The sequence below is a fragment of the Mesoplodon mirus genome (assembly GCF_964341445.2).
Source record: "Mesoplodon mirus genome assembly, chromosome: 4".
Lineage (NCBI taxonomy): Eukaryota > Metazoa > Chordata > Mammalia > Artiodactyla > Ziphiidae > Mesoplodon > Mesoplodon mirus.
Genome location: NC_138979.1, coordinates 139,117,669 through 139,261,847, shown reverse-complemented (window position 1 = coordinate 139,261,847; position 144,179 = coordinate 139,117,669). Strand labels below are relative to the sequence as shown.

The window sequence follows — 144,179 nt, the reverse complement described above, 5'->3', positions numbered from 1 at the left end:
GGCACAGCAAAATGATAAAAGCCACGAATTACAAATTCCTAAGCCCTAATTATGCAGAAAACTAATTTCTTCTTACTACATTAAGGTCTGACCGTCCCCAGACCCAGTGCCTTTTATGTACTTCTATGAATTTTAATTATGTATAAATGAAAACCTGAAGAAAGGAGTCATTTAAAATATAAAGATCTATTCCTAATTTCTTACAAAACCATTTATCTTTACAAAAAATGTTAGTGAACAGTGGTCCTCCAGCATCGACAATGGTCAGAGTCACATGCCACAATGACTTGTAAATATTGTGTATTAAAACGAAGTCTAAAAATATGCTTTAAATCCACTTCTCAGCTTGTGCATTCTATTTAATCCACTAACCTAGAAAATCATGTTAATGAAATTGGAAATTGAAATCAACATTTTCTAAACTGCTGCTTGATATTTTTCAGTGTTGGCTATTGCTTCTATCCTGAAGCACTATTATGACATCACCCCTTGAGAATCTCCCCCCGAAACTGTCACATGATGCCAGAGAAGCACATCATTTAGTTCTTTGCTTTTTCCCCTTACTTACTCACCACCATGGCTGTAGTTATTTTTCCACTGTGGGAGTCACACAGTGGGAGAGAGGAGCAGGCCCCGTCACATCTCCAGGTTACGTAAGCACCCACCCCAAAGGGGCAACCCAGATCCTCTGACCAGCACCGGCAGAGAGAGGGCTCAGACCCCAAATAGCAACTTTTGCGCTGAGCAGCGAAAAGAAGACACAATTCCACTTATAATATTCAGAGACTGCAGCAGTCTTCGAAATTGGGCTTTCCTAGAACACTTAACAGAAGTCACACTTCACCGTCAAGTACTGGAGGAAGGGCCAAGACAGCACCAAAACCTCCAGCAGTTGCCATGGCAGCAGCAGCAGGACTGGAAAGGTTTCCAGAAGCAGGTCTGTCTCAAGAGTTTATAACACAATCACATGCTGTCTGTGTTTAACACAGGCCGAATGAAGACAGATACAGTCTGTTTTCCAACTCCCTCTGTCAGTTTGCATTATGATTATCTGGTGAAATTCCGTCAAGGGAAGTATGATGCACTCTCTGACCTGGGTCTTCAGGTTTGCCTGCAACAAAGAAGGCTCAAGCCTTTCTCCCCAGCTTGTGCAGGAAATGCAGCATAAACCAATCCCTGACTTGGGCTTAACCTGATTGGCTGAAATTTCTGGTTATAATATAACATTTACTGGTTAATGCAGTGTTTGATCTAATAGCAAAGCTGATTCTACCACTATAGTATTACTTGGAAATATTAAGACCTAATCCAGATGGTACAAGGAAATGTTCTTTGAATCTAAATTTATTTCAGAAAAAGCAACAAGGAGTTATTTCTTTTTCTCTTTGTTCCTAAGTAATTTGCAGGGAAAATTAAGCTCTGATTGCAGATGTTGACTCTTCCCTGGGACAAGAGGCTAGACCCGCAGATGTGGATCCTTTCTCTAGATGAATTTTACCCTTCCCCAATCCCAGGGAGACCAAGTTGCTTTTTTATTGTGGCAAAATACACATAACTTAAAATTTATTGTCTTAACCATTTTTTAAAATTTATTTTTAAATTTATTTTTTTTAATTTATTTTTGCCTGCATTGTGTCTTCCTTGCTGCGCACGGGCTTTCTCTAGTTGTGGCGAGCGGGGGCTACTCTTCGTTGCGGTGCGCGGGCTTCTCATTGCGGTGGCTTCTCTTGTGGAGCACAGGCTCTAGGTGCGTGGGCTTCAGTAGTTGTGGCTTGTGGGCTCAGTAGTTGTGGCTCGTGGACTCAGTAGCTGTGGCTCACGAGCTTAATTGCTCCACTGTACATGGGATCTTCCCTGACCAGGGCTCGAACCCGTGTCCCTTGCATTGGCAGGCGGTTTCTTAACCACTGCGCCACGAGGGAAGTCCTGTCTTAACCATTTTTAAGTGTACAGTTCAGTGGCGTTAGATATGCAAACAAAGTTATGTAACCATCACCACTATCCATTTCCAGAACTTTTTCATCATCCCAAGTAGAAACTCTGTACCCATTAAACAATAACTCCCCACTACTCCCTCCCCTCAGCTCCTGGCAACCACAATTCTGCTTTCTGTCTTGATGAATCTGCCTATTCTGGATACTACATATAGCTGAAATCATATAGTATTTGTCCTTTTATGTGTCTGGCTTCTTTCACTTATTATAATGTTTTCAAGGTTCATCCATGTTGTTGCATCTATCAGAAGTTTCTTTTTAAGGGTGAATAATATTCCATTGTATTTATATTCAACATACACACATTGTATGTATATTTTGTTTTTCCATTCCTCTGTTGATAGTCATTTGGGTTGTTTCTACATTTGGCTACTGTGAATAATGCTGCTATGAATATTGATGTTAAGTACCTATTTGAGTCCCTGGTATCAGTTCTTTGGGGTATATACCAGAAGTGGAATTACTAGATCATATGGTAATTCTATGTTTAACTTTTTGAGGAACCACCAAACTGGCTCCCATGGTGGCTGTACCATTTTACATTCCCAAAAAGTTCCCCCTTTTAATACCTTTGAAAAGATATAACCTCTGTGTTACTTTCCCAAATTTCAAGGTACTGGGGGAAGGTTGCCAGTAGAAGCATCACTGTTGACAATACGTTTCCCTGATGTCACACTGAAATCCTAAGTTAAAGTCAGTAAACATTCGTTGAATGCCTACTATGAGCCAGGTAACAACGGGCCAGGCATTAAAGATACGAAGAGCACAAAGCTTAGTGAGGAAGATGGACATTTAAATGCAAAAGGTGTAGTGTGATGAATCCAATAATAGAAGGATATGCAAGGCAATAAAGGGGAAGGAAAAGCTTTGCAGAGGGATGACTGAGCTGGGTTTTGAACAGGAGTTTGCCAGATGGGAGGAAGGAGAATAGCCCAAGCAGGGAATAGTAAGTTCAGAGAATATCCAAGAGAACATGGCACTCTCAGGGAACGAGGGAGAGTTCATTATGGCAACAGCTTACTGCTTTTACTGGTTTCTGGCCTATTGGTGTCCCCTCAGAAGTTCTGTGGACAGGGAAGGAAGACAGCATATGTGTAAGCATATGTTCATATATGTACTTGCATCTGAGGGTAGGAAGAGGTGGGACTTTACCAGGTGGTATCTGGAGTGTTGTGATTTGTGGCCCATAGTGATGCTGAGTGAGGAAGGTGATTGCAGGGTGAGAGCTGACACTTTGAGGCATTGTAGTGGTTGTTACCAAACAAAACTTTAAGGCCCCCGGAGATAGGAAATATGACTTAGAACTTTAGAAAAATCCACTTTTGATTGATCCAGTTTCAGACTAAGAAACCTGAAAACCCTCCCACTGCAACCCCTAGAAAGGGTTTGTAAAATACAATAAAAATTCTTATAAATGCAAAGCCAAATTAATGCACACACAAAATAGGGACATCTCCTGGTGCCAGAAAGGAGGTCAGTGGAAGCCAGAGCAGTGACCTGAAACCGTTGCCATGGGGACAGGGATGCAGGATGGATGGTGAAGGATAGGCAAAGTTTCCTTGCTTCTATAAAGCCAGCAGGAGAGCAGGAGTGAGAGTCAACAACAAGGAGTGTGATCTGATGTAATGTAACGCAGTCATGGGAGTGCCAGCCTTTGCCATTTTATTGGTTAGAAGCAGGTCCCGGGTCTCACTCACAAAGAGAGGGGATTATACAGGCCATGAATATCAGAAGACAGGGATCATGGGGGACCACTTTAGGGTCTGTCCACCACTGTCCACAGACATTCATTGGTGCCACATCCCAGGAGTATCTGTCGAGATGTTTCCACCAACATCAGAGTTCAGACTTCTCATGCCACCTTTGGGATGCTACTGACATGCTCTGTCCCATGGCCACTGCCTATAAGTGTTGAAGAATACAGGATTTATTAGTTTTTATTTATTTTATAAAAATACTACATGGTTATGGAAACATTCCAAACAGTGCAGACAAGGATAAGTACAAAGGACACATTCTCATCTTCTTTCCCATTCACAAACCCCATACTACTACTCAGAAGTTATCTTTGGAAATGGTTTCTGGATAGTGTGTGATATCAAAACTATCATCATTTCAGGAAAACAAAAGCACCATCTGTCCAAGAGAAAATTGGAGTTGTCCTGGGCAAGTTCAGCTATTTAGTTTTTTGAGATTCCCAAGGTGAAGATGAAAGAGTAAGAGATTCATTAAAGGGGCAAGAGGGGCGACAGGGCAGCTGCAAAGGTGGCCTCCAGTCTGCCATGCTGTCCTGTGACTTAAATAGTAAAGTTCAGTGGTAGGTTAAGGATAGAGTGCAACCAAAAGCTTACTTATAAAATAAGAGAATTAAAAATTAAAAGGAATGAAATAAATAAATTTACACAAAAAAACCCACAAGAGATTATTTTGGAGTAAAGACAAAAATATTAACATGAAAACTACAAAGTATAAAAGTAAATAAAGGTCAAAAGTTAAAAGATACCACATTGAAAGTTAAAAGCTAAAGAATTACTGAAGCTAGGCTTAATTTTTTTAAAAAATATGGGCGAAAAGATGAACTGACAATTTACAAAGAAACACAGATGGCCTGTATATGTGAAAATATTATAATTTAATCTTCCTTGTAACCAAAAAAATAATAAAAATCACAAGATACTATTTCTCACATATTAGATTAGCAAAGATTTAGAAGTTTGATAACATTCAGTATAAACGTGAGGAAAACAGTCTCATACACTGTTGGTCAGAATATACATTTCTATGAACTGTTTAGATGGCAATTTGACAATATCTACAAAAATTTACTTAGCTACTTGAACTAGCAATTCTATTTCTATGACTGTATCTTAAAAGTATATTTGCGTGGTGTGTGTGTATAAATACACAAGATAGATAGATAGATGCATAGATACATAGATTCATAGATAGATCATCATTGATTGAAACAGAGAAATGGTAGAACAACCTACATGTCTATCAATTGGGAATTGCTAACATAAGTTACTATTATCTCCATTAAATATGATTTATTCCCACAATATAGCTTTCTCCCACCTGAAATGGGCTTCTCTTCATTCTCCTCCTTCAGGAAGCCTTCTCAGATCATTCCATATCCAGTCACCAATTTGGGGGGGTCTGTTTTCTCCCAATCTATCCCAGTTTCAACAGTGGTTCAAGACCTCAGTTGACACAGAACTGGTTTCAAATCCAGGAGAAAGGTATACCTGCAATCAATTATCCATGGTAAGGGAATTTCTTTTTTAAAAAAGCAGGAACCTTTCAGATTGAGATGAACATGGCTTTATTTTGATCTTGAAAAAATGTCAAGCATTTTTTACAATGCTGTGTGACACAAATTGATTTAACCGTCCTCACTTTTATACTTTTACACTTTTATACTTAAAGCCTACAGAAAATAAATACTACAAAAGGAGAAGATGCCAGTGTTAACATTTTAAATTCCTAACTTTTAAATCCATCAGCTTTTCTTTCTGCTCAGTGCCTTTTCTAGAATCTCATCTTTTCCTTGCATTCTGTTTTGTTTTTTTTTTTAACAGTCTTCAATTTTCTGAAACAAAGGAGGATTGATTAGGACCTTCATTCATGGTTCAGGTGCCCCATTCTTGGAAGATGAAGTGCTTCTTCAAAAATCCTTTCTAAACAAGCTCTCAAGTCAATTACTCTCCTCTTTTGGTGATATAAAACAAAGTGTACCATTAGTCATTTAGCAAGAGCAAAATGTCTCCCTTTGTGAAAACCACCAACCATTTAGTTTAAAAAACTAAAGGATAAATCAATTCTAATGGATGGAACTTGATAATTTTTCCATATGTTATTACTAAAGTTGACATGGCGGAAGTTGCCAAGAGGAAGCAATAAACAGTAACGCTAGAGAAGGAAGAATAGTTCTTGAATCCTCATTAAATGTATCTTTGTTTTAAAGTTTGATTGTTTTTCCACCATGAAATTAATTGACATTTTCACTTATTATTTTTACTTACAACTAAACAGCTTGAAGAGAGTGGTTTTCAAAATACTCTTCCCAAAATCAGTCTATGGAAAAAGTAGCATTCCCAAGTAACTTTTTATGACACTTGGTTACCAGTGAGACTTGTCCACATGCCCTTTTTATACCTAGCAAAGCAACAAAAAGATGCCCACATCTGCATCATTTGTCTTCTATGATAGTGGACCTTGGCACGAGTAACATCAATTACAGGAAACTGGAATCTCCCAGAGCAAAATGACCTAAGTTCACATTGCTTTCTCTAAGTCCAGCCTGGATCTCCTAAGGTCATTGCCCATATTCAAAACATACACTCCTTTCTCCTGGCAATTATGCTGTATACCAATGGAGCTTCCTCTAAGAAGCTGAAAATTCTATTAATTTAATTCAATCTCTTTTTTGCTATTTAGCAATGGTTTCCCCAAAAAATTAATTGAAAAGGCTGTAATGGCAGCCAAAAGCCACTCTTACTGGATGGCAAGATGCCATTATTTTATATATATACATATATGTGTGTGTGTGTGTGTGTATATATTTGTATACATATATATGGGGGGAGAGTTTTGGTTTGTTTTTTTGCCTCACTAGTCTCCTTTGTTTTTGTTTTTTAAGTAGTTGTTTTTTTGTTTGTTTGTTTGTTTGTTTTTACCTATCTGGACAGGTCATGACAGAAGACTGTTGACTGTTTCTTTTATAATAAAATTACATTCATGTTGTGGTTCTTTGAGTTGTTGAAAAATGTCCCCTTTTATATCCACTAAAGAGAGGTGTGATTCAAACAGAAGGAAGTATAAACTAATTTAGGAGTAACCATGAGCCAGGTGCTTTACATATGTTAGCTTATTTAGTCCTCCTAACCACTCTATAATTTAGGTGTTATCATCTCTGTTTTGTAGTTGAGGAAATTAAGTCTCTTTAATAGATGAGATAACTTGCCCAAGACCATGTATGGAGTCAGAATGTGATCCCACATGGGTCTGATCCCAAAGCCAGAGATCTACCTCTTTCTTATTATCCAGTCATATTTTCATAAAATCTATTTGAATGACACTTATAAGAAGCCACCAAGATTCATCTAATTTAATTTCTATATCTAGGATTATTTTCTCCTGTTTTTTATTTAATCTACTACTTGCTTATATTTGACCCTTCTCAGTTGTCCAAAATGTAGGTATACAATTAAACTACAGTCCCCTATTACAAAACCCAAAACTTCTGTGACTTAACAGGCAAGAGAAGCAAGCTCTTTGCACAGACTCAGGACAAGCATCATGGTTTAAATTCCAGTCCCAGTCATCAGGCAGGCCTATGTTCAAATCCTCAGGGTTTTTTTTGAGGACTAAAAAAGATCATGTATTAAGCATCTGTTAGATGTACAATAAATAGAAACTTAATTTGAAAAATACAGAGTGGCAAACAAAGCTGACCCAATTCCCACCCCCATTAGACAGGCCTTGGAAGGGGAGAAAAAGAAGGAAAGGTGGAGGGAGGGGAGGAGAGAAACAGGAACGAGCCTTAGGGCATGGAGCTCAACCAGCTGAGAACGCAGAGACCAAAACCTTCCACTTTACAAAGTCAAGGGCTGTGGCTTTTAGTTATATCTGGGGCTTGGTAAAGCTTTTTTCTCCCATTAGAGAACCTTCGAATTCCCACTTGAGAGAGAAACAATCAGGCTTGGCGGATAACAAGCCTCTCTGTGAAGACAACAACGCTCAGACATCAAACCTGTTGACAGAACAAGCTGACAAGTTCATACCCTCTATGCAGGATTGCAAATTCTCAAATGTGTTTTGCCACCTTCAAGTATGGACAGATGTATTTGGGGGAAAAAAAATGACTTTATAGCAAATTAGATTTTTCATGTATTGCTGAGCAGCCCCTACAGTTTCGACAGGTGCAAGAGAGGCGGCAGAGGTAGGTTTGCAAATCAAGCCACGATGCCTCCCCCAACTGTGCGAGGTGAATGATCAGCAGGATATGCGTGTAGGTTCCTGCTGGTATTTGTTGCATCCGGATAGACGTGACAAGTGCTGCTTGGAAGAAGCCTTCCCAGCTAAACTCACCCCACCTCCATCTTTCAGCCTTTACGGTACATTCTCTTCGGGAGCTTACTGTGTGCACGCACTGTTCTAAGTGCTGTATGTGTAATAAGTCACTTTATCTTCACATCAGCCTATGAGGTAACCACTATATTATCCCCTCTTTACAAACAAGGAAACAGCCGTTAAATAGCTCACTCACAGTCACACACCCAGGGCCTTGTACTGAGAGGCAGGAAATGCTGGGATTCAGTCCTGTCTCGCTACCTCCTCATAGCGAAGGCTGCATTCATCCAGTGCATGCTGTGGTCCCAGCCCTGTGCTAAGCATCTTCAGTACATTTCTCATTTAATACGACACCTGTGGGAAGTAAACACTATTGTTATCCTTACAAATGGGGAAACTGAGGTTTAGAAGGGGTAAGGAACTTGGAGTTGGAGCCAAAAATAAAAACTCAATCTGTCTGACTCCAGAGTCCAAGGTCTTAATTACTACAGTGCTCTGTTTCTGCCCCTTACTAATTGTCTTGGGTATCTGATCTCTCTCAGCCTCAGTGTCCTCATCTGTGAAATGGGGATACCATCAATAACTATCTCAAAGGACCAGTGTGTGGGTGAAACAAAGAAAGGTATGTGAAAATGATCCAAGAACTATACTGTGCTATGCAACCTTAGTTACTATCATTTTTTCTGCATTGCTCTAGATTTGCTCCTTAGCTCTTTCAAATATGTATCCAACCATTCCCCCAACTAAATGCTAGTTTCTCAAGGGTAGACACCATGACTTCTCTGCTTGTAAGTTTATCTTCCATAGAATTTGGCCCTTTCTGGGTACATAGTTGGGGCCTGATAAGTGCTCCTTAAATAAGCACAGGCATGTGAAACAGCAATGCCAGAGGTTCTGTCTTAGGAGGAAACTTGGTTAAGCCATTTTGCAAAGTTTAATTCAGGCTTTTAGCCAAGAATTGTCCTATTTATAATGATCATGAAAGACGTATACATTCTTCTACTTTAAAAAGTACATAAGCTGGGCTTCCCTGGTGGTGCAGTGGTTGAGTCCGCCTGCCGATGTAGGGGACACGGGTTCGTGCCCCGGTCCGGGAAGATCCCACATGCCGCGGAGCGGCTGGGCCCGTGAGCCATGGCCGCTGAGCCTGCGGTCCGGAGCCTGTGGTCCGTAACGGGAGAGCCCACAACAGTGACACGCCTGCGTACTGCAAAAAAAAGAAAAAAAAAAGGACATAAACCAATGTAAATCAACCTCAAATCAATGTTGGAAAAGACTCAAAGAAAAAAAAGCTCTGTCATTTCACTAAATCCCTTAACCTGCGGCATCCATCCCCCACAGCTGTTCCAAAGGGTCCTGTGCTTAGGACAAGGAGAGTCTACTCTGTGGAAGTACGTGATTGATATAGCAGGACTGATGAAAATGACTCCCCTTTTCTTGAATCTTCTAACCCATTCTCTACAAAGATAAACTTGTAAATCATGTAAATAAAGGTATTCTACTAGTAGTTTTAATCAGTGTGTGACCATTATATTATCAATTCACACTTTCTACAAGGCATGTGGTAATTCATATTCTTCTCCAAGCAAATTAATTTGATCCTTCCCAAAGCTGAAGGTTTTGGCACCTGTGACCCCTCATTGATTTATCAACATAATACATTTAGAGGGTGAAAGGGAGAAAAGAGAAGGCAAATCTCTTGCCTCTGTCTCCCCACCAAGTGGTTTTGTGCAGGAGAACCCCAGACAGTCCCTGTATCATGGCCATGTCTTTAGTCTTGAATGAGGTAATAGCAAATATCTGAGCCTTTTTCCTTCAAACATGACAAGTTCCCTATATCAGGGTCTTTGCATTTGCTACTTCTTCTGTTTGGGGGTGCTTGTCCCTAGATTTCCCTTAGCTGCCTCCTTCCCATCTTTTTCGTCCTTTCTCAAGAGGCCTTCACCCCTGGCTAAAGTAGCCCCCCCCCGACTCAGTCCCACCCTGTAACCCTGATTAATCATCTCCACAACATTTCTCAGGGTCTGATGTTGCCTTATTTGTTTAAGTTTATTGGGCATAAGCTCTCTTGTGTATAAGCTCCTTGAATGCAGGAAATGCTGCTGCATCCCCAAATGCTTGACACAGAGTAGGTGCTCATTCAATATGTGTGGACTAACTATAGGAAGACAAGTCCTCCTCTCAGAAGCCCCACCTTTACCTCCATCCCCATCTGTAAGCCAGAAAGGAAGTACAGAGGACATATCTAAGGAAATGACACTCCCTGATCCTTGGTGGTGATTGTCTAGTGGTGATTGGAGCACCACGGCTCTGCCTGTGGCAGCCTCAGTTCAAATTCTAATCCCCACATTTGGTGTATTGTTTCAAGGAGTCTATGTCATGACTGCCAGGGTGCAAATTCCTGCTCTGGTTCTAACTAGCTGAGTGATCTTGGGTTAGTTATTTAATCCCACTATGCCTACATTTCTTTACCCTTGCAAAGGGGGGATATATCACCTATCCTGCAGGGTTGTGAAGGTTCACTAAGATAATGAATGTACCCGGCTGAGCCCAGTGCCTGGCACAGGGTAAGCGCACAATGAATTGTAGCTTTGAATTTATTAATGATGGAAGCTAATTTATACTTGTGCCACTAGTCTCTCTCCCATAGTAGACCTCACTAACTGATTATGCCATTCCTTCTTTTAAAAAATGGCCTCACAACCTTCATGTAACACCACCCTCTCCTAGACAGTCACTACCAATCAATCATTTGGAGTTGGCATGCAAACTGAAACCTATTAGCCCTTCCTGATTCAGGAAGCTCTTAAAAAGCTGTCAAGCAGGGTTATTAACATTGAGCTTGGTGTCCAAAAGTAAATTGGTAGTTAATTTTGCCACTGGAAAAGTGGCAAATTCAGCAGGATACATCCATGGGCAAATTCGCTAGCGTGGGAGAAGAGAGAGTCATGGGAGAACCCACTCTTGACAGATGAGGATAGAGGGGAAGGACCTGCCCCTCCCATTAGGCTTGGTTCCCTAGAGGTTATAGAAATCAGGGCTTTTGGAAGGCAGGGTATGAGCACTGCTCAGATTTACTCTCTGATATATTCCTTTCCATGAAACAGCTCTGCTGGAAATTGGGAGTTCACCAGGAAAAAAATCATCCCTCATGATTGGCTCCCTTTGAATTCTTATTAAACATTCCAAACACCTCCTAACAGTTTCTGGATTCCAATCAGTATCAACAGAGGACTATAATTTTTACTAACTTATTTTTAAGTGATAGAGAGTCTAGCAGATTATTACTGCTAGTGTGCTGTGTGTGTGTGTGTGTGTATGCATGTGTGTACCATTTTATAAGTGACAATGAGGTCATTGAGGAGCTTTTCCAAGAGCTAAGGAGCCTGCCGGCTTGGATGGATAGCAGTGACACTTTCAGAAAAGAAAACAAAGCGAGAAAGTTGGAATATAGAAATAAAAACAAAGTAATGCTTGTGTTTAATTTACTTCCATAAATCTGGCTCTACCAAAAGTAGCAAATTAGGAGAATGCCAGCTTTCTAGCATCCCCAGGTCCCCTTTCTTGCTCATTTTTCTTCATTCTCTAAAAGAACCCAGTGCCCCAACTTTCTCCATTAGTTTCATCATCAAAATCTTTCTGCAGGAAATTAGTTGTAGAAAAACTAGTTCATACCAGAGTAGAAATGATTAGTGGCTTAATATTTCCTCTTATAGGCAATACACAGATTTTATGACTTAAAGACATGGGCTAAATTGTGTTCACCCAAAATTCGTTATGTTGAAGTCCTAACCCCTGGTAACTCAGAATGTGACTGTATTTGGAGATAGGGTCTCTAAAGAAGTAATTAAAGTTATATGACATCATTGAGGTGGGCCTTAACCAATATGACTGATGTCCTTATAAGAAGAGGAGATTAGGACACAGACAGGTACTGAGGGAAGATGATGTGAAGGCACGGGGAGAAGACAGCTATCTACCAGCCAAGGAGAGAGGCCTTAGAAGAAACCAACCCAAATTTTATCTTTGACTTCTAGCCTCCAGAACTGTGAGGAAATAAGTTTCTGTTGTTTAAGCCACCCAGTCTGTAGTATTTTGTTATGGCAGCCCAAGCAGACTAATACAAATAGCTCAGAGGAGTTGGTAAGACTTATGTTAGAATTGCAACTTTTCCATTTAGGAACTGTGAAATCTCAGTCAGTTAACTATCTGAGCTTCAGTTTTCTCAACCATAAATGGAGATGATAATGCCTGTCTCATGAGGTGTGTGTGAGGATTTTTTTTTTAGTTTCTATTGGAGTAGAGTTGATTTACAATGTTGTATTAGTTTCAGGCGTACAGCAAAGTGATACATATACATATATATCCACTCTTTTTTAGATTATTTTCCCATAGAGGCCATTACAGAGTATTGAGTAGAGTTTCCTGTACTATACAGTGGGTTCTTATTAGTTATCTGTTTTATATATAATAGCGTGTATATGTCAATCCCAATCTCCCAATTTATCCCTCCTCCCCCTTTCCCCCCGGTAACCGTAAGTTTGTTTTCTACATCTGTGACTCTATTTCTGTCATGTAAATAAGTTCATTTTTACCATTTTTTTAGATTCCGCATATAAGTGATATCATATGATATTTGTCTTTCTCTGTCTGACCTACTTCACTCAGTATGACAATCTCTAGGTCCATCCATGTTGCTGCAAATGGCATTATTTCATTCTTTTTTATGGCTGAGTAATATTCCATTGTATATATGTACCACATCTTCTTTATCCATTCCTCTGTTGATGGACATTTTGGTGTGAGGATTAAATGAGACAATATACATTATTGGTTAGCACAGTGTCTGTGTGGTACCTGGTACTTAGCACTTCATAAAGTGCTATTATTACTATTATTACAGTAGAATTTTAACTTGATACAAAGTACTGATGAAATCAGTACTTCTGTACATCACTTGTCTTTACACCACAGATACTCAAAAAATATCTGTTACTGGATCACACTGCAATGGTGGCTTCTCACTACTAAGGGGCCCTTAATTCCCACACAGTTAGCATCAGAAGCTACAGATGTGGTCTTGGTCTCCAAAATGTAGACAAGAATTATGGGAAAATATAAGAAAAATCCGTACTGCAGTAAAAGAGGCAGATAAGAGTCTACCAACAAATGAAATAAAATTTAAACTTAAAGAACAGTGAGTAATTATGCTAAAACCACTAGTTTATTAAACCATTTATACTAATAAGTAGCTTGTTTCTAATTAACTTTCTGAGGAAGCCTCTTAAGTGTAGGTTCTCAGGTAAATGTCTTGACTTGGAGGACAGTTATCTAATAACTGTGGTTTCAGGCCAGGCACATTAAATTTCAAATAAACATTCTGTACTTTAACACTTAAGTTATTTTTAGTATAAATGGTTCCTTTAGCAATCAAAACTCCCTACATGGGAAAGGAAGACAACACTAAAACTTATACCATTCTCCTGCCCCACAGTTTTACAAAAAAGGTTATGAAACAGATCACTGAAAACTATTTTCCCTAAAGGCAATCTACACAATCAGTATAATATGTCCGGTTGCCTTGCATCCCTCCAGGAAGCAGGAACAGAGCCACTTTGGACCTCTGGGTTCTGGGATTTTAGAGGTGAGCACATTAGTATCCACTGCATATTTTGAGGCTTTTCCTATGCTTTTATCTATAAATGGAAATAAAGCTGAGGTTGAAACAGCCAGGTACATAATGCCAAAATATAAAACCAGATGTAGCCTTCTTCTGAGTCTTATTCCCAGTGTGCACAGTCTGCCCCTGGCCATTCCTCCTCAGCAGCAGAAAGCTGCTCTGTCCTCTCTTTGTCTCTGTATCCCAACTCTGGCATGAGACGTCTCCATTCATTAATCTGGAGTCCATAATGTTACCCATCCTGCAGCTCTGTGTTCTAGTCTGTCCTCCTCACTCCTCTTGCCAGGCCCACTCATTTGTTCTTTGGTACCCAAAGCCCACTACACCTCCCCTTCTGACTTAGCTATCTATCTCTTATCTATTTCCCTGTGCAATACAGCTGATTGCATTGTGCAAGAGACACAAGAAATCCTGAGTAGAGAGGCTGAGTACCAGGTCCCATTCTTACATCAGGCCTCTGGAGCCTGGCTATTAAGAGTGTATCATTAGCCTGATAATTTAGCATCTCCCCAAATCCAAAATTCACCCAAAACGAATATACATTAAAATCTTTGGACAAGTAGCCTAACAAAAGAAAAATAGAGAAAGGTTTGATTTTCTAGACTTCTTTTTTCTCTTCAAGAAGAATGTAAGCAAGTAACCTCCTTTTGAATTGAAGTGAAATTCTCTGTTGTAAATGGTTCTTTACATGAGCCTTGCAGAAAACCATTTCTCAACATCTCCGTCAGAACAGAAATGACCACAGTGACACATTCCCTCAGCTCCTGTTAGCCTGATACCTCCCCATTGTCTAGCAGAAGAGAGAAGAAAAACTGACTTGTGGGTATTATAAATGCTATAACTGAAACTTTATGGCATATATATTTTCGCTCACTAAATTGCTGAACCCAGTAAAGATGTATTTCTTTTCTGCTCTTCTTAAGTAATGATGAATCAATAGGTCTATTTAGCTCAGCTTCTTTACATTTAAATCCCCTAGTGAAACATGAGGGTGGAAGACAGGACCACACTTGATTTCCTTTGTATTACATCCTTCTATCTCCAAAAAGCTTCTCTGACTGTTCAGGTGACCTCACTCCCTAGGCTGGCTTAGCTATTCACGGGTAAACTTGGTTTGCAAGTGCACACCCATAGTCTTTGATTCACTGATTCCCCACATCACTGATTTTGTGTCTGACTGGACTATGCTGTCTCTCCTTTCATCACATTGTAATTTGTCAGTCAATTTTATCAACCAGTCAGTGTGAATTTTATTTTTTTTAATTCTTTTAGTCTATACTAATGAAAGGAGACAAAAGCCATTAATGATTTAATCCTCTGAATTTTTTTTAGTGGTTCACGGAGGAATTTGGATTGATACAACTGGATGTGACAGCTTCCACAAATGTCCTGCAATACCTTTTGCAGGACACGATAAAATCTTCATATGCTCTCACAAGCAGGTCTGTTATCTTTTACATGCAGAAGAACCCACTAGAGAATATAATTATGACTAGCTCAATCACAGAATTCCCTTAGAATAATAACTAAAGGAATAAAATGAAATTAAAAGCAGCAAATATAATGTAATGCTCCCCATAAGCATTTAGTAGATACTCACTAACAGACAACGAGACAAAGAAGATACCAAAATGTGACTCGAGTCTGCACCTTCACAGAGTGCAGTCACTGACACACCACAGACACTTATGATGCCAGGCTTAATCATCTCCTGCAGCAGGTGATGGAGGCTTGAACTGGGGAAGTGTCATTTAAAAGGGAATATTTTTTTTTGTCTTTAGCAGTGGCAACATCGATGGAACAGATTCTTTTTTGTTGTTTTTACTGAAAATCTCCAAACTAAGCAAATACTCACCTTTGTTTGGTGGAAGACTGCCTTGTCAGCATTAACTACAATGCACATACTTCCAAATGAGATGTTCGGTGTTCAGTTTAATAATGTATTGGGTCTATCTCTGCCCTTAGTAGCAGGAGAAGAAATTTTTTCCCTATTTACTTCTAAAGGGAATGGATGTTTCCCTGTCAGTCTCCGGGGACAGGAAAGGACAGCTCACTGCCAGTCATCTTTGAATAGGAATGGAGGTGGGTCTTGCAATGAGGGTGGGAAAGGACTTTCTCTAGAGCCAGAGGTTGGACTGGCAATCTAAGGTATGGTGGTGGTTGGAGATTTTAATTTTTAAGGTTGAGCTAACCTACTACTACTCAGAGGCCTATCCAGCCATGGGCCTAACAGTAGCCACTTTTGTGGGTGTATCTAAGCTATTCTCAAAGGTCGATTGACTACACAGGCAAAGCCTCACTCTTTCTTCTTCTTTGTCACTTGCAAATCTTATCCTGAGTCTAAAAACAGAATGAAGTTTCTTTTTTTTTTAAAAAAATTAATTAATTTATTTATATTTATTTTTGGCTGTGTTGGGTCTTCATTTCTGTGCGAGGACTTTCTCCAGTTGTGGCGAGCAGGGGCCACTCTTCATCGTGGTGCACATGCCTCTCACTGTCACGGCCTCTCCCGTTGCAGAGCACAGGCTCCAGACGCGCAGGCTCAGTAGTTGTGGCTCACGGGCTTAGTTGCTCCGCGGCACGTGGGATCTTCCCAGACCAGGCCTCGAACCTGTGTGCATTAGGCAGGCAGATTCTTAACCACTGCGCCACCAGGGAAGCCCAGAATGAAGTTTCTTATTTGCCATTGTATCCCCTAGCATCTAGCATAGTTCTTGGCCCACATTTTATTGGATTGATTTTGTAAAATTCAATGAAATTATCAGTACAGGAGTTTTATCTACATTGAATAAAAGGAGCTAGTCCTTTAAGTGACTTATTTCTAACTTGAGCTGCATTTATGGACAAAGTCTAGATCAACTGGCTTGCTTTCATTTTTGTAAAACTAAATTCATTGGTCATGTCATTGAAAACAGGTGAACCCACTGGTGCTCCCAGACAGACACAGAGGGGAGAATCACGGATTCGCCCTACTGTCGCTCTGTGCCTTGCCTCCATTTCTCTCAGCACAGGCTGTGGCTGAGCCAGCAAAAAGCATCACAGCCAATACTGGTTTCTTTTTCTAATCCATGTAAAGAGCACATTTTCATGGGGCTCTTGGGCCTACAGATATTAGACCACATATCTTTAAAAACCAGATGTACAGTCATAAAAATAAAAAAGTAATTAATTAATGAAAGATACAGTTAGTACATCTTGATCTGAAGATGGAAAGAAAGTCATGTGTTTAGAAACCTGGTACGTGAAAGATACTGTGTTAGAGGATTTCCCTAACATTTTCTTATTTAATTTCTCAGTACAACTCCTTGAGTTAGGTTTCCCACTATATTAATAAGGAAATTGAGGTTCAAAAGGAGCATTAATTTATCCAACAAATATTTACAAAGCGCTCATTATATCTCAGGCACTGTTCTCGATGCTGGGATATATAGCAATGAGAAAAACAATATCCTCATGGAATTTATGCCCATGTTCTTGTGGTTAATAAGTGGGTTTACATCCAGATCTGATCCCAATATTCATGCTTTTTTTTCACTGCACATGGCAGCTGGAATGGAGGAACTCAAAGAGACAATTACAATATTTGTGTAACCTGAATAAGTTCTATGTGACCCTGCCTTGGCTCTACAATAAAAGAGCTAGAGTACCCAAAAAGTAAAAGTACTTCAATTCTTGGTTCTAAGTTATTTATTCTTCTTTTTATGACTATTATTTTTAAAATTTATTTATTTATTTATTTTTGGCTGCATTGGGTCTTCGTTGCTGCACACAGGCTTTTCTCTAGTTGTGGCGAGCAGGCTTCTCATTGCGGTGGCTTCTCTTATTGTGGAACACAGGCTCTAGGCACATGGGCTTCAGTAGTTGTGGCTCATGGCCTCTGGAGCACAGGCTCAGTAGTTGTGGCGCACGGGCTTAGTTGCTCCGTGGCATGTGGGATCTTCCCGGACCAGGGCTCGACCCATGTCCCCTACATTTGCAGGCAGATTCTTTATCACTGTGCCACCAGGGAAGTCCCTAAGTTATTTATTCTTTTAAACGATTAACATATACTATTTTTTTAACTTAAAATATATTGTTAAATTCCCTTTTTCCTGTCTAGACTCTGAAGAGTATCAAGGTTTTTGTTAGTTAACAAGGAATTATTCTGACTCTTTCAGAGGATTCTAAGGCTCATGGACATGTTTCTGCCCTTTTGGAAAAAGTCCAGCTCCTTCTTCCATCCATATGTTCTTGTGTCCTATACACTAAAATAATAACTCTGGGTTGATTCCCTTTACTACAAATTTTGTTTTCAAAAGACCCCAAACTCCAACTTCTCTGCTTACTATGTTCCCTACTAAATGTTCTTCCCAACCCTAACTGTTTCTTCTGAAATCCAACCCATGAAGGCTTCATAACCTCACCCACACATGCTCCCTCCTCTGACCCCCATGACACTATGGAACACATTTATGGCACTCACAGTCTTATACTGTGATCTTGAGGGATTTTGTCTTATTCTCTAATAAACACTCACTCTGAGAGGGCAGAGATGTCTTCCTTTAGTCTCTCATAATCAACAAATGAGCAATAAATATTTTTAATTGATTGTGTTATTTTTAAAAATTAAGCCCATAATTATCTCTACTCAGATTTTTTTAAACTGTCATTTTAGAGAACCATCTATTTTCAAAACCACAAATAAACATGCCACTCAACTAAAAGCCCATGTTACAGTTATTGAATCTGTAAGAATGTAAAAGAGGATTTTTATTCAACTCATAAATAATTATTTGTCCTCTACATGGCACAAATAATAATTCCAGGATAATTGGAGGTTGCAGTGAAGAACCATATGTACATCCAAATTTGTGAAGTGTTATAAAATAATAGCCAATCAATTAAGAGGTGATTGCAAGCAATTCAAAGAGATTTGAATTATGGAGTTGGAGCAAGAAAAATGATCTTGCTCATTCAGGCTCTCATCAGAAGTAGATCAGTAAAACTGGAAAATCTGGGGCTCAAAAACCAGCAATAAATGAAACTATCCTAAGATCTACATAAAGGCCTTCTAATACAGTATCCATTGGTGGCATCAAGGAAGAGAAATATGGAGCAATAAATATTAGACACTTCATAAAAAGTGGCACCTCATTTTCTATGTTACTACCCTACAAATATCATTGAAGCTGAGAAAACATTGCATAAGAGAACGCTACTATTAGAAATTATGACAACAAAATATTCTCTTACAAATTGGTTTGCCTACTCCTATGTATGAACTGAATTATAGCCCAATGCCATCTGCATGACCCTGGGCACTCCACTTAACCTTTAAGAATCTCTGTGTCTGTAAAGATAAAGTCACTTACCAGGATTATGAGAACAAAATGACATCTAATACATGAAAGTGTTAGTGAAAAATGGGGTAGCATACCAAAGGTATTATTTCTTCTCTGCTTAAATATTAAATCAATATGTTTACTACATTAAACTTGTATTTTATTTTAAGGCATAAATAGATATTTTCTGCTTGGTATTTGAGTAAAAATTCATACCAAAGAACAGAAATTAATAATGAAATGTCTAGTAGTACTACAGCCATATTTTAGCAATTTTCCTCTCCCAAATGAGTTTGAGCTCTATTTTATCCTATTTAGATGTCATCATGTAGCAAGTGGTTCTGACTTTTCACTTACTGCAAGAACTTGTACAGGATGCTTTAAGTATTACAAGTTCCCCAGAGCCTATTCTCATTCTCATTCAGCCTGGGGAGAAAATGATATGAAACATTTTTTCCTTGAAGACTATAGGACACATGCTCTTCCTCCCCCTCCCCCTCCCCCTCCTCCTACTCCTCCTCCTGCTCCTCCCCCTCCTCCCATTCTCCTCCTCCTCCTCCTCTACTTCTTTTTTATCCCCTTCTCTTTTGCCTCCTCCTTCTTCCCAGAAATACAATATGGATATAAAAGCCAGAGTTTCATAGAGCTTCAAAGGACCCAAGGAACCATCCAGGCATTCTTAAGACTTGGAAATTTGGGACCCACATGGTATAGGACATGCACAAGGTCATATAGCTCAAACAATCCTGAGAAATCTAATTTTACAACTGTAATCTGTGCTTTCTTCTTCAAAGAGCAGCCAAGTTGAAAGAATCAGTCCATTCGAGTCTTCACATTCAAGTCCAAGATCTTTACAAATTTCCTTAACTTGTTCTTTCCCTCACCAACATTAAGCAGTGGGTAAACAATAATTTTACTCTTGTTTTTCTGATAGCTCAATGTAGGGGAAAGAGAATTGGACCAGAAGTAAGAAGTCCTGGCTTAATGTCCTGGCTCTGCTCCTTAATTTGTAACCTTCGATAAGTCACTAGATTTCTTTAAGTCCCTGTTTTTGTACTTGTAAAACTAAGATGCCTGTCTTAATTACCTTACAGAGTTTTAACAAATTAGAAGGTGAATGTGAATACCTTTTATTCTATTAATATATCTATTAATGTGAATATCTTCTATTAAGTTACACAGTTCTGAGTGAACATAGGCACTTTTATTATTTATTCTTTGATCTCCGGGAAGGTTTCTGAAGATTAAAAGAGAAAATTTTATGGGGCAGAAATACAAACCACTTAAATTCTCTTTGTAAAATGTAGGATAAGAATGATGTCAGATTCTTGAGTTGAGTGTCCTATGAGGAGCTTCAGCACACATCCCAAGCTGAGGTGTCGGCTCAGCCGTTTCATGAGGAACTCTGGTCTGAAGAGCCGGGGGCAAGGCCTCTGCATAAGCACAAAGGGAAAAAAGGTGGATGGGCTAGGCTGAAGTGAGATTGCCAGATTTATGTCCTTTCCAAATGAAATGTGGACCCTCTAGCAGCAGGAGGTGTGAAGAGAGAGGACCTTCAAGATGGTGCAAAAGTAAGACGTGGAGATCACCTCCCTCCCCAAAAATACATCTACATGTGGAACAACTCCTACAGAACCCCTACTGAATGCTGGCAGAAGACCGCAGACTTCCCAAAAGCCATGTGGCTGACAGGGTCTTGGTGCTCTGGCTGGCTGTCAGGCCTGAGCCTCTGAGGTGGGAGAGCTGAGTTCAGGACACTGGACCACCAGAGACCTCCCAGCTCCACGTAATATCAATCAGCTAGGGCTCTCCCAGAGATCTCTGTCTCCACACTAAGACCCAGCTCCACTCAACGACCAGCAAGCTCCAGTGCTGGACACCCCATGCCAAACAACTAGCAAGACAGGAACACAACCCCACCCATTAGCAGAGTGGCTGCCTAAAATCATAATAAGGTCACAGACAACCCAAAACACACCACCAGATGCAGTCCTTCCCACCAGAAAGACAAGATCCAGCCTCATCCACTAGAACACAGGCACCAGTCCCCTCCACAAGTAAGCCTACACAACCCACTGAACCAAACTTAGCCACTGGGGGCAGACACCAAAAACAACAGGAACTACAGACCTGCAGCCTGCGAAAAGGAGACCCCAAACACAGTAAGTTAAAGAAAATAAGAAGACAGAAAAACACACAGCAGACAAAGAAGCAAGGTAAAAAGCCACCAGACCAAACAAATGAAAAAGAAATAGGCAGTCTACCTGAAAAAGAATTCAGAGTAATGGCAGTAAAGATGATCCAAAATCTCGGAAATAGAATGGAGAAAATACAAGAAACGTTTAACAAGGACCTAGAAGTACTAAAGAGCAACCAAACAATTATGAACAACACAATAAATGAAATTAAAAATTCTCTAGAAGGAAACAGTAGCAGAATAACTGAGGAATAAGAACGGATAAGTGACCTGGAAGATAAAATAGTGGAAATAACTACTGCAGAGCAGAATAAAGAAAAAAGAATGAAAAGGATTGAGGACAGTCTCAGAAGCCTCTGGGACAACATTAAACACACTGAATTCAAATTATAGGGGTCCCAGAAGAAGAAAAGAAAAAGGGAATGAGAAAATATTTGAAGAGATTATAGTTGAAAACTTCCCTAATATGGGAAAGGAAAAGGTCAATCAAGTCCAGGAAGTGCAGAGAGTCCCATACAGGATAAATCCAAGGAGAAACACGCCAAGACGCATATTAATCAAACTATCAAAAATTAAATACAAAGAAAAAATATTAAAAGCAGCAAGGGAAAAACAACAAATAACATACAAGGGTATCCCCATAATATTAACAGCTGATCTTTCAGCAGAAACTCTGCAAGCCAGAAGGGAGTGGCAGGGCATATTTAAAGTGATGAAGGATCAAAATCTGCAGCCAAGATTACTCTACCCAGCAAGGATCTATTCAGATTTGATGGAGAAATTAAAATCTTTACAGACAAGCAAAAGCTAAGAGAATTCAGCACCACCAAAACCAGCTTTACAACAAATGCTAAAGGAATTTCTCTAGCCAGGAAACACAAGAGAAGGAAAAGATCTACAATAACAAACTCAAAACAATTAAGAAAATGGTAATATGAACATACATATCAATAACTACCTTAAATGTAAATGGATTATATCCTCCAACCAAAAGACATAGACTGGCTGAATGGATACAAAAACAGCACCCATATATATGCTGTCTACAAGAGACCCACTTCAGACCTAGGGACACATACAGACTGAAAGTGAGGGGATGAAAAGAGATATTTCATGCAAATGGAAATCAAAAGAAAGCTGGAGTAGCAGTTCTCATATCAGATAAAATAGACTTTAAAATAAACACTATTACAAGAGACAAAGAAGGACACTACATAATGATCAGGGGATCAATCCAAGAAGAAGATATAACAATTGTAAATATTTATGTACCCAAACATAGGAGCACCTCAATACATAAGGCAAATGTTAACAGCCATAAAAGGGAAAGTAAACAGTAACACAATCATAGCAGGGGACTTTAACACCCCACTTTCACCAATGGACAGATGAACCAAAATGAAAATAAATACGGAAACACAAGCTTTAAATGACACATTAAATAAGATGGATTTAATTGATATTTATAGGACATTCCATCCAAAAACAACAGAATACACATTTTTCTCAAGTGCTCATGGAACATTCTCCAGGCTAGATCATATCTTGGGTCACAAATCAAGCCTTGGTAAATTTAAGAAAATTGAAATCGTGTCAAGTATCTTTTCCAACCACAACGCTAAGCGACTAGATATCAATTACAGGGAAAAAACTGTAAAAAATACAAACACATGGAGATTAAACAATATGCTACTAAATAACCAAGAGATCACTGAAGAAATCAAAGGAAATTTTAAAATACCTGGAAACAAATGACAATGAAAACACGACGACCTAAAACCTATGGGATACAGCAAAAGCAGTTCTAAGAGGGACGTTTATAGCAATACAATCCTGCATCAAGAAACAAGAAAAATCTCAAATAAACAACCTAACCTTACACCCAAAGCAATTAGAGAAAGAAGAACAAAAAAACCCCAAAGTTAACAGAAGGAAAGAAATCATGATGATCAGATCAGAAATAAATGAAAAAGAAATGAAGGAAACAATAGCAAAGATCAATAAAATTAAAAGCTGGTTCGTTGAGAAGATAAACAAAATTGATAAACCATTACCCAGACTCATCAAGAAAAAAAGGGAGGAGACTCAAATCAACAGAATTAGAAATGAAACAGGAGAAGTAACAACTGATACTGCAGAAATACAATGGATCATGAGAGATTACTACAAGCAACTATATGCCAAGCAAAATGGACAACCTGGAAGAAATGGACAAATTCTTAGAAAAGCACAACTTTCCGAGGCTGAACCAGGAAGAAATAGAAAATGTAAACAGACCAATTACAACCACTGAAATTGAAACTGTGGTTAAAACTCTTCCAACAGACAAAAGCCCAGGATGGGATAGCTTCACAGGCAAATTTTATAAGACATTTAGAGAACAGCTAACACCTATCCTTCTCAAATTCTTCCAAAATATAGCAGAGGGAGGAACACTCCCAAACTCATTCTACAAGGCCACCATCACCCTGATACCAAAACCAGACAAAGATGTCACAAAGAAGGAAAACTACAGTCCAATATAACTGATGAACATAGATGCAAAAATCCTCAACAAAATGCTAGCAAACAGAATCCAACAGCACATTAAAATGATCATATACCATGATCAAGTGTAGTTTATCCAAAGAATGCAAGGATTCTTCAAGATACACAAATCAATCAGTGTGATACGCCATATTAACAAATTGAAGGATAAAAACCATATGATAATAGATGCAGAAAAAGCTTTTGACAAAATTCAACACCCATTTATGATAAAAACCCTCCAGAAAGTAGGCATATAGGGAACTTGCCTCAACATAATAAAGGCCATATATGACAAACCCACAGCCAACATTGTTCTCAATGGTGAAAAACTGAAACCATTTCCACTAAGAGCAGGAACAAGACAAGGTTGCCAACTCTCGCCACTGTTATTCAACATAGTTTTGGAAGTTTTAGCTACAGCAATCAGAGAAGAAAAAATAAATAAAAGAAACCCAAATCGGAAAAGAAGAAGAAAAGTTGTCACTGTTTGCAGATGACATGATACTATACATAGAGAATCCTAAAGATGCTATCAGAAAACTACTAGAGCTAATCAATGAATTTGATAGCATATCAGGATACAAAATTAATGCACAGAAATCTCTTGCATTCCTATACACTAATGACAAAGAATCTGAAACAGACATTAAGGAAACACTCCCATTTACCACTGCAACAAAAAGAATAAAATACCGAGGAATAAACCTACCTAAAGAGATAAAAGACCTATATGCAGAAAACTATAAGACACTGATGAAAGAAATTAAAGATGATACAAACAGATGGAGAGATGTACCATGTTCTTGGATTGGAAGAATCAACATTGTGAAAATGACTATAATACCCAAACCATTCTACAGATTCAATGCAATCCCTATCAAACTACCAATGGCATTTTTCACAGAACTAGAACAAAAAATTTCACAATTTGTATGGAAACACAAAAGACCCTGAAAAGCCAAGTCAAGCTTGAGAAAGAAAAACAGAGCTGGAGGAATCAGGCTCCCTGACTTCAGACTATACTACAAAGCTACAGTAATCAAGACAGTATGGTACTGGCACAGAAACAGAAATATAGATCAATGGAACAGGATAGAAAGCCCAGAGATAAACCCATGCACATATGGTCACCTTATCTTTGAGAAAGTAGGCAAGAATATATAGTGGAGAAAAGAGAGCCCCTTTAATAAGTGGTGCTGGGAAAACTGGACAACTACATGTAAAAGAATGAAATTAGAACACTCCCTAACACCATACACAAAAATAAACTCAAAATGGATTAAGATCTAAATATAAGGCCAGACACTATAAAACTCTTAGAGAAAAACATAGGCAGAACACTCTATGACATAAATCACAGCAAGATCCTTTTTGACCCAGCTCCTAGAGAAATGGAAATTTAAAAAAAAATAAACAAATGGGATCTAATGAAAGTTAAAAGCTTTTGCACAGCAAAGGAAACCATAAACAAGACCAAAAGACAACCTTCAGAATGGGAGAAAATATTTGCAAATGAAGCAACTGACAAAGGATTAATCAGGCTTCCCTGGTGGCGCAGTGGTTGAGAGTCCGCCTGCTGATGCAGGAGACGCGGGTTCGTGCCCCGGTCCAGGAGGATCCCACCTGCTGCGGAGTGGCTGTGCCCGTGAGCCATGGCTGCTGAGCCTGTACGTTGGGAGCCTGTGCTCCACAGTGCGAGAGGCCGCAGCAGTGAGAGACCCACGTACTGCAAAAAAATAAAAAATAAAAAATAAATAAAAAAATAAAGGGTTAATCTCCAAAATATACAAGCAGCTCATGCAGCTCAATATCAAAAAAACAACCGAATCCAGAAATGGGCAGAAGACCTAAATAGACATTTCTCCAAAGAAGATATACAGATTGCCAACAAACACATGAAAAGATGCTCAACATCACTAATCATTAGAGAAATGCAAATCAAAACTACAATGAGGTATCACCTCACACCAGTCAGAATGGCCATCATCAAAAAACCTACAAACTAAAAGCTACAAACAATAAATGCTGGAGAGGGTGTGGAGAAAATGGAACCCTCCTACGCTGTTGGTGGGCATGTAAATTGATACAGCCACTATGGAGAACAGTATGGAGGTTCCTTAAAAAACTAAAAATAGAACTATCATATGACCCAGCAATCCCACTACTGGGCATATACCCAGAGAAAACCATAATTCAAAAAGAGTCATGTACCACAATGTTCACTGCAGCACTATTTACAGTACCAGGACATGGAAGCAACCTAAGTGTCCATCGACAGATGAATGGATGAAGAAGATGTGGCACATATGTACAATGTAATATTACTCAGTCATAAAAAGACACAAAATTGAGTTATTTGTAGTGAGGTGGATGGACCTAGAATCTGTCATACAGAGTGAAGTAAGTCAGAAAGGAAAAAACAAATACTGTATGCTAACAGATATATATTGAATCTAAAAAAAAAATGGTGCTGAAGAATCTAGGGGCAGGACAGAAATAAAGATGCGGACGTAGGGAATGAACTTAAGGACATGGGGATGAAGAAGGGTGAGCTGGGACGAAGTCAGAGAGTATCATTGACATACATACACTACCAAATGTAAAATAGATAGCTAGTGGGAAGCAGCCACATAGCACAGGGAGATCAGCTCGGTGCTTTGTGAGCACTTAGAGGGGTGGGATAGGGAGCGTGGGAGGGAGACGCAAGAGGGAGGGGATATGGGGATATAAGTATATGCATAGGTGATTCACTTTGTTATACCGCAGAAACTAACACAACAATGTAAAGCAATTATACTCCAATAAAGATGTTTAAAAAGAAATAGAATGATGTCAGAAAGATAACAGAATAGGAAGCTGCAGCCCTCGTTCCCACACAGACACTGACTCAACAATATATAGACCAAAATGCCTTCACAAGAACTTCAGAAACGAGTCAAGATGTTGCAGAACGCCAGGTGAGTGCAAAGCCAAGAACAGCTGTGCTGAAATGAGTAAGGAAAGCCATTGCATTCTGTCTGCAATTGCACCTCACCTCAGCTGGCACAGCTTGGCACAATAGGGAGAGAACACCCAACTCGTGGCTTCTCCCTTGAGAGGGAAAGAGAAGCTTGGAATGTGCATCCAACGTTCTGGCTTCTCAGGGGCTCCCCAAGGGACTGACTTCTGTCTTCCTGATATTTTGAATGCCTGGGGGTCATGGAGAACAAAAGAGAACTCTGGGACTTGTTGCAGCACCAAAGAACCTGCAGTACCACAAACAGACAGAAAACATGAGATAACAAGCTCCTAAAAAGTAAGCCAGCAAATCTCTCTGATTGGGAACTTATCTGCATAAGCCCACAGAAGATGGCTTCCCAGGAAAGGCTTGAGAGGTCCCCAGAATCTCTGGTCTGTCTGATTGGTGAAGGTCTTCCCTTGTACAAAACTGTTCCCTAAAGACTGGAAGAGGTGGCTAGTTTTTCAAATATCCCACTCTCAGATGAAAAAAATTACAAGGCATACAAAGAAACAAGGAAACATGGCCCAATCAAAGGAACAAAAATAAATCTCCAGAAATTGACCCTGAAAAAACAGATGTCTATGAATTACCTGACAAAGAATTCAAAATTGGTGTCTTAAGTTCAATGTGTATAGGACACAAACAAACCACTAAATGAAATCAAGAAAATGATGCATGAAAAAAAAAAGAATCATAAACAAAGGATGGAAACTAAAAAAGAATGAACTTAAGATTCTGGAGTTGAAATTAGGTAGTATAAAAGGCAGAATGGGTCGAACATCACAAAAAATGCGGGAAAAAATGACAATTTCGTGAGATGAAGATTCTCTTCATTGCCTTCTTATGCACACAAATTGGGTATTTTGGTTTGGAAGCACATCTGGAGACATGAATTTAAGTGCAAGTATTTTATTTGGGGAATGATCCTAAGGAACACTGTTAAGGAATTGAAATAAGGAAAGACAAGAAGGTAGCCAGTAAAGGGTGAGTTATTAAGCCACTTTGGGCAACTCGAGCTGATCCTACTGGGGAACTCTGGGAGACAATGTGGAAAAAGTCTCAAAATTATCTCAACCAAGAGATGTTAGGAACCTAGTTATTTATCCACCAACCCCTCACCTACCCAGCATCACTTGTTGGGGCTGCTTCCAGGGACATTAATTCTCCAGGCTTCCCCTGTGTCTTGGCTGAGCATGCTCCTTGGCTAGAAAAATCCCTCAAAAACTCACAGCTTTTTGCACTAAGTGGCCTTTAGCATGAAGAGGTACATGCTAAAGAAAAGTGGACAGAACACCAACAGCATCTAAGACAATGCAGGTCTCAATATCTAAGTGATTAAAATGACTAACTGAATAGTTTGATTTTGGTCTTTTGATTGGAAGGAAAGAGAGCACACTTCAGCTAACCAAGAAAAGTTAAATTTATTGTAAAAATACCAATAAATTTGTGGCATACCAGTACAGAAACCGAAGTAATGCCAGGTCTGATGGGAACTATAACAAATAAACAGGTAGGAAGAAACATAGCTACTTTGTCTCTTTTAAGGGCTATACTCATGACTTGTCTCTGCCTGTCTCTTCCATTTATCTCTCTTTACTACTATGTTAGTCAGGTTAGGCTGTGCTGTGTTACAGTAACACACAACCCTCACATCTCTGGCTTAACACACAAAAGCTAATTTTCCTCAGTTGTTCTTCAGGCAGTGAATCACCAATTCTGATAGCTGCTTTCTATGTGCAAATTCAGGGATCCAAACAGCTTTGATCTATGGTTCAACAAAATCTCAACACATTTTCCATAACTTTGTGCAGGAGCTTTTTATTAACTCAGTCTGGAAGTAACACATATTTCTGCATACATTTCTATGGCCAGACCTGGTCACAAAGTCTTGCCTAACAACAAAAGTTTGCATAGTCTCCCATACATACGCCCAGGAGGGAAAAGATATTGCTAAGCACTGATAACATCTGCCACGCCAGACATGTTCCTTGAAACTTTAGCTTCCATATAACCATACTGGCTAATTTGGCCTCTAGTACACTTCATGACCTTTCTGGTTTGCACCTCCAATTAACATACTCAGTCTTTCAGTTTCCCAAATTCAAAATCCTAAGAGAAAAATTCCTATATTCCTATATCCTATATTCTCCTATATTGGACTCCCAGCATTACCAAAAGTAATAACAACTAAATTTAAAAGAAATTGTGAATGACTCCTGACTATGAGACTTAAACAGAGAAGAGCTTGGGGCAATGTTTACTGAACACCTACAGCAAAAGAATTCTGCTGACAAGTTAATTTTTCTAGCAAATTGTCTGCTTCTTAAAGGCAGGGAAAAAATATTTGAAAACTTGTAGAAAGTAGAGAAATTCACCAGGAAGGCAGCTCCAGAGAACACTCTAAGGCGCGATGGCATGGGAACTGTACTGGGAAGCTTAAGGAGAAACTAGCTCTGGTTTCCTATCAGGATAGAATACATGATATATTGTCAGATTAACACTGTAACAGCATAAGTAAAGTAGAATTCCAAAAGTTACGATGAGAAACATGAGATGCTTTTTAATTCTGGCATGTAACAATGAAGATTAGATAGGAGAAAGGGAATTACAAGTAACAGTAGTCACACTCCTTCAGAAATTATTTCAAAATTCTTGTAAGAATTATTTTTTAGATATTTTTCAAGTTATAACACACTTGTAACACGTTTGTTACAAAAAGTGAAATAACCTAGAACAAAGTGTATAAAGGCTAAGCCAACATTTTTGCTTTTTGAACTTTTTAACTTTATTGATGTTTGTTTTTAACTTTAATAGATGTTCCCACACAGCTTACTTAGAATCTTTATTTACCATTAATTGACCATAGATATATGAGTCTATTTCTAAACTCTATTCTGTTTCATTGATACATATTTCTATCCTTAAGCCACTAACACAACAGGTTAATTGCTGTAGCTTTTTAGTAAGTCTTAAAATCAGTTAGTGTAAATCTTTCAAGTTGGATCTTTTTCAAAATACTTTTGGCTGTTCAAGCTTCTTTGCATCTTCAAGTAGATTTTGGAATCAGCTTGTCAATTGCTTACCCTCAAAAAAAGCCTTCTGAAAATTTTCATTGGAATTGCATTGAATCTATAAATCAATTTGGGGGAAATTGCCATCTAAACAATATTGAGTCTTACCAATCTATGAACACGGCATATCTCACCATTTATTAAAGTTGCTTTAATTTCTCTCTGAAACGTTTTGTAGTTCTCAGTGTATAGATCTTATACATATTTTGTTAATTCAAATTCATGAAATTTTGATGCTGTTATAAATGGTAACGTTTTAATATCAGTTGCTAATTGTGCATTGCTAATGTATTTTTGTATATTCAATGCTTCCTCTTCATTCCCGCTAAAGAGGATATGAATGATTCCTGGTCCTATGTGTGCTCTGAGAATTGTTTATATTACAAATCCAATAATTGCTCTTTCCTCAGAAGTTGTTATTGCCCATTCTTGTGGAGAGTAACCCTATACATGCACACATTGTGTTCAAGCACTCAAGCAAATCCACATGCAGATTCCTTGAAACTGTCTAATTCTTTCCTCTCTCCAATTCTAGCTTCCTTCACCTCCCCAAAATTGAATCTCTTTCTCCTCAACTCAGGGAGATTGGTGGGCTTTGTTTGGATTCCTCCTCTGTATCACAGTTTGGAAATTACCATTTGGTCGAAAGCCTGGTTGAAGGTAGGGCTCACCTCTTTGTCTGCCTTCTCTCAGGAATTATAACCCTACACTGTCTGTTATCTAGTGTCTGACAATAGTTGATTCCTATAGTTAATCCTGCTTTTTAGTCATTTATGGAAGGAGGATTATTCCCATATGGCCAAAAGAGGGGATTTTGCCCCTTTAATTTTTCATGTAATAATTTGTGTTGATAGTTTACCTGATACTCAACCGTACTAAGATTCCTGGGGAAATCCTAAGATCCTAATCTTTCGCTACAGCGTTGAAATCTGTTTGCTAATATCCTACTTAGCATCTTTACATCTATTACTTAGGTGGTTTAGGTCTATAGTTTTTGATTTATTGCATCCTCTGTTACGTATATTATTATATTGTGTTATTAAACTTATGATGGCTTTATAAAGTGGACTAGGGAACACTCTATATTTTTCTTTAATTTAGGTTATTTCAATAACATTAAAATTACTTGTTCTTAAAAAGTTAACTAGAGCTCATCTGTACAACCATGCTATCCTTTTTAATGGTAAATCAAAACTTAACCTTTCAAATCTCTTTTATGGAGGTTGGTCTATTTAAGCTTTCTACTTTGAAGGATTAATTCAGTTAATATATTATTTTGCCAGGAAAATATCCATTTCTTTAAATTTTAAATTTTGTTGTCATTGAGTTTCACATAGTACTGCCCCCAGGTTTGTTAATTGTGAGTTATATTGTACTTTCCATTATATTAATAGTTATATTTCCTTTCTCAGGCCTCATAATGCATGCATATATTTACTCTTAAGTGAAAAAGAAAAGATAATAAGTAATCCCTCCAACAAAGATATTCTATTTCTCACATATCCTTTCACATTTTTTCTCTCTCCCCAATTCTGAGGTCCTCAGAATACTTTTACTTTCCCATCAGCTCCTTACGCATCTTGTGGACTCTAAGATTCATTTGTTATTTAGTTTAAAATCCTTCTCAAGTATTTTTCTTAGATGGAATATGTGAGCACTGTATTTTCTAAATTCTTGCAATATCTTTTTTTAACCTGACAATCAAGTGATCTCTTGGCTGGCTATAAAATACTTAGACGTCTTCTTTTACTTCTAGTAGGCTGTAGACTTTATCTCACATTCTTCGTGCCTTCAGGGCTGCAAAATAGAAATCCAATGCCAATCTGATTCTTTTCTTTTTATAATTAAGTTGTTTCTGTCTGAGAGCTTGTAGATGTTCTTTTTTCCTTGGAGTTTAAGAATTGTATCTGCATGTGCTTGGGTCTTTTTTTAAAATCAATGTCATGTATAATTCTAAAATCCTTTCAATCTGTAATATTATATCTTATATCAGGAAAATTATTTTTTTCAGTTGTGATCTTTCCTCCATCTGTGCCTTTTCCTCTTTCTAGGATTCCTATTATTCACAAGTTGGGTCTCCTGGATTTATTCTTCAGCTGTTTTACCTTAATATAAGGTTCATTAAATTTCCATCTTCCCAGATTCTCCTGTCTACCCTTTCCAAAGTATTAGTCCCATATTACTTGTAGTTAGAAACAGAATTTGAATAAGGTCATGTTCCAGTAGTACTAAGTGGGCAAAACACTCTTAATTTACTGTAATTATTACATAATTAAAAAGAAAAAATATCAACAATAAATAAATATGTACGTTATTAAAGGATGGCACAAACATTACAAGTTTAAAATTAAATATTATGGGTTAAGTTACCCCATTAAAAAAAGTTTCCTCAAAATTTCTTTTGAAATAGAACATCACCTCCATTACTTTCAAATAATGCAATTTTTACAAACCACATTCAGCAATATCCTTAATCACAAAATAAATACAGAATATTTTTATCTATTTGTCAGAGAATCTTAAAGTGCCAGAGCCTTTAATCAGCTCCTTTCATTGATTTTTTTTCTCCCTGTAACTAAGGATTGATGGCACTAGAAGAGAACGTGGGGGGAAGGGAGAGAATTCTTTCTCCTCTGAGTGTTCATTCTTTAGTATCAGAGACAATTATGTTAATAATCAAGCATTGTAGTCAAAAGTAAATAGGAAGGCACCTAAATTTTTCATTGGAAAACACTTGTCTTTAAAAAAAATGGAAAAGCTGCTAGTACATTTTAAATTTGCTCAACTTATTGCTAAAGAACATTATTTGGGTGAATAGTAGGTTTCAGAGGCACTTTACACAAATGAGAACATCTGCAGTCACCCCAGGAATGATAAAATTACAGGGCCGTCAATCCTCATGCTTCAGGGCATGGGCTGATCACCAGCTGGAAGAGAGAAGATAGTCCCTATAGTATTTCTATAGTATCAACTACATTCAGATTTTTATTTCCTTTAAATACAACTCATTGGAGCTTTGTAAAGTACATTATGGCCAAATACTGCAACATGAGGGGAAAATATAAAATATTTTAGAGAAACAAATTCAAGAAAATGCTAAACTATCAGAGAAGGTAAGCAGAATAAGCATAGAAGTTAAAAAAGATCATTTGGTTTACAAGCAGCTCATGCAGCTCAATAACAAGAAAACAAACAACCCAATCCAAAAATGGGTAGAAGACATAAATAGACATTTCTCCAAGGAAGATACACAGATTGCCAACAAACACATGAAAGAATGCTCAACATCATTAATCATTAGAGAAATGCAAATCAAAACTACAATGAGATATCATCTCACACCAGTCAGAATGTCCATCATCAAAAAATCTAGAAACAAATGCTGGAGAGGGTGTGGAGAAAAGGGAACACTCTTGCACTGTTGGTGGGAATGTAAATTGATACAGCCACTATGGAGAACAGTATGGAGGTTCCTTAAAAAACTACAGATAGGGGCTTCCCTGGTGGCGCAGTGGTTGAGAATCCGCCTGCCGATGCAAGGGACACGGGTTCGTGTCCCGGTCCGGGAAGATCCCACATGCCGCGGAGCGGCTAGGCCCGTGAGCCATGGCCACTGAACCTGCGCGTCCGGAGCCTGTGCTCCACAATGGGAGAGGCCACAACAGTGAGAGGATCGCGTACTGCAAAAAAAAAAAAAAAAACAACTACAAATAGAACTACCGTACAACCCAGCAATCCCACCACTGGGCATATACCCTGAGGAAACCATAATTCAAAAAGAGTCATGTACCAAAATGTTCATTGCAGCTCTATTTACAATAGCCAGGACATGGAAGCAACCTAAGTGTCCATCAACAGATGAATGGATAAAGAAGATGTGGCACATATATACAATGGAATATTACTCAGCCATAAAAGGAAACGAAATTGAGTTATTTGTAGTGAGGTGGATAGACCTAGAGTCTGTCATACAGAGTGAAGGAAGTCAGAAGGAGAAAAACAAATACCGTATGCTAATACATATAAATGGAATCTGAGGGAAAAAAGGTCATGAAGAACCTAGGGGTAAGACGGGAATAAAGATACAGACCTACTAGAGAATGGACTTGAGGATATGGGGAGGGGAAAGGGTAAGCTGGGACAAAGTGAGAGAGTGGCATGGACATATATACACTACCAAACGTAAAATAGATAGCTAGTGGGAAGCAGCCCCATAGCACAGGGACATCAGCTAGGTGGTTTGTGACCACCTAGAGGGGTGGGATAGGGAGGGTGGGAGGGAGGGAGACGCAAGAGGGAAGAGATATGGGAACATATGTATATGTATAACTGATTCACTTTGTTATAAAGCAGAAACTAACACATCATTGTAAAGCAATTATACTCCAATAAAGATGTTAAAAAAATCATTTGAGGTATTTATCACACACAGAGCCTGACAGAGAGTAGAGCTCAGCAGTTTTTGAATGAATGAATGAATGAATGAACAAAGAAAGAAGTCCCAGCCTCACCAATATTTGACCTTCAGAACTTTGCTTATCCTCAGTTTACTCATCTTTAAAATGGGGACAATTATACCCATCTCTTCTTGTTATTACAGAGATTGAACTAGGTATGCATGTAAATAAATTAACTTACTTCCTGGAACAGTGTGAACACTAAACAAATGATAGTCATTTAAATCTCCTGGGTTTGATTTAGCTAATCCTGACCAAATAGATCTAACAAATCATCTCAATATATTTCATATTTCATAGATTTCATATATATCTGTCACAGGTCTAGAGACTGGGAAGTACAAGATCAAGGTGTTGGCAAATTTGGTAACTGGTGAAGATCCTCACAGTGGTGGTCTTCTCATGGTAACCTCACGTGATGGAGGGGGCAAGGGAGATTTCTTGGGCTACTTTTATCAGAGCACTAATCCCATTCATGAAGGCTCTGCCAAGGGCCACACCTCCTGATACCCTCACCTTGGGAGTTAGGATTTCAAGGTAGGAATTTTGGGGCGACACTTTCCATAGCAGATGTTATACTGTGATAAGCAAAGTTCAAACTCATAAAAAGAGTAACAGCTGCACACCTTGAAATGTCCAAAGCACTAGCTCAAGGCTACTACAATCAGCCAAACGCATATAAAAGTCATTTGAAGGATTGTAAATTATGAGTGGTACTGACGCTCCTTTCTAACAATTTATTAATTATTAACTACTTGTTATTAGCAAATTCTCTTGGGACCTATAAATTAGATGTATCCTGCAAATAGATAATGTTCCAACCTCGAAGAAGTTCAATGTTTATAAACAGAGTACATATGCCTTTGGATGCTCTGGACTCAACTAGTTAAAAGCTAGGTTAAAAATAAATCACATAGAAATCAACTACACTCCAATAAATTTTTTTTTAAAAATCACATAGCATTTGTAATTAACATAACTTAAAAAACAATGAAAACTTTTTTCCCCAAACAATGATCATGTGCTGTTTTTACTGCAATTGAAGGTGGGAAAGATAACCTAGTTTACGGACTATTTCTCCAAGATCAGGGTTATAAAAAGTCCTTTTTTTTTTTTTTTCTGCACAGTAGAGTGATTTAAATGAGCTGCATATAATCAAGCTACCTCTTTTTTGGAAGGCAGAAAATTGGAAGATTTGTTAAAACTTGGAAATTTTGTCATTTACTTCATGAATCACTCAGCAAAACAGCCATGTGCAACTTCAAATAAGTTATTACCTCAGAATATCACTAAGTCACTTAACCTAAATATGAGTTTTTTGTTTTTTGGATTTTCTTTTTCGCCATCATCAAATCAACAGTTCTGCAGGCAAGGGGCAGGACCAATTACCTTCAGCGATGTTTGGGGAGAGGGAGAAAAATGGAGCTTAATATATGAGGACTAACACTAGAACTAGGCTCCCACCATCACCATCACCTCTGGCACTTCGCTAGAAGAAACAGAAAGAACCCATCATTCTGGAAGCTGTGGTAGATGCTCGGGCCACATAACATTGAATAAAGTTATTTGGAATCACACACTGAGACTCGACAGTGACACAGTGATTCATCTACAGAGCTAGTTTACTAAACTATGGGCACTCAGAAATAAGCAACCCATTCCTGCCTCAACTGAACCAAAGGTTCTACTGGCCTTGTGAAAGCTCAGCCAGGTGCTGAGAGCCCCGGTGAGAGGACAGCTTTGGGGGGAGGGGGACTGAAGAGGGGACAGAAGCTCTTTTACATGAAGAGGGGATATAGAGACACGTTCACACCAGAGGGTAAGAAGCCTCTGGGCCGAGCCTGAATTGAAAGCGTGAAATGAAGGGGGCATAGATTTTAACTAATATATTGAGCCTTTACGTGGGTCGCGTAGTTTAAATCTCACAGCAACACTAGGAAATCGATATTGTCAATCCCCTTTCAGACACCAGGAACTGGGAGAAAAAGAAGCGAGAAGGCTCCTGCCAGGCCTGCGCCGTCAGAACCCCGGGATGCAGGAGCGCAGAGGCCGGCTTCCGTGGGTTCCTGAGCGGGAGAATGGCCCGGCTGGGGTACAGAAACCTAGGCCTGGGTGAGGCGCCAGCAACGATAGAAGGTGGGGTCTCCCGCGCGGCGCAGCACTGGCGAGCGGAGATCGGCGCGGAGACTACAGCTGCAAGCCAAACGCAGATGCCGGCGACAGGAACCAGCCCCTCTGCCAGCCCCCTCGCAGCGGGGAGGGGTTTCTCACGCCCCGCTCTTGGGCGACTGAGCCGGAGGTCGGAAGGAAGCGGGGCGAGGGATGAGTCATCCCCCCTAATCCCTCCTTCCCGGTACCCTCGCCTCCGCACGCCAGCCCCCTCCCGAGATCATGCAGCCCGAAGCGAAAACTCCCCTCATCCTCAGAATCCTCCACCTAACCCGCTGTGGCCTGCGGAGGAGAGGAGAAGGACGGGGCGTATGGCCAATGAGAGCTTCGCTCTCTCGCCCGCCGCCCAATAAGCCGCTGCTTACAGGCTGGGGCGGGACTAGAGGGGCAGGAGGGGGCGGTCCCGGGTTGGCGCTCGGCGCCGCGGTTCGGTGGCTCACAGAGAGAGCGCCTCACAGGGAGTCGGCGCCTGAGCGACGCGGGAAGGTGCCACTGACTGCCAACGCCACAGCCGCCGCTGCTGGCCAAGGTGCTGGACACGACAGGCCGGCCGGCCACCTCGTCAGTTCAGGCTTCATTTGCAGCCGCCGCTGCTTCGCTCCCAGCCAGGTACCCATGGAAGAGATGGAAGAAGAGTTAAAATGCCCCGTGTGCGGCTCCTTCTATCGGGAGCCCATCATCCTGCCCTGCTCTCACAATATATGTCAGGCGTGCGCCCGCAACATCCTGGTGCAGACCCCAGAGTCGGAGTCGCCCCAGAGCCGACGGGCCTCGGGCTCCGGGGTCTCCGACTATGACTATCTGGACCTTGACAAGATGAGCCTGTACAGCGAGGCGGACAGCGGCTATGGCTCCTACGGGGGGTTCGCCAGCGCCCCCACTACCCCGTGCCAGAAGTCCCCCAACGGCGTCCGTGTGTTCCCCCCGGCTATGCCACCACCGGCCACACACCTGTCACCGGCCTTGGCCCCGGTGCCCCGCAACTCCTGTATCACCTGCCCCCAGTGCCACCGCAGCCTCATCCTGGATGACCGGGGTCTCCGCGGCTTCCCCAAGAACCGCGTCCTGGAAGGGGTAATTGACCGCTACCAGCAGAGCAAAGCGGCGGCCCTTAAGTGCCAGCTTTGCGAGAAGGCACCCAAGGAGGCCACCGTCATGTGCGAACAGTGCGATGTCTTCTACTGTGATCCGTGCCGCCTGCGCTGCCACCCGCCCCGGGGGCCCCTAGCCAAGCACCGCCTGGTGCCCCCGGCCCAGGGCCGCGTGAGCCGGCGGCTGAGCCCGAGAAAGGTCTCCACCTGCACAGACCACGAGCTGGAGAACCACAGCATGTACTGCGTGCAGTGCAAGATGCCCGTGTGCTACCAGTGCTTGGAGGAGGGCAAACACTCCAGCCACGAAGTCAAGGCTCTAGGAGCCATGTGGAAACTGCACAAGGTGAGTCCTAAGAAAACCCACCCCTAACTCCCCGCGCCTCCGATCCTCCGGTTTTGCAGCAGACGATCCCCCTCTTCTACGCACAGTGCCTCCCAACTGGGGCGCAATGCAGGTGCCTCCAATATCTGCTTCCCCCGTCTGGTGCATTGCAGGAAGCGTAGGGGACCGTAAACGGCGCACAGGGGAGTTGAACCTCTCCAGAGAGTTGAACCTCTCCAGAGAGTTGTTTCGGGGATGCGTAGAGCGGGTCTCCCGGTGCACGCTGCCTGCGAGCCAGGCTTAGGGCGCCCCCTCCCCGCCGCGGACGTGCAGCTCTCGGCGGCCACCAGCGTGCGGGAAGACATTGAGTAGCTGGGCCGATCCGCGGCTGTGCTCAGGGCCGCCAGGGAAGCTCCAGGGCAGAGCCGGTTGTGGGGCTCCGGCCGTGGTCCCCGGAGAGGAGGTGAGCGCGGCTGGGCGGCGCGGACCGCTGGGTGCTGGAGCTGCTGGATAGGCTGGAGCCTGGAGTCGCAGCAGGGATGGGGAACACGCCGCGAGCTGAATACTGATAAGTCGGCACTGGCCCAAGCCCAGCGGCAGCGCGGTAAGGATGCGGGTCCGGGTGCTTTGCGCACAAGAGGTGTGCGAATGTGGAGTGGGGTGGAGAAAAAGAAAAAAAAAAGAAAAATCCTGTAGTCGCCATGGCAACACGGCCTGAAGGCTGCGGCCCTGACCCTCGCGGAGGGGATCTGGGCTGGAGTAGCAGGACTGGAGGTTTCTGCGCGCTCGCGGCCTGAAAGCTAGGCAGGTACATCTCCCAGTCTCCCAGGGTAACCCCCTCCTATCGATCACCCACACACCCATTTGTCCAGAGTCTAACCCTTTTCCTCACAGTCAGTAGTTGTCTGTGAAAATTTGGGGACACCTGTTACCAAATTTACCTTTCTGATGTCATTTGATGGTACCTCCTCCAAAGCTAGCCTCCAGAACAGGGCCTTTAACGACTTGTTAGGTGATGCCACTCCTCTGTTCAAAATCCTCCAGTTGACCCCCGCGTTTCTTAGATGGTTCTTAGGATAGTCCACCAGGACCTCACATGACCTGTTCCCGCTTGGCCTCATCGCCCTCATTTCCTCCCACTCCCTCTGCTTAAGCCACGCAGTCCCTCTTGCTGTTCCTCCACCAACACCAGGCCCCTTCTGGACCCGGGGCCTTTGCACTTGATGTTCCTTCAGCCTGCATCTGAACAGTTCACTCTCTTGCCTCCTTCAGATCATTACTCAGATGTCACCCTTGCAGTGAGACCTTTCTGAACCCCTTGGTTCCCTCCCTCCCCGCTTTATTTTCCTCAGTAGTACTTACCACTAACTGGGATGCTATATATTTTAACTATCATGTTACTTTTGTATTTATCTATTGCCCCCCCAACATACACACACAAAATAAGCTTCGTGAGGAAAGAGATCTTTATAATGTTATTGTCCACACTGCTTAGAAGGAAGGGAACCACTCTTGAGGAGATGTACATGAATTGGACTTTTACTTTTTAAATAATCGACTTAATTGGGGGTGCAAAGGGCAAGGCAGGGGTTCAGGACTGTTGTAGGGAGGTTTTCTTCACATCATTGAGTTGCAAGCCCCAGGATGAAGCACGGCAGTAGAGATGGTGTTCAGGCATCAGCTCTGCCCCACTCAGGGTTTCCTGGCATTCCTTGGAGACCAGAAAGGCTAGCCTTTGAGAGAGGCCTTGGGGTTAAGGAGGGGAACATTGATATTTTATTTGCAGCAAGAAAAAATAAAATAAAATAAAATAAACATCAGCAATCAGGGAGCTCAACTCAATACTGAATGGGATCCATGTTTACAGTCATTTATGTTCTCACATATAGTCTATTAAACTGTATTAGTACTGATGGAGAGACTTAATTCAGCACAAATTTGAGCTCCCCTCCTAGGCACATGCCACTATTTTTTAAACACTTCAATTTGTTTAAATGATGTTTAATTTTGAAAGTTTTCAGAACTTTAGTTCATGGCCAATTTTTTCTTCATATTATGATTTCACCCTTAAACTGCTAACTATAGCCTATGTTAAATTGCCCTACAAAACTCTCCTTGGAACTAAGAAACTAATCACTTGTCTGGAAAAAGAACTTAGAGGCGCATGCTAATTAGGATGGTCAAACCACTGCATTATTCTTCTGTGAAGAAGAGCCTATACTTTATCCATTAAGACCAAAGGCAGCCTTTAAATCTCCGCCAAGCCCCGTGTAGATTTGAAATGTTAAACCATTTGTTTTATCGGTAATGGACATTGTGAGTAGACACTGTGGTGTGGACAGGGTTGAAATTTGGATGTGTGCTAAAAAAGAATAATGTAAAGCCCTTCAGGCATGACATAAGTAGGCTAGGAAGGGAATATTGGTTCATTTTTTTTTAAAAGACCATTTCTTCTCTGATCTTTTGCACATTTTTTCAGAAGAATAAATAGTTATATTTTTGTTCAGTCAATATCAAGATTATTAAACTGCCAATAAATATAAGGCAGAAGGATGACAGATTTTAACATTCACTTATCATCTGTTAGATGAACAACAAACATTATTCCCCCACTTTATCTCCTTAATAAGGTAATGTGATAATGTGCAATTTTCTCCTATGTCTATTTATCTTCCATCCTCACAAAAAGCTTATGGGCCAGAATTTCTATGTCCTTCAAAACATAGGAGAGCAAAGAATTACACTAAGTAGTTCTCCCAAAGTTGGGCAGTTAGTTATCCACACAAGTTATCACTAGACCTGAAAGTTTTCATTAATATTTAGTCATTTCCAGTGATAAAGAAAACCCTGTGAATAACTGTTTCCCTCAGAAAGTCATCATCTTACACATTTAAGACAAAATGGCTGAAGTTTATCTTTTAAATGGTATTAAAAACAACTAGTTGAAATTCATTAGTTGTCAATTGACTAAATTAAAATACGTTTCAGATATAGATGGCCTTCAAAATCCATGAAAAATAATGCAGGAAGTGGCCTTATAGGGCAAATATCTGGTGACCCTTTTTACTTAGTATCAGCACTTGCTCTATTCCTTATCAAACTTAGGTTGGTATAAAGAATTGCTACTAACATAAAAAGATTTTGTAGACATTTTCATATAGGCAATTGGAACGATTATTATTACTTTGTAATTTTAGCAATTCATATTTCTAAATCTAACATTATCCTTGAATTCTTGGTGTATTTTATCAATCACTGAATCAGTAATATATTTGTAACCGTTCCTTTGTGTTTGTACTGTTGAGCAAGAATTTTCTTTTCCTTTGTACTCTAAACACTGACTCTTCATTCTGAATCTTGTATCAAATGTTATTTCTCTATTACCTTCTTTTTTTTAAACAAAGACTTGCAAGTTAAACATTTAAAAATAAACCATCAGTTATTATGCTTTCACCTTCAAAGCCTTCTGGAAAAAATACCCGCTTTGTAGTATGGTGGCATCTCATCAAATATTTGTGTAGTAAATGTGTTATTTAATGTAACCAAAGTGGTGTTCAGTTTTTTATATATATATATATATGAATATATATATAATATATATTATATTATAATTATATATTATATTATAATATATATACATGTTATTATATATATTATAATATATTACATATATTATATATATATATCAGCAGTAAATACAATATAATCTAGATGTCCGTATGGTAAATGTAACACGTAATGTATGTTCATGTTTTTAAATTCTTAAAAATTTACTTTTAGTATAATCAGAACGTTCTTTGAGCAATGTAAATATTCTTACAGGTATTAAGGAGAATGTTACAGAGGAATGAATTGTTCCTCTTTGTGCTGAGGCAAAAATAGAACTAGATGAGGTTCTGGGTTCCAGACCTGATGCTGCCACTTACTCGCTGGTAATTTTAAGCAAGTCTATAACCTCTCTGTGCTTCCTACACACAGGATGTAAAGCACCTAAAACTATATTTGTGAAAATATTTTGAAAAAGTAATTTAGATGTTTATAACTTACTAATTTCAGTTTGGCAAAATAGAAAAGTTTTTGCGTAAAACGGAAGTTATTGTCTCACTAGTCAACAGTTACTGCATAAAAATCTCATCCCCCAATTTGGGATAATTTGCTTGCTCCTTACAGAGCACAAGGTGCCATACAAAGGCTACTCTTAAAGGTGGCCTAAAAGAGTGAGCCAGATCCTCATGGGTCCTCCGAGAATAGTCAGTTGAATTAACCCCAAGGAACAAGGACACACACAAAGATTTATTTGTTTTTTGGGTTTTTTTGTGTGTGTGGTACGCGGGCCTCTCACTGTTGTGGCCTCTCCCGTTGCGGACCACAGGCTCCGGACGCGCAGGCTCAGCGGCCATGGCTCACGGGCCTAGCCGTTCCGCGGCATGTGGGATCTTCCTGGACCGGGGCACGAACCCGTGTCCCCTGCATCGGCAGGCGGACCCTCAACCACTGCGCCACCAGGGAAGCCCTTATTTGTATATTAAACAAAGGTATTTTGTTTTTCAATTACAAAGCTAAAATGATAACTGATATGATTCAGTTTTGAAGATATTATCACTTTTGAAGCAGCAGAAATTGTTCTTCCTGTATATACCATGAAAAGATGCTATTAACTGGAATTTCAGATCAACTCACAGTTTTCATAAAGTTAGAGAAAACTGTCACAGCCATCTGTCATTGAGTAATAAATATAATGCACAGGCAAAAATTATCCTTACCACGAGTACAATAAATTGCACTTCTCTCACCTAAGCACCTTTCAAACTGTGTGTATTCGTATAACCTAGCCTTGGCACAGAGGAGGCTAGAACCTATTCTATGATAAATGTTTAAGAAAAAAATAGTTCTAAATAATATTGTGTTTTATCACTTTTATCAGAGATTGTTGGTGGCAAGGAACAGAAACCCACATAGGGGATCTCAGAGGATTTCATGGGAAATAAAATCAACTCACAGGGAGACTGGAACTGGAAAGCTAGAGATTAAATTCACTTCTGTGTATCAGTCAGCTTGGACTAAGTTATGCTGCAGTAACAAACAATTTTTTTGTTTTAAAAAAACAAAAAATTAATTTTTTAATTAAAAATTATTTTTTTTTAATTCTCAATGAATTACAACAATACCATATAATTTCTTACAATAATACCCACTGAAAGTCAGCTCTGGCCCTTCTTCACATCCTCCTTATTCTTGAACTTAGGCTGAAAGAGCATGTTGGGAACACACCAACCTTACAGCAGAGAGAAGGGAGCAGAGCAGAACCACTCAATAGCACTTAAAGTTTCCACTCAGACATTGTGTCTCTTCTGCTTACATTCCATTGGCTAAAACAAACCATGTGACCAAGACTGACATCCGTGCTACAGGAAATTCACTCTTCCAACAGAGAAAGGCACCGAGAAGAGCCTCGTAGAGGAGGACAGAATATTTTGAACAAATAATACAGTCTGGCATATGCCGAACTCTCTCACGCCTCCTCCTCTCTCTGGATGGGCTTCCTTGGGCTGCACAAGGCCTGATACGACTCCTCCAGCCCCAGTGCAGCATGACATTTCAGTTCAAGTATCCACTCTCTAACTACTGTCTCTGTGTCTCTTAGGCCACATTTTGAAGTTTAGGGAAAGAATGTGATTGGCCCAGCTTGAGTCAGGGGTTTACTGATGACTGCCTAGGTCACAAGCCCACCCCTTTAGTGAGGTGTGTGCAGAAGACTTGGGTGAGACAAGTGAGGCACTCACCTTGGGTGAAAAACATAAGGGGGTACCAAAAACTCAGTAAACAGGATAAAAAATATTGTAAGGCAATATCTTAAAAAACAAAGATGAATACAAAAAATCCATGATGAACAGACTATCAACATTTTAAATGTTGATCAGTAACAGTGCCATGCTGAGCCATATTGGAGCCTGAATCTGAAGGGAAAATCAGTAGTATTGATCCTATCTTTGTTTAAGATTTTGCTCTTTTGTTCATCATGTATTTTGGGGCATTCATTTTCATTTTTAAAAATATTCCATTAAAATATTACTGTTGACTACTGAGGTTTTTGGGCACCCTTTTAAATTCTGCATCCAAGGAGAGTGTCTTACTCCCCTCACCCTAGTCCTGGCCCTAATGAACAGACACTTGATACAAACCTGGCTCCTGGTTTCACTGTTCAGCTGGAGGAAAGCCCAGGGCAGAATGCCTTTGTGAGCAGCAGGGACAGGGAGGCACTGACCGGCGCCTCTTGTACAGTCTAAGAGGAAACCATTCTGAGTGCAGAAGAAAGCCTTTTTGCTCTCCCTGGATCTTCTGCATTTTAAATACAACACTAATTTCTTGAGATGCTTCAAAAGTGGAGCAACAGGGGCTTCCCTGGTGGCGCAGTGGTTGAGAGTCCACCTGCCGATGCAGGGGACACGGGTTCGTGCCCCAGTCCGGGAAGATCCCACATGCTGCGGAGCGGCTAGGCCTGTGAGCCATGGCCGCTGAGTCTGTGTGTCCGGAGCCTGTGCTCCGCAACGGGAGAGGCCACAACAGTGAGAGGCCGGCGTACCGCAAAAAAAAAAAAAAAAAAAAAAAGTGGAGCAACAGAGTTGATGAAGAAAAAGAAGACAGAAAAGGGTAGAGAACACTGACAGCTATAGCTCAGTGCTTCCTCTCCCCAGTAATGCTCCAGCACCAAGCAGTTTGTGTGGTTATTCCTACTGCTATTATATATTATGGTAAATGTGGCCACCTAAGAGCAAAGTGATCCCTCACTTGGCTTGTGTATGAGTGGAGGAAAGAGGACAGAAGGTGCCAAAACACAATTTTTCACTAACTTCAGGTGCCTCTTGAAAAGTATGTCATTGGGTTGGGAGTGGAGGGAACCATATAGTTTCATTTCAATAATTCCATCTATTTGTTAGAAGAAAAGAGCGTATAGCAACCATAGAGTTTGGTGTTTTGTGTTGTTTATGTTTTGGTCTCATAACGGCAGTATTCTTCTTACTTAGTTAAGTGCTTCCCCACACCACCACATTCCTGCCTCTGTTCAGTCCTTGTGATTCTGGTGGGCTGCCAATCCAGTGCTCTGCCTTACTTGGCCAAGTGGGAGGGCATGTGACATAGGCCTGACCAATCGTCACACCCTATCCCACTGGCCAAAGTGATTAATTCAAAAAATGAGCACATGAAGCAAGCCAATCCAATCAGAGTCCTCTTCTGAGGTTTATAGATACTGAATCAGGGACAGAAGAGCATTGCTTTCCTCTGGGCTTGTTGCAGCTAGAATTAAAGCCAGAGGTGTCTGTGTCCCTGCCTCTTTCTCTTCCTCTTACATTAGTAGAAGAAAGTAAGGCAACCCCCAGAGTTACAGAGGTAAGAAACAGAGACTTCTGAGAACACTGTTGAGTCCCTGGAACCCTTCATAACCCCTTTCTACCCCCTCCTGCCTTTCCAGTTAGGTGAGTCAGCAAACCTCCCCCTCCTTTTTCTCTTTGGCTAGTTTGTATTGGTTTTCTGTCACTTTCAACTGAGATTTAGCACGTATAAACATTTGTATCTGAAGATACTAATTCTTATTCATTCTAAGTATTATCTCTAGAATACTATAGTTGGAAGGCTGCATTCTGATGCCATAAATACAAAAAAAGCAGTTTTGATTCAATGAAGCAGAAATTATGTAATATTTAATCTAACTCTGTCTACTCGTTGACCACTGTGTAATCTTCACTAGTTTTTGGCTAGTCTCCTCTATTCTTATTGAGAGATTGCTTACAAAGAAGCCTCATGGATTTTTTTTTAACCAATTCTAAATTACTTGGCATATATGGTGATGTTACGGTTAAGACCAACAGACTGGACAGGGAGGTTCTGAAATCAAACTTCTGCCCAAAATCAATTTTGTTTGTTTTCAAAGGCAAGAAACTTCTGAAGACATGCATGTTGTTTTGACCCATTCTCTAGGTTGGAATTTTTTTAAGTGTGTTCCCTCGAAGTTTCCATAATTAAATAAGGTTGAGACTCTCTACTCTACACATGCTCCTGGTGGTCCACATTCTGCATTGTTATATCCATATACCGATCGATCCTGAAACAACGAAACCTACTTGGTTCAACCTAGAATTTTCCAAACTTATTTGACTTTGGAAACTCTTTTCTGTTTGTTCATTTCCTTTTTTTTTTTCCAGCTTTTTGAGACGTTATTGATGTATATATAAATTTAAGGTGTACAACATGATGATTTGATACATGTATATACTGTAAAATGATTACCACAGTAAGATTGGTTAACACTTCCATCTCCTCGCATAATTATCTTTCTTTTTTTAGTGATAACTTTTAAGATTTACCCTCTTAACTTTCAAGTATATAATATAGCATTTTGAATTATAGTCACCATGCTGTACGTTAGATCCCCATAACGTTTATCCTATAGCTGGACATTTGTACCCTTTAGCCAACATCTCTCCACTTCCCCCACCCCACCCCACCCCCAGCCCCTTGCAACCACCGTTCTACTCTCTACTTCTTTGGGTTCAGATTTTTTAGATTCCACATATAAGTGAGAACATACAGTATTTGTCTTTCTCTGTCTTACTTACTTTACTTAGCATAATACCTTCGAGGTCCATCCATATTGCCACAAATGGCAGGATTTCCTTCTTTTTATGACTGAATAATATTCCATTGAATGTGTGTGTGTATATATATATATATATATATGTATATATATATATATATATATATATATATATATATATACCACATTTTCTTTATCCATTCATCTGTGGATAGACACTTAGGTTGTGGAAGCTCTTTTTGCTTCCACACAAGTTTGGGAGACATCATTCTAGGCAATGACTAGCCAATAAGTCAGTAAGGAGGTCAGTGTTCTTAATTTCTTGTCTGTGCAGAGTAGACTACTCTAAAACTCCACCCTGCAGATAAATGTCCCTAATTAGCCTATCCTTAAATCTTATGTTAAATCTAAAATATTAAAAGTTATATTTATGTTATTCCTTAAATATTAAAGTCAAAGACAAAGAGGTAAAGCAATTATATAAATTTTGTAGTATGTATGTACATATATTTAATATATGTTGCTTCTCTTTCTATTATAAATAACTGAAAAATGATTTTGGACATCAGTAATACTAATGTAATATAATTAAAAATAACTGATCTACTTCTGACTACTTTTACACTTTGTATACATGATGCCCAACGACTGGCTTGATTGAGTTTTTCATTAAATTGTGATAGAAATAGATTTTGGTTTTTGTTTTGTTTTGTTTTGTTTTGCAATACGCGGGCCTCTCACCGTTGTGGCCCCTCCCGCTGCGGAACACAGGCTCCAGACGCGCAGGCTCAGCGGCCATGGCTCACAGGCCCAGCCGCTCCACGGCACGTGGGATCTTCCCGGACCGGGGCACGAACCCGCGTCCCCTGCATCGGCAGGCGGACTCCCAACCACTGCGCCACCAGGGAAGCCCCAGAAATAGATTGTTTTAAACATTCTTTTATAAAGCACAAAAGGACAATATTAAAAGGTCAAAACTGGTGCTGCTCTTGTAACAACAGAGCAGAACAATGTGTGAAAGTTAAGAGTAGTACTTTGCCTGTTACATCCCAGCCTTTCTAATATTTTCATATTGACATTCAGGATCAATTTTTAACCTTGGAAAAGGAGTTAGTATAAAATGGCCACCAGCAGAGAACCTAGATTATCAGAGACCATCTAGGTTTTGTCAACAGCATGTCTAATTCATCCCCCAAAACATCTCATAGCCAAAAACCACTGTCCTGGGGTGTTCTCACAGCAGTTTTATCCCTAACCTGAAACTGGGCCCCTGTCTTAAACTGAGAACTATCTCACAGTAAGATTACTCGGAAAAACCCAAGCAGAATGCACAGAAGGCACTTGACATCATTGTCAAGGAAATTGTCATTCCACTTCTGTTTGGCCCTGACTTTGCCATCTTTTTAACTTTTCTGGTTTACATTGCAGGTACAGCCATAGTCCCACCTGCCTGTCTAAGTTACCTCTTCCTTCTTGACCTTCATGGCCTTCCAGCTTCCCCACCAGCCCTCTCCCGGTCCACCAGGCCTCCCTCCACCATTTTCTTAGACTAGACCTTCAAATCACCCCACTAAGCTTGCCAGGCCCAGCTCACAGGAGCCAGCCTCAATAGCCTTGCCCCAGAGCAGCATGCCCGCCGGGAACCTGGGTGCAGCTCTGCATTCCAGCGGAGCCTCTCCTGCACCAGCAGAACTCCCACCCCAGCTGGGTTTAATTACAGACACTTTTTTTCCTTAACTGTAGAAAGAGTTTTCTTCATTTTGACTGATTGATTTTAAGCTGAAAGAGCAAGAAAACTCATCTTGAATTTCTAGTCATGAATAAAGAAACATCACTGACTTTTCTGTCCTCAACACACCTGTCTCTAAAGACTCGTCTACCCCGTGGCTTCAACTCCCACTTGTACCTGCATGTCTGGAACAGAACTGGTCATTTCAGTGCCCTGCCTGTTCACAGTGTGGTCCCAAACTCTGTTCTACCTTCTGTGTGCCCCACCCACCAACCCCCGCAGAGCTTCCATCTTTGTGTTCTAACACTGAACATCCTCCCACTGTATTATAATTGCATATTTTAGAATCTCCCATTGGACCCTAATAACTCAAAGTCGTAGACTTTTCTTACATATCTCTGTTTTCCCCCATTTCTGCACTCAGAAAATGTTTTAAAAAGGTTTAATGAAAAAAAGAATCAGTACGAAAAAGATTAATGATTAGCAACATATCCTAATATTTTGTTTCTCATATGAGCCTGACTGTAATAATTAGACTTGAAAACCTGTATTTCACACTTTTTGTTAAAAATGTACTGAACACTGGGACTTCCCCAGTGGTCCCGTGGTAAAGAATCCGCCTTACAATGCAGGGGACATGGGTTCGATCCCTGGTCAGGGAACTAAGATCCCACATGCCGCGGGGCAACTAAGCCCACGTGCCACAACTACTGAGCTCTTGTGCCTCAACTAGAGAGCCTGTGGGCTGCAAACTACAGAGCCCACGTGCTCTGGAACCTGTGTGCCACAACTAGAGAGAGAAAACCTGCAGGCCGCAACTAGAGAGAAGCCCACACACCGCAATGAAGAGCCCACATGCCGCAGCTAAGACCCAATGCAGCCTAAAGTAAAATAAATAAATAATAAATAAATTATTCTTTTTAAAAAAGATGTATTGAGCACTTACTATATGCGAGGCACTGTTCTAAGCGCTTTCTAGCCACTTTCTCATTTAATCTGCAGAATTCACATATTTTCCTCTGAGAAAACTGGGGCACTGGGACTTTAAAGGTTATAAAGTCGTACCAGTTGTAAGAGGCAGAGCCAGAGGTTGAATCCAGGCTGACTCCAGAGCTCCTGTGTCGAACTGCTCTTCTGTCCTACCTTCTGATAATCCCAGGAAACATATGACTGCAAAGCACAGTTTTATGTTCTTATAAATTCAATGACATAACTGAGATCTTTTAGTTCTCATGTATGAAAATTAGTGAGAAATTAAAAGTCATTTGTTTCCTAAGTCCCCTTGTGACAAAATAAATTTAAAGAGGAAAATAGGGGGTAGAGGGAAGGGAGAGACAAGTACGTTGAGTGTTCCATAGACCAGATCATCGGAAGTGTGCTGGATACCTCGGCCTTGTCAGAACCAAGCAAGCGACAGATAGGCAGTAAGGTTCTGTCAGCTCAGCCAGGGATTCATTGTCCTCTTCTAACAAAATAATCATCTTTAAATTTATAGGCAGAAATGATATAAAAGAACAAGTAGATTTTTTGGCATTTTAAGTATATTTCTGTAAATCTAAAACATTTATAAGTCTATCCTGGAAAACATGAAAATGCATTCAAACCTGTAAGCAGTTATTAATCCTGTTTACTTTCAGTTTTTTCTTGCACCTTTTGCCAAGATGGTTAAAAAAAATTATGTGTATTCCTGTTCAAGAAAAGACCTAACCTGCCTTTTACCATAAATATAAAAAGGGATATGTGACCTGGAAAAGCCTATTGTTTAAGAATGGATTAAAGCACAACCAAATAAAATGGTTTTTCATAAGCCTTGCATAGAACCAGAACTGCACATTTTATCCTAATAGCTCTGACCAAAGCAGAAACTGTTCCTTAAAAATTAGCTTGGGAAGTAGAATGCTGAACCTTGTGTGTTGCTGTGGGAATAACGACCTTCTGTCATTAGCCAGTACACATAGATGGTTCATCCTCATCTACTGCTGATTTATTCATTGAAGCTGACTGAGATTTTTCTTTATCCTCTCTTTACTCTTACTTTCCTTGCAGCTTGCATGTTAAGAAGCAACTGTTTGACACCAAACGCTTATCACTCTCTGCCACGCTCCAGGAAGAGCCTGCGAGAGGGCCATGCTCCTCTGACCTGTGCTGTTTATCAATCTAAGACATTATCTAGTCTCTGAACAAAGCCAGTTGCAGAGAGAAGTAAATGTGAACGTGCGGGATTAAACAGTTTCTACCTAAGGCAGGTCTTCGTAACAGGCTTTTTGATTTTGTAAGGAGCAAATGCTCAGAAGGTCAGATATACACAGATTCAGTTACAACTCACCCAAAGCCAAAGGGAAGTGACTTTATAACATAATCTACCAGTTTTGATCATCTGTACTTTAGTTTCTTTTCATCAGTGCAAATAATCAACAGCTGATTTTACTATAGATGTGTGTCCACCACATAGTGCTACTTACTGAGGGTATTTATGCCATCACCCAGACACACCAATTCATGAACTTGAGAAGATGGTGTCACTTGTGCTATGCCATCCCTACCCCCACGTCTATGAAATGTTATCCCAAGAGCATTAGTCACATAAAATCAAATGTAATATTGGACTTTCATCCAATCTAATAAATCTTACATGGCACAGATAAATCTATGGTGCTTTTAACAAGCAGTTATTAATGATTTTATTGACCTTCAATCATCTGGCCCAGACTCAGCAAGGAAATACAATAAACAGCTTTTAGCACACAGTCAGTGCAGTGTGAAGAAGCTCCATGTTTACATTCAACTCGTGTTATCTGGCTACCTTCTGCCATTATGGAAGCAAATCTGCCGTTGGTGGAACTAAAATATTATTCAGAATTTAATAAAAATTTCTCTACATTCTACTTGGAGGAACAAAAAATACGGAATATAGGAACTTGTATGAGCAATGAATTTCCAGGCTAGCTTCAACAAGCATGATAAGCAAGTGTACAGAGTGTAACTACCATTCCCTTACCATTCAAAAACGGCACCTTTGGGCTTCCTTGGTGGCGCAGTGGTTGAGAGTCCGCCTGCTGATGCAGGGGACATGGGTTCCTGCCCCGGTTCGGGAGGATCCCGCATGCCGCGGAGCGGCTGGGCCCGTGAGCCTTGGCCGCTGAGCCTGCGCGTCCGGAGCCTGTGCTCCGCAACCGGAGAGGCCACAACAGTGAGAGGCCCGCGTACCGCAAAAAAACCAAAAAACCCCCAGCACCTTTCGACCTGAACTAAGAATGGTTGCCTTGGTCACTGTATATAGAAATTTTGTGGAAAAGTTTGACTTGACAGTAAGGTCCTGCTATGTAGGTTAAAAAACATATTAATAAATATTGGTATTAACTGGCAAGTCAACACACAAATATTTTACATTAATTTAAAAAAACAGCAAGCCAAAGAGAAAATTAATGCTTCCAGCATTGAGAATATCCTTGATTCTTGTTTTCCAAAGAGGCTGCATCATCTTACATTCCTACCAGCGATGGATGAGGGTTCCAATTTCTCCGTATCCTCACCAGCACTTGTAATTGCCTGGCTTTTTGCCTAGAGCCATCCTAGTTGATGTGAACGGGTGTCTCACTGTGGTTTTGATTTGCAATTCCCTAATGACTGTGATGTTGAACATCTTTCCATGTGTTTACTGGCTATCTTTATATCTTTTTTAGAGAAAGGTCTATTCAAAGCCTTTACCCATTTTGAAATTGGGTTACTTCTCTTTTATCGTTGAGTTGTAAGAATTCTTTATATATTCTGAAGTTTACTCACTTTTTGAATGAAAGGAACAGAGGTGTGAGCCTCTCATCTCTCAGAGACACAGGAAATAAAAAACTGACACAGATATGAGTGGGAGAAAAAACTTGTCAAGACTGGCCTACCAGGACCTACTGCTGCTTCCTTACCCAGTAACCTCTATCAGCCAGTTCTGAAGCAGAGCTCAGATAGGCTCTACCAGGATTGGCTCATGACAAATAGGAAACATGGAAAAATCCAAAAGCAGGGGGAGGAAATAATTTCGTTATCAAAGTCCCTGAACATGATGGCTATGCCTCCTCTTTACCTCAAGTTCCACTCCTCCCGACTTTAGTAATGGAGTTCACTTTAGTACAATATTATAAAGTTCCAGTGGTTCTGTGGTTTCTGTTACTTACAGGTTACCATTGTGATGATATTCAAACAAGTCACTTCAGGGTGTCAAAGTGGTGGACGTTTCCCCTATATTTGAGAGATAGAAAATGATAGAATTGGGATCATTTGCCCAACCCCCTCAAAAGTCAGAGAAATAAATCCCAGAGCACTTCAGTAAATTATGTACAGTATGTATTACCAAAAATGCCTTTGATTTCTTAGAACTTATTTTAATTATTCTGAACAACCAAGGACCTATTTTCAGTTGCTTCTGTGTGTGTGTGTGTGTTTGCACGCACATGCGTGTGAAGCTCAATTGAAACACCTTTTCTCTCTTTTGGAGGCCTTCTCGTGCCCCCAGACAAGCATAATCACAGTTGTTTTTCCACACTCCATGACTACAACTATCAAAGTTTACCTTAACCTTGTTGTTCTCTCTTTAAGGGGAAATTATATGTCTATACTATTGAATAATGTTCCTTCATTATAAATGATAGTCCTTTTTTAACATTTGCCTTCAGTACACAGTGCCTTTGCTCAAAGCATCGATCTAATGGTAGGAATTTCAGCGTAAAGGCTGGAAAAGGAAGAATTTGTAGGCAACAGGCTTTCCTTTGTCCCTCTCGCAGGGAGAACTGCTGCATTGCAGCATGGCTGTCCCCTGATTGGCTCCTGCCCTGGCCAAAAGCACAAAAGAAGTTTATGAGACGACGCGAAAGAGTCTCCTGTTGCTCCTCCCCCCTTCCGGTGCACTGCTTGCCAGCTTTGTTGGCACCTTACTGGCCACCACCCCTTTCTACTACTACCCCCCCTCCCTCTGTGGTCTCCTGTGAATCTCCTGGTTTCTGCTCACCTGTCTTTGGGCCCAGCTTTGGTTTCAATGTATGTCCCTTCCTTCCAGCCATCTCCATGCCTTGCTCTGACCAGTGTGTTTCCAGTCTGCTCATCTAGCTTCAGACCCTTGATAGCAACTTCTGGGGAGTCTCTCTGCCCAGCCCATCTGGCCTGTGCACCCTCTGCCTCCAACATAACACTGACTTTCCCAGCCCTGGCTTCCTTCCCAGTAAACGTCCCAGTGCTGACAGCTCCTCAGCTCTACCACGTGGGTAGCAGCTGCAGGGCCGGCACTGATCCCAGCAAAAGATTACTGTAATGTACTTGGCCAATCACCTGTAATGTTAAAATAAGATTACAACGTATACATCTGGATTGTATAAAAATGAACTCACATAACACTTTTCTTTTGAAACATGCCATAAAATGATTCAACTAAATACAAACACAGAATCCATTGACTTATAGCCACCACTGAAATGAAATATGGCAGCTATTTAGTAGAACCTGGAAGCTCTGCTTACATTGAAGACAGGAATTAAAGAATAATTTATAAATTTTATCTGCAAAACTGAGAAGGAATGAATTAGTAGGTAGAAGATTATTACCCAGTTTGGAGGCTAGCCAAAGACTGGTCAATTACTGTCTTCTGAGTGGAGCCAAATAGTTGAATTATATTACAATTTCACTCCCTTAGGTCTTATATTTACTTTTACAAGAACAAAGTCATCAATTTACAATTTACATTATTTAATTTGCATGTTATGAGGGCTTTTGGATTATGGTCAATTATTAAGTTTTCTAAAACTATGTATAGAAGGTTATTATTGTGAGATACAGCCATCAAAAGTTAACCCAGTGTTTTTAGAGAAACTCTATAGTTAGTATATCTGAAGGGATTGGTATAAAATTTGCATAAATATTAGATTTGAAAATTAATTTCATTTAGTATTTGTTCATATCACATGATTTTCTTCAGGAATTAAATCGTATTTATCAGTGGTCTACTAAACCCACTACGTTCCTACTGTTCTTTAATCTTCCCAGCCATGTTAAGGAATTTAGATGGTCTGTATTCAGAGCTCAGTCCTCACTGTAACTTCCTCAAGGCCCAGTGTGAGCTGAGTGAGGACCTTACTGTTGTTGAATCAAGTTCAGGATACTGATGGTGTAGCGTGAGACCACTGGCTGTTTAGCCAGCACTGAGCTCCGGGTTTATTCAGCTGCTCAACTGGGGAAATTCATACAATGAGGGAGATTTCCAGTTTGATCATAGAAACAAAGCACTTTTATACACCCAGAAAGAGGAGTGGATAATGGTTACACAGATAATGGCATGTGACCATTTTAACTCCCACGCACCTCTGAGAAGAACTGGTTCTTGTAATGTATTAAAACAAAGGTCACGGAACAGTTGTTGCTAGAACAGGATTTGCTGTGTGAACTGTGCTATGAGATGTGATGTCGCATCATTGTCTTTTCCACCATGAACTATTTCTTTGATTTAACAGTGAACATCATTATAACTGGGTTAGGAGGGCTTCATGCATGTTGAAGTTGAGACTCAGGGCCAGGACTAAAGTCTGACAGCTCATGATCACCTTACCTCAAACCTTAAAATACCCTATTGAGGCCACCAAGTCACCTACCAGAAACATGAGACTCCTTCCTCCCCACTCCTAAAAGCAGTTGATCATGTATGCCGTTGTGAAGTTGCCACATCAATGCCTTGTTGGCTGACAGCAAATGATGGCAAGCATTTTAAAACTATATATAAGCTAGAAGAATCTGAGATGCACAGCAGGAATTCAGGTAACAGACAATAAAATAGGAGAAACAGGAAATAGAATGAGCATGGTGGAATGTAAAAACTAGTCTCTGGTTAAGCCCTTTTATAGCAAGCGCCGTAACGAGAGTTAGAACCAAAGGACTAGAGCCCAGCTGAAGAGGCCTTTTCAGGATAAAGCTGTAGTGGAAGTGCCTGCATGGTACTGGGCCAGAAAAGTTAGTATAGGGCCAGAAGAGCTGTGTTCTGTTCCTGGGTCTGCTATTATTCAGGCAACACAATGGAGGAGTTAAGAACACAGACCTTGAAGCAGACTGCCTGGGTTTAAACCCTAGATTTTCTACCATTTAACTGCATGAACTTGGGTAAGTTACTTGACCTCTCTGTGCCTTGGTTTTTCTCATCTGTAAAATGGAGATAATAATCAGATCGATCTCCAAGGCTTGTTGTGAGGATGAAAGGAATGGTAGATACAACACCCTTGGAACAGAACCTGACCAGAATAAGTGCATGATTAATGTGAGCTATTGTTACCTGTTAAATAGGACAGGAAATAATAATAAGTCATATATGTATATGACTTATTTTTAGGAAGTGACTCACACAATTGGAGGCTGAGAAGTCCCATGATCTGCCAGCTACAAGCTGGAGACACAGGCAAGCTGGTGGTGTAGTTCACTCTGAGTCTGAAGGCCTTCGAACCAGGGGAGTTGATGGTGTAATTCCCAGTCTGAGGTCAGGGGAAGAGCAAGGTCCCGGCTCAAGCAGTCAGTCATAGAGAGCAAATCCTCCTTTCCTCCACCTTTTTGTTCTGTTCAGGCCCTCAGTGGATTGGATGATGCCTGCTCACACGGGGAAGGGCAATCTGCTTTACTCAGTCTACCAATCCAAATGCTAATCTCATCCCAAAACATCCTCATGGACACACCCAGAAATAATGTGTAGCCAAATACCTGTGATCCAGTCATGCTGACACATAAAATTAACCAGCACATTGGGTTAGTCAGAAGCTGGCCAAGAGCAGTGAGAAATTCAGTTAGATCGGACCCCTCTCCCCAAAGGCTTGAGAGTGAGGGTAGCGCAGCCATCCACATTGCCGTCTGCTCTTCCCCAATGGCTGCTCCAAGGATTCCTGACTCTCACTCACCTCTGGGTGTCTGTGAGGAATTCAGGCCATGACTTCAAGAAGGACAACAAAAATGGAAAAAAAAGATTGACAGGCAACAAGCTGCTAAGGACTGCTTCCAAAATGCAGCCCCAAGTGGGCATGTGTTCCTGAAAACTTCATGTAAACAAAACCATATTTTTTTTAATTTTTTAAATTAATTTATTTTTTTTGTTTGTTTTATTTTTGGCTGTGTTGGGTCTTTGTTGCTGCACGCGGGCTTTTCTCTAATTGCGGCAAGCAGGGGCTACTCTTCTTTGAGATGCGTAGGCTTCTCATTGTGGTGGCTTCTCTTGTTGCGGAGCACAGGCTCTAGGCACGCGGGCTCAGTAGTTGTGGCTCGCGGGCTCTAGAGCGCAGGCTCAGTAGTTGTGGCACACGGGCTTAGTTGCTCTGTGGCATGTGGGGTCTTCCCAGACCAGGGCTCGAATGCTATCCCCTTCATTGGCAGGTGGATTCTTAACCACTGAGCCACCAGGGAAGCCCAACAAAATCATATTTTAAATGTACTAGAAACATTTCCTACAAAGAAAGCTCCGGTATATATTTTTCAAATGTAAATATCTGTTGTAAATCTACACTGCCTAAATTCCAGGACACCAACAAGTTAATAACAGGCTTTAATTAATTTCTAGGAAAAAAAATGATAAACAAGAAAAAGAATTTTAAAAAGAATTACAAGGAACATCCCAAATTCAGAAACATTAACATGGGCTTCCCTGGTGGCACAGTGGTTGAGAGTCCGCCTGCCGATGCAGGAGACATGGGTCTGTGCCCCGGTCCGGGAGGATCCCACATGCTGCGGAGCGGCTGGGCCCGTGAGCCATGGCCGCTGAGCCTGCGCGTCCGGAGCCTGTGCTCCGCAGCGGGAGAGGCCACAGCAGTGAGAGGCCTGCGTACTGCAAAAAAAAAAAAAATAGAAACATTAACATGGAGTAAGAGTTGGGGAGAGGTCCATCAGGAATTTATGAAAGTGGCAACCAAGTCCCAATATAAACAGAAAAAGCAAGAGACACAGAGTTAGAGGCCCCTGTTCTGATTTTGTGTCTACCTCTTGGGTAACCCACCTGGCTTCTCTGGACATCCAGCTTCTTATGTATAGAATAAGGATGTAAGATTAGATGAGAGCTAGAGTCACCGTCAGTGTCAAATTTCATTGGGATCTAGATTTATTGATGTTTCTCTGGCTCATTTCCTGACAAGAGTTTCTTGGATAAAACCGTCTGGTGCCTGCTGCTTGTGCCTTTGTGAAGAGACACTTTAATTTTCCTAGTGTTTCAAGTTTCTCAGTTGGGGGCTTCAATATTTGGGGATCAAAAGAGGATGGACCGGGTAGCTGCAGCATCTTCCATTCCCCTCATATTACCCTGGCCTTGGAAGTGCCCCAGGGGCTCCAGAGCCGTGTGAGAGGGAGGCTGACAGCACAGGGTGGAATGGGCAGAGGCAGCTAGGTGGGGAGAGGGGAGCACGTGCCCCCCAGCTTTGACCTCTCCTTCTCTATCCTGGGTGGGACAACCCACTGGCGGGTCTGTAATGACCCCTGTCTACAGATGACACTCACTGTCACCTCCTTGCAGAGAAAGAAAAGGGCAGGGTGGAGGGGTGTGGTCAAAAAGGAACAAAAAAGCTGCTTTGATTATTTACTTCCTAAAATCAGAAGGTTTGATTGAGAGAGATAAAAGGTGAAAACAAAATGGGTAAATGTGCTTTTGCCTTCTCCCTTACGCACCATGAGGATTTTGAAGTTTGAGTCTTGATGTGGAGTTCCTTATCTCAGTGCAAGGACCAGTCTGGTGCTAATCTTCTAAGGGGAATGTTCATTTTAGATGCCAAATTTCTTCAATTTCAAGTGATTATTATTTATGCAGAAGAAATTTATCACTGCTGTGGTTCAGTGGCACACTGGAAAAAAAAATGTAAAGCCCTGATTTGTAGGATTTGCCATGTCTGACTTCAAGCTATCCTGATGTGAAAGCAATGACCTTGGAGCTAGGATGAGAGTCAGAAAAAGCCAGCTCCAGCACACCACCACTCATTGTTAGTGCTTTTGCTTTATGTCAGACCCAGGAAGTGCCAGATTGCAAGTTTTCTAAAATTACTTCTAAAATTATTTGAGCCTGCAGCTGCAAAAAAAAAAAAAAAAAAAAAAAAAAAAGGAAACGTTACAGCAAGTTTTAGTGGAGAAATCGTGAATGTACAACTCAATGAATTTTCACAAACTGATCACACCTGTGTAATTAGCACCTGCCCCTGCCAAGGGTACAAGTATCCTGGCTTCTGACAGCATATTAATTGTGCCTGGTTTTGTATTTCACGTGAATGTAATCAGACAGCATGCACTCCAGCATGGCTTTTTTTTTTTTTTTGGCTTATCTTTATGTTTGTTGGATTCATTTGTATTGTTGCGTGTAGTTTTAAATCATTCATTTTCATTGCTTTATAGTATTCCATTTTAGGAATATTCCACAAGGTATCCATTCTACCATTGGTGGACATCTGGGCAGTTTCCAGGTATTGGCTATTACGAGTAGTGCAGCTGTAAACATTATAGTACATGTCTTTGGGTGTACGCACGTAAGCAGTTCTGTGCGTTATATCCCTAGGAAGGGAGCTGCTGGGTCATAGTGTACACGTAAGCTCACCATTAGTCCATGCTGCCAAACAGTGTTACCAGGTGGCAGTGCCATAGTACGTTCCCACCAGCAGCACCCCTCACTCTCACCAACACTTGCTATTAATTGTGTTTGCATTTTAGCTATCCTGGTAGGTATATAGCGGTACCACAGTGTTGTGATAGCCAATGGCATTGAAAAGGTTTTCATATGTTTTCTGGTCATTTTAATATCTTCTTTTACATGTAGTCAGCTAAGTAATTTGCCCACTCTTCCATTGAGTTGTCTGCCTTCTTATTACTCACTTGTCTTTTAAATTTCTTTTCTTTCTTTCTTTTTTTTTTATTCACAGATACTAAAAGAACCCTAATTCTGAAATAAGCTGCTTTTCCTTGGGGCCCAGAGGTGCTAATTAGAAAAGATTTGCCACCTCTGCTTTCTCTACAGTGTACATCTCCCTATCAAGTCATCAGATTTTGTGCATATTTCATAGTGTCACTTAGCAGTATTATGAAGCAATTTAGGGAGAAGGGCTTTTTAAGAGCAAACAGTGCAAATGCAAATACATTTTCAAAAGAGAACAATTCTTTCTTAAATGAAAGTAAGAGCTGTTCAAATAGTCCGTTAGAAAAAAATGAGTTGAAACCTAAATAATCTCAAAAAAGTAATTCTGATTCCATATTAAATATGAATTTTTTTAAGTTTCCAGAGGTAAGGCTTCTTTTTCCTTTCAATTATCTCAATAGAAAGGCTTTGTTCCTTATCCTCAGTCTTTTTTTTTAGAACCTTGTCCACTAAAAATTGAATTCCTCTTACATATTGTGTGAGCTGTCTTATTTTTTAAATCCTTATTTAGATATGGAAGTGCAATCTATTAATCCATAACTGATTCTATGGCAAGAATATAGAAAATTATAAAGAATAGTTCACTATTTCAGAGCTTAGGGAACTTTCCTTGGATGGCTGGATGTGGGACAGATATACCAACAGGTTTGCCATAGAAGCCTAATTACTTTATCCTCCTTCAGTATTTTTTCTCATGTAATAAGACAAAGTATGAAGACAACTATTTTGGGAGTGAGAGTTAAGTTTCCCTATGAGAAGGCAGAAATAAATTTCTTGAAATGTTTCAGAAAGATTTGGGGCTATTCCCAGTAATTTGAATTGGATCATAGACCGTAAAGCTTCTAGAAGAAAATGTAGAAGAATATATTTTCAGTTTTGAAAAAGCAAAAATTTCTTAAAGAGGACACAAAAAGTGCTAACCATAAAAGAAAAAATACATAAATTAATGTCATCAAAATTTATAATGTTTCTACAAATCAAAAGGCATCAAGATGTAGACTGGGAAAAAATAAAACATATATCAAAGAACTTGAATCTGGTATATATATTCCTGCAACAAAAAGCAAACAATCCAATTTTAAAATGACAAAATACTTGAATAGACACTTTACCAAAGAAAACAGAGGAATGGCCATTAAGCACATGAAAAAGTACTCAACATCATTAATCATTAAATAAATGTGAATTAAAACCACAATAAGATACCATTTTATATTATACATTATAATTATTTTTTACATTATATTATATTTTATATAATTTTTATACAATTAAAAAGACTGACAACACCAAATACTAGCAAAGGTATGAAGCAATTAGAAATTTCATCCATCACTGGTGGGAGAATAAATGATTTTTGGAAAGCTGACAATTTCTCATAGATTTAAACGTGAATCAATAATGAATTGATCACTATTACACTATGTGTCAATAATACCACTCTTAAGCATTTACCCAAGAATAATGAAAACATATGTCTACAAAAGACTTGTGCAAGAACATTTATAGTAGTCATATTCATAATAACCTAAAACTGGACACAACTCAAATGTCTATGAATAGGAGCATGGATAAACAATTGTAGAATATCAACATAGTGGAATACTACTCATCAACACAAAGGAATGAACATGCAACAGAACGAATGAATCTCAGAAACTTGATGTTGAGGAAAAGCAACTGACACAAAAGAACATATACTGTATGGTTCTATAAAAAATAAGAAAATTGTGATATCTGCAGAGAATGGTATGATGTTGACCTAAGAAGTAATGAAGGAATAAAGAGGTTGGCAATGTGGTAACAGGAAGATTGGCTGATATAGGACTTTGAAGGGTAGTCTAGAGAGTGAGAATTGACCAAACAAAATAATAATATTTAGACTCTTGACAGGTAAGTAATATGATAAAAATGCTTTCTGAAGACTATCCTACCAGTCAAGTGCATTTTTCTTTATAGAAGAAAGAAACAGAAAGCTAGAAAACCCATTACAAATTCTGAAGTTTTCCAGGCAGGAGGTGATTCATCTATGTATTCCAGTTTAGTGGAATTTTTTTTTTTGAGTGAAAGAGCCATAAAAATCTTGAAACTGGGACAAAACATTTCTCTTACAGAATTTATTCCACATTTTCCACTTAATGAATTATTTGGAACCTGGTTTTAGAGACTTGCTAGTAACCAGTATTCTAAAGAACCTACACTGATAGCTGTAGCTAGAGGAATATATTCCCTAGTAAAGCTGTATTTTTCCCATTCTTCTCATTGTGCCCCCAATTCTATGTCCCCAATTTGTGGTGAACAATCGAAAGTAAATTTTGAAAGACAGGACTACCCCATCGTGTATTTTTAGCAGATCGCCTGTAATTTCCTATTACTAACGAAGGCACCTGGGTAAACGCTATGCTTATGGGGTCCACTATTGCTCTTTCTGTAGAACTTAATTCAAAAGTCATGTGGTAACCATGGTAACATCAGGCAAAGTTGTAGAAGTGGTGTTTAGGGGAAATGAAAAATCCCAGCCTTTCTTCTTATCTCTGATTTTCTGTGCGCCACTGTTTCCCTCCTTGGAGGAAAGAGCTGATTTCCCAAAAACCATTATAGGGAGGATGGGCATTGGGCTGGTCCTAGGCCTAGCCAACTTAGCCTCCATTTCATCACTTCTTCCTTAAAAACACATTCTGGGGGACTTCCCTAGTGGCTCAGTGGTTAAGAATCCGCCTGCCAATGCAGGGGACATGGGTTCAGGCCCTCGTCCGGGAAGATCCCACATGTTGCGGAGCAACTAACCCCGTGTGCCACAACTACTGAGCCTGCACTTTAGAGCCCACGAGCCACAACTACTGAGCCCATGTGCCACAACTACTGAAGCCTGTGCACCTAAAACCCGTGCTCTACAACAAGAGAAGCCACCACAATGAGAAGCCCGCACACCACAACAAAGAGTAGCCCCCGCTCACTGCAACTATAGAAAGCCCACGGGCAGCAATGAAGACCCAATGCAGCCAAAAATAAATAAATAAAATAAATACATTTATTAAATAAACAAACAAACACATTCTGACCTGCCCTACAGAACTTGGAGACCTGTGCAGTCAGCCCATGGGTCCCAAAATCCTTGTTTCCTACTACGATCTCCGAAGAAAAATGCAAATCATCACGAGAATTCTTACTTGTATGTGGAGAGCTAAGAATATAATTTTTAAGCTTAAGAAACAGCAATATTTTTCTTATTCTTCAAGCATCTTATAACAAATCCCATCCAGAATTTTCAGGGCATAGGTCATTCATATTTAGTGTGATAGGGACACACTACATGCAGCTGAATTGAAGGCACTTAAACATGATGGAAATTTTCTTCTTTTACATAAAAGTCTGAGCTGAGTGTACCTGTTCTGCTGAAGGAGTCATCAGGAGTGTAGGTCCCTTTGGTGTTGATGCCATCATCCTCACAGCCCAGGATTGCTCACCACCACACCTGCATTCTCACCACCACCATGGCCAGAGTTAGTTCTAGGGCCACACCCAGAGGCTAAGAAATACAGTCTTTATTCTCATGGAAAGAATTCACGTGCAGCTGAATCAATAACCTAATACATACGTGATCTCATTTAGTCTTCCCAACCTGTAACATTGATAGAATAGGCAACGCAGGAATAACTCTTCCCATTAGGTGGATGGTGAGACTCATAGCACCTCAGTAACTAGCTCAAGGGCACTCAGATAATAAGTGGTTATGTCTGGACTAGACTAGCATTTCAGCTCTGAGTTCCAGTGCAAGACTGTGTTGTGCTGTAAGTCCAGGACTCTCTCAGCCGTACTGAGGAAGGTTGAAATGTGCTAGCCCAGGCCCCTAGATCACCATGGGACTTTTCTTCATTTTCACTTGTTTTTCAAGTCTCTTTACTAGGCTATCAACTGTTGCCTCTTGCTGTAATCTGTTTATAGAAACGTTACTTTCAATGAGTCATAGACTTTGAAACAAAACAAGGTTGTTAGAATTTAATTTAAAATCAGAGTAAATTGTCTTGGAATCAGGGCCCAACTTTCTCTCCTTTGAGTAAATTATCTTAAATTGATCTTTAGTGGATAAACTTGTGTATCAGCTTGGCCCTGTTGACATCTTTTCCAACCCACCTCTTCTTTCCTACTGAATTCCAGAGAGATGGTTTAGCCTTGTACAAATGTTTTGGTCTCAAAATAATTTTTTTAATTTATGGATTTTATAACCTTGGTGATTTTTTTAGTCAACAGACTATATTACTAGAAGAAAGATGAGTAAATTCAGATTAAAAGACCATGATTTTGATTTTATAACAAAAATAAAACATGATTTTCATATCTTCTGAAATTTGCTGATGTGCAATGCTATTCTGCCCATGTACTGTATGTCATATTTTCAGGGGGTCACAAATGAACAGTAGACAAGCAGATTTTAAAGATAAAATCTAAGAAAAAAATTTCAAATATGACAAAGCAGTATTTTTAATTTAATGTATTTTATTTTAGCAGATAGAATATTACTCTAAAAGATAGGGGACTCAAGTTTTAATAATATTAATTATTATGACTTGCCAGAAAACAAATCCCTTCATCTTTAAGAGGAAATAGTGTGACTTGCATTATAACCTTCCTGAAGACAGATAAAAGAATATTTGTAAATTTCTTTGGATTATTTTAGAAAACAGAAACATTTCAATTCTGTAAAATGAGCAGCACTTCTAATAATCAGGCTAATAACAGTAATAGAACAATTCATTAGCTCAGTCATTTGCTGTTGAGACCACCCAAGCAATTTGCTTCCCATTGAACGTGTGAGCAGCAATTTCTGTCAAAGTGTGGGGGGGCTGGTTAGGGTGATGAAATAAGGATCAGAAGACTTAGAGCACAGCATCAATGGCCATGCAGGTATAATATGTCTGAAACCCCATGCTGGCTGCCCAAAGAGCCTTATCAATAAGTGCTCCAAAAAATGAACGTCTCCAGAATGATTCTGTTAATGAATGGGAAGTGGGTTCATTTACTCATTTTTTTATCTGATGGGCAGAAGCTAAGCCAAGTCAGATGAATATTAAGGTACAAAATATTGCCTTAAATCTCTATTTCACTGTAATAAATATTTACTTTCTGATCCCAGAAGCTGGAAACACCGACCTTCGATTTGAAGAGGATCAGGGAAAGGGTTGGGAAAATTGGATTGTGTATGACAAGACAACAATGATAGAGGAAACAAAGAAATAAAAAGAAAAAAACTGTTGGCCAGAAAAAACAAGATCTTGGCCCAGCTACAATTAAGATCCTTCCTGGGATTGTGAAACTCGAAGGATAATGGCATAAGAATAATTTTCTTTGATGGTTTGCTGAGCTGGTGCTCCAAACCAATGCCTAGGTCATCTATTTTGTATTCAGAGTACTGTGCCCCCTGAGGGATAGCTCACTGTGCCCATGTGAGGTGACATTTCCAAATTGCCTGAAAAATGTTGGACTCGTTTGTTTAATGTCAAGGTTTTATACATGAGATTATGAGATCTGGGATCTAGAGTGTAGTAGACCTGGTGCTGGGGATTATTCAAAGATTAGTTTGTTTATTTTGTTTTTAGAAATTCAGTTTTGGATTTAGGTAGTACAGTTGCAAACTATACATTTGTATAGAATGAATGTATTATGTGCTAGACTGAGGGCTAACACAAAGAATTTGATACTTAAAATTTTTGAAACCAAATAAATACCAATTAATGTTTTTCATTCCATTACATGATAAAGATTCACTGACTAAAAACTAATATCTGGTCTGGTTAGAGAGGTTTTAATACTCTGGAATATTCTAATTTTTTAGCTGGATCAGTGATTATGAATGCATAGGCATTATTTTGTCCCATTGTAAAGGGGTTTTTTCCACGTTTGTAATAAATAGAAGCGAGCAAAACATCAGAGACAAGTGAAATGTTGAGTAGTAAGGTTGGTTCCTAAACATATTTATATGATTTTATACATCCTAATGAAGGTTGTCCCCTATAGGAAAGGAGTACATAATTAAGCTTTTCAGGCTTGTCTAAAATTTTTTATGAATAACAATTGAATGTCTCACGAATTTATATATCTAGTAAATATAAATATTATAATTTCAAATTTGTAGAAGTTATATTCATGGATTCTAAGATGTACATTGTATTAGCTTCCTATCCCTGCCATAAAAAATCATACAAACTCAGGAATTCCCTGGCGGTCCTGTGGTTAGGACTCCACACTTCCACTGCAGGGAGCACAGGTTTGATCCTTGGTGGGGGAACTCAGATCTCACATGCCGCATGACCAAAAAAAAAAAAATTAATTAAAAGAAATAATAAATGACAACTTCTCACTAAAAAAAAAATTATACAAAGTTGGTGGCTTGAACAATCACAGGTTTATTACCTTTTACAGTTCCATGGGTTAGAAGTTCGATACAGATCTCTCTGGGCTAAAATCAGGGTGTCAGCAGGGCTGCCATTCTTTCTGGAGGCTCTAGAGGAGAATCTATTTCCTTGCCTTTTCTAGCTTCTAGAGGCCACCCACCTTCTTCACTCATAGTTCCTTCCTCCATCTTCAAAGCCAACAACCTTGCTCCTCTCTGACGATTCTTCTGTAATCACATCTCCCTCTGACTCTTCTGCCTCTGTCTTCCACTTAAGGACCTTTGTGATTATAATCCAGAATAATCTCCCCATCTTCTGATTAGCAATGTTAATTCCATCTGCATGTATTCATCTATATGAATACCTAACATGTTTATGGGTTCTGGAGATCAGGTTGTGGACATGTTTGGGGGCCATTATTCTGCCTACCACACACATTTTTTTTTACATTTTATCATTTCTGCAATCAGGATATGACTCACAGTCAATGTGATTTTAAACAATTGCTTTATAGTTTAACTGGCAATGCTTTTCTTTCTTACTGGAACATAAAATGATGGTGCTTTTTAGGATCGATGGCATTTAGACCTAATGAAATAACTTATGGTAACTTCAAAGCAATATGCCAAATGAGTACAAATAATGTTTATTCCTTTCTTTTCTGTGTGAGTCATAAATCATACTCTCAAAATGATGTCAAACTTCTTTCTAGAGAAAGATGAACTAATTCTGTGATGGTCCCTGGACTTCAATGACTAAATTTTAAGATAATGAATTTTTAAAATTCAGGTTGACCATTCATCTATCTTTAGAGATGATGGCTGATTCAATTGACAACTTCTTTTGCTAAAGATTTTAAGAAAGCAGATGCTTGTAGATTCATTTTTGCCCATAAATATTTCCTGTACATTTGATAGTCTTTATCTTCAGGTGATAATTTGTAACCCCTCTTATCCCTAAGATTACTCGTTCTGATCAATCTTGCAGTTGAGCTTGTGTGTCTGAGACACTCCCAAAGAGTGTGAAGTATGAGCTACAGACTGAGTGTTGAATGAACTTTTCTGCATTTGAATTGAATGAAGCCTCATCCCCTGTTGTCAGTGTGTACAGGGCATCGCTTCTCATCACTAAGAGCCTCCCCAGATCCATAAAGACTAAGCTCTTTAAAAGAAAGTACTAGGAAGAAACAGATGATTTCCCTCAGGACTTTGGGAGGAAATAGGCTTGACAACTTGACTCATCTTGGGACCCTTAAGAGTCTGATAAATAGTGTGAGAGTACCTGAAATAAAGCTTATCTAATTATTATTAATAAAACATTCATAAATATGAAATGAGTGCTTAGTGCAAGGTATTTTTCAAGATTCTTTTCAATTCTTAGGTTTTTGTTGGTTTGTTTAGTCTACAGAGAGTAAAATGACAGGTTCTTTCCATCAGTGTCAGGAATGAGGTATGGGGCTTATACTGTGCACCAATAAAGTGATGTGACCTGTGAATTGTAACTCTCAACACTTAGAGATTTACAGCCAATGATGTCTGTATCTGGGGTCAAAAATGAGGGTTAAAGAGAAATCTGCTTAAGTAATGGAGTCTGAGTGCATAGTGGCAGCCGCTAAACTGAATTATAGAATCTTGGCTACCTCTGTGCCTATGTCAAAACTCTACTTTGAAATCGGGGACTTGTATCAATTGAAGAGTGATGATATGTCAGAGTACGCTGCTTCAGGCAACAGAATCACTGTCTCCTTCCCATTCAAAATCAAATCCATAGGGACTAAACACAAACTAAATGTTGCTAATAGCAACGGTAGCCAAAATACTAAGGGACGAGACTGTTGATGATTAAATTTAATTCTCCTGAGAAGAGGAATTCCAGCAAACACACAACAGGGGATAAAACTGTTTTGAAGAGTCTTTATTAACTAAAAAGCAATTCCTAATCTTTTTCATAGACCTTGGCTCTTTTGTTATTTGTAAAGTGTCTCCTCAAGTGTTAGGGAGTTGGCAGTTTGCTTTACAACATTTATAGGTCTTTTTTCCACCATACTAATGATTTTGGAAAAATACATGTTGAGAGAATTAACTTAATGACAAGCCACATAAGGTATTAATAGAATTCAGTAGCTGGATCATTGTGCCTGTTAGATAAAAGACGGTAAGTATGGATTGTTTGACTGCTCCATCTTTTCTTCAGGGAGCCTACATTTATACCTCACTAACAGTCCAAGTTTAGGATGATTTAGCTATTTGCATTCTACTCCTCTGCTAATTACACCCACACTGGCAAGTGAGGTGAATGCATCTCTTCCTGGGTGTTTTCTGTAAAAATCTCTCAATCTCAATGTGCAGCAGAGGCCTCCCTTCACCTCACCACCCCAAATTCCTCTTCACCCTTTCCCCACAGCGGTGGTTTAGCTAAGAGAATCACAGCTCCCCTGAGTGCCACTGGGGAGGCCAAGGAGGGAGGGAATGCGAGTAACTGAGAGAAAGGAAAGGAGCAACAAGAGAGAGGGGCATTAAAGAGAGAGCACATTGAGCTGCATGAGCTGTTTATAAATTTTGGAGATTAATCCTTTGTCAGTTGCTTCATTAGCAAATATTTTCTCCCATTCTGAGGGTTGTCTTTTGGTCTTGTTTATGGTTTCCTTTGCTGTGCAAAAGCTTTGAAGTTTGATTAGGTCCCATTTGTTTATCTTTGTTTTTATTTCCATTTTTCTAGGAGGTGGGTCCAAAAGGATCTTGCTGTGATTTATGTCATAGAGTGTTCTGCCTATGTTTTCCTCTAAGAGTTTGATAGTTTCTGGCTTTACATTTAGGTCTTTAATCCATTTTGAGCTTATTTTTGTGTATGGTGTTAGGGAACGATCTAATCTCATACTTTTACATGTCCCTGTCCAGTTTTCCCAGCACCACTTATTGAAGAGGCTGTCCTTTCTGACCCAGCAATCCCACTACTAGGCATATACCCTGAGAAAACCATAATTCAAAAAGAGACATGTACCAAAATGTTTATTGCAGCTCTATTCACAATAGCCCGGAGCTGGAAACAACCTAAGTGTCCATCATCGGATGAATGGATAAAGAAGATGTGTCACATATATACAATGGAATATTACTCAGCCATAAAAAGAAACGAAACTGAGCTATTTATAATGAGGTGGATAGACCTAGAGTCTGTCATACAGAGTGAAGTAAGTCAGAAAGAGAAAGACAAATACCGTATGCTAACACATATATATGGAATTTTAAAAAAATGTCATGAAGAACCTAGGGGTAAAACGGGAATAAAGACACAGACCTACTTGAGAATGGACTTGAGGATATGGGGAGGGGGAAGGGTAAGCTGTGACAAAGCGAAAGAGAGGCATGGACATATATACACTACCAAACGTAAGGTAGATAGATAGTGGGAAGCAGCCGCAGAGCACAGGGAGATCAGCTCGGTGCTTTGTGACTGCCTGGAGGGGTGGGATGGGGAGGGTGGGAGGGAGGGAGATGCATGAGGGAAGGGATGTGGGAACAGATGTATATGTATGACTGATTCACTTTGTTATAAAGCAGAAACTAATAAAAAAAAAGAGCACAGGTGAGAGAGATGAGATAAAGAGACAGGAGGAAGGAGAAAAGATAGATACATGTTCAGGGACAAAGAGGCTTTCCTGTAGTTATCTGGTTATGATAATATTTTTTTGTAACTGGCAAGTCAGAGCATATCAGTTCCTTACTAAAAACCTTCCAATGACTTTCCATCATACTTAGAATTAAATCCAGGCTCCTTACCATGACCTGCAAAGGCTTACATGATCTAGCACTTAGTGACACTACTTAGTGACTAAAAACAGTTCGTCATCTCTCACAGTTTCTGTGGGTCAGGAATCAGGAGTGGCTTGGCTTCGTGATTCCGGCTCAGAGTCTCTCATGAGGTTGCAGTCAGATGTTAGCTGGCACCAGAGTCATCTGAAGGCTTGTGTAGGGGTGGAGAATCCATATCCAAGGAGGCTCACTCATATGGCTGGCACATCGGTGCTGGTTGTTTGCAGGAAGCCTCAGTTCCTCTCCATCAGCTTCTCCAAGGGGTCTGGGCTTCCTCACAACCTGTCAGGTGGGTTCCTGTGGGTGAGCATCTCTGGAGACAGAGAGGGAAGGAGGGAGAGAGAGAGGAGAGAGAGAGAAGAGAGAGAGAGAGAGAGAGAGAGAGAGAGAGAGACTGGAAGCGAAGCAGAAGGAAGCTTTATCCTCTTTATGACCTAGCCTTGCAAGGCACATAAGATCACTTCTGTCGTACTGCAATGATCGGGACAATCCCAAGCCCCTCTGTAGCTTCAAAGAGAGGGAACATAGACCACTTCTCTTGGTGGGTCACGTTGTTAGAAGTACATCTAGGAAGAGATAAATATATAGATACAGCCATCTTTGAAAAATACAGTGTTCCACGGGGAGGGTTCCCTATGGTTATAATAACTATTTTATGTAAATGGTAAATCAGGTAATATCAGTTGGTCTAATGGCTCTCCATCAGTTCCTTTCAAGAACTCCTTACCTACAAAACCTTACATGACCTAGCCCTTCACAGTGAACCCTTCTTCTACTCCCCTTATCCCACCCACACCCCCCTCCAGCCACGCTCATCTTTTTGACACCTCTCACACCTGCTAAGCACATTCCCTCTCCGCGGATTGGTTTTCTCCCAAATTGTCACATGATTTGCTTCCTGGCTTTATTCAGGTCCTTGTTTAAAGGGTACCTTCTGAGAAAGGCCCTCCCTGTGACCCCTCACTACTTGCCCACGTACACACTCACTTTCTCTCTCTCCTCTCTTTCCCCTTAGCTCACTCTATCTTTCTTCAAAGCACTTGTCACTACCTGACATCATGGATAGAGAGATAGATGGATAGATGGATGGATAGATAGATGGATAGAAAGAGATAGAGATCTATATCTATATAATATCATATATTAGATTCAGATACAGCTTTGTTCTCTTGCCTCTCAGCAGAATATGTGTTCAATGAGGTCAGGAACTCATTTTGTTCACCAAATGAGTTCCAATACACAGGACAGTGTCTACCCCACAGTAAGTGCTCACTCTGTGCGTGTGTATGTGTGTTGAATGAGTGAATGAAAATAAAAAGGGATGGCACCTCTTCCTGAAGGCCATTCCCAGGTTCCTCTGATCAATGTTGGCAGCGCCGTAACGAGTGTGTCTGGGAGGATCAGGAAAGGCCGCGCTCCACAGCATGTACACCTTCTAGTTGCTAAGTCAGAGTGAGACCCAGTGTAATCTTTTCAGTCTTGTTGAAAGAATAAGAAAAGCCCATCATGGTGCTTACACTAAACTGAGTTAACCTAAATGATAAGACTGAGACGGGATGACTTTTAATTTGTGGATTCAGAGTCCAACCCAGCCCTTTGCTTTGCTTTTGCTGTTTGTTGATTGTGCCAAAATCAACAATCTCTGAGGCTTTTTGAAGTAGTGGAGCACTGTTTTAATGATGATATATCAAAGAGTTAAAACCTCAGGGTAAGTAGCATTCCGTAAGGGGTTTTAAAGGCAGGCTTGCCTTGCGTATCACTGGGTTCAAGGGAAATGGTACTGCTAAGGAGCTGAGAGTTCAGACCTTTTCTGAAAGCCAGCAGAATAAAAGCAAGAATAATGCCTGTGCTTGCTCATTTAAGAAGTTTGGCAACAACTTGATCAGTGATGGTCCTGCTTACTACGGGAAGCAGAGAAAGCATCAGGACTTCTCTGGACCAGGTCTCCTCACTGCTGTGCTGCAGCCACGCTGAAAGGCTCACAGTTCCCAACCAAGCCGGGCCATCTTACCCCTCCACGCCTTTGCTTGCTGGGATGCTACAGCTCTTGAGCTTTACCTCCTGAAGCTCTCTTAACCCACACCCCCAAAGTAGAACCAGGTGCTGCATTCTGTTAAGTCTACAGTAGCCCGACGCACACCTCTCACAGCACCATAACACTTTTTTGCATTTATGTAAGTTCGCATGCCTGCCTCCTCTCCTGGATCACCAGTTTCTCCAGGGCAGTCTGGGGTCATGCTGGCCTTTGTGTCCCTACTAACTAACCAACGACTTTGACATAGGACACACTCAGTAGAAGGATTTGATGGATGGACAGGCAGACAGACAAGTGCATGAACTTTCTTAACAGTGCTCTGTTGAGAACGGCTCTTGAAAATATGAGGGAAGACGTGCTCAGCACCCTGCTGTCATTCTCACTGGGGAAAAGCATTAGTGGCTCTCTTCCTAGACTGTCACATTGAATGTGGCTCCTGTCTGTGAAGTCTGTGAAATGAGAATTCTCAGGACAGGCCTTCGGGGACAGAGCTGCGCGACCTCTATATCACCTGCAGTCAAACCTTCACACGGCAGGGACTGCCCATGTGATGATCCTTCCCTAAGCTGCCAGACATCCAGTTTAACCCTGAAAGCCTCTGCATGTGCAACAATTGGAGAATTTAATTTGGTATAGCTAGATATTCGTTTTTCTAACGTTAACGATAGAGCCTTGTGGGAGTAAAATTTAGGAAATGGCATCTTGGAGCAAGCTATTAATCAGGAAGGAAAATACTACCTTTCAGGGCCTGAATGAAGGCATGGACTGTACAATGATAAGATTAGCTAAGGGGACTTTTTAAAAAGAATAAATTATGTAAGAACATATATATTCGAAATAGATTGTTCTTTTAGGTGTTCCTTTAAATTACAATGAAATATAAATATTTGTTAAAAGCTATGTATTTCCATTGAAAATATTTTTATATGAAATGTTGCTAAAAGCTATATACTTCAATTGAAAGCTTAGTTCTTGTTCTCTAAAATGTGTTGCATTATTCTCACTTGGGGAAAAAAAATGAATCTCTCAAGATTTTCCCATAGCATTTGGTTGGTACCCTTCTTTGGCCATTTTTCTTACCAGATACAGATCATATGTGCAAGTCTTGCCTGTACTAGATCTTATGTCCCTTGTCCTGTTTGTGTTTGTACAGCAGGGCCTAGACCAGTGCCTTGCACATGTTAGATGCATCTGGAATATTTTAATTAATTACCAATCAAATAACTTGCTGCAGAGTGTTAATTGGCCTCTCTTGCTTCCTAACTTTGCAACACTGCTGGTAACAAATCAGTCCCATAATTTCATCATCCTACAGGATGGTTTTCTAAGCATTATGTTCATTCCTCAGTATTCAGCCATTGCCCAGTGGGCCTGACCTTGCCATCAAGGAACTCCGGTGGGGACACAGCCATGGAAGAATGTGTGCTGAGGCAGGGGTAGATGAAGGTGCTGTCTGAGTGTGACTGATGGTCTCACCTGGGGCAGGGCAGTCAAGGACAGCATCTCAGAGGAGGCCATGTTTGAGCTACAGGACTCAAGAGATAACACACTATGCAGACAAATGATGCTCCCAGTGTGTGCCTCCCCAGGGACATTCCCTTCCCCGTTATCGGAGGCGACTCTGTCCTGAATTTGTATTTATCACCTCCATGCGTTTCTTTATAGTCTTACTATAAATATACGTATCCCTGTTTTCCACCTTTATATCAGTGGTACCATAGTGTTCATGCAATAAGAACCGATGATTTACTGGGCACCTAAGATATGCCAGCACTGTTGTAAACACTGTACATATACTGAGCCAGTTAATCCACACAACTTGATGATGTGGGTGCTATGGTTATCCCATTTTTACTAAGAAAGAAACAAAGGCTCATCTTGAGTGTGGTGGTGTCTATACAAACTTATACTAGTGCTGAAATTATATAGAAATCACACACACGAAAGTAAAAGTAAAATTGGGAAATCTGAATAAAATTGGTGGATTGTTTCAGTGTCGATATCCTGTTATATTGTGATATTGTACTACAGTTTTGCAAAATGTTACCACTGAGGAAACTGGAAAAAGTGTAGAAGGGATTTCTTGATATTACTTCTTACAAGTGTCTGATTGAATCCTGGCTTTCCCACTAATTATCTGTGAAACCCTGGACAAATGGGTTTTGTCAGCTACCTCTCACTGGCTAATCACAGCTGCAAGGGAGGTTCAGAAATAATTTTTAGCCAAACACATCGCTGCCCCCAATAATATAGTGATTTGTTAGGATGGAAGAAGGAGGAACTGGCCATTAGGAAAGCAATTAGTAGCCCCTGGAGGAATTTGAATTGTTGACCTTTCTAAAGATGCAGATCTATATCAATGCATCCTAATTTTTTTCCTGCATTCACATCATTCTGTGACCTCTGCTGAACCTGTTTTCTAAACTTCCTAAACCACTTTTTTAAAATTAATTTTTATTGGAGTATAGTTGCTTTACAATGTTGTGCTAGTTTCTACTGTACAGCAAAGTGATTCAGCCATACGTATACATATATCCCCTCTTTTTCGGATTTCCTTCCGATTTAGGCCTAAACCACTTCTGACATTATTCTGCAAAATCACATCTTACAATCTTGGACTTGTGCAATTTTTTTTAGATTTTATCAAGGGCAAAGCATATAATCTGGTTCAATTCAGATGGTGGCTCCAATCAAAATCTCTTTGGATCCTCAATCTGTCTTTTAATTTAAATATATGCAAATATAGTATCCTCTTTGCTTTTAAGCCATCCATACTCCATTGAAATCTAAAAGTTAAACCAAACAGGACCAACATTATGCCTGAACCGTGCATTATACCTTCAGAAATCTCCCTTTTTTAAAAAAGTTACGCTCCACCAGCTAAATAATAAGCTAGCTAAATTTTCTTTTACTTTTCTAGAAAGATATCACACTAGATTCATTCAAATGCCTTTTTAAAATCATACTATCAAGTTGGTTTGACAGTACTTATTTCCTGTGAACCATTATTGGCTTCTGGGGAATCACTGTTTTTCTTCTAAGTAAATACAACCCTACATTTAATAATTATTTTGAGACTTCACAATTTCTGTTAGCTTATAGTGAAAATAGAATTGCCTACATTTGAAATTTTATTTAGATTTTATATAGCTGAAACCCTGCTCCATTTATCAAAAAGACGTTGAGATGGATTTCTTAAGCAGTTGCTTTATTGAGATATAATTCACTCACCCTTTTAAAATTCACCATTTCAAAGTTTACAATTCAGTGGGTTTTAGTATAGTACTCACAGACTTGTGCAACCATCACTACAATCTAATTCCAGAATATATATATATATATATATATATATATACATATATATATATATATATATTTTTTTTAGAAGATGTTGGGAGTAGGAGTTTATTAATTAATTTATTTATTTTTGCTGTGTTGGGTCTTCGTTTCTGTGCGAGGGCTTTCTCCAGTTGTGGCAAGCGGGGGCCACTCTTCATCGCGGTGCGCAGGCCTCTCACTATCACGGCCTCTCTTCTTGCGGAGCACAGGCTCCAGACGCGCAAGCTCAGTAGTTGTGGCTCACGGGCCTAGTTGCTCCATGGCATGTGGGATCCTCCCAGACCAGGGCTTGAACCCGTGTCCCCTGCATTGGCAGGCGGACCCTCAATCGCTGCGCCACCAGGGAAGCCCCAGAATATTTTCATCACTCCAAAAAGAAGTTCTGTACCCATTAGCAGTCACTCTCATCTCCCCCTCCCCCAGCCACTGGCAACTACTAATCTATAAAACTTTCTGGCTCTACAGATTTGTCTATTCTGGACATTTCATAGAAATAGAATCATACAACATGTATCCTCTTGCATCTTGCTTCTTTCACTTAGCATAGTGTTTTCAAGGGTCATCCATTTTGTAGCATATGTCAGTACTTCATTCCTTTTTATTGTTGAATAATATTCAACAATAATACTGCATAGATATAACATTTCATTTATCCATTCATTAGTTGTTGAACATTTGGATTTTTTTCACTTTTTGGCTTTCATGAATAATGCTGCTGTGAATATTTCTATACAAATTTTTGTGTAAACATATGTTTTCAGTTCTCTTGAGTATATACCTAGAAGTGGAATTACTGGGTCATGTGGTAACTCTATAACTTTTTGAGGAACTGCCAAGCTGTTTTCCAATATGGCTGCACCCTGTTACATGCCCACCAGCAATATATGAGGTTTCAATTTCTCCATATCCTCCAACACTTGTTATTGTCTGTCTTTTTTATTATATTCATCCTTGTGGGGATGAAAGGGTATCTCATTGGGTTTTGGTTTGCATTTTAATTCGATTTTTATATGCACAGAGTTCTTAGCATTAAAGAAGACTTTGTTTGCTTACTCTAGAACTAAATGTTTTTCAAATCTTTCCCTTCTATATCAGCCAGGGTTCAAAGAAGCAGAACCACTAGGAGATATGCCAGTTAGTTAGTTAGTTAGTTAGACAGACGGGGATTCGTGACAAGGATTTGACCTCACACAATTGTAGGAGCAAGTGATTAAGCAGTCTCTGTAAGGCTGTTATCTGATTTCATATCTGATCCTGGAACTTGAAGTCCACAGGGCAGAACTAGAGGAGACTGAAACACACAAACGCAAGCTGGAGCTCATGAGGACGGACCGAAACCCATGTCAGTTCTTCTTGCTTCTGACCTTGGTGACGTGATGCAGGTGTCTTGCAGAATCTGGGGCCTTTTGTCATAGAACTAAACCACACACACACCTGGCCCAGGAATTGGAGAAGCTGGAGGGTCCAGGGGAAGGTGGAGCAATTGCTGCCTCAGTGGCTACCTCATGCCAACTAGTTGAACCAGCAGATAAGTGACAATGTGTGTAAGTTACCAAATGACTGATAATTCCCTCCCCCACTCCAAGTCTCCTTCAAGGATCTCTCCTGTGGCCCACCCTAACTGGACATCCAGGAAAGGGAATTCTGGAGAATGCAGTTCTACTTTCCTTCACACATTTCAAAGCCACCACCGCTTCTCAGTTTCTTTCTACAAGCAGAGAACTGAAAAGTAGTCATATAATTAGTGAGATGCCTAGTTCTATTAACTCTGTATGCACATCCTATAAAAACAGGTAAAGGATCTCTAAGTTATAAATCCGAATATTTGGTTTCCTGACCAAATTCACATAAAACTTCTGTAGATAGAATTGATCAAGAATGCTTATGAGTCAACAGGCATTTCAACACTACCCCAGATAGTCTAGTATTTGATTCTAGCTTGTTCTCTATCTTCTCTTTCTACATTTCTATCTTTTTCTTCTCTCCATCGTTCCCACCATTCTCTGCCTTCCCCTCTTGGATGCCCCGCCGCCGACCAGCTTGATGTCTCTGCTGTGCTCTGCCCATGAGACCACATATTCTACCCACTCTGGTTTCTTCCTTCCCCGACACATCTCCTCTCTCCATACTTAACTCTAATCAATTAGCCATCAGCATACCAGAGTTCTGCCACTTTAAATATATAACTAGAAAGAGACGGAAGATGATATTCTAAATATAAGACATTCAGGTAGACAATTCCCATAAAGCTGATTTACTCTAGTAATAACATTCTCATTCAGAAATTCAGAGGTAAAAACACTATAGGAGGGCTTCCCTGGTGGCGCAATGGTTGAGAGTCCACCTGCCAATGCAGGGGACACGGGTTTGTGCCCCGGTCTGGGAGGATCCCACATGCCACGGAGCGGCTGGGCCTGTGAGCCATGGCCGCTGAGCCTGCGCATCCAGAGCCTGTGCTCCACAACGGGAGAGGCCACAACAGTGAAACACTATAGGAGTTACAATGTATGCATTTTAGGACCTCATATAAGCAAGTTAAGCTGTAACATTATTAACCATGAGCTTAATATTTTATGCTGGGAATATATATGTGTGATATATATGTAATTAGAAGTGGCAGAAGAGGAGGCCAGCCCTGTATTCACCCAGAGAAGGTTGAGGCCAGGTCTAGAAGAAGCAGGCAGGTCTGTAGCAGAGCAGGCTTGGCTTAGCTCCTGGGAAAGGCTCACGATGAAGGGACACCAGTTCCTCCACCCACACCTGCCAATAGGACCAGGCCTCCAAAGGCCTCAGAGGGCTGCTCTTACCCTAAGGAGGAAGACACCCAATGGGCGGGATGGGAGGAGAGAAACTTTATCCTAAAAAGATCATTTCAGGTTTGCCTTTGTGGCCAAGCACATTTGTAAAACTAATGTAACTTCAAGGTCCCCTTTCCTCACCACAATTCTTCGCAGTTTTCTCAACATTACCAAAAATTCCCTTAACTACAAAGTCTTTCATTTGACAACTAGAAATAAAAGATTTAAAAGGGAACTCTTTGGTTTAGATAAAATTTTAATGTGAATGAATTTCAATGACAGGGTAATGGCATATTTGGTTGATCATTCGATCATTCTTAAGTGACTGGTATCCGATCCTTCCTAAGCTATGAGAGGAAGGAGAAGAATTGACATCAGGGGACAGGTTGAGGGGACAAGGAAGGTGCACAACGCAGAGAGGCAGACTTTACCAGATTTGGCCATAATTATCTTCTGCTGGGTGGGGAGAATGACAGGTGGGATACTGAGGAATTGCTGTGTAATACTTGCAATGACATTTAAAAACCACTTAGCATAATGCAACTTAGGCTGGGGAGGGAGGGGTTGATTTAGCTATCAAGTTCACACTTTGCAGAGGGTCCTCATCACAGTCTTGAATAATCAGCATCCTTATTCAAAGCTGCATACTCATTCCCTTCTCAGTTCTCTGCTGAGGACATCACCTCACTCCAACAGAACTTCCTGCTCCAGCAGTGAGTCCCATGGTTCAGAAGAAAATGTGGCTTAATGGATTCAGGAATGGAATTAATGGAATTCACTTTGTTAATTATATACTACTAGATTGATGGCAATTTTTTTCTTACAAATCAGAATTAACCATTATGAGTTGTATAAATATTATTAGGAAAATATGTTTATAAAACATTATTTGAAACTCTGAACATCATGTTAGGTTTTGAAATGAAAATTAAAAACCTGAAAATGTTCCTACATATCTTTTTTTTTTTTTTTCCGTACGCGGGCCTCTCACTGTTGTGGCCTCTCCCGTTGCGGAGCACAGGCTCCGGACGCGCAGGCCCAGCGGCCATGGCTCACGGGCCCAGCCGCTCCGCGGCATATGGGACCCTCCCAGACCGGGGCACGAACCCGTATCCCCTGCATCGGCAGGCGGACTCTCAACCACTGCGCCACCAGGGAGGCCCTGTTCCTACATATCTTAACATATAGAATAAATAATATATTTTAAATTATTTTTAATTGATAAAATAAGATTACTAAGAAGGGGAAATGATGGTAAAGAGAAGAGTATTCTTGGACAATAGCAGCACCTTATTTTAACAGAGATAATAAGCAATTAAATTCATATCATACTTAAGGACAGCTCCGGGAATCTCGTCTTTTCAAGAACTAATAGTTTCTGGAAATAAGAGGAAAGACATTTGGGGGTGAACACTTGTCATTTGCTGAGAGGTGCTCTAAAATCTATTCCCTCTACCTTGGATGAAAACATCATTGAAATTCACAGGACGACTAGGCTGAGCAGCCTACACTTGGCGGGTGCAGAACGCAGCGAGCTGCAGCTCCAAACAGGCCTTTCCCTGCACATTGCTCTGTCTGCGTGATGTCAGCGGCAGATTCAGCAGTCACCTCACATAACCCACCCTTGCTCATGCAAGCTTTTAACAGGCTTTTCTTTGGAAATGATTGCACAGTTATTTAGTCGTTTACAAAATCAACCAATTCCCATCGTGAGATTTATTTCTGCGGGAGTCAAATCTTATATTCTAACTAGCAGAGCGAAAAGCTGTTGTCATGGAAACCATTCCCATTTCACTAGGCAGGAGCTGCAGTTCACTTGCCTGGAGATGGATTGACAAAGACGCAGAGGGAAAGGGTAAAAAGAAATCAGACATAGCTTAAATCCATTTTTCTGAACAATATTGATGATCGCTATTAATCTTACTTTGGATGGAGAATTGACCTATAAATACTGGATCCTAACAAACCTTTCAATGCTGGGGGGAAAAAAATCGAAGTATGTTTTAGAAGCTATTTAAGATAACCCAAAGAGTTTCTCTTTTGTCAATGAAGAGGATCATTTATTAGAATAATAAGATTGTGTTTTAATTTGTTCTCAGAATAATTGAAGCCATGGTAGTGAGAGAGAGAGTTATGTTAAGGATAATTCAATGTCCTTATATTTAGTCTTTATAAGTTAAATGTTAGGACTGTCAGAGAAGTAATATGTGGACTTATCATGAATGTGAAAGGATTGCATGCATCTCAAACTCATAGTCAAACCAAGCACGTCTGCACACAAGTTCTTCTTCCTGCAAACTTATGGCGTCATGAGTTGACCAGAAAGGACATGTGTATTTTGAACCTTATGGTATTCGTGCCTTCCTAAAGGACGGGACATTTCTAAGGGTAGGTGGAGATACTAGTAGAGTTGGTGTGAGCCATCCCGTTTCTTACTCCATAGGCCCAATCATTCCTGCTCCCTCTGAGAAATTACCACTTTTCAGATTAGGCATACATTTCCTCCTAAAGGACCTTCAACCAGACACATCCTTTACTTTATTTTATTTTTTATTGAAGTATAATTGATTTACAATGTTGTGTTAATTTCTGCTGTACAACAAAGTGATCGTTATACATATATATGCATTCCTTTGTATATTCTTTTCCATTATGATTTATCAGAGGATACTGAATCTAGTTCCCTGTGCTATACAGTAGGACCTTGTTATTTATCAAACCAGACACATCTTTTAAATTACAATGATGTCATTGTGAGAGGGCACACAGACCAGAGTTAGCGGATGCCATGTGGCCAGATTTCAGGTGCTGCTGGGTATCTGCAACAGACGTGAAGTGACAACATGGTCAGAGGAAGGGTTGAGAGATGACGGTCTTCATCCAAGGCAGCACAGCTCCCAATATCAAGTATTACAGAAAATTGAGTGAAATATTTCTAGTAGTCAACTATAAGATCCTTGAGGGTTTTGTGGGTATCTGTTTAAATTCAGAGATTCAGTTGAAAGACAAACAAAGTCATCTGAAAAAATACTAACCCCACAGGATGGGGTCTTAGTAAAGAAAGATTAATTATATACAAGGAGTATTTATCCTTGGGAAAAAAATGTTCATTTTAAAATAAAAAGTGTAAAGTATCTCCAGTAAAATATACAAACCTTAAATTTACAGCTCGGTGAATTTATATACATATACAAACTTTTACACTTATATATATGTTTCCACCACCCAGATCAAGATGTAGAACATATCCCTACACATAACACTTTCACCATTTTCCTGACTTCCATTATCATGGATTAGTTCTGCCTTTTCTTAAACTTTACATAAATACAATAGATATATTTTTGTGTCTCACTTCTTTTGATCAACATGTTTTAAAACTCATTTATGCTTCGCATATATCATTATCTTGAATGTATTCATTGCTAAGGAGTATTCTGTTGTATGAATATACAGAATTTATTTATCCATGTTACTATTGATAGACATCTGGGCAGTTTCCAGCTTAGGGCTATTATAAATAAAGCTGCTATGAACGTTTATCTAAGTCTTTTGTGGACATATGCTGTCATGTAGGGTAGCTGTATATTTAACTTTCCTAGAAAGCGTCAGTTTTCTCAAGTGGTTTTGCCATTTTAACTCTCATTAGCCTCTGTGAGGCTCTCCATCCACACCAGCACTCAGTGTTGTCAGTCTAGTGGGTGTGTAGTGGTCTCTCTGTGTGTGCCCTTTTTTCTGAAGAAGCTTTTTAAAGAAGCTGTGCTAATATCTGCCCCAATGTTATAGGAGGGTCCTGAGGTCAGAATAAAAATTCAGATATTGTGATTAATACTTCCCAGCCTCCCAATGACCCCATGACTTTGAAAAATGTAGCTTTTCCAAGATAAGTAAAATTTCAAGTGAGCTGAGGTTTCAGGGTATATATAAACTGATGGTCATAACAGGTTCAAGTGGAAAGGAACACTGGTATCCAAAACACGTCAGTTTAGGCTTGAACAAATAGCCACTTGCTCTGAAGAGACCAAAAATCTGTTTCCGGTCCCTATTTTAAAATAGCTGAAATTCAATAGCTGACTCCAGCCTCATGGGGAAGCTTCACTCTTGGTGATTAGCCACAGGGCTATTGAGACAGCTCAGTCTCACAGAATTGCTAGTTAATGAGGAGGTCAGGTGCCTCAGATACTTCACATGTATATGTAAAGAGCTGAATAGCCAATTATTGTTCCTTAACCTTGAAATGTGTCCACAGATTTCACTGGGCCAAGTTCTTTGTGGTCATTCTACTTTTCTTTGGAAGCTAGTCCAATGTCAAAGGGAGAACAGAGGATGCATATTCTAAATACATTTACAATATATAAGATGAAGCAATCTGGCCATTGCCCAAGGGAGTGAGCATCCAGCTCCTAACTGACTGCCTTCTCAGGTGTGTTAGGTTTCTATTACCACAACCCTTCATGACTTAAAACAATGCAGATTTTTTAATCTTATAGTTCTGTAGGTTAAAAGTCCAACACACAGGGCTGAGTCCCTTCTGGATACTCTGGGGAGAATCTGTTTCCTTGCCTTTTTCATTTTCTAGAGGCCACCTGTGTCCGTTGGCTCATGGCCAGCTTCAGAGCCTGCAATGTGGCTTCTCCCTGATCCTTCTTCTCTTGTCACATCTCTCTCTCATTGATTGTAGCCCAGAAGGTCCTCTACTTTTAAGGACTGATGTGATTAGAATGGGCTCATCAAGATAATCCAGGATGATCTCCCCAAACCAAGGTCTATAACCTTAATCACATCTACAGAGTTTTTTTGCCATGTGAGGTAAGATGACACAGGTTCCAAGGATTAGGGTGTGAACATTTGGGGGAGGGGCATTATTCTGCATACTACATCAAGAAATAGAATTGACACCCAGGGATTGAACCTGGTCACCCTGATTCTGGTGGCTGGGCTCTGCTCTCAGTGACACTACCAAGGCACAGGTGCTCCCTTGGAGTGAACATTCATTAATGCTGCTTACTGGTGTAGATGCCACAACTGTGGCTTTTATTCCTCCCAAGGTGTCACAAAAGCTGAAGAATAGATGGTATGCCACCTCTTGTATTTGTTTCCCAGTAAAGTTTAAAGGAAACTTGTGACTTTAATCTCAGTTACAGGATTGCTTAGCTGTGAGCTATTCTTTGATGTTATGAAAAATATTTTTAAAAGAGTTAGATAGCACTGTATCTTGCCATGCAACTCATAACTTAATACTGGAAAAAAAGACACTGAAATTATTGAATGTTAGAACATAAGAAGAGTCTGCCAGAGCCATCCTGATGTAAGCACTTAAGTGCAAAAAAGCCTCTTCTTTCTTTTATGATCTGCCCACCATTGTGATTTACCTTTGAAAGTATATTAGAGTTGGGAAGGATTCTATTCTGTGTCTAGGAGGTGCAGGATAGGGAGAAGGGAAAAAAATATTGCTGGTTTTCCAAGTTCCATCTAAAAACGGTATTTCTATTAGGAACAATGTTATAAAGAGTATGTGGGTTTCCTACCTCATACAAATAATCATATTTTTAACTGTAATATATTTTCACAAATTATTTCTCCTCATTAATATCTAGATAAATTATAAATTCAGTTTCAATTTCCAGTTTGATCCAAGGATTATTTAGAATGGTATTTTTTAACTTCTGAGAGATACATTAAGTGAAGCATTTGGGGTACTGTAGTGGGAATGGAGAGTCAAATTATTAGTTAATTTTGACTCAGTAAATGGACACATGTAGGTTTACATGTGATGAAGATGGGAAGGTAGCAGCTTGCAAATGGAAAATCATAACAAAACATCCAAATTAATTGGTGAGTGAGATTAAGATATTAAAAGAAATCTGATAAAGCCACACATTTTTTTAAAAGGAAAAATGGACTGCTGATCAAGCAATTTCATTTTTGGAAATAATCAAGAATGTGTCCAAATATTTCCTACGTGAATTTCATTTTAGCTCTTTGCAACAAGATGGAAACAAACTAAATATCCTAAAATAGGAGATTATTTAAATAAATTATGATGCACCTGCACAGTGGGTTACCCTACAGTTTATCGGTGAATAGCACAGATTCTGGCCACAGACTTCCTAGGTTTGAATCTCTGCTCTGCTTCTTAACAACTGTATGACTTTGGACCTCTTAACCTCCCTTGCCTTCAATCTCTCACCTGTAAAAAATATGAATAATAATAGTAACCACCTTTGATGGGTTATTTTGTGAAAAAAGATGAGATAATATGTGTAAAGCTTTGTGAGAAGTGTCTGCCATGTAGTAAATGTTATCAAAGTGTTATATAGCGATTATATAGTCAGATAGGTAGTCAGTGTACTTAGTCAGATGGAAAAATATTTATAGCATATTAAACGAAAAGGTTGGATTTCAAGACATCAATAAGTATATGACATGATCCCAATTTTGTTGATATACACTATATGGAGACATATATAATTGACTATAAGTGTATACAAAATTTGAAAAGATAAACATCAAGGGTTCATTATCAAGGCTATTAGTAGTGTGTCTCTGGTGAGATTGAGGGTTTTCTTTTTTTCTTCTAAGTCTCTTTATTCTCTGATTTTTCTGAAATGAGCATGTTCTGCCTTTGAAATAAGGTGGGAAAAGTTTTTTCTTAAAACAAATAAAAAGTCTTGCTCTTGCCAATTCTCCTCACTGGAAATTTGAAGGGATGAATAAGAAGTCATTCCTGTTTTGAGCACTTAAAACTTGAGTCTCTGAAAAAGCACAAAGCATTTCTATATGAAAAATAGTTCAGTGATTTTGCACCTTTTCATGTATATTTCTAAGATCATGTTTTAAACTATTTAGTGAAAAGTCTTTATTTTAGAACTGAGAGTTTCTATCTGAGGTATTTAAATACTATTAAGAACTGAAAATTTATAGATCTTAAATCTGTTTTGCTTGTCTTAAAACAATTCCCTGGTAGTAGCAGACAAAGCAGAATGCTGTAATACCACCTGGAAGAACATCATGGACCAGTGCGGACGTGAAGGCAGCCAGGGGGATCCACAGAGAAAATAGCTTTCTGGAAAAGCACTCAGAGCCTGCTGGTTGGGGCCCTAGAATTCTCCTAGGAGAAAAGGCAACACACACACAAAGGAGATCTATCCTGTAGTCCATCTCCAGGATGTAAAATCCAATATTTACACGAAGGCTTAGCCCAAGGAAGGCATATTTCTGATTCTCGGCTGTAAATACTTAGTAACTGCCTAACAACACACATGTGGTGGCTTAGAATATCCACAGAAAGTCGTGCTCTGCCTTGGGCAGAGTGGTGTTGACCTTACAGCCTGTATGCCTGCTACTTTATTAAAGTTTCAAGCCTTCAATCACAACAGTTTCTGCATGAATTCTTTCACAGCTTGCAGCACTCTAAGCAAATGCCATAGAGACATGGAAAATCAATTTCCACCAAGAAACTATGAACATTGGGGTGAGGTAACAGTTATTTTGCTTTGCGATGAGATAAAAAGTGGCTCTTCTATTTCATTGCTGAAAAAACCTTCAGTGTTGATTTGCATCTCCATTTTGAGTGTTTTCCATCTAAGACAGAGAAAGATCTGAAGTTTGGTGGATAAAGGCTGTGCACAGAACCTCTGGAATCAAACTCTGGCCAGAACTGATTATGTCTTACTAGGAAAGCAGATACCTCTCATTTTCCCTGAGAAGTGGAGAAACTACATTTCTGTTGTTAGTTGTTAGAATATTCCAGCTTTCTTCTGCTTTATTAGAGAGCCTATGGGAGAGAACTTTTAAAGGGGACATTATTAAGCTCAGAATGGTGGAAGTTTCAATGCAATGATGGTTCCTTGAGGTAAGAGATTATGTCTACTGTCTTTATTATTGTTTTCCTGGCATGAATCACTGTGCCTGGTCCATGGTAAAAATGGAAGGTTGATTAAATTAATAAATCATGAAGGGAAAGTTATAATTGCTATCTGTATTAGTCAGTTTTGCTGCAGTAACAAACAACCCCCAAAATCTCAGTGGCTTATAAACCAAAGGTTTATTTCTTGCTCATATTACATCATAGGAAGTAGTCTTAAGTTCCATTATACATGTCTTCTTTCTAAGGGCCACAGCCACCATCTGGGATATGCCCTGTGGCATGCTGACCTGACTTACACCAGCCCACAGCTCAAAAGAGTTGATGGTGCACATCTCTCCCCAACTCTGTTCAGTGATGCCATGTTGGTGGCCTAAAATTAACTATGTATTTACATCATGGGAATTGGCAAACACTGCATATCAAAATTTGTTTGTTTCTTGTTTTTGTTTTTTGAGGGCCAGTTTATTAATACACCCCTGGATCTGTGTGACAAAGAGGAAGAGCAAAAGATCTGGCAGAAAATCACAAGGCCTCTTTAAGCTAAAACAAACCACATGGCCAAGGGTGACAATGGGGCAGGAACACATGCTCCATCTACAGGAGGTCCTCCAAGTCCTGTGGCAAAGATGGGGAGGGAACAAACAATTGTAAATACTACAATATACCCAACTGTCTAGATAACTGTAATTGACCAAACCCCACACTGGGACATGTGTTATGACAAAGTGTTTTAATGATTTATGTATGTGTATTTTAACATAATTCTCATTATAAAAACAATAATATTTATTAAATGCTTATAATATGCCATGTGTTGTATAGAACTTTATATAGTACATAATCCTCACCACAGTACTATGATACAGGTACTGTTATTATCCACGTGTTGCAGATAAGGAAATTGAAGCCTAGAAAATCGTTTTTTTAGATAGGGTCCCCTGGACCAGATTCAGAGAGTTGAATAGGGATGGTTAGTTGCTCAGTGGTCTCCATAGATCCATCTCCAAGGAAGTGAGAAGGCCTGGATTGAGCAGAGGGAGGACTTGACCTGCAGGAGCCTCAGCCAATCCTGCAGGGAGTTCTGGAGCTGGGATGACCCTTCAGGATTATTCTCAAAACAAGGTAAGGGGGTCCCAGCCGGTCCCTATCCATGGGACACCCCTGGAAGGGGGCATAGCCTTGAGCAACCCAGTTTGCTATGGCCAAGAGCAATTCCTAGTGTAATTTACCAACAGCAGATAGTCCCAGCTGGAAGAAGGATGCAGCAGCCTTGAAAGGGAACCTGGGCAGAGCACCACAGAATGCACTGTGGTTAGGTGATATGTCCAGGGCCACACAGCTAGTAAAAGGCTGGGATTGAAACCCACGTCCACCTGCAAAGGAGGCAAGAGTATACAATGGAGAAAAGACAGTCTCTTCAATACGTGGTGCTGGGAAAACTAGACAGATACATGTAAAAGGATGAAATTAGAACATTATCTAACACCATATACAAAAATAAACTCAAAATGGATTAAAGACCTAAATGTAAGGCCAGATACTATAAAATTCATAGAGGAAAACATAGACAGACACTTTAAGGGAGACTAGGGTCATTCTAGGGATGCAGTCTTGAGCTATTAGAAACTATGTTAGTGTTTGTTCAAGTCTTTGTAGGCCAAAATTGAGGCCTATAAAGTAAACAAGAGGGCTCAGAGGAGCCTGGCTAGATAGAGTTTGGTCAAGGAGAGACTCTTTGTCACAACCAATTAGCAATAAGCAGCAGTTTAGTGGACCAGTGCCCTACCCTTAAGACCCCTGTGATACAAACCTCATCCAAAGCTAAGAGCCTCCCCATACACCACTGATGAGATAGCTCATACACACACAGTCACATACTCTCACACACTCTATTCTCACATTCACACTCACATATACACTCACATTTACATACAATCACACGTAGGCTTTTGCACACACATATGCATACACACTCACATACACAGCCTCGCACACACATGTTCTCACACTCACAAACACTCACACACACACACACTTGCCCCTGGACTGTGTGTTTCAGTTCCCAGGCCCAGCTACTCAGTTTGTAGATTGCAGCCTGTTCGCTGCCCCAGCCCTGCTTTTAAGTAAGAGACAGGGTGGCAGCTCCAAGCAGGCCAGCCTCTGAGGCCTCCCACCCATCTAACTACCGTGAGCTGGGGCTGGGATAGATCCAGGATCTCCCACCAACAGAGAGGCCAGAGGAAAGAGCGCTTCGTGGGGGGAGGAAAGGTACAGGCAGGAACTGAAGTTCTAACTGGAAGGAGAATCAGGCCCCTTGGGTAGCTCAGCTTGGAGGTTCCCCAGGTTCTACTCACTCTTCTCTTCCTTGATCTCATTCCACACTCAGCCCAGCCCCTGCCCGAGATATCAGGTCAGTAGGTGATAAAGACAGCATTGGACCCCAAACTAAAGCTTCTGGCCCTCTCCCATGAGACCCCTCTCTTTGACAGCGGTTCTTTTTAAAGTCAAGAAAAAAGCTTTATGAAGGAAAAAAGTTGACCATTTCATAGGGTAACTAGCCTTGCTGTGGTTTACATGTAAGATGACTGTTAAGCATAATCAAATTCCCTAATAACCATAATCCCCTCCTCAACCCACATTCTTTCGTTTTATATACTCTCACCATGGGTTGTTTTTGTTTCTTCCTCTGTGGGTGAGGAAAGAACTCTCTTCTCAGGAGGCTGGAGCAAAGAGCACAGCTTTGGAATAAGACTAGGGTTTGTATTCTGGCTCTTCCATGAATCAGTGAGCGGTAAAACCTTAACTCAGGAGTATCCATACCTTTGAGCCTCTGCAAAATGGCAGGGAGGTGATTGGGGTTAAATAGGACACCTGATAAAAGCACCCATCAGAGTTCATGGCTCATAAGAAATGACCAATATGTTGACACCATTTGAATTTCTTGTTTTTACTTTTTAATTATATAATGTCAGTAATGTAGTGAGAATCAAAAATCAGTATTTCTTCCAGAAAAATTGTTATTCTCCCGGGGCGGGGGGGGGGTGGTTCTTTCTGAATCGCATTGCATCGATCCTCACTTTTCTCCTGTGTTTTGTGGTGACCTTGGTATCTGGCAAAGAGGTGGCGTGGGCCACAGTCCCAAGCGGGGTGCACTATGTCAGAGCTGCCCAGGGTGGCAGCAAGGTCGTTTGGGGGCCATCAAGGTGCCTTTGCATATTTGCTGCCTCACCTATTTTGTACCAATTCTTGGTTGACCCTTTTTGACCCATCTTGTGCTTATAACTTCAGATCCCAGACAGCCAGGAAGCTTCCTTTCATTTGTTCCAATTTGTCTCCATCCAGTATTTGTAGTAAATTGAGGGGGGGAAATGACAGAAGAATAATGTTCACGGCAGGGAAAGGAAAGAAGACGTGACTTTCTGTCTGGGAAAGCTTGGTATCTGGGAGGATGCACTGAATTTGTTACCGGTTTCCTGAGCCTAAATAATAGTGGTTCTGAAACATCCTCCACAGGGGCTCCCAGACTGAAATCTGACCTCTTATACACTCCTTTGCGAGGCTAGGGGAGCCAGCCAGGGTAGAAGCTGGAGGGGAAAAAGCCTGGGAGAAGGAAGGGAGGAGATGGAGTTCTTTGTTTCTCTCCTTCAAGCTCCAAACAACTTGACATCTTTCTGGGCGATCTTGGTTATTCCGAGCATTCTCTGAGCTCTGGACTGGAAATTTGTCAGTGCTTCTTTGGCTACATCATTTTCCCACTCCCATTCACTTTCTGATCATGACATCTTTTCAAAAGTAAATTGGAAAACAAATATCCAAGAAATCAGGATGTCATTGCTTAGGCATTATAAACAGCTTCTGATGGCCTCAGGTACAGCCACAGATGCTACATATTTTCATCTTCAGTGTTGTGGTGTAAATTTACAGGGCTGCTCTGTGGTCCTGAATACAGAACATCTCTGTTAGCATAGAGCAGGAATTTAAATGCTTTTGGGAAATAAAATCAATCAAAAATAATGTTCTTCTACATCAGATGTGGCTTATAAATGTAATCAAAAGACTCCTATAAAAGCAATGCACATATAAATCCTTACAAGAAGAGCATTGTCTAGTGATAGATAGTTTCCAGGATTTTTCATTGTCTCCTGCTTTGTTTCCACAAGGTGGCAAATCTTAAGAGAAAGGTTTCTAGATCTTTATCTTATAATGCAGTTGTTTATCAAATACCAGAACAATCATTAGCCAGGTAGAAGGCCTGAACATAGACACAAAGGGAGGAAATCTGCAAATAAATTGAGTTTTGCAGTTTATGTACTGCTTTACTGTATAAAATCCAGGGAATGGTTGGGGCCAGCACTCTTTTTCTACTATAGTATAATTTTCTTCTAAGTATATAGCAGCACCTGGTCAACAATTCTTATTGGGCGTCAGGTCTGACTTACATTATACACACACATTTAGTTGCAAGGCTATAAGAAATCAGGTAGCTCCAGTTCTGTGCAGCTGAATGAATTTGACTTCTCTACTCAAACCTCCAAATGTGGTTACTAAGGCATGGGTTACAGTAAAAGGGGGAAGAAAACTGTGGTAGCCCAGCAAACTCTGACTCATTTAGAAGAAGAGAGAATATGAGTTCTAAAGTCACAAGAACAAACTTTTTCCTTTAGAATATGATTCTCATTCTATTGCTCACTCTTCCAAATAAGACTCTCTTTACCTTCTTCATCCCCTGGGCTCCTGAAAAAGTTCTTGAGAAAACTTTTACCCCAAGTTATAGTGCAGCTGGGACCCAGTAATAAATCATTGAGTAGCCCTTTCAGCAACTAACTGTAGGCTCACTTCTTTTTCTTCCTGGGCTGCATCGGTTTAGACTCTCAGAGTTTGAGTACCTCGATCAAAGTACAAGTGATGAAGGGTATCCTCCAAAAGATCCTGTGCCAGGAACCTGCCCTGTGAATCCCACCCCAGTCAGTTCACAGGTGTTTGTGGGCAGGAAGGAAGAGGTGAGTAAGAGTTAATAACAGCTGACATTTATTAGCATGCACCATGTGCCAGCAGGGTTCTGGACTTTAGATACAGTATCTCATGCGATGCCCACAGCACCCAAAAATCGTAGTGTTCTTCTCATTTATGGATGAGGTAAAACTGTGTGTAAGATATGAACAGCTGGTAAACTGACAGCATTTAAGAATTTGGAATAGTTCCCCTGACCACTGTCCTTTATTAGCAGGAGCCTTCAGGCTGAAGAATGCCTTAAGCCTTCACAATAACCCAACTACAAAATATTATTATTCCCACTTTTTCCATTGGAGTAACTCAGGCAGAGGTCACTTTCTCAAGGTCACGTTTAGGAAGGGACAGAGCCAGAATCTGAACCCTTCCAGAGTCTGTGCTCTGACGCCTCCCCACAGTGCTTGCACCAAGCCTGTGGCATGCACACTTTTAAAGAGATTCAGTGCCTGACTGGGTATTTAATAATGCAAATATAAGTGAAAAACATCCATAGGGCCAAGAGATATAATTTTAAGATTCTGCCCTTTAACTGAAAGGACAGAGTGGATGAGGCACTGTGTTGGCAAGGAGGAGAAAGGGCTTTAGTGTCCAAAGAAGGTGTTGTGGGGAAAGGCAGCGTGTCTCTGTAATTTACAGGAGGGATGGAAGGACTTGCCCAGTCTGCCAGGAGCAGGAATTTTGTACCAAGTACAGTGGTAATGGCTGCAAGTAACGGTAAACTCCAGTACAGGGATTAAACTCAGAGGTAATTTTCCCCCCACCAAAACAAGAAGTTTGGTGGTAGGAGACTTCACGTGTTGGTTCAGATGCTCAAAGATGCCATTGGAACCCAGGCACTTTCTCCTTTCACCGTCCTCCCTTACCACGTTGGCCTTCTCTTCTTGAGAGTCACAAGGCATCTGCCATAAAGTCAGCAGCAAAAGGGAAAAGGTTGCACCAACCACAGTGGTCCCATGTTAGCAGAAAAGCAGAATCTTTCTCAGACCCCTCCAGCCCCCATCCAACTTCCACTTAGGTCTTGTCAATCAGCAACAGAGATTGGGAGCCCGTGTGGAGGATGTTTCAGAACCGCTATTATTTAGGCTCAGGAAACCGGTAATGAATTCAGGGCATCCTTCCAGAGACCAAGTGCCACCCCCCAGCAGAAAGTACTTACCTGGACACCTGGCCCCCCCAGCAGAACTGCATCCGCATGTGGACGGGGTGGTGTGGAAAGTCAGAAGAGAGTGCACCTTGCTTTAGGAGGCTAGTGTGGAGAGGAGCTGGGGCAACAGGGCTGGACTTGAGAGAAGAACGAAGAGGCTGATGAGGAAGAACATCATCCTGCCCTCTGTATCTGTCGTTACATTTAAGTGACCCCAGAGCATGGCACAGGCTCTCACCCTTTCTTCCCTCATCCTGTTCTTAACTCTCTTCATTCTTTCTGCCCTAAAATCCCAGATCAGTAGCACATGGAGCTAAATAATATTGATAAGTATCAGATCATCTGACTCACTGTGTTTTTTTATTTAAAATTAAATAAATTATTGCTGAATTAATTAAGTAATTAATGAGATGAGGAACTTCCAGGCAGATATCAGCTGGGAGGGGCCTTTGACTGCGATGGCCAGAAGTTTTCACCTCAGAGGAGACAGTCCTCAGGGGCCTCTGGAAGGAGTCGGGATGCTGTTATTACCAGCATCCCCAAGTACAGATGTTGGCTCAGTGACCCAGCTCAGACAAGAGGGATCTGAGGAGGGCCAGGGCTCCTGGGTCTTGGATGAAAACCACCCTGTGCAGCCTTGTGGCTGCCTCCTGTGATGAGAGCTCCATGGTTTCCTTCTTCATCTCTGCAGAACCAGCTTTCCCAGGCGCTGAACGGGCTGTCGGACAGGGCCAAGGAAGCCAAGGAGTTCCTGGTGCAGCTGCGCAACATGGTCCAGCAGATCCAGGTATTGGCAGCACCGGAGGCGGAATGCACGCCCCGCGGGTTAAGATGTAACTGTGGGGCGGGCGGGGAGGGGTTGTCTGTCTCTTTTATTTTTCTGTTTTGTGGGAAATTTCCTATGTATTTTTTTCCTGATCTTTCTCTTCTAATATATACGAACACACATATAGGCCAACTTCAAATATACCCCTTCTCAAGGTGGTTAACGTTTCCCCAACAGGCCAAAGACACAACCCCGTTTTCCAACTGGTTCCCATCTTCCACACTGAGCTGCTAATTCTCTGCTGCTGTGCAAAGAAAGATACCTATTTCTTTGTGAATGCAGTCATTATTGTTGAGTTTTTTAAATTCTATATGTTCCCAAAGCACCTTGCAATCATTATATCTTATCTAACGGTAGCAAACAGGTCACATTTTTTTTCTTCCTTCTTTCCTTCCTTCCTATCCCATAATAATGCTTCTCCTCTACTTAGATACTCAAGTGTTTTTCAACCGTGATTCCCTGGCAACTATAATTTGCACAGTGACCAACAGATCAGCTGACATTTGAGAGCTTGTGAGCTCTCTACTATAGCTGAAGGGGAGACGCCAGAAATTGCATGAGATGCTAAAATAATGACCTTCTTCACTGTTTACTGTTCTTATGTTTTGAGGTTTGCCTCACAGAAATAACCTTAGCTCTGGCCTCCAGTAGATTGGCTTTCTGAGTTAATATTTAACCTGTGTCAAGGCAGAAATGGCTTTTTAAATGTAAGCCTGGCTTCCAGAGCATCTCACACTGATTTCTTTGCCTTTAGTTGGCATGCAGGCCCATGGTAAAACCTTTGATTCCCTAACAACCTAACAGTTGTACACTTCCTTCTGTTTTCCAAACAGTAGAGTTTATCAGTTGGTCCTTTCTTTGCTTTTGCTGGCATAAAGTGTGCAGCCCCAGGCTTGCCGCTACACCTCACCTCTTCATCAGAGCAAAGCTTTCTTTCTGCTTTAAATCAGAGCCTGTATGAAGACAGCTGCCCCCTCCCTCCCAATATTACCCTGCTTGGGACGTAGAGAGCTCTTCAATGATGTTTTCCAGGAGAGTTCTGTGAGAGCTCAAAAGCAATTGCCGTGAAAACCAAAACTTAACATTCGTAGAAGTCATTGCTGAAGCAATTACAAATGCAGGCCTTTTACAGGCGTGTATAAGACCTTGCATTTGAGACAGTGACTTAATACCTGTCCATAGATCCTTATATTAAGAGACACAGTTCTTGATGACTTTGGGAATAAATTAAAATTTGATAGGCTAAGCTGTTCCTTCCTTTCCAGCCCCCCAAATCTTAACTCAGTTGACTGCTATTTTTTCAATGCTATTACTGTATATGTGATGAGTATTCAGCTTTCATTTGCTGTAAATTACAATTGTTTTCCAGATTATGGTTTGAGAATCAAAATTACATATGTAACTTATTGAAAGGGTTACCTTTAATGAATGCTTATAATTTAGGGAGAGAATTGCTTAAAAGACCGCAGTCCAGTGGTTAAGACTCTGCCTTCCAATGCAGGAGGCGTGGGTTCAATCCCTGGTTGGGGAACTAAGATCCCACGTGCCGTTGGGTGCGGCCAGAAACTTTAAAAGAAATGTCTGTAGCATGTACAGATTTAAATCATGTAAAAAATTTTAGATCCAACGTTCAATTTTAAGGTCATGGGAAAGCTATAATCCATTTAGAACATGCTTACTGTTCCCCACAAACTGGTTGGTTTGCATCTGATTTTTACAGCAGGCTGATGCCTGTTACGTATACCAGTTATTCTTCACTGCCTACATGCACTCATGACTTGCTTTTTTAATGAAAGGAGCAAGTGCTTTTGCCCATGATTATTCTGTTGTCATTGGATTATTGTTTAATATCGAAGACGATTGCCATCCACTTTCTTCTTTGTCCCCCTGGATTCTATGATTCTTTCTTCCTCATGCCTCAACAATACCCTGTTCCCCCAGCAACCAGCCTTTCTGAATGCCACCTTCCACCATGCACAGCTGGGCACATGCCAGCCCTCAAAAGGATTCACGTTCAACTCTACAAACTAAAACTTTATTTTACTTGATATAAGTCAAACTGTGGAGATGATTTCCTTCTGATAAGAATAAATGTATGAAGTAACATTTATTCCTTTGAATCTAAATTTCACATGAAACACTACCACTGTGGAATAAAATTTATTCCGTTATTTATAAAAAGCAAATGTGCACTGTGGACGGGGCTCCTCTTCCTTCCCTTCAGCAGGGGTTTCCACCCCACAAGTGGATAGGGGTTCTACTGTCTCTGGCAGCCCCAGGTGCCCAGGCGCCTCGTGGCTGAGAGCTGTGCTCTGTCATGCAGGAGAACAGTGTGGAGTTTGAAGCCTGCCTGGTAGCTCAGTGTGACGCCCTCATTGATGCCCTCAACAGGAGGAAAGCCCAGCTGCTCGCCCGTGTCAACAAGGAGCACGAGCACAAGCTAAAGGTGAGCGCTGGGCCCCGGGGGAAGCAGAAGGCCAGCAAGCCCGGCTCCCAGACTGTGACAGGCATACGTACACCCGCAGCCTTGGGTGGCCAGTAGCCCGGCCGGGGAGGAGCAGACACGTCCCTTTATTCACCACTCACTCCCTCCTTGACATCACCAATACTCACTGAGTGATTTCTCTGGACCAGGAATTGCTCTGGGTACAGACATAATAAATAAAAATCCCTGACCTCCTGGGGCTTATGTTCTACCAGAAGGGATAAACAGGAAGCAAGATAAGTAAGTAAAATATGCAGTATTTTAAATCCATAAGCACTTTCTCTAGCTCATCAGTTTCCAGGCTCCTGTCCCTTAGTGTCTGTGACCAAGTTTTTTGCTTTTGACTTTTGTAAAGGGCCACTGGACTGTGTGTGTGTGTTTCATGGTAACATATGTAGTCATTCCTAAAATGTGCGGAGACAAGTGTGGGTATATTAAAGATGCTGCTTTTTTACCCAGAAAGTTCTCTGAAGGTTGTACTATGTGGATGTTAATCTTATACATTTAGCTGCAACAACCTGGGAAATGGGTTTAAATCCATAAGCATTTTCATCCAAGATAAGTTAGGCCTAAATGAAAAATTCTTCTGGAGTCACCATTTTTTTTTTTTTTTTTGCGGTACGCGGGCCTCTCACTGTTGTGGCCTCTCCCGTTGCTGACCACAGGCTCGGACGCCCAGGCTCAGCGGCCATGGCTCACGGGCCCAGCCTCTCCGCGGCATGTGGGATCTTCCCGGACCAGGGCACAAACCCGTGTCCCCTGCGTTGGCAGGCGGACTCTCAACCACTGCGCCACTAGGGAAGCCCTGGAGTCACCATTTTTTATCTGAATTAAAATCTAGAAGTGCTGTGAAATGTGATTCTGTAGCTACCCAGGAGCAACACAGAATGAGCATCCTTGATGACCAAGCCCTGTTTCATAACAGCAATAGCTAACGTTCGGGGATACTTTCTTTGAGGCAGCACTATACAAACTGTGTTCCAGGGATCAACTCCTCTATTCCTCACAACAACTCTGCAAGGTCATTATTACTATTATCCACATTCTAGAGATGAGGAAACCATGGCACCATGACATTAAGAACTGGTCCAAGGATCCAGAATTCCAGTCCTGGTAACCTGGCTTCAGAACCCAGAATCTGGACCGTGGCCCCCTACTGCCTCTGGCTGGTAGTACAATGCAGAGAGAAGGCATACGGGGATTTACCTAATCCGTTCACCAGTCAGCCAGCACCTACCTAATGCACACCTGCTAGGAGCTGAGTGCTGGGTACAGGGGCAGGGGGAGGGGGACACAAAGGTGACTCAGGATCATGGGGCTTACAGTCCTGTGGATGAGATCAGTCACACCCACAGATGACTCCAACACAGGTAGAAAGTGAGTTTCCAGGAGAAGGTGGCCCATGTCGTTAGAGTTGTGAGGAGGACAAAGTTACTTCCAGCTAAAAGGGTCACAGAGCGCCTCATGAAAAAGCTGGCATTGGAGGAGCCCAAAGTCTGGGAGGCGTGTGTGGATGGCGACTTGCATTCTTGCCGCAGGGATGGGCCAAGCTGTGCGGGAAGAAGAGGGTGATCAGCAGAGTGCACCCTGGTCTTGCTGCATCCAGCTAGTCATGAGGACTGATGGGTGCTTTCTGTTTCCATCTCCTGCTCTAACACTACTAAAAGCATTATCACCATAACCCCTCCTTTTATCACCCTTCGGAAACCCAGAACTTTTATTGTTATAGTGGAACTTAAAATGTCATTTGAACCACATTGAGTAATAGAGTATCTAAAATAAAACGACAGCTGTCTTCGGGTAATGAGCTGGACAGCTGGGATTTTCCCTCTAATAGTGGACCAGCCGTTTTAATATGTAGCCATAAAATTTTAACTTTTTCCTTAATGGACGTCTCTTCTGTGAAACATTGCGGACACTTTCCTGGCATCTTTAAACAGAACACTGGGAACAGTTTGTGTTAAGTCATCTGTGTTAGACGACAGTGGCATCTCCGGGTTTTCTATACAGGAGAGATGTAAGGGCAGCAATCTGGACAGATAGGGGATCGAGGATTGAGAAAACATCATTTATCCATATCAAAAAATGCAGGGCCTCCCTGGTGGCGCGGTGGTTGAGAGTCCGCCTGCCGATGCAGGGGATACAGGTTCGTGCCCCGGTCTGGGAGGATCCCATATGCCGCGGAGCGGCTGGGCCCGTGGGCCATGGCCGCTGGGCCTGCGCGTCCGGAGCCTGTGCTCCGCAGCGGGGGAGGCCACAGCAGTGAGAGGCCCGCATACCGCAAAAAGAAAAAAAAAAAAATGCAGAGCCCCCTGTCTTCCTCTCCTTAGTGCTGCCTCTGCAGGACGGGACTGTGTGGAAATCAGTTATAGGCTGTGCTGTGGGGACGGATGGGGATGCCACAGGAATAGCTGAAATGCATCTCAGGGACCCCACGTCCAGTGTCAGTTAATCGGTGCTGGTGGTCTGACCAGCCAGGCACACTGATGCACTTGGGGACCACTGAGCAGAGGCAGCTGCCTGCCCTCATTACACCCTGCCCGGGGTGGAGTTCCCTGCCCCAGATCCCAAAGGGCTACTGAAACGAGAGACAGGTGGCTGGCTGTGGTCCACAGCAGCAAAGCTGCTCTGTCTTCTGTCTCGAGTGATTTGTTTCTCTGCTGTTTTCAGCTGATTGTATGTCGCTGCTTCTGAAAACGGCCAACAAGGTCGACACCGTGACTGCTGATGCCAGCCTCTGAATGTCTCCCTCCCTCTGCTTTTCTCCTCCTGCCTCTTCCCTTTCTTGTCACTTCTGTTGCTCCTCAGATTTGTGAGAAAAGACTGGCCTTTTATAGACATCGCTTGCCAAGCACAGTACTTCTTTCTGTCTTTGTTGGCTAGCCCATCACTCACAGTCTGGCAGGGGTAATCTTATGGTCTTCCGCTTCCCTTTGGCAGAGTTCTCTTGGGGGCCTGCTTTTTGCTGACAAAGAGGAGAGTTGTATATGTGTGTTTTCCTGGCAACTTTCTCTTCTTGAGCCATCCAAAAGGCTAGGGGAGCTGGAAAGCAAGTGTGCATAAAGGCAGTCTTTATAATCTACTCATGCCCCTCTCTGAAAGCACTGATTGCTTGAGCAGATTGAGCAGTTCTGGTTCTGAGGCAAGATGGAGCTGAGGGATGAGAAGCCCAGATTCTGGGTCATAGAGAAGGGGATGTGAGGACAGACTTTATCACTTACTAGGTCTCTAACCATGGACAAGTCTACAGCTCCATTTCTTTCACCTGTGTGTAAAATAAAGCTAGACGTAGTCGACGCCTCACAGGGCATTGTAAAGCGCTTAGCACAGTACTCAAGATATTAGCTTTATGGTTGCTGTCCTTGGAAGACTGGAAATATGGTCTCACTCAGCACACTGAAGAAGTGCTCCTAGGGACTCATTTTCCATAATACCAGAGCTCATATTGTAAAATTAGCCTATGTGCTGGCGTGATTGTCTCTGAACCTAGGAAATTCTTTAGCGGCTTGAGTATAATTGATCATCGTACAAAATAGTGCACCAAATTTGGTGAGCTATTTTTAAAAGCTGAAAAAAAGGCTTTGAGGCATATGCAGATGTGACCATATTTTAGGAACACTGTCTGAAATATAAATTATAGTTAACGCTGTCCTGGGAGCCAAATGTCTCTTTTCGGGGTATGGTAAACTAATCAAATGTCAGAAAGCTACTGGAGGGAAAAAGTGCTTTTGAGCTTTCAAAAACTATTACTAACTCACATTTGGTACTACTTGGGCAATATTCCCACTATCAGCAGAGTCAGCTGGGTCCCCAGTTTTCTTGTACGAACTGTGTATTTTGTTAACATCCTTCCCAGGTCTTCCTTAGCTGAGTAAGGCTTTAAAATACCTTCACTGCCTGTGATCCTCAGAGGGAATTTGTGACAACACTTAAAATGTGCCATTAATGAGATCTGTGCTTTTTTTCAGCAACTTTACAAATGTCATTTTTCTTTTGGTAAGCCCAAAGAAATATCTGAGAATTATTTTTATTTATGTAACATTCAGAATTTGAAATAATTCCACAATCATCTTAAATGTGTTCTCTCCCCAATATTTTAGAATGAATTCATGTGTTGAATAGTACACAACTATGATGATAGGTGATAAGTGACAGGTGTCTTCTTGGTTTCTTGGTTCGCTGGCAACTCTAGAGCCTCTGAAAGAAAAAAAATAGTTACAGCTATTCAAATATATTCTGAGAAAATCTAATCTTTAATTTCCATGTGTGGTTGGTAAATTAACATACCAATGACATTACTCAGTGAGAATGCTGAGGGATAATCATAAAGTTTACTGTTTTATAGAGCTTTCACTTTTACAGAGGGCTTCCATGTCCCAACTGTAGTTATCTATGGAATGCTTGATTTTGAATCCAAGTGTACCATTGGGTTTTGTTAGATTCATTATCATGATTGTCATTGTTATGTTTGTTATTATTTACCATGTATTGCCTGTATGTCCCCATTATGTTAGCAAAAAAATTAGTTATAGGGACATATCATTAAGAGTAGAAATTTACACTAGGGATATTACTGGCTTACTTAAGCAACTTTGCCAATGCTTCATAATAGGCAAGTAATCCTTTGATTCAGGTTGAGAGAGAAAGAGAGAGAGAATGGAAGAAAAGGAAGAAGGTAGTCAGGAAGGAAGGAGGGAAGGAAAGATGACCAAGCTCACAAAGAATTTATAAATAATTAGATAGGATTTGACTGTTACAGTCATTTCTAGAAAGAAAAGCAACAAACTAGAAAGAAAAAGTCAATAACCCACTCAATTCCCATAAAACTACTGGCAAGGAGTTCCATTAGTTCATTACAGTGAAGACATTTGGAAAAATTAGGCACACTGGAACACTTGAAACCTTTGCCCTCAGCAGAAGTCTTTTGGGGGTCAACTTTCATAATTTAACCACAGTTATTATTGATTACAAGCCTATCATTAATGGGGAATTCATTTGGCAAATTCTGTGGTCCTCTGCTTCCCACCGTGTAGGAGCAAAAGTCACAGAGGGCCTGTAAGGAATAGAGTGCCCAAGATGCCCGTGGAATCATCAAGATGCCACCACACACAGTTGGAACTCACCAAGGTTAGAGGACATACCTTTAAACACCTTCAACCCACTCTGGCAACGCCAATGAAGCATAGTCACAGAACTTCTTTAATGCCCTTTGCCAAAACCCATATATGAGTGACACTCTTAGCTCCAGAAGACACTTAAATCACACTTTGAAGATGATGGAATAATCCACCATATCACATCTTACAAAACACCATACTGGATGCATCACTTTCATTGCAGAACAGCATAAATTGTAAATGTTCTCCTGTGTGGGTGGGACCACACCAGGATGCTTCTCTCTCTCCACATACCTTGTATTTCTTCCTTCATTAACTTCTCTGTACAAGGATACAGTATTCTATACACTAAGAGCATGCTTTGGATATTCCACTCAATGTTTATTGATGAGGTTATTGGCATTCACACTTCTGAGATAGAAAGTTCACAGTTTTACTGTTAAAATCTCAAGCCTTCCTCAAAACAGGTATGTGTTTTATTTATTTAATAGGCCTAAATGATCCTTTTATTGATTAAAAACTCAAAACCTCAGACTTGTCTTTGAAATAATTAGTTACCAATGTGGTTAAATTAATAACACTAGTACAGAGGATGGTATCTAGAGAATGGGGGAAATAGCTGCCATATTTCCATAAACCATGTGGGAGAATAGTGGCATGTGAGAAATTAAAAATGCTCTTTGTTAATTTAAATGCCTCTAAGTTTCAATGAATGTAATAATATAGGAGATAATATTCTACTCTAGGAGAAAATCAAGAGAATTATTTATTTTACTAGATGAATCTAATGGTCAAAGTACTTCACCTGTAACTCACCAATGAGTTAATTCTAAGTATCAGTTGGGCATCTTGCTTCAGGACATTATGGGACACATAGAAAAAACTATCCCCACTGACCAAAGGGACCTGTGAAGAATAAATTCTTCAAGACTGTATCTTGAAAGTACTTGTATCTTAGGCAGAAAAAAAAAAAAAGAATTGCATTATACTTAGAGGAAATTGTTTTAAATGGTGATGGAAATGTATAGATTCTATTTAAGAAAGAATATCTTGAAATATGAGAGAGAGAATGTTAGTATTTACTTAGACTAAAAATTCATTAGTGTTATCCCTCCAGACCCCATGATGAGAGAGAATACTATGAGAAAAAGTATTTATTAAAAAGAAGATTTAAAGAACAATTTTTAAAGAGCTACATGTAAGATGGAGAGGTGAATGGAGGTGGAGGAAAGGTGTCAAGGTCAATATTGGATAAAATAATGAAATTCCCCTTAATTAACCTCAGTTCTTGCTGCTCTTTGTATCACCTGAGCTGAGTGGCGAGAGATTGGCCTGTTCGAGATGTGGCGGGAAAATGTAGTTGTGGATAGGCAGAATAAAATTTCACATTTGTACTGTATAAGCTCTCATGGGTTACTCTCTGACACTAAAAAAGTCTAAGCATTCAAAGGGGCACAGCAGTCTGTTCTCAAATTCTCCTTTTCCGAAAAGGTACAGTGTCATATCCTGACCCAAGAAATGACCTTTATAAATTTGCCACTCAACAAAATAAAGCTCTTCAAGTGATCAGTAGGACTTGCCATCCAGAAGAGATGGTGACTGCTTATAAAATTGTGGAAGCCTTCTCTGAAACTGTGGACCACAGATTAACTGTCCCCTGAGAGCTGGTTTAGGCTTTAATGCACATGAAAATGGGAAGATTGTTTCCAAGTTCCTATTTGTGTCACTCCTGCAACTTGTACATTTCCTTCTTAAGAAAAGAAAATCCGGACTTCCCTGGTGGCACAGTCGTTAAGAATCCGGCTGCCAATGCAGGGGACACAGGTTCAATCCCTGGTCTGGGAAGATCCCACATGCCGCGGAGCAACTAAGCCCGTGTGCCACAACTGCTGAGCCTGCACTCTAGAACCTGTGAGCCACAACTACTGAGCCCACGTGCCGCAACTACTGAAGCCCACGGGCCTAGAGCCTGTGCCCCACAGCAAGAGAAACCACCACAATGAGAAGCCCATGAACTGCAACAAAGAATGGCCCCCGCTCGCTGCAACTAGAGATAGCCTGCATGCAGCAATGAAGACCCAACGCAGTCAAGAAAAAATTAAAAATTAAAAATAAATAAATAAAAGAAACTCCTTAAATCCAGCCAGCTGCAAACATGGTGCCAAGGGTTTCTCCGGAGCATCAGAGCCACTGCACAGAAATGTGGAACTCAAAGAAAAAGTGATATGGCCTGGCTTCCTAAGAATTGTTTTTCATAAAAAACTATAATGTAGAAATAAATAATAATAATAAGTGGTAGAAATAACACAGAGTAAAGAAGGTAGCAAGTAAGAAAGCTGATAAAGACACTCAGAGAGGGACTTCCCTGGCGGTCCAGTGTTTAAGACCTCGCCTTCCAATGCAGGGGGTGCAGGTTTGATCCCTGATCCGGGAGCTAAGATCCCAAATACCTTGTGGCCAAAAAAACCAAAACATAAAACAGAAGCAATATTGTAACAAATTCAATAAAGACTTTAAAAAATGGTCCACATCAAAAGGATATTAAAAAAAAACACTCAGAGAAAAAAATATTTATACTCTTAAAAGATTTAATTATCTGGCTGATTTCCATAAGATGGGAAATCTTGCTAGATTAATTGAGAAACTAAAAGTTAATTATGAGGGACTTCCGTGGTGGCGCAGTGGTTAAGAATCCGCCTCTCAACGCAGGAGACAAGGGTTCGAGCCCTGGTCTGGGAAGATACCACATGCCGTGGAGCAGCTAAGCCCGTGCGCTACAACTACTGAGCCTGCGCTCTAGAGCCCGTGAGCCACAGCTACTGAGCCCATGTGCCACAACTTCTGAAGCCCGTGTGCCTAGAGCCCGTGCTCCACAGCAAGAGAAGCTGCTGCAAGGAGAAGCCCACGCACTGCAACGAAGAGTAGCCCCCGCTTGCCGCACCTAGAGAAAGCCCGTGCTCAGCAACGAAGACCCAACGCAGCCCAAAATAAATAAATAAATAAATAATTTTCAATCTTATAAAAAAAAGTTAGTTATGAAACACCCAAAAATGCTGCTTCTGGGAACCCCACTGTTTAATTTTTAACAGTGATTTTTATCACAGGCTACTGTGATCATTGCGAAACGGTTCGTTAAAATGCTTTAAAAATGGACCAGCATCCATTGTGGCAACAGTGGGAGTTGAGAGCCAGGAATTTAGGGATGTTGAGTCCTTCCAAGAAGCTTGAACCATGGACTACAGGAGCCAATGGCAAACAGCCTTGAAACTCACAGACTCTTGGCAGTGCAACAGTGAAGCTTCTTAAGAGTAGCCAGAGCCCCCAACACTCCCACAGCTCCTTTGGCACCAAAAAACCTTGCTTGAGAAGGAAATTTATAGAGGCAGACATAGAATTTTATGAGGCCTGAGTAATGTATTTATTTCAGCACATTTAGGTCATAAAATTATCATTGAGCTGAATGTTCTGGAAAGTAAACACAATTCCATCTTTTTTGCCTCAAAAGCAGACTTACTTTGGGTTACAGCGCTCAGATCCAGTCTGTGTTTGTTATTTGGACTTTCAGTACCAGTCAGTTCTGCATAGTCTAGAGCAGATGCCATTTGGTAGTGAATGGTGACTGCTGAGGTTTCTGCTACCTAGCAGCGTTGATGCACTGGCAGCTGAAAAGTAAAAACATTTTCTGGGAACAATTTAGTCAAGCCTCATATAGCAGAGAGGAGTAGCGTATTAGCTGTAGGTCACCTGTGTTGCATTTTTAAGGGTTTAACCTGTAGGTGGTTTTTTTCCCCTAAGAAGCAGAAACTTAACCTTTCTTTACTTTCTGATTTTAAAGTAAAATAATAAAATACAGTAATTTGCATTCCTTGAGCCCAGACCAACAGACGCTGGTGGTAGTTTGACAGAAACATACTAGATGTCAGAAGAAAATAAATCAAACAGTGAATTTAAAATTTGATCTCTCCACCCCCACCAGTCAAAATCACAAAACAATCCTCACATCAAAGTTGGTTTCTTTCGCCAATTCCAATAAAGAGATTTTAAAGCCTACATTTTATTTTTTATTTTAATTATATTAGAAGTTTAAAAGCAATAACAAATCAGCTGTCAAAATATTAGGAGACTCCAAATAGTCAAAACAATCTTGCTAAAGAAGGGCAAAATTGTAGTTCTCACACTTCCTGATTACAAAATGTACTGCAAAGCTATCAAGTATAATACTGGCATAAAGATAGACAAAAGACCACTATTGAATAGAGCCCAGAAATAAACTCTCACACATATGGTCAAATGATTTTTGACAAGGGTTCCAAGACCATTCAGTGGGAAAAAGGAAGTTTTGTAACAAATGATGCTGGGGAAGCTGGCTATCCTCATGCAAAAGAATGAAGTTGGGCAGGTATAAAAATTAACCCAAGGTAGATCAAAGAATGAAATGTAAGAATTGAAACTATAAAACTCTTAGATGAAAACATAGGGCAAATGCTTCATGACACTGGATTTGGCAATGATTTCTTGGATATGACACCAAAGGCACAGGCAACAAAAGAAAAAGTAGACAAATTGGACTTCATGAAAATTTATAAACTTTGTGCATCAAAAGACAGCAAGAAAACCAAACAATCCAATTTAAAAATGGGCAAAGGACTTGAATAGACCTTTTGCCAAAGAAGATACACAGTAAGCACATGAAAAGATGCTCAAGATTACTAGTCATTAGGGAAATGCAGATCAAAACCACAGTGAGATACCACTTCACACCCACTAGGATGGCTTTTTTTTTTTTTAACAGATAACAATAAGTGTTAGTGAGAATGTAGAGAAATTGGAACCCTGTGCGTTGTTGGTGGGAATGTAAATGGTGCAGCTGCTGTGGAAAATAGTGTAACGATTTCTCAAAAGAAAAATTTTAAACAGAATCACCATATGAGCCAGCAATTCCACTTCAGGGTATATACCAAAACAAGAACCAAAAAAAGTGAAACAGGAACTCACACAGATATTTGTATTCTCATGTTCATAACAACTTTATTCACAACAGCCAAAAGGTGGAAGCAACCTGAGTGTCCATCAGGTTGGACACTCAGTGGATGAATGGATAAACAAAATGTGGTATATACATACAACGGAATATTATTCAGCCTTAAAAAGAGGGGACTTTTGACACAAGCTACAACATGGATACACCTTGAAGACATTATGTAAGAAAAACAAGCCAGTCACAAAAGGACAAATACTGTATGATTCCACTCATATGAGGTACCTAGAGTAGTCAAATTCCTAGAGACAGAAAGCAGACTGGTGGCTGCCAAGGGCTGGGAGGAGGGGGGAATGTAGAGTTAGTGTTTAATGGGTACAGAGCTTCAGTCTGGGAAGAAGAAAAAGTTCTGGAGATGGTTGGTGATGATGGTTGCACAACAATGTGGATGTATTTAATGCCACCGAATTGTCCAATTAAAAATAGTTAAGGGCTTCCCTGGTGGCGCAGTGGTTGAGAGTCCGCCTGCCGATGCAGGGCGGTCTGCGAGGATCCCACACACCGCGGAGCGGCTGGGCCTGTGAGCCATGGCCGCTGAGCCTGCGCATCCGGAGCCTGTGCTCCACAACGGGAGAGGCCACAACAGTGAGAGGCCCGCGTACCGCAAAAAAAAAAAAAAAAAATTGTCACATACTATAATTGCAGCTATAACTAAATCTAGCTCGGAAAGAAAACTGAAAGGAAATATCAAAATGTTTTAACAATTTGTATTGGAGTGATGAGGTGATTTGCTTTTTTTTTTTTTAACCTATTTTCCTATTGTTTTTGAAAGAGGATGTTATAATCTTTCATGGAAAATAAATTTATAATGAAAACTGAAAAGAAGGAACAAGGAAAAGTTTTAAAATCTTTGTTATTAAAACCCCTTTTAGTTATTACCCATAAAATCCAGAATGGTGGTTATTTTTGAGGCTTTTGCCAAGTAGTATGAATATAGAGGATGAGTAATTGAGGTTCCTAGAAAACCCTTGCTCAACTCTATGCTTCAAAAACTGCTTCAGGATTTGGGTCACTGAGCAGAGGACACAGAAGATGAACGTTTCTAAAGTAGGAAACTTTTCAAGGACTGCCATGCCCTTGACACTGGGCAAAGACAACTTCCTGAAGACAAAAACTGCATGTTCAGAGGGATGCCTCTTTAGGTTAAGGTAGACTCATCTCTCGGCAAATAGCCTTTGAAACTGCTTTCCAAAGTGAAGCAGTGAGTGATGCTAAGTGGATTGTAACTTGATTCTGTATCCATCTTTCTCTGGCATACTTGCTGTCATTAGCTCATTGTCTTTCAGCAAGTTCCACCTCTAGCCCTACTCTACCACCCACCCAGGGAAAAGAGAATCAGAACAAGAGAGGATCTGGGTTCAGATGATGTCTGCTCTTTAGGAGGGACCGGTAGAGGGCTTCTGTCCCAGAGCAGAAGCTGCAGCTGCACCTCAGGTTACTCAGCTCCTTGACAGGCTGTCCACGACCTCCCACTTAGAGCAGCTCCCAGAAGAGGGAAGTGAGGGGGACCTGTGGAAGATGTCCCTTGAGGCACCAAGGTAACCTGCTTCCCAGAGGTCCAACATCTGCGTGCCTTTCTGATGGGTCCAGTTGTTATAAGCCCCTCCCCATAAGAGCCATTATCCAATCGGTCTTCCAGAGCCATTGTCCACAGCAGACATTGCCACGCCACAAATATTCTCATAAATTTAGTTCCATTCCATGATGCTCTTGGATTCTGGTTGAAAGAAGCTTTCCAAAGTCCCAGTTTGCTTTCTTTTCTACCCTCTTCCATTTTGGACCATTCTGTTGTCTCATCAATCCTAGGTGGTTCGAGATCAGATCTCCCACTGCACAGTGAAATTGCGCCAGACCACGGGTCTCATGGAGTACTGCCTGGAGGTGATTAAGGAAAATGATCCTAGTGGCTTTTTGCAGGTAAGTGTCAACTAGTTTCTGCTTCAGATTCTCAATGCCCCACGAGACTGAGTCTAGGACGCCAAGGCCAGACTCCCTACGGCCCTGGCTGGGCATGGGCCCCTGCACATCAGAACCCACCTTTGTGCGGCCGTGCGGACATGGGTGCCTGCGGAACTTCACTGGCTTCTCGGAAGTCTCTGCCACCACGTGCTACAAGATTGAGAAGTGCGTGGGCTTTTAAATTTGTTATTGTTTATGTTTGATCATGAAAACATAATTCCCTCTAAGTTCCTCCAAAGCAGAGTCACTGCCTTGCTTAAGAATTGGGTCCCTTTACTAATATCCTGGACAGTTTTGTCAGCTAGAGGTGTAATTATACAAGGTTTCTACCTTTTTTGACACCTCCTTCTGGCCAGTAAGTCAGTGATTTCCCAAATAAATTGAAGTTTTTTCATTCCTTGGATGTCTCTTGATTTCTTCAGATGATGAAGAAATCTCATGATTTCTTTCTTTTAGTGACATGTTATGATGTCAGCTAAATTTTACTTCACTTTTGATCCTAGTGATTAAGGGACCTTTTATTAAGGAACGTGTAGATTCCTTCCAACTGACAGTCTACAAAACTGGCCAAGAACAACAGAGGGGACCTAAATATAAGAAACAAAAAAGTTCTCTACCAAAGAATAAAGTCATACATGAAGATGATGTGCGTAAAGTGTAGGAAATTCTATATTACAGATTAGCATATGCAGCCTCTCTGAACTATTTAATAAAACTAATTTCTAAGTCTTGACAGGATACCCACAGCTCATATCAGAAACTTAGGGCCATTGGTTCTAGTAGATTTAACTAATTGCTAACATATCATTATTTAATGTTGTTGGCTTTTAGTTGATAGGTCATAAACAGCATGATCATATATCCAGATCATATATTAGAGCAATTAACAGCAGCTAATTATGTATAGTGCCTCCCTCTGACTCCCAAAAGTGTTCAGATTTTCATGATGAATCACGGGTCACCCTCGTCATAAAAGGCTCCTTGCTGCCTGCAAGAGACAGGAAGGGTGTGAGTCCCGGGGCACTCAGTGGGCTGCTCTGGGAGAGCCGAAGAGCTCTGTGTCCATTGTGGGGATGTATTTCTTAGGCTGTGGTCTTTGTTGTGATAGATTTCTGACGCCCTCATAAGGAGAGTGCACCTGACTGAGGATCAGTGGGGGAAAGGCACGCTCACTCCCAGGATGACCACGGACTTCGACTTGAGTCTGGACAACAGCCCTCTGCTGCAGTCTATCCACCAGCTCGACTTTGTGCAGATGAAAAGTGAGTGCCTGTGCCACCCCCTTCCCAGTCATAGCAGTACCCCAAGTGGATCCTGGTGCTGGAAGCAGGATAAAGGTGGCTTGCCAGATTGCAGCAAACAAAAGGCAGCCTCCAGGTTTATAGATCAGCTGAGAGGTGGGAAAGTCCACACACACACACACACACACACACACACACACACCCCTCTGGTTAATGTTACAAAAATCTGGAGTGGCTCCTGTCTTATCATATAATAGAAATGTACCCTTTTAGCTGGGTGACCTGCCTCTCAGAAAGTCAGATAAATCCAGATCAACTCAATGCTTGCCTCTTTGAGAATCTTAGAGATTTCACATGCTCAGCATCAGAGAATAGCTGACATAAAAAGAGGAAGAAAGAGAGAGAGCTGTACATAAATAAAATCTTGTTACAGATAGTAACCCAGATATACTGATATAAATCAAGGGAGTTAGAATTGAGACTGCTTCCACAGGAGTAGAGATAGTGGCAAACAATTGAGTGTAGATTAGCAGGAATTTGAGAGGATCAGAGTCAGCCTGCCTATAGTGGTCAGGAAAATGAGAGCCTGGACACAGAAGGAAGATGAAAATATGAAATAAATTTTAACTTTTTAAAGTTTTTGGTCCATGCAATTAGGGGATATGGCAAGATCTGTTTGAGATTTGGGGTGGCTGAGGGGAAGTACAAGTACTTAAAATTATCTTAAGGAAAATAACTCTTTGAAAAAAAGGTAAAAACTCAAACCAAACATGCAATGATATTGTTATGGCAGTGTAAGTAATAGCCCATTTGAAAAATATTTCTGATTTTTTAAAACTTTTTATCGTGAAATAATTATACATTCACAGGAAGTTGCAGCAATATTAAGGAGAGGTCCCCTGTACCCTTCAGCCAGTTTCCATCAGTGGTTACATCTAGCATTTAACTATCACATCATATCAAAACCAGGAAATTGACGTTGGTACAGTGTGTGTGTGTGTAGTTCTGTGCCATCAGGTCACATGTATACCCGCCTCTGCAATCGCGATACAGAACTATTCCATCACCACAAAGACTTCCCTCCTGCTGCCTCCCCTCCCCCATCCCCAATCCCTGGCAACCACTGATCTGTCCTCTATCCCTCTAACTTGGTCATTTTCTGATCTTTTTTTAAAACTGAAGAAATTGATTTGCTCTTTGCTTCTCCCAATTTAAGCATCTGTGTAATAAATAACTTAGAATTCAGTGCTTTAACATTTTTGTTTCTTAAGAAAAATCTGCATGCGTCCTTTTATTAGACAGAGCCATATAACCCAGCAAGTGTTAGGGCTACAGACTACATCATGCAGTTAACACTCATCCCTGTCCCTGGTACATGTACTTCTCTCATTTTTTTAATGGATTTTGGCCCTCTTTTATTTTCAGTTTTCTCATCTTTTTGTTTCATATGTATTGCTTTGGGATAATGCCTTAATTTTCGAAGTAAGTAGTGTACAGATTATAAATAAAAATGCTTCGTTGTAGTCACAAAAATAGTTAGCATTTACTGACTGCCTACCAAACCAGACACACTCCTAATTGCTTTCCATGGATTAACTCATTTTATTCTCACAATCCTAGTAGGCAGCTGAGAAAACTGAGGCACAGGAAGACTGGGTTACTTGCCTGAGCTCACCCAGCTAGTGAGTGGCAGGGCCGGGATTCAAACGCGGGGAGCATGGTTCCAGAACCCACACCTACAGCTTCTGGTTTGTGCTGTAAAGTTAATGCCTTACTAAGTGGCTTCTTCAAGGAATAACTGAAGTCTTCTCTTAAACTTAAGAAATTTAATTTTTTGTTGCAGCAGTGCTTTCAAGCTTTAAAAAAATTTTTTCTTTAACACCTACATGGTAGCCTGTGATGTGTCACCATCCAGGTAGTATAGAGAGCCTGAGGGAAAGCCCCTTTGATCAGCCTCTCTCTTTGCCCAGTTCCTTCAAGGAGGTAGAATCATTGAAAGGTTATGTCACAAGTAGCTCAGAGGAGAAAATGTGTCACAAAAGGGCAATGTAAGGGCTTTTGGTAGAAGAGAAAAAAAAAAAAAAGAGCCAATCCAATTAGCCTTGGTGATGAGGCAGGAGGAGGGGCGGGTAGAGGATAGAAGCCTCAGGGCTTTCAGATGGTTTAATCAGCTGGAGAGCCCTCTCCTCCCCCATCCATCCTGAGTCATGTCCATCTGCCATGGTGGACTCCAGGCCAGCTGGCACGATGGTAACTATTGTACTGGAGTGAACTGGCCCTTCATCTGATGTGGGAACTGCAGGTTCACGTGTCGTGCATCACAGACCACATTCCTAAAGCATTCTCACTTGGCCATTTAGGGCTGCACACAGGAGTTAAGTGTGGACACGACTGTACACACAGGAGAGAATGCCACACACTCTAAAGGCCAAAACGCAGAAAACTCTCATAGCAAAAATTCACCTGGAATACAAAATTATCCAGAAGAGTTATTTATGAATTTAATATAGCAGGTCATTTGGTGTGAGAGTGGATTATTCCATTTTCCTTTTCAGCACTTCATGTTAATTTAATTTACTTCTGTTAAGCATCCCTCTGCAGAGTTCATTTATAAGCTTTGCTTTGTGCTCATTAAGTTTAATTAATTCAGTGAGAGCCCAGTCCTCTTTAGAATCTGAATAATTTTTATCTGTCATGCTTTCAATGGAAAGAAAAAGCCAAAAGGTATGACACAGTAGAACTTGATTGACGGTAGTTAAGACTTCTCCTACTGGCCCCTTTGATATCTGTTAATATATACACAACCTTGCCTTGTGTAGTGTTGGTCTTTTTATTTTCTTAGGATATTCATAGTCAGTTTAATAAACTGTGCTTTCACAGCTTGTCAAGAAATTACACCCAATATCCATGTACAAATGGCCAAATTTAAGTAGCATTTGGAATGGTGTTAATCTGACCATTGTGAGACTAACAATACATTAGTTTCAATATATGATATCTAATTGTGCGAAGTAGATTAACAGAAAGTTTAAAATATTTTCAAAGTTACTAGAAATATGCATTTAAAGCTATGATTCAAACTTACAACTAGAATATCTGTTTAATTCCTGACTCAAAATCTGAGCATCTCTCTGGTTTTGAAATTTCATCTCAGGTGCCTTTTTTTTTTTTTTTTTCTTGTGGTACGCGGGCCCCTCACTGTTGTGGTCTCTCCCGTTGCAGAGCACAGGCTCCGGACGCACAGGCTCAGCGGCCATGGCTCACGGGCCCAGCCGCTCCGCGGCATGTGGGATCTTCCTGGACCGGGGCATGAACCCGCGTCCCCTGCATCGGCAGGCGGACTCTCAACCACTGCACCACCAGGGAAGCCCACCTTTCTTTTTTTAATATCAAAGAAGATAGATCTGTGGTTGGCTTTTAAATATTTCCACTTTGGCCAGCTGCTACTCAGCTAAAGTGCATTACCTAAAATTATTCTCTTATTAGTTAAGGATTTAACTGATCTGCTCTTTCTGATTCCACATCACCCTCAAGCAATTGAGATTTGAGTGGAGAATGCTGGTACCCTCTTTGTTCAAATATTCCTAAATTGTGATGTCATGTTTTCCAGTTGCATTTTGATTAGAAAATCATCTTACCCTCTTTCCAGACTATGGGAGTTGTGCTTGATCTCTCAGGCTTTTCTTTTGTAGAAAACAACTGATTAAACTTTGTTTTCTGTTTTTATTATGGAGTAATGAACACATTTTTCCTTAATTCTAAATTGCTATTTTCAACTCTTACCAGGTCATGGGAAGGAAATTTTAATGTTTTTTTCCCAGTCTATCAAGGGCTCTGCTGCTTGGCTCAAAATAGATATCAGATACCTACCCTCTCCCAGAAAAATATTACCCCAGAATTGCCGAAGTACACAAAGTGTTCCAAGGTTCATGAGTCAGTGCTGAAATGAAACACCAGTGTGTTCATTCCAGCCCAGGATGAAACATCGACCTAATGGTCTATCAAGCGTTTTTAGCACATAGACCAATGGCTGTTAATCCCTTGCGTGCCTCTACTCACCTAAGGACACATTTATCTTCATTAACTAATGTTGAATGTTAAAAGCCCTGAGTATGCACCAAGGTCATGGGCAAGGACAGTGTGATCTGAACAGACCCTCCTATAAATCATGGAGAACGAATGCACAGAGCTTTGGCAGTGATGGGGATGAGCACACGTGCGGACTTGTGTGGAATCTCTTCATGGTCTGAGGGCCTGGAATTCGTATCCTCAAAGCCTGTGTTCACGTTTATCCTTAGCAAAGTACTAGTGATAGCTTTCCAGAAACAGCCTGTCCTTCCTCTAAAGTCTAAACTTTTCCTCAGATGCCATTTGTATTGTTCAACCACCATAAAAAGGAAAGACAGTCTACAAAGAAACCCTCAGAGAACATGACGGAGAAAAATTGCTTTCCCAACCACCATAGCTCTTAAGGTGGAATGTTTCTTTAATCTATACCAGCAATTCTTGAGAAGCTGTATTGTTCACATTATAGGAACCAAAAATGTTTCATTCTCTTGGAATTAGGCCTACACTTTCCCTCTCATTCACTATTACTGAACCCCAGACTGGAGAGGCAAGAAAAACATCCAGCCCCTGGAACCAACCTGCTGGGCATCAAAACCCAGCTCTGCCACTGACTAGTGGTGAACTCTTTCTGTGTTTCAGTTTCTTTGTCTAAAATAGGGATAATAACGGTACCTACCTTGTGGGGTCGTGTTGAAAATTAAATGAGTGAACACATGTAAGCCTCTGCCCACAGTCTGACCCTTAGCAGTGTTTCCACAGCACGGGATGTCTTTTCTCCCATTTGTCCTCACCACACTCCTGTGAAACCTCACAAAGGAATTCTGGATGGTTGTGAGTGCTGTCAATCTGAAAAGTACTGGGAAGAGGGAAAAGTAAACAAATGTGAAAAACGTGAGAGATAATTTGAACTAGAATGGCCTTTAAAAGGTAAGACATTTGAAAACCTTGGTATAACAAGCCACTGTGGCAGAATTTAATTTTGAGATGAGGCTCCACCAGACCCCAGGGAAGTCAATAAGAACACCTGCCCTCCTGTGTCGAAGAGAATTTTTAGCCTGAAGCTTGAGTTTACAGGCTAAAAGGATGCTGAGTACTAGAATTCTGATCAGGTCGGGGGAAACTAGTTCTTTAAGAAAAATAAAGATGTCCAGGAATGATCATGAAGGTGTTAAGATAGTTACTGTAGCTCCAACGATAGGAATTTCAATAAAATAAAACCTTCTCTCTCAGAGTTCAGCCCAGGAACTGTAATGCTGTCCATTTCCAAAACACAAGAGATAAATCAATTTGAAAATACTTTGTATTCTTGTAGGTCATTTATTTTATACTTAATAAAGTGAAAAAGGGTAATAATAATATAACACCCAGTATAAAATCCATTGTTCTGAAATGCCAGCCTTAGTCTTTGCTAATGAGGCTGTAATTATGTCACATTTCCTTTTATATGCGACATCACTTTGGGGTAAATAAGGAAAAAGAAAAAATAATTCTCAGCACATTGAGAAATAGATTTAGATACATGCAAATGTTTCTGGGTTCCTTCCTTCTCTTCCTTTCTCTCTCTCTCTCTCTCACTTTGCTTTCTTTGTTTGCTTGTTTGTTTAAATTTGGGACACTGTTAAGATCTGAAGATTAGTGACTGGTTAGACTTTTTTCTCTCTTCTTGGCCTTTTAAAGTGTATCCACTGAGGACTTATGAATGAAGTTCACATGTTTTAATTATATATGACACCATGTATTTCAATTAGTCTTTTAATTATACCTATGTCTATATGGGAAATTTGAGGTTTCTTATCAGAGACATTGCAAGTATTTGTATGATTCAAATTGAAAACATCTTGTGATCTTATTCTTTGATTTTAAAATTGATGAAATGTAAACTTGCCTGAAACATGAACAAAGGGAAAATGAAGACTGATAAGGCAGATAATGAAATAGAGTCCAAGAAATTGTTGTTTTATGGAAGGCTGTAACCATTAAGCACAGCTAAGAGCAAATATCCCCAGGGAGAATCATTCCATGTCTCTAGAAGCCCTTTGAAGAATGGTTTGCTTAAACTTGTCAGATTTTACTCCACTGTTAATATGTTAAGATGTATTCTGTTTATATGGAAAAAAAATTTTAATGACAAAGTAAGTCCCTAACTGGAATAATGACCTTAAGTTAACCTCCAGTTACAACTCCTAGATGATACCTGTTACATGTAGATAGTCATTAGAATCATTCGAAGCAGTTGTGTCTTCTGTCTCCTTTTCCCAGCCAGTCCTGTAGTCTATGTATTGAACAAGGCAGTGCATTTATTTCCTTTCCTCCAATTCCAGATTTCCTCTGAGGCTGCAGAGCCATTGTTCTCTGATAAGATTCCACCTGAACCCCGTGCAATTGAAACTTGAAACATTATTTCCCTTCCTAAACTGATGACCTCCAATTAACTGGTGGTAATTTTGATTTAATTATGTTTGATCTGGTAACTCAGGCATGGTTTTCTTGTCATGTACCAGCCTTCTTGATTATAAGATAATAGACCTGCTTCACCCTCACATCACTTATAGTCACTGCTTTTGTTTTGTAGGTAATCCACCATAGAACCTGTTTTCTAAACTGCTGTTAAATTAACCATCTTAGTCAGGGTCACTGGCAAAGAGGAGATTTAATTCAGTGCATGACACTCCAAGTCCAGTTTTGGTACAGCATACCAGGTGTTCCACAGTTAACATTTGTTCACCTGAATGTCCCTGGACGTGGTCCACACCATTCTATCCTGTGTTAAAGTGCTACAAAAATAAATTCATGTTTTAGTGCTGAAAAATAATTTTAAGCAGTTAGTAAAAACACTGCTCCCAGATACATAAATTGAGTTCATATGTTAGGAGCTAGGATTATTCATTCCCTGGCATTTCTATGTATGTCTGAAGGCTCAACTAATCTGCAGTTTTAAGTAATACAAGACTCAACACAAAATGGGGGGGAGTGGTATTGTGACTAGTAACACTGTGACAGATTCTCACAAGGTCACGAGGACACTCTGACCTTCCCTGCCAAGCCCCATCTGTTCCCATACTACTCTCCAGGCTCACAGTTGACTGCTCTACACCTACAGAAAGAACAGACTTGAGCTAGTGCCATTTTTAAGGTATAGCTGCTTTGAAAGAATGGTGTCAAATTCCTCAGAAGTTTCAAAACTGAGAAATCACTGTTTGTGTCACTTGGTACCAAATTTTCAAAAATCCAGAGCTATAGCTACTTATGTGCACAGAACCTTGAGTGGAATCACTAATAAAAAATGATAGGGCTTCCCTGGTGGCGCAGTGGTTGAGAGTCCGCCTGCCGATGCAGGGGACACGGGTTCGTGCCCCAATCCGGGCGGATCCCACATGCCGTGGAGCGGCTGGGCCCGTGAGCCGTGGCCGCTGAGCCTGCGCGTCCAGAGCCTGTGCTCCGCAACAGGAGAGGCCACAACAGTGAGAGGCCCGCGTAAGGCAAAAAAAAAAAAAGATAGAACCTTAGAAATATAGTGGTTTCAGAGCTATTTCTCAGCATAGGCAGTTCCCATTTTATTAAATGTGGTTTAAGGCTCAGAATAAACTCTATGATAAATTCATCAGCCATGTTATGGGTGAAACAGGCTTCCGTGGGCTGGATGGGACATCCATGTCCCACGTGAAACACTTCCCTTAGGAGTGATGCCTTCGGTGCTCAAGGGGGTGAGAACAGAGCCGTTGTCTCCCCGCCAGGTAAGGTAGGAAGTGCCACCATGAGCTGGGAAAAGGCAGCGCAGTAGACCAGAAACCACTGCCACTCCTGGAGGCTCTAGGAGGGCTCCTGTTCAGGTGCCCCCGACCTCCATGCACCCCAGGCTAGCTGCTTAGCCCAGCCACTTGACCTAAGTAAGGGCGTGCTTCTCATTCCTAGATACTGAAAATGTTGGCAGCTCGACAGAAGCCAGGGTTACACTAATTTCTGTTTAGCTTCCTCTCCAGTCCCAGCGACTCCCATCCTACAGCTGGAGGAGTGCTGCACCCACAACAACAGCGCTACGCTGTCTTGGAAACAGCCGCCCCTGTCCACGGTGCCCGCCGAAGGATACATTCTGGAGCTGGATGATGGCAATGGCGGTCAGTTCCGGGTAAGTGGAGAACCTACAGCTTGTCAGCCAAAACCGGTGACGACCTCGGAGGACCCACCATGGAGTCTCCGACCCATCCCGGCAGGGCCTGCCTGCTCTTCATCTGAGGCCTGCTTTCTCCATGTCCCATCAAAGAAGGACAAAGGAGTCCTTGAATAGAAACTGCTCCACTCTTCTGAAGAGAAAATATTGATACGTGCGGTACTGCAAGCTCTGGTGTCAGATTGCCTGCATTCAAGTCCCAACTCCCCCACTTGGCTCTGGGACTGTGCCCATTTCTCAGCTCTCTGAGCCTTCAGGTCCTCACTTGTAAAAAGGGGATGACAATAATAACATGTACCTCGTGCACTGTTAAGAGCCACTTAGATAATTCATATAAAATTCTTAGCATAATGCAATCTCAGACCCCAGCCTACTTAGTATCCCACTGACAAGTTGTCATTTTAAGGCTGTGCTTTGGATGCAAATTATTTTTACTCATTACATCAGCATAATGTTGCAACGTGTACAGCTAAAGAGAGAGGCATCTGCCTAACCTATGCTAAGGATGCATTATGCTAAGATTTATTTTAAGCTTTTGAAATGTCATTCTTCCTCCGTTCCCTGTTTCCTCCCTCTTCCCTCTGTACTGTGGTGAAAATCTGAATACTCACGATTTCCCTTCCTAAACTTCAAAACTCCTATGCTTTGTGACAGTTTCTGAAGTCATCAGTGGGTTATAAACATAGCATAGAGATGACTTCATGTTTTCAAACCTGTTTTTTACAAATCATACTGATGAATAAAGAGCTCAGTAGGTATAATATACTGAATAAATGCCAATAATAATAATAAGCATAATGCTAACTGTAAGTACACAGTTTTAATCTTTTAAGCCCTATCTGCTAATAACTAGCATTCAGTAAGCTGCCAGACCCATGCTAAACACAAGGCACTATGCTAGTCAGTTTGCACGTATGACCTTATATAATCCTCACACCAACCTCATAAGGTAAGTATTTTTGTCCCCATTTTATAGAGAAGGAAACTGCGGCTAAAAGAGGTCAGTTCAGTGCCCAGTAGCTCACAGGATGAGCTCAGATCAGGCAGACCCCAAAGCACCTGCTCCTGTCCACCCTGCAACATTGCCTCCTGACCAGCCCCAGGCAAGGGTTGGAGTTAAATGGTGGCCTGTTCTTTTCTGCCCCTCAGGAAGTGTATGTTGGAAAGGAGACCATGTGCACCGTGGATGGTCTTCACTTCAACAGCACATACAATGCTCGCATCAAGGCCTTCAACAAAACAGGAGTCAGCCAGTACAGCAAGACCCTGGTCCTCCAGACGTCCGAGGGTAAGGCCCTTCAGCAGTATCCCTCAGAGCGAGAACTGCGAGGCATCTAGAATGGCTGGCAAGCCCGGAGGTAACCCCACAACTGCCCACATTCACAAGTGTTTCTATGACTTGCCCTGCATTCTGGCACAGAGCTACTGTTTCTCTCCTGCCTTTAGCGAGCCCATGGTATGTGGACGTGATCAAACCAAAGAGTCCACAGCGGCAGTTCCAATGGCCTTGGCCGGCGGCTTCCTTTGATAACGCTCTAAATAAGCTGCAGCGGAAGAAGCTGAAAAGTGCAGGCCTCAATGGGCCGCGGTGTGTGAGACAGACGTATCTAGGCTCTAGGGCAGGCTCCCATTCTCCACGATACACACCACTGTCCAGTTTTGCCCAGATGATTCTCAATTGCTTTGTAGCGCTGGCTTGTGTCTGAGGGCGGGGCTGAGGTCCTTTCCAGCTGCGGATATATCTGACTGAACGTGTTTCCAAGGGGTGTGGGGCGCAGGAGCCTTTCCGAGAGGGCCTGTCAGCCACTCCTGGCTTAACCAGCAAGTTCCGTTTCGCACGCTGGGACCGAGGCTCCCCGTGGGCACCAGCCAGGAAGAGGCCAGCGCCTCTGCATTACCTCGCCATTTTCACCTTTGCCAGTCCCTCTAGGCTTGGTTAGGCTGCCCGGGGCCTCCGCACAAGGTCCATCTCCAGACAACTTTCTCTTCTTGGCTATACTGTAAATATTTTGGTCATCAAAGGCAAGCCATCCATCTCAGGAGAGGGGCTTGCATTTGATGACCAGGTATAACCTCTGAGGCTGTTAACATTTTCACTCTAAAAGCAATTGCAACACATGAAATTAAACCTATGACGAGGTATTTGTGGTTGGTGCCAAAGCATTTTCAGACCTTCTGGGTGTCATTTTAATCATAGAAGCCACCCCCATCCCATGGCATTCTCTGTAACTTCCCTCTGCAGAACTGATTATGTTGATTTTGTTCACTCAAAATGTTAGCTAAAAGAACTGTGCTCCACTTCCCACAAACCTCAGCATGTGCCAGTCACCCCTAAAATGGTTCACATGGTTAAAAATAAGCACAATTTCAAATCCCACAGCAAGGTTGAAAGGCCCCTAGTCATGAAGACCACACTTGGGGAGCACTTGTAAGTCTGAATGATGCTACTCAAAGAGAAGGACCTGGTGAAGGGGAAATGCCCACATACCTATCCCCCTTTGGGTTATAGGGATGTGGTAGCCGAGCCTCCCCTGGGATGATCATTTTAGCAACTTCTCTCTGGGAAGAGATGTATCAGCTTGAGAGCAATTGCCTCTTTTCCCAAAGCACCATGCTAGATGCTAAAACCCTCCAGAAGCATTCCTAGGTGCGATGCAGAAGGCCCTTGATGGGGATGGCCTTGTTTCCCATGTGTGTACAAAGCGGTTTGATTGAAGAGTGAAGTGCATGCCATCAGAGCAGGGAGACAATATGCAGCAACGTTGTTCATCTGTGTCACCAGACCTATGGGAAAACTATTTCTATTCATAATGCATCATGGAAATCATACTATTCTGCCAAAATCAGTTATTAGCATAGCAGCCTGAGCACTTATGTCTCTCTTTTCATCCTGCAGGAGGATGTAGTTTCTAAGTTTCGATTAATGTTCATAAGATTATGGTGTCTAATAAATTACAGGATTGGAACTGCGATCCTTGGTACCACAGTCACAGAACTGGGGGTCATTTTCTAAAAGAAACTAACGGAACATGTCCTCTTCCAACAAAGAAACTGTACTGTAGAAATTAATTTCCTCCATGAATTTTATATATTGTGTACAAATATAAGGTATGTATCTAAATACAAAGAAAACCCTATCATCGTGTAGATATCAGTATTCTCTGTTACTGCACAGAAGTGATTTTCTCATGATGAAATAAAGTTCACACACATACTTTCTCCATAACTTTGGTTTGTTCTATTTGTTTCTCCCTCATTCTAATTCATTCCAACAGTGAGACAAGATTTAGAAAGCAAGAAAAAATATAATGAATAGCTTATTAGGAAAAAAAAGATTTGATCGATCTATAACAATTGAGAAAGCCTGTAGAACTAAAGAATTATACCTCTTTTTTTGTTTTTTAGAAACCAATGAGAAAAATGCCACTAACAGAGTTTTAATAAGTTAACTGAACTTATACTTTAACTGAACTTATACTTTATTAATCTTATTTCTTACCATTCCTGGAAAGATTTGCTTTGGGGATTTTTTTCTTTGCTCCTATTGTGGGTGATGGGATGGTTGGTTTGCTTTCTACTTTAATAAAATCTTTTATCTTCTTTTTAGCAAGAGTTAACCTCTTTCCAAGGTTCAAAATAAAAAATCTGTATCACAGAAGGGTACGATCTCGTATGTGATAGCAAGTCTAACTCGTATTTACATGCATTTAGTCCAAGGTTTAAATCACTTATCACCTATACTCTCTGAACTATCACAGAACCTTCTGCTGACCTAAGGTAACTTTATGCAGGGGAGATCAAATGTCCACATTGTTGTGAATTCTGACCCTTTTTTTTCAAAAGCAAATTTGTTTGTCTATTTGTTGGACAGTATTTGATAAGTGTCTGATATGGGTTTAGAGTGTTGAGCAGAGGTCGCCCCAGCTGTCATGGAGCTCACAGTCTAGGAAGAGAGACAGGCCTTAAAGAAATAGACATGCAAATATTGCATACTTACAAATTATGATAAACACTGTGAGAGAAGGAAAGGGGACCATAAGGAAGACATAATTTATATAAGGGAATCAGTCATGAAAACAATGAAAAATAATTTAATGCAATGGAATTATAAAGAATGTGTTATCAAAAGAGAAAAGGAGGGCCTCCCTGGTGGCGCAGTGGTTGAGAGTCCGCCTGCCGATGCAGGGGATACGGGTTCGTGCCCCGGTCTGGGAGGATCCCATATGCCGCGGAGCGGCTGGGCCCGTGAGCCGTGGCCGCTGAGCCTGCGCGTCCGGAGCCTGTGCTCCGCAACGGGAGGGGCCACAGCAGTGAGAGGCCCGCATACCGCAAAAAGAAAAAAAAAAAAAAAAAAAAAAAAAAAAAAAAAAAAGAGAGAAAAGGAAAGGAAAACAAATTATTATATAAGTTCAAGTTTGCTTAGTTCCCTGAAAGCAAAGTTTTTGGGAATGTACCTAACACAGCCATGAGAATAAGACCAGTTGCAGATCTAAACCAAATTACCCTGACTTAAGAAGAAACTTAACTATAAGCAATTAATAATTTTAATGAAATTTTAAAATAAGGCCCACAACCTGCTTGTATATATCTTTAAAGTAATTCATTTAATAGCTGTGATGGCTGCGTCACGGTCTCTGAAACCATCTACAAAAGAGTATTTGTTTAAAATATTATGTGACAAGGCCTTGTTAATACATAGAGTTCTAGGGCTCATTCTGTGTCTGGGAGACTATTCTCCTGCCCCCGACCCCCAAAGAAAAATAGACATGGGCGAGAATAGGACAGAAAAATTTTTGTTCATTTTTCTCTATTTTCCTTCTACCTACCTAAACAGACTACTTTTTTTTCTTCTTTTCAAATCTGGAGAAAAAATAAGATAGACCAAAGATAATATTCCTGGTGCTCAAAAAATTCACTGAGACTATTATCTGGCTGGAGCAAGGTCTTTCTCTGACTTCCCTCAGCTCTCAGAGCCAGGGAACTGCTTCACGCAGCCTTCTCAGCACAGGAGGAGGTACAGCTCACCAATCCTTCAGGGGAATTAGAACACCGAGGGTTGCACCTTCTGTGCAAAAAATACTCTTTAATCCAAATCTTTGCGAAAAAGATCATTTCACTGGACACATTCTTAGAAGTAGAATTACTAGACTAAAGAGTATGAATGTCTTTAAGCCCTTGATCTATGTTTGCAACTTGCTTTCCGGATAGATTTTACACCAGAAATGTATGAGCCGTTCCACTTTTTTTTTTTTTTTTTTTTTTTTTTGGCGTTACGTGGGCCTCTCACTGTTGTGGCCTCTCCCGTTGCGGAGCACAGGCTCCGGACGCGCAGGCCCAGCGGCCATGGCTCACGGGCCCAGCCGCTCCGCGGCATGTGGGATCCTCCCGGACCGGGGCACGAACCCGTGTTCCCTGCATTGGCAGGCGGACTCTCAACCACTGCGCCACCAGGGAAGCCCTGTTCCACTTTTAATATCACCTTAATTCTACTATTTAGAGTTTAATTTCGACTAACATGCAGCCTCTTCTAAAAGTAAAAATGTTTCTAACAGAGGGTTTTTTAATTTGTATTTTCATAGACATAATATTCTGATTGTCTTACATCTAATAGCTACATGAAATACAACACACTACAGGGAAAATGAACATGATCTAAAGGGGAGGAGAGACTTCTCAGAGAAGGGAGAGAGAGAAATCCTAACAGAGGGAACAACTGTAGGTAAGGTAAAAACTTCAAATTATGCCTTGAGCTGACTTTGCAAAGGAGGCCTCATTCACTCAAAAACATTAATTGAGCGAGCCGATTTGACGATCACAGCGATGCATACAGCATGGCCCTGCCCAGTGCTTACGGGCTTTACTCTTCCTCCTTCCCTGAACTCCATGGCACCTGGCCCAGAGTGCCTAAAACTACGGTACCACCTCACCCCTCGAGAACTAAGATTTCCACCCTACAGTGTAGGCAGTCATCTTACAGTCAAGATGTAAGCAACAATGACCTGTGATTGGTAGGAAAAGAAAGAACAGAGTTCAGGCACAGAAGGTCCTGCGTTATTCTCACGGCAGAGCCCTTGATGTCACTCAGCTCTCCCTCTTTTTATGCACAATTCCGCTGAGCTCATTGATGCATTGGCAAAGAGCACAGCAGACCTGAAACCTCACATTAGAAGAGAAAGGAATTTGGTATAGAAGTGAATTGAGGCTGTTGGCAGCACTGAGCAAGGAAGGTAACTGGAAAAACTGAACAATCCAAAAAAAAAAAGGGGGGGGGAGAGAAAGAGAACGTTCTGTGGCATATGCTCAGAAAGTCAGAAACTATATAATGCATTTTAGAAAGATTTCCACCTAATACATTTAAAAGTCAGTATATATTCTGGAACTCTTGATAAAGGAGTATTAAGTATATCAGAAGGCTTTATGGAATTACAGTATAAGTACCCCCCCCCAAAAAAATACTATGGTAATTTTGTGTAGAGCTTCCAAGAACTTTCTTCATTGCCCATTAAAAGATTCCCTGAAAAAAGACAGCAATATGAAAGCCAGCAAATATTTTTAGGATACTGAAATCCAGCAGAGGAATTGTATAAAAGCTATCCATTTACTATAAGGTCCTAAAAATAGGGATTCTTTTCTCTTCACCCTAAGACTGCTATATAGACCTTATACCTCTGTACCCACTGCTATTGTTTAAACCTCCCTTCTGTTCTGTTGCTGCAACATTCCAGATTTGCCCTATGTATTAGTTTCCCATTGCTGCTTTAACAAATTACCACAAGCTTAGCAGCTTAAAACAGCACAGATTTATCACCTTACAGTTCTAGAGATCAGAATCCTAAATGGGTTTCACTGGGCTAAAAGTGAGGTGTCAGCAGGACTGCATTCCTTGGAGGTGGTTCTAGGGGAGAATCTGTTCTGTTTCTTTCCCAGCTTCTAGACACCGCCGGCATCCCTTGGCTCACGACCCCTTCCTCCATCTTCAAAGCCAGCAGCATAACGTCTTCCAATCTCTTTCTGACTCTAACCCTCCTGTTTCCCTTTTATAAGCATCCTTGTGATTTATTACCTTGGACCCACCTGCATAGTCCAGGATAATCTCCCATCTCAAGATCCTTAACTCAGTCACATCTGCAAAGTTCCTTTTGCCATGTTAGGTGCCATAGTCACAGCTTCCGGGGATTATGACATGGAGATTTTTTGACGGGCCATTGTTCTGCCTACCACACTCTATGAGGAAAGTGTTATTATTATTATTCCACTCTACATATGGCAAAACGGAGCCTGGGAGAGGATAAATGACGTGCCAGGCCTGGGCCTTTCAGCTCCAATGCCCAGCACGGTACACTTTGATGCTGACATTAAAACAGTGCTATTTGCACTCAACCAAAAAGAGGGAAAGAGGGAAAACTATCCTAAGTCTGTTTGCTAGATGTCTGAAGACAGCTTGTAAAAGCAGTACTGTGTAGCTGCCTCACATGTTCATCCAGAAACCCCAGGCAGAAATAGGACTTTAACACTTTCAGTCATGTTAGACTTTTGCTCTAAAGAATAATATTCCTGCTTTAAGAAGGAGATGTGGGAATGACTATCATTTCCAGTATAATATCCAAGCACGTCCTTGGGTCCTGTCCTTTTTCCATGTCTTCCCTCTGGCTCCCCAGCCCCCCGGGGTGAGCTTCTCTCCAACGTGGACACTTTCAGCTGGCAGTGATGGGTTGCTGCCTGGGAAGGAAAAGGATGTCAGAGCCACATCTTTGCGGTCCTTGAAAGACCCCACCAAGTGAGGTCTGGGACTGGGAGCCCTGCTCGGGTTGAAACCACAGAGCTATTTATTCACAGAAGCTCTCAGCCTTCCAGATCTCAACTGTGAGGAAAAGTGGGGAGTATAATCAGTGATCATGAGAGAATCAGGCTGTAGATAAGGCTGTAAATTGCAGCATTCTCTGCACACAGGTGCTCAGAGCACTGAGCAAAAGTGCTCTCAAGCATTGTCTTACTTGAACAGCCGTAAAAGCCATCTCCCCAGTGCTTTCCAGGATTGTTTTATCTAATGACAACAAAAGGGTTGGGGCTCTTGAAATCACATCTTAGAAACTGCTTTCTAAAAGGGGACATAGAGGTGTTATTCATAAAGATTAAAATGCCTTTTTCTTTCGCATTAGGCTCTCAGCATCACAACACCCTTTCCAGTGTGCTAGCTTCTTGTCCCACACATCACAGAAAATAACCCAGAGAATATTCAGTGATGCAGGCAGAATACAGGCCCAGAATGACCCCAGATGCATCTGTTCAAAAGTCTCTTTGCAGATATTTTATAGTGATTTGGGGCCAGGATAAGTGCTGTACTCTTAAACCTTAATGTACTGAGACACACACCCGCCCCGCTTCCCACCAGAGAATATGTAACCTTGTGGGGGAAAAAGAACCTCATCTCATCTCAGCCCGCCCACCTTGTGTGGTCAGAATCCCAAAGGGGAGAGTGACGTAGTTGCTTTTCAATTCCTAACCACCACAGTCCACGGAACCACTCTATATAGACAAGAAAGATTCATCCTCAGTATAATGCAGGGCATGGAGAATGATAATTAGGTCCTCCACACAATCCTTGGTCACCCCTGAGACCACTGGAATGTGCCCCATGGCCTATAGCACCGACCTTACCTTTTATACATTTCCAAGGCACAAAAGAGAGCAATGGCCTTGTCAGCCCCCAAATTTTATCTACCAGGAATTGATCTGCCTGTGGCCCTTATCCTGTCCCATCATAGCTGGCAGTGTGACTTAGATGTGTCCCTTAATCTCTCTGGACTTCAGGGTTTTGTTTGGGGTGGGGGGATTGTTTTGTCTCTAAAACTATGGACTTAGAGCAGATGACCTCTAAGTTCTTTACAGTTAATACCCCCTGGTTTTCGTCTGTGGCTTCTCTCTTCAAAATCACGGCCGAAAGCTGTTACTATTTCAGGAAATGCTATGGACTGGCGTAGCCGCCTCCTGCTTCCCCCAGGGGTTCTAGTGGGTCTCAGAGGTTGCCTGTGACACTGAAAATTCAACACTAGTAGGAAGTAGCCGGTAAAGGGTCACACAAGGAAAAGCGTATGGTCCACTCTGCCTCGGCTCTAGTTTTCATGACTCCGAGCACCAGAGCCGTCCCCGCAGCCCCAATTAAAAGTATCTAGTTAGAGGGATATGCATTTCCAGGACAAATTCCTCAAGGTAGGTAAACCATACCTGAACAAATCCGGGTAGATTTTATGAAATCCAAGGTGAGAGGCATCGTGACAGCTTTCAGAGCCCAGAAAAGAGGTGCTTTGCTCCTTTTAATTTTGACAACATGCACGACATCCCAGAGAATTGCCTGATTTTCCGTAGGACCGAATTGGATCCAAACCCTATTTTCGCTTTTGGAGAATGTGCTTTGCACTTGACATTCTGGGGAGCAGTTTAGTCCTTTGGAATCTTTTGTATCTCTTTGAAATATAGGAATTTTCAGTTCTTCTGATGATAGTTCCTTATAAATAATGCCCTGGTGTTCTAAATTGGAGTGGACGACTTGGTGTCCCAAGGGTGGAAAGAGGCTGTTTCATTTCTTCTTTTAAAAGGAGCTTTTCAGAACGGAAGTGTTTCTCACTTCTCAACTGCAGTTAATGCCACACTTAAGAAAGATTATAATACCACCTTTCACTGTAAATTATGTACCAGTGCGACATAACTGTGACTTTGGCTGCTTAGTAGATCATTTAAGGACACTCAACCCCTTCACTCATTTATTTGTCTCTTTTAAAATCTTCCCAACAAAAGCAAATTATTTTACAGCTGGTGTATAATTGAACTGAAACTCATCTTTAACGCTGCTTGTGCAGCTCTTAGTGACATATCTTGCCTTACTGTACTCTGAAATACAACCATCTTGTTGAACCAGCATCCAAGGACTGCTTAAATTATGAAGCTGTTCACTGCCAGACAGGAAGATAACCAAGAATTCTACCAGAGCACAAAAGAAGCTGGGTTAGCATATGGAATCCCTATCAGTTTACCTTTCCTCTTTGAATTCCAAAAATAATACCTCAAAGACTGTACTTTACATTTCCAAATATTCCACATCTGTAGAAATCTTTAGTGCACTGTACATGTTGGAATCAGTCAAGAAATTCTACCCTCAGAAATATAAAAACCAATTCGTAGTATAAGATACAGATTTTCTCTAAATACGGTCAGTTCTCCTCCCAACTTCATGTGTCCCATTTCCCAGCTGCTCAGGTTTAATGCAATGTCTGCTAATGAACAAATAAAATAAATTTACAGTAAGGCAAAAAAGGAGCACACCACGTAAATATTCTTTTTTTGCCTCAAACCCAAAAGTCAGTAAATAATAAGTGTGGTCCCCAGCCAATCTTTGCTTTGATAATTCTTATTACCTCTTTCAAGCAGAGGCCCCAACTCCAGCGTCCAGCCAATCCAGGTGGGAAGGGAAAGTAGTCCGGGCAAAGGCAAGAGGAGAGTGATGGTCACTGACCGAGCTGAGGGAAAGTGTGCCTTGTCACACTCCCATTATAAACACAGGCCTCATCCCAGAGTCACTGATATGCCCGGAGCTGCCACACCAGTATTCCACTGGCATTCTGTTTCCCATTGCTCTTTGCTGCTAAACTGCTTTTGCTCAGCAAAGCTCTTCAGCAGACAGGATCACTGCATGTGAGGAAATGTGACAAGAAATTAAAAATCTTTGAAGGGGCTATTTTTCTTCCTCCAGTGACCTATACATGAAAAATTAATAACAGTTATCCTGGTTATTAGCTATGACCTGAAACATAGCTTCATATCGTGTATTCTGAAAAAAGCACTAACCCAATTCCTCTTTGTCGTGACTAACAGAATATTAATGGCTGAAAAGCCTTCTCCAGATCTCAGTAATTGTGCTTTGAAGGAGAGGTAAGGAAGTGGGATGTACATCCTTTTTGCATCCTGGGTATAACACAGAATACACTCTTGGTTAGCTATGTGTAGGCTCAATGTTAGTTGTGTGATTTGGCTAAACATGGGTGTGGCACCACTGTTCCCAATATTGTCTTACTGTCTTTGGTTCATGTCTCTGAACATGTCCAGAGGGGCACGATGAGGAGAGTAAAGATTTGAAATCCACACTCTAGAAGAAAGGGTGGAAATCGATTCTATTTATCCCAGAAAAGGGATGATTTGATTTAAAGGGGACCGGTGACTGCTCTCAAATATTTGAAGAACTAGCGCACTGTTCTGTATGGCCCCAGATAGTAATGCTACGAGAGATATATCCAGACCAATGTAAGCCATAACTACAAACAGGAGGGGGCTGCCTGGAGGCCATGAGGTCCTCAACCTAGGGGACTTCAAGGGGAAGCTTGTGATTGCTGCTCAGATGTTATCGAGATAAGTGTCTTCCCTCTAAGACTCCTGCAACCTAAGGTAATATCAAGTGACTTAGATGACCTGTAGGCAACTGACCCAACACTTGCACCATGTGCCCATGGGGAAGGGCACAAAGAGTCTGCTGGGATCAAGTGGAAAGTGCTCTCTTGCACTTCATTTGGACAATTTTCATGACAAGGTAGGAAGTTTTTTTTAGGAGCTTCTTAGAGAAAATGGGGTAAGAGCCCAGCTGGTAGGGTATGGGAGGCCATAGGTGGGAAAAATTCAGAGACAGAGATGGAGTGATTGGGTAATATGTATATTAAATCAGCTTGCTTGAATAGAGAGCATGGTTCAAGATTGAGAGGAGTCAGGGACAACTGGGTCATCAGTAAATAACGGATCTACATAAAAGGATAGAAAAGCTAACCATTGTAGTGTCAAGTTATTAATCCCATGAATAACCATAGCTGCCCTCAGCCCCATCCCGCAGAGTGGTGCCATCACCAACTCTAAGTGCCTCTTCCTGGTGCTGAGAATAGAAAAGGTGAGTATGACGGGATTGGATATGCTCCCTGAGTCTGGATTCAGTACATGTCTCTTCACTGGTTTTCAGATGATTACTCGAGAGTTCAATATACTCTGAAATTCATTCTACTGTATATGTCCTTTCCCTTAGTTTTCAGGGCAACAAGTATTATAAATATAATGAATTAATTATTATTACTTGGTGAAAAACACATTTCCAAGCAAATTCTTGTTAAAAATATTTTACTGAGATAAATATAGTTGTAAATTCTCTCCCTAAAAGAAGCCCATATCAGTTTGTGGTGCTGTGCAATTGTCTTTCAAATTTTTCCATTAAACTAAAAGACTGATTCCCCCCTGAGATCATTATAATGTAAATCATTTCTGAGCAAGGAAATGATCACACATGCCAAATTACCCAAACCATTTGAAGTTTAGGTAGAAGAAAATTGGAATGTATTATTATTGGAAACACAGAGCCTTAACTCCATAAGTAGCCATTTCTTTTCTCTGAAAATCTGCTTTACACTTTTCTGTAAAAAAGAAAAAAAGGAAAAGAAAAAAATTTCCCCCAAGGATAAGTCTAAAGCCTGAAAAGCTAATTTTAATATGTTCAGAAATGAAAATGAGACTGGGTTGGCAGTATTAAGCTGAAATGCTCCACCAATGCCCTTGCTCTGAGCTCTTCAAATAGAATCCCGTTCTGCACACATGTGCTCCACTGAGCATGCACAGAATAGCATTTGGATAGGATAAGGATGTGTTCAACCCAGAGGAACATGCTAACAGACTCACACCAGAAAAATATTCCCAGGAACACTCTCTGGCCACCAAAACAAAATTATTTTTTCAATGAGAAGAAAGTTCCTTGGTGGTTTTGGACATAGAATACTACCATCAGGCCATCTGTATTTCCTAAATTATTACTATCAAACTGAGCTCTAAGAAGGCCCCTATTGGTAAAACATCTGTCTCTGACCAGATAACCCTACTGCATACAACCACCTATTGTTCAACAAAAGAGAAAGGAATGATTTTAGTAATTTAGAGGAACTACCTCTAAATTACTCTAAATGTTAGAATCACATCAAGTAATTGATATGTCCTTACTCTGGGATAATAGTTATCTTCATGCCAGACCCGACTATCTGAAAATAAAGACATTTTTGCCACAAATGCACCTCACCACTGCCCATGGTCTGTTTATTGTTAGAGAACCAGAGATGTTCAAGGGCATCCCTAGGGTGTCATCTTAATGCAGAAACAAAGGTAAGGCTCCTTCCCTGATTACTTGTTCAGCCCTATCTTCCTCTCCTATTCAAAGAGCAAGTCTTGAGTGTGCTGGTATAGAAAAACCATCTCGTCCATTTAGAAACAGAAAAAATAAGAGACAAAAGGGAAAATATGGAACAGCAAAGAGTTGGTCAAAATCATCACCTCCTAAATAGAAACTCTTTAATAGGCCATTGTTGTACAGGTAGTAACATCCAAGGGAGCTGGAGAGGGTGAAGTATTAATCTCCTCTTGGTCATCAATGGGTAAAATTTACCTCTAAGATTTCTAAATTCAACTCTAAAGATATTTAATTAAATGGAAACTTCCAATACTTTCTCTACCACTAAAAATTGGGAGAAGAGAAAACAATTGTCTGTGATATTTGAAGTATCCTCTGGTCATGTGTTCCGACCTGCCGAGAATTCCCTCCCAGTCTCAAACCACATTGGCAACTATGGGGTGGATGAGGCTTTGTGAAAATGCATTCGTAAGGCAGGTCTCGGGGAAAACTGTGCACAGCAGGTGGCAGATTTCTGATCTCTAGTTTGCATTGATCTTACATTTAGACACAGATTCAGAAGAACAGACAGTCCCTTTTCCAGTGCCTTCGGAAAGATTGCCGCTCCGTAGAATGAGTCCTTTCTCCTCCACCCTTAATCTACAACCCAGCTTCCCCAGGAGATCCTACTTTGATTTCCGATCCTCACCCCATCAGCTGAGCTTGCATTCCTCTTTACAGTCTCTCAATGCACCGGGTGAGCTGAGCTCGTCTGACCTTTCCTCTTGATCTCTGTGCCTTGAAGGCATCTCTGAGTACCTGTTTCGTTCTTGGCGTCCATGTGCGTGCAGAGGGTGATGAGCTAGTCTCTATGTCTGTGGCCTGCTTCCGGTATGAGGAGCATTTGGATGATGGAGCTTTGTGGCATTCTTGCGTGTGTGGTGTGAGGACCAGCCACCAAGCTGTGGTCAATGTATATAATGGTGTCGGAAAGTGATGAGTGAAGTTGTTCTTTTTGCACAAGCTGGTACCACCATGGGAAACCTGCTCTGTCATCACATGCAATAGCATAGCACGTGCAGGTGCTGGCTGAGTGGAGGCTGTGGCCTTAGTATGGAGGTTTGCAACCCTGCTGTATCCAGGAAACCAGCTGTGTCTGGGAGACTGGATCAGTGCATCCAGCCTGGAGTGGTCTGATTAAACATAGACTCAAGAGATCTTTATTGAAAAAATAAAAGTAAAAAACTTGCCAGCAGCAGAATGCATCATACAAAGCAGACACACCAGAGAGCAGAAAGTGAAAGTATTTCCTGCCGAAGCCTGTGCTCACTGGTCAGACAGTCGGGGTCATGGCTGATTTTTTTCTAAGCAAAGGGGAGGAACCACCACCAGCTAAATCAGAAACCCTCAACTAGCCTAAGGCCCAAAGGTGGGAGTCACTGAAAACTCTGGCCTCCCGAAGTTTCCCACAGCCAAGAGGGTTGTGACACGGCTTCAGGCTGATTTCAGAAAGCTGGACTAGTGATACTATGCCATGAATTCTGTCTAGCCAATAGAATCTTAAAATATCTAAACTGCAGTCCTATTTGATCTCTTCAGGACTATATTGTAATCAGGGATACACATGATGCACATTTCACATTTCCAAAGGTTTCTTTTGTTTGTTATTTTATTCTGTTTGCTCATCCCACATCCTGGAATGAAGAAGGCCACAGCATGACAGTGCAAAAAGGATGCAGGGACTTCAAGCTCTCTTTAAAATGACATTTTTCTTTGTGTTTTTATGTTTCTTACTGTTTTTCTGTGCGCTATTGGCTTTTAAACATGCTTTGTTATGGAAGCCTTTTGTGTCTAATGTACTGAAATATTGTTATAGTCTTTGTAATGTATATTGTCTCAAGAATAAAATATGTGGGTTTGGGGATATCTGATGGCTGTATTTGACACCATTGTTCTAGTTGTATCGTTGAAACTTAAATGTACGATGGTGTGTTTAAAGTCGTGTAAAAAAGATTTCAGAAAACTTGTTTTGAAAAAGACTTGCACAAGGCATGATTCATTTAAAAAATTTAAAAGCCCTATTCAGATTCTACAAATTTATTTCCAAAGCTGGATATCAGATTCAGTTTTAAAACTCCAGGTGTTCTATACTCACTAAGTTCTAACCTGTGAATAGGAATTGAAGTGATACTTGATACAAACTAAACATAAGTATTCAGCCATGAGTTGGAGAAAATGATTATTCTGCATATCAATTCATCCCAGCGAAGAAAAAAACCAAAAGTAAGATCATAATCTTTACATTTTGTTTTTAATTCAATCATTAGTCCTTTCTAAGGTGCTTTCTTAATTCTTCTAAAATTCTTTTAACTCACTGTATTATCCTTTATTTAGCACATAAGGGCCTTACTGAATTGAAAAAAACATTAAATGATCCTTTCTAGGAGATACCCTGGTGCTCATCAAAAACACATTTCCTAGATCAGTCACTGACAGCACTTGAAATTGTAGTTCACACACCTTTGAACATTTTAAGACGACTGCTTCATCCACCCTGATGAAACTTCTCATGGAGTAGGTAAGAGTATGTTAGGGAAAGAGGGAGATGGTTGCAAAAGTCACACAAGTGATTCCAATACATCTCTGAGGTCACTCCCACCCCCTTCCCCCCTTAGGTGAAAAGGACTCATGTAGTAAAATAATCCAAGAAAGAGATGAGGTCATTTTCATATTTATGACATTTAATTCATGTCATTATTAATAATTACCAGATGTATGTATTAGCATAGGGATTGCATTACACATTTAGTTATATAATTATCATGTGGCTTGAGCCTAAGTCACAGCAAAGGCCTCTGGGCATAACCAGAGTTAGAAGTACATGGAATAGTGATGTAGAATGGAGTTTTATCAAGATTCAGGGATTTCTCCATTTCAGTTGGATGAATTTTTCTCATTTTCTTCTGAATATGGAAACTTTAGTGGAAAAGATTAAACTTGGAACATGATGAAAATTTAAGCTGTACAGTTTAGAAACAATTGGAGGAGACTTTATTAAATGGAAAAAAAAAAAAAAAAAAAAGGTGTACTAGTCATTTTGAAAGAGCAGAGAGGCAATTTTTACCCAGGCAAGTAAACTAATACAGAAAGGGCTTTGGTTTTTCATGAATCAGGCCTCTGGTGACTCTCTTCAGCTGGTGCTTTTTACATGTATACAAATAATTTTTATTGACCTGGTTGTTGTTTCATAGCTTTGATGTGTAGTATCTCTTTATAGGATGCAATTTTGAGACACAATCTGCACCTTACTCTCAATTAGGCAAGTATACCTATTGTAATTGTTCTCTTTTACTTATGTGCTTGGTATGCTCCACTCTCTTCACAAAATAAATGGTGGCAGCTTATTCTATGTCAATAAAATTGTCTAATTGTCATTCAAATCCCATTATAGCAGTTTCTCACATACGCAGAAAAATGAGTCTGTATTTTTAAATTTTATGCCTCAGAGAAGATTACTTTTCCTCCAGATTTCTTGTACATCAATGCAAAGCACTCTTTATAAGCAGAGCACTTGTGGGCAAAGGTACTAATCAGACCGAAACAGTTTTAAACTGAGTAGTGTATGCAGTTTTAAACTGAGCCCTTTTTTGGTATTAGTCTATCAAAAGAGACATGTTTTCTTATCAATGTCAATTTTGCTTCCTATTTCTCTCTCCCATGCCTTTCACTTGGAATGACAACAGTTGATATTAAAAAGCTGTTGGCAGGTATGGAATAACCTTATTCTGTTACAAATAGCAAAGACCAAAGTGCATGTGTGGTGGCTCACGGATCTGAAAAATCAGCAATTTTTGTCTGTCCAGAGCAAGTTCTGGGCAGGTGACATTTAGAGCTCGGGCACAGCGCTGCGTACAAAGACGTCATTCCATCTACACCTAAGGTCCAAAACGTTTTACACGGTAGTTTTAGGAGTAACACGGAAACTCCATTTGTGGTGAAGGAAGCAACCTGTCTTACATCCAAGTCACAATCACTCATGAAAATTAGTTTCTGTTCCTGATAGCTTCGAAGCTTTTGAGCTTTCACTAACACTGAGGAAATTTTCAAAACGAGTAGATATGAGCACTTCTGCAGAAGGGATATTTCCTTGTTTCACTGAGTGTGTTTTATCCCTCCTCCATCTAGGACTCTAGCTCCTAGCCTCCCCGTCTCAGGGTTACACAGGAGGCATCTTAGCGCATCCCTCTCCCCTTATGTCTCTGGTGTACTGTTCTGCCAGTCACCGGGTGAAGGGGCTTGCACCTTCCAAAATCGATGCCACTGCTCTCCCAGATCACCCGGCTGGGAGTGCAGGCTGAGCCGGGTAACCCCTGCTGAATCGGTCGTGTGTCCTCCACCTGCTTCTGGGCGCAGAGAGCCCTAGCTCCCAGGAAGTGCCCCCTGTCTGCTCACTCACAGCCCCTTCTGGCCCTGGACACCTCCTTCCCGCATGGAAGCATGCAAACGGGACAAGACGCTCCTCTCCGGCCCAGGCGTGCGTTATGGCGTGAGCTCAGTGGGTCCGTCTCAGTAACTGCCCTCCCTTCTGTTGTTCCCAGTGGCCTGGTTTGCTTTTGACCCTGGCTCGGCGCACTCTGACATCATCTTCTCCAATGACAACCTGACTGTGACCTGCAGTAGCTACGATGACCGGGTGGTGCTGGGGAAGACTGGCTTCTCCAAAGGTGTCCATTACTGGGAGCTCACGGTGGATCGCTATGACAACCACCCAGACCCTGCCTTTGGTGTGGCTCGCGCCAACGTGATGAAGGATGTGATGTTAGGAAAGGACGACAAAGCCTGGGCGATGTATGTGGACAATAACCGGAGCTGGTTCATGCACAACAACTCGCACACCAACAGGTACCCCGCAGCCCCTACCCCCCAGCCACGCCTGCTTCACGTTGGCTTCCGGTCGAGAACGAGAGCCCAAGTTCAGAGACCTGTTAAACAGACAACGTGAAGAAAGACAGGCAGGCGATGTTTACGAAGTAGAAGTCCTACTGCTCTTGGCTGAGTCCATCCTGGAGTTTTATTTTATGTTATTTGCATAATGACAGAGACATGAGTACTTTCCTAGGTCCCTCATTGCTACGTTCCACCCAGGGCTGGAAACTAAGAATCCTCATGCATATGTATTATAGAAAAACATTCCAGGATTCTAAAATCCAGACTTACAACTTAACCAGAGAAGCACTGTTGGACAAGACACTTAGTTTTTCTGAACATCGGTTTCCAAGTCCACCAATTAGGAAAATCATGTTTTTCCATGCATAAATGTTCCCACGATTACATGAATCATGCAAAAATGCCTCCCATCCACCTGAAAATAGAAGCCACTGTTCTTATTATGATTATTATCAATTCCACTTCTCAGAATAGTAGCCATTCATTAAACTAAGTCGTATGGATGCCAATTTGGATAGTTTCATACTTGAAGAACTCTCTTATTATCGTATGGACTCAGAGTACCCAGTTTGCTGGGGAAAGAGAACAGAGGTAAAGGTTTTCCTTTAACACCAAAATATAGGCAAGTAGAATTTGACCCATGCTATCATATTTTTTCTAGACCTCCTTTTTCATTTGGTTTGTGTTTTCTTCCTCAAATATATTTGTCACAAGTTTCCTAGGTGGAGAAGTGTCTTTTATGGATCCAGGTCCACCTTATTCTCAAAGATTTCCCCAGGATACATTCTCATTGGTGTCTCTGGGAAAAAAAACAAAAATACAGTTGTATTCAGTTGGATCACAAGGAAAGTGAGTCAGGCAGTGGTAGGCAGTGGACTCCACTGTCTCAGCTTTTTCTGTATGCTCATCACTGCCCCTTTTCTAGCCAGTAGGACTCCTAGGGCCTTCACTGCCTGTTCCCTTGGATAGTTTCTATACATCTGCGTTCAGTGTGTATTATTCACCATCACTTGAAGTGAGCACACATGCCATTCCAGCCTGATATCAAATCCTACTAGATGTATATAAACCATTGTCTTCAGTAATTCACATTTGGGGGGACCCTCTGTCACCAGATCCCTGATGCCATGTACCACGCTTACTTTTCCCTTTTAGCTTCTTTATTTTGGAGTGAAGGAGTGAGTAATAACACAACTGCCACACTACGCAGAGAAACACTTTCTTAAGGCAGAGCACATCTGCTTGCATGCAAACTGCATGTCACCAGTGCCTTCATTGCTGAAGCTGTGAATTTCCAAGATGAAATTGATACCCCTGTGTTTTAACCACTATGTGCAGTCTGTGTTCTGAGAGCCGGGGGAAGAGCAACACTCTAACATTTCTGTGCTCTACTGAGATGAGGCTGAAGTTCAGTATTGCTAGCTCTCAAAGAGGAGGAAAAAGACAAATCTGATCACCCATGCTTAATGGCTTTTGTGAAACCATCAATGGAAGCGTAAGACACAATTCGTGGTCAAATGACAGTCACTCCACCTCCTACAGTATAATTAATTATTTCACCTTACAGTGAAATGGTGTTGCCATTTTATGAAGAGCCTCCAACTTCTCCATTCAAATTCAGCATGCCCCAAATTACCATCTTTCTGGAATGAGCTTTTCTGTTTCATGGAGAGCATAAGGGCCCAAATCCAATTATTCATGCATGTGTTTTAGGTTCAGCTTAAGTGCTTCTTTGACTTTCAAATTAAATCATTTTGTATTTAATGATGTTTAATGCACACCATATGTGCAAAGCGTGAGACCCAGCTCTAGGCAGAGCTCTGATAGCCCAAAGGCTACTTTTTGCTCTTGGCCTTTGATGCTTTGTTTTCTACCAGGCAACTGCGTGTAGAGACCCTGTATGAAGGAGTTCACTCTCAGCAACAGCAGAGCAGCGCGGTGAACCTATACATTCTCAACAGGGGAGTGAAAATTGGTTTCCCAGGGAGCGAGCAAAAGATCTTACTTTTTCTTTCTTTTTTTTTTTTTTTGCGGTATGCGGGCCTCTCACTGTTGTGGCCTCTCCCGTTGCGGAGCACAGGCTCCGGATGCGCAGGCCCAGCGGCCATGGCTCACGGGCCCAGCCGCTCCGCGGCATATGGGATCCTCCCAGACCGGGGCACGAACCCGTATCCCCTGCATCGGCAGGCGGACTCTCAACCACTGCGCCACCAGGGAGGCCCAAGATCTTACTTTTTATATATATAAAGCACAGATATACGTACAGCCCATCAGCAGATACACAGTATATCTGCAGTATTAAAGTTGTAAGTGAGATGGGGCAATTAGGGGGAAAAATGTTTTAAAAGGCTCCTGGGGTGGGGATGAAGAGCAATACTTTTAAACAAGTTAAAAAATACTGGTTTAACCATACAAAACGGGAAGCTTCTAGAATGATGACAGGCAAGTGAAACCCCATGTTTTCTTTTCCCACAGAACTGAGGGAGGGATCACAAAGGGGGCCACGATCGGGATCCTCCTAGACTTAAATAGAAAAAACTTGACATTTTTTATCAACGACGATCAGCAAGGTCCCATCGCGTTTGAGAACGTGGAAGGGCTGTTCTTCCCGGCAGTCAGCCTGAACAGGAACGTGCAGGTGAGCTGCAGACTCTGCTTCTGAGGCTGCCCACGGGCAGCGAACTCAGCCCCTGCCCACGGAAGGCCCAGACCGAGACACAGAGGAAGGGGGGGCGCCGGGTGGGATGGACGTGACAAGTGAGATGATTCCAGACCGGCGTAAGCCCCTCGGTTATATTTAGACACAATCTAGTCAACAGCAGGTGGGAAACTGGGATTCTCTGCGTGGCTGGCTAATGATTGTCCCCCTGAGAGCTAGATTCCTCTAGTAGAAAGGAAACTCTTGAATCAGCTGGCATGAAAACAAATGAAATGACTGATGCAAAGCACCGGGAGTGCCTGAGAAGTGAAGGTGTGAGCCTGAAGTGCTAGCACGATGCTCAGAAATTTGGGGCGTTTTCTTTGCACTCTTATCAGTTCTGTCAGGCGCTTCGGGGACAGAAAACACATACTGATGATTTACTGTAAATAAAAACAAGTTCTTCTCATTCGTTCATTCAACAAATATCTATTGAGTGCCTTTAATATGTCAGGCACTATTGAAGTATTATGAGTATTGTTGTTTACCAGTGAAAACAAAACAAAAATCTTTCCCTCTTAGGGCTCACATTCTAGTTATAGGAGACAGACAGTGAATAATAAGCACGATTGCTATGTTAATTATATAGTATGTTAGAAGGCGATATCCAGTGGAGAGAAGACCGAGGGAAGGGTAAGGGACCAAGAGTGCCGGGGTTGGGAGGGCAGTGGCTGTCTTAAGCAGCGTCGTCAGCATAGGTGGGCCTTATTGTAGTCACAGGTGAGCTGAGCCTTGAAGGGGGTGAGGGAGTGAGCTGTGTGGGGCTTTCCAGGCAGAGGGAACAGCCAGGACAAAGTTTCTAAGGCACAAGGGGCCTCACTTAAGCAAGGAAGGGCCAGGAGGTGGCAACTGGGGCAGATGAGGGGCTGTGGGAGAGAAGATCAGAGCCATGCGGGAGGGTGTGCCCTGCCAGCCTCTGCCAGGATGGGAACTTTCACTTCCGTCCTGAGCTAGAACTTATCATCAACTGTGACCCTCATTCAGCAAATGGCTGTCTTACGATAGGATAGATAGTGCTTGAGAATCAAAACACTGCTGGTGATTTTTGCTCTATATAAAACCACGTCTTGGGAGCTATTTTAAAAATCCATTGTTGTTTATCAGTATGTGCAGTAGAACTGATTGCAAGCCAGTGACCTCTGCTCTTCTGTCTTGCTCCAACTAGATGGGTTTTTCTGGACGGCTGAAATCTAATCAATCAGAGTGCAGCCTCTACATTGGACAAAAGAAAGCTATAGATTTCCCTAGAAGTGTGTCTTAGAAAACCCTCATTCAAAGTTTTCCACATTTTCAGCTGTTTCCCTTGCAAAGAATATTGTACTCGACGCTCTTTAGGGGTTTCCAGGATGTTCTGAGTATCTTTAGAGAAAGACTCTTGGGCTGGGGAAGACAGGGACAAGACAAGAAGGTGAGAGATGACAGACAGCAGTGCATGAAATGGTTCTAGCCTGGTCCGTGCAGCTGAAGTATGAGGTTGGACAAAATTCAGTGAAATATTAAGTAAGTGCCCACATTTCTTCATACCTGGCAATCATGTAGTCCATCCCTAAATGAAAGGCTTATCCTAATTGGAATAACTAGTGGACAAATAATAGGGGAAGGGTTGTCTGCGCATCTGCTTTCTGTCCATGGACATGGCAGTGATCACTGCCGTGTGGCCAACAGGCTTTTCTACCTTCAGATCAATGCCTGTGTCTTCAGTCATAGGAACACAATCTCCCCAGAATCCTTTGAAGAAGCAAGTGGCTGCGAACCGTATTATCAAGTGTCTCCAAGAGTGGGGAGCCCAGCATGGTGGCCAGGTTCTTAGCACAGGCTGAACTCTACTAGAATTCTCTTTAATGCCTGCTAGAATAGATGTTACAGAAAACCGAACAGATCCCCTTTTGAGTGAGGAACAGACCCGCTGTGCTCTGGGGAAGGGGTGCAGGGGGGGATCCTGCAGTGCCTTCGGGACTCACAGTCTTTTCCCACAGGTCACGCTTCACACGGGGCTCCCAGTCCCCGACTGCTACTCCAGCAGAGCATCAATAGCCTAAAGATGTGCTGTGGAGGTGCCAGCTGCCTGTTCTTACCTCCACCTGAAAGCAACAGCAAGGAGCTCAGCCAGAGCTGGAGGGAGAGGGAGGAGGAGAGAGATGCTGGTCCTCACACCCCGCAGCCCCCCTTTCCCTCCAACCTCTCTACTGCTGTAAAGCCTGCTTTCTCTTCCACATTCAGCAATTCTAACCAACGGAAGACCTAGACAGCCCACCATGTCACTTTGTTTCCACAGCCAGATTTTGCTTTTATTTACATTATTTTTTGTATGTAGGTGAGTTATCTTTTCTTTCTCCTTTGATCATGTCATTGATGACTTCCTGAACTGGTACTGCCAAGAGAAAATTCTCCTGATAACTTTTTTCTTAAACTTTCTGTCAAAGAGGTAGGTAGTAGGGAGAGGTAAGGAAGAATGAGCTGAATTTGGGGCTTGCCGTTTAGAATGTTCTTGCCCTGTGACCTCTCGTGCAGCGTTAGCTCTGCAAAGCTAGTCTTTTCAGCAATGAAAAGTTTTACTATCCACTGAAGCACAAAAATATCAGCAACCCGACTACACAAAGACAAAGGGGTAGGCTCACAGGACAGCTAGGTCATTAGGACAGGCCAGAAACCCTGGTCACTGAATGAAATTGGAAGGGCTCTAAATATAGGCAGGGCAGGGGACTTCATGATTTGTACAAGTTTTTAATTGAAAACCGATTCTGGACCAGGCACTGTTCTAGACAATGGAGACAGAGTGGTGAATACACAGGTGTGGTCTCTGCCCTCCTGGAGCTTATATTGTCCTAGGAGAACAAACCAAAAATAAAATTATTACAAATGGTTATTAGTATTAGGAAGGAAATAAACAAGGGCCAAACAGGCTCATTGGTAAGATCTTTCAGATCCCCTAGAATGATGCTAAAAATCCATACATTCTGGGGCTTCCCTGGTGGCACAGTGGTTGAGAGTACGCCTGCTGAGGCAGGGTACACGGATTCGTGCCCCAGTCCGGGAAGATCCCACATGCCGCGGAGCGGCTGGGCCCGTGAGCCATGGCCGCTGAGCCTGTGTGTCCGGAGCCTATGCTCCGCAACGGGAGAGGCCACAACAGTGAGAGGCCCACGTACCGAAAAAAAAAAATCCATACATTCTGGCCATAGCACCAGAAACATACCAACTCAATGCCTTTTCAACTGTGCTATTTTAATTATGGTACCTGCTGCCATTCACCACAGAGTCCTTTTTTGGTAGAAATGATGTCAGCATTCTTATTTGTTAATACTGCGATACTAAGCCTTAAAAATAAATGTGAAAAAAAATTAATGACCAGAAGGAGGAGGACTCATTGTCCATAACGGAGGATCTTAAGTTGCAGTTCACAGCATTCACATTCTCAGGATTAATGCGCTTGTCTCCGTGTAGACTCACTATCTGTGCCTGTTACAAATGAACAATCCATCCTCTCTGCTGCCATTCACAACCCAACTTTCTGGAATTGTTCAAATAATGTTTGGGAGGAAGTGAAATTGTAGGTCATTGCTATGATGGATAGCAGAAGAATAAGCTTATTACTTCCATGTAGAGATAGACTTATATAAGCTACCCTTCAGATCCTTTTGTTTGACATGAAGTTTTAGAAAATGTAGCACCTAGAAAGAGGTTCTGGTTAGTTGTCTAAATATTTGCCAGGGAGCCAAGAAATTCACCATGAAAAAAAAAAAAACAAGAATAACAAAAGGGAAGAGGTAGGATGGGAAAGCTAACAAAGTTTGGGCAAAAAGTAATATATGTAAATAGCTACTAATTTACTTTTGGGCTTACTTTATTTAGATTATTTCTATCAGCTGTGGTGTTTTTCTAGTTAAGTGTATCTGATTTATTGAATGGGTGCTATCCTATTTGTGTCCACCTTGGTTTTTCTTGGCTACAGAAACATTCTGTTGCAGGCCAACACTAATTTGATATATGATTTATTCTCCAATGAGACTCGATGGCTGGGCCGCTGTAGACTCATAGTTACTCTTGTTCCTTATTAAATTCATCCTGCTAATTAGATTTCTAGTGACCGGTAACATGTAGTTTACACAGAATTGCAGTTATAGATGCATACAGCTACTGTACTAGAACAGATGGATATTTCTGGTGTGCCAATAAATGATTTTTATGAGAGAACATCCTATGTGTCTTTAGAATTTCTTAGTTTTTGCCTTTTGGGGACGACAATTCCCCTTTGTCAGGGCAAAGTGTCATTGGAAGGTCCCGCAGAGCTCGGGAAAACACCTGCACTTCATTCCATCTCCTCAGGAGCCTTGCACTGTCGCCTAGTGGTGCTGACCTCCTGAATCTTAACTTAGTATGAAACATTAACAGTGAGATGCTGTTGAGGGTCTGCCTCCAAACACTGGGGACTTACCTTAACCTGCTCCTAGAAGCTCCACAAACTTGTACTGCAAGATACAGTGTCACTGACTTTTTCTAACCTGGTTCCTTCACCACTTCTTGTAGTGGCTAAGCAATACGATTGTTTTTAAATAATTACAACAACTAGCCTTTTCAAATGAACAGCCTTGGTTTTATATTAAAAGGAAAACATGACCTAAAAGCATATCGAAAGCACGGGTTAAATCCATTTCACCTGCCTTCCCTAATCTAGGTTGTTTTGGACCTCGGCTCGCAGCCTAAACTATAAGATGTTTGCGGGAGTGGTTTTCCAGGAACTTGGCGTCAGCTGTGTCTAATTCCAGCTGAGATGATTAAGACTGGATCGGATGACCAACCCCTCAACTGGGCATGCGTGAGTGTCCTCTCGGTGACCTTTTGAAGGCGCCGAGGCCTGTAATTAGTTACAGCTGGGCAGAAGGACATTTACCGCACCTTTTTCCAATCACTTTTCCCCATGGCCCCCACGCGTCCCACGCGCCCCACGCGCCCCACGAGCCCCATACCTCAGACCAACCCGCTTCCTTATGCAGTTATCCCATAAATACCCCAGCCCCTTGCCTTGGGTGGGGATGCGGGTTTGAGATTTGTTCCCTCCTCTGTTTGCTTTGCTGGAAACCTCAGCATCCCAGCGTTTTGGTACGCTGTGCCATGGGCAAAACAAACCTGGTTCACGGCTTCCCTGGTGGTGCAGTGGTTAAGAATCCGCCTGCCAATGCAGGGGACACGGGTTCGAGCCCTGGTCCGGGAAGATCCCATATGCCGCGGAGTAACTAAGCCCGTGCACCACAACTACTGAGCCTGCGCTCTAGAGCCCGTGCGCCACGACTACTAAAGCCCATGTGCCACAACTACTGAAGCCCCGTGCCACAATTACTGAAGCCCGTGCGCCTGGAGCCAGTGCTTCCCAACAAGAGAAGCCACCGCAATGAGAAACCCGCGCACCGCAGCAAAGAGTAGTCCCTGCTTGACACAACTAGAGAAAGCCCATGTGCAGCAACAAAGATCCAACGCAGCCAAAAATAAATTAATTATTTTAAAAAACCTGGTTCAGTAACAATATGATCCAGGTTGTAACCTGAGTGGAACCTCAGGCAGTTGTTAGGAGCTGCTGCTCTGTGTCCATCCAGGTTTCTGCACTCTTCTTTCCTCACCACCTACCCTGATATTTTGTTCTTCTTTCTCTATTGGTCCCATCTTCTGGTTTTCTTCTCTTCTTTTGCTACCTAATGGAACACCTTAGCCATGTTTTCCTCTTCCCGTGGTGTTGAGGTTAATAGAACTTCTGATCCCCCTCGAATTTCCTCATAGTAGTGACTAAGTGATTTGCAAGAAATCACCCTATTTTCTGGAAATGATATCCTCTTTTTCTGCCTCTAATGTGTGCATTCATCTTTTGCCCATCTATTCAACTCACTGATAAGAAAGGAGGGCTTGCCATTGAATCAGAACTTCTGATTATGGAGCAAAGAAACTATGGTAATTAAAGAAGTTCTTAGATCACACTACCTTATAAGTTATATGAACATGCTAAAGACATCTGCGTATATTCTTCAACTATATGAGCCAGCTACTTCCACCGAGACTGGTGTTTAGGGAACCTTGGGTCTGACATAATACATCACACATAACTGAGGCTACTTAAATCGTGTCTTTCTCTGAAGAACCAGTTTTTGGGATACATACAGAATTGAGGGTATCGAATAGGAATGAACAGTGGAAGCACCTAATTAAATACACAGAAACATCAGCCTGGTCATTTGGACTTATTATCAGCTCCACTCTGCCCCAGCTGTGCTAGGGAAAGCTGAAGGTACAGAATTAGATAAAACAGAATTAGATAGTGGCAGTGGTTGCATAACCTTGTAAATATATTTAAAATCACTTTGCTATACACTCTAAAGGGTGAGGGGCCATGTTGGACATGACCAGGACTCTCCTTACAGCCTCTATCAAACTACTTAATAGTCTGTTCCTATTTCCCCAAACCTGTCCTCTGAAATAAAGCCTAAGGCAGAGAGGGAGCGGTATCGAGGACCGAGGCACTGACCTTCTGGCTCTACCTTTTCTTGCTCTTCCCATATTCCCTTAGTCAGTGGAAGGGCTTTGGTTTGCTTCCTCTTCCTATGTGTTGAAGACTGCCTCTACATTTTGTCCTTGGCCTTCCTATCATGGACTTTAACCAGCCCCTTTCCTGAGGGTCATAGTGGTGGAGAGAGTAGAAAATCTGGCTACCAGTAAGGAAGCAATTCAAAATAGCTCTTACATATCCCCGGTGGGTATGAATCTTGCTCACATCTTTTTTCCTTCTCCCACCAGGTAGAAATAAACATTCACCGTGAAATCTAAAAGGGCTATTTTATTTATTTATTTATTTATTTATTTATTTATTTATTTATTTATTATTTTTTGGGTACGCGGGCCTCTCACTGCTGTGCCCTCTCCCGTTGCGGAGCACAGTCTCTGGACGTGCAGGC

At 41.2% G+C, this 144,179-nt stretch overlaps 1 protein-coding gene across 3 annotated transcripts; it reads left to right on the top strand.

Annotated features, from left to right (window-relative positions):
• Positions 1-36,801: 36,801 nt before the first annotated feature.
• TRIM9 (tripartite motif containing 9) lies at positions 36,802-140,289 on the top strand. Of its 3 annotated transcripts, none has more exons than XM_082616940.1 (10): positions 36,802-37,928; positions 92,206-92,301; positions 94,664-94,786; positions 106,787-106,897; positions 108,048-108,201; positions 116,229-116,374; positions 117,566-117,704; positions 134,195-134,498; positions 137,019-137,181; positions 139,218-140,289. In XM_082616940.1, the coding sequence occupies exons 1-10, from the start codon at positions 36,810-36,812 to the stop codon at positions 139,278-139,280; spliced, it is 2,418 nt and encodes an 805-aa protein (XP_082473066.1). In that variant the 5' UTR covers positions 36,802-36,809; the 3' UTR covers positions 139,281-140,289. The 3 variants fall into 3 exon arrangements, with proteins under 3 accessions (XP_082473066.1, XP_082473067.1, XP_082473065.1); XM_082616939.1 differs by having other exon boundaries at positions 36,993-37,928; positions 116,217-116,374; XM_082616941.1 differs by lacking the exons at positions 134,195-134,498; positions 137,019-137,181; positions 139,218-140,289 and adding an exon at positions 119,375-119,632 and having other exon boundaries at positions 116,217-116,374.
• Positions 140,290-144,179: the final 3,890 nt, after the last annotated feature.

Excerpts from the sequence above, each read along its gene's own strand:
- TRIM9 (XM_082616940.1), top strand. The coding sequence starts at position 36,810 with ATGAGAGCTTCGCTCTCTCGCCCGCCGCCCAATAAGCCGCTGCTTACA. Across the intron at positions 37,929-92,205 it reads CCATGTGGAAACTGCACAAG|AACCAGCTTTCCCAGGCGCT; the intron begins GTGAGTCCTAAG and ends TCATCTCTGCAG. Across the intron at positions 137,182-139,217 it reads GCCTGAACAGGAACGTGCAG|GTCACGCTTCACACGGGGCT; the intron begins GTGAGCTGCAGA and ends CTTTTCCCACAG.